Source organism: Lutjanus erythropterus, chromosome 10 (genome assembly GCF_056507025.1).
Source record: "Lutjanus erythropterus isolate fLutEry1 chromosome 10, fLutEry1.hap2, whole genome shotgun sequence".
NCBI classification, from domain to species: Eukaryota; Metazoa; Chordata; class Actinopteri; order Lutjaniformes; family Lutjanidae; genus Lutjanus; species Lutjanus erythropterus.
The window spans coordinates 38,835,369-38,949,392 of record NC_139326.1 but is presented as its reverse complement, the minus strand read 5'-3'; the positions used below and the strand labels follow the sequence as shown (position 1 = coordinate 38,949,392).

General features: G+C 39.4%; 1 protein-coding gene and 1 long non-coding RNA gene across 2 annotated transcripts; both read left to right on the top strand.

Moving 5' to 3' along the window:
- Nucleotides 1–35,909: 35,909 nt before the first annotated feature.
- On the top strand, nucleotides 35,910–63,667 carry LOC146320851 (uncharacterized). Its single transcript, XR_014771512.1, has 3 exons — nucleotides 35,910–35,988; nucleotides 58,148–58,597; nucleotides 63,626–63,667. It is a non-coding gene; the product is annotated as an uncharacterized LOC146320851 (long non-coding RNA).
- Nucleotides 63,668–77,473: 13,806 nt separating this feature from the next.
- On the top strand, nucleotides 77,474–110,227 carry LOC146320850 (uncharacterized). The gene is made up of 48 exons (XM_084729307.1): nucleotides 77,474–77,484; nucleotides 77,571–77,615; nucleotides 79,890–79,934; nucleotides 81,709–81,753; nucleotides 81,938–81,949; nucleotides 82,084–82,137; nucleotides 83,070–83,144; nucleotides 83,388–83,441; nucleotides 86,138–86,182; nucleotides 86,280–86,325; nucleotides 86,471–86,515; nucleotides 87,349–87,402; nucleotides 88,029–88,082; nucleotides 88,293–88,346; nucleotides 89,041–89,094; nucleotides 90,072–90,125; nucleotides 90,290–90,334; nucleotides 90,449–90,493; nucleotides 92,692–92,799; nucleotides 92,939–92,992; nucleotides 93,141–93,194; nucleotides 94,015–94,068; nucleotides 95,332–95,439; nucleotides 96,120–96,173; nucleotides 96,322–96,429; nucleotides 96,516–96,569; nucleotides 98,028–98,081; nucleotides 98,822–98,875; nucleotides 98,981–99,034; nucleotides 99,116–99,223; nucleotides 99,391–99,444; nucleotides 101,710–101,763; nucleotides 102,728–102,781; nucleotides 102,921–102,974; nucleotides 103,053–103,106; nucleotides 103,272–103,325; nucleotides 103,485–103,538; nucleotides 104,256–104,309; nucleotides 104,517–104,570; nucleotides 105,575–105,628; nucleotides 105,735–105,752; nucleotides 105,837–105,890; nucleotides 106,051–106,113; nucleotides 106,385–106,550; nucleotides 106,787–106,893; nucleotides 107,738–107,818; nucleotides 107,908–108,093; nucleotides 108,492–110,227. The coding sequence occupies exons 1-48, from the start codon at nucleotides 77,474–77,476 to the stop codon at nucleotides 108,633–108,635; spliced, it is 3,060 nt and encodes a 1,019-aa protein (XP_084585433.1). The 3' UTR covers nucleotides 108,636–110,227.
- Nucleotides 110,228–114,024: the final 3,797 nt, after the last annotated feature.

Sequence of the window (114,024 nt, the reverse complement as noted above, 5' to 3'; positions counted from 1 at the left end):
CATTTATATTTACAAACGTGATTGTGTTTATATAATATCATTCGTTTTAACTTATTTGACCCCTTTGCATTTGTCAATAATGTGACATTCAATATTAGATTCGTTCTGTGGCTTTTGTTTTGAAACTCATGACAGGAAGTTAGCCTATGAAGTCTCGCTAGTTTGACAAGCGACAGGACAAATTGGACAGTTCAGCACCTTGTGATGGGAATGTAACCGTGGGGCTGCTGATAACGACAATGAAACTTTTACTAACTAGGAAAAATATTTTAATGACGCCATTTTAATGTTCGTCCGTCAGAGTTCAGACAGAGGCCATGTTTTCAATCCGCAGAATCCACTTGTTGTTGGTTTATGTCGACATAACGTTACTTGCAGTGGACGTGATGCCTTTACATGAAGACACGTGGAGTTTTCAGCGGACAGGTAAGATAACATACACCCTCATGAAAATAATATTTTTCTCGGCAGTAGTATTGATATGAAATAGTACTGTTACTAATTATATTAATTAGGGTCTCGTACCATTTAGTGGAGCACAGCTTTTTCCAGTGAGCCATTGTGTATAATAGCAGCACCCTGACTCTGTTTGACCTGAATGGAATGGAACCTTAATTAGTATTATTGGTGAAACCTGTGTTTACACTACTTATTTAATGTCACAGTGTCTGCCGTGGAAAAGGTCAGTAAATAGATAGATACACTTCTATCGAAGGGAATATCACTATAAAGTTTATTCATATTCCACTGAAATTCAGGAACAAGCAAGCAGCACACAGTAGTATTTCCTGTGAATTCCACATAAGATTTATTATAATAAGCTTCAGTGATTAACACACGAGTAAAACTACTTATAGGCCTACTAATACCACTGTAAAATATGTTACAAGTAAAAAGCCTTTACTTTTTTCCCACTGTGTTTCTTGTACTTAAATGTTCTCTGTGACTACAATTACAGGTCATTAGATTATTGTGTCACATGCATTAATGTCAAAGCAGGATTTTACTGTTGTAGTTGGTTGAGATGGAGCCCATTTTGACCTATTTTGTAAAGGACCACAACTAATAATTATTTTCATTATAGATTAACCTGCTGATTATTTTCTCAATTAACTGATTGATTGGTTTGTAAAGAAAACAGTTTTAAATGGTGAGAAATCATGCCACAATTACCAACTATTATTTAGAGTAGCTTAATTTATAACAAAACATCAGATTTTATGAGCTCCTCATGTGTTTTGTGTGTGTAAACATCTATATTTGTAAAGTAACTAAAGCTGTCAGACAAATGTGAAGAAAAAGTACAATATTGACATGCAGTGGACTAGAAATTGTCATGAAAAGAAAGAAGAAAAGAAAGTGTCATGAAAAGAAAAGTACCTCTGATTAATAAATGTACTTCACATTACTGTTACATTGCACTATTGCTAATATTACTTTGCTGGGAAAAAGAAATGACAAGATGGCCAAGATAAGAATACAGGTTATATTATGAATTAACTTCTGATATAATCCAAATTATTTCCATTTTTTTGTCTGAGATCTTTCAGTTCAGAGATCCTCACAAACCTTTTTCTAAGAAGGTGAATTAGCAGATGCTGTCTTCAGCTCTGACATTAACTTGTAGTACCAAGTTTGTCCATTGAGAGCAGCTGTTGCTGCACTAAAACACCACCTGCCCCCGTTGTACCCCTGAGAAGGTTTCTTTGTTGTATTTGAGACAAAAGGTGGTACAGCAAGGACATGTGTGCAGTTATATAAGGCACCATTTCAGCAAGTGGCTTTCCTCTTCTTCTTGTTTCTGCATGTGCTGCACATTAAGCCTCATCTCTCTTCTCACTCTGGGCTGAAGTAGTTATCCATGCCCTCTGTCACCACCCCGGTCCAAAGCACACAGTTCTGTCCGTATGTTGAGTACAGTATTCCCTTAAGACTTAACAAAAGTATTTAAGTTCCTGAGCCCAAAGTTTCATGTGTGGTCAAGTCCATGCTCAAGCTATGCATTATTATCACTGTAAGTAAATGATTACTGTTGGCTGGATAAATAGTATGGAAATAGAGTATTTGTTGTCTCAGGGCCCTCTACCTCCTGTGAAAGATGCACATGGTTTAGTTCACTCCCACAGTATGGTTTACAGATGTTTGCACCACACTGATCCTGAAGGCTTCAGGTTAACTGTCAATTTAACAAATTAATATAAGTCTGGCAACCAGGAGGAAGAATGAAATCAATCAGAGGAGTCTTTCAGAGTGGTCTGAGTTTGCCTCACGTATATTATAGCTTGCTGATAAATGCAGCGGCATTGCCTTTGGTTTGAAGGTTTCAGTTTCAGCCACTGATAGTGGGCCAGCTGCAGGCCATCACTGTGTGCTCGTGTTACTGAGGATGTCAGAGGAGCAGAGCTCATGAAGCAGTCATTAGCAGCAGTTTACAGTGACAGGAGTCTTGAGGGAGTTTCATTGTGTGTGTTTACCTGTGGATTTAGTTTCTACGGGATGTGACAATGGATTTATTAAAAGCAGAAGGGGGCTCATTGAGGCTGCTCTGGTGGTACACTCAGTCTGCAGACCACATGCACTTGCAGCTCAATTGGTCACGGCAGATGGCTGCCCACCTTTGAGTCTGATTCGGCTGGAGGTGATTTCTGTAGGGAAATGAACCAACAAAAGTTTGTTTCCCAGTTGTTGTTATTGACTGATAATAATTGTGGGGTGGGGGGGCAGGGGTGTGTGAACTTTTTTCAGCTTCTTAAAGGGGCATTCCAGAAACAGTTTGGGAAACACGGCTCTTGCCTACATGAAAAGTGCCCAGAGATAACTTCTGTTATGATTTAGTGCGAAATAGATATAAATGACTTGACTTCTCTTCAACAACCAACAACAGCGCTGGCTGCAGTGAGGCTGGATTACACAGCATTTCAATTAAGTTATAGAATAGAAAAGATTCAGCCTTCTGTTTCATCATCCTCTGGTGATAGCCAGCTTCCAGGGAGTAAAACCTCATTAAAGAGGTAGAGGATGACAGAAATATTGCCTTGCATCCTATGCTTATGTAATGAACAGTTATTTCAGTTCATTTGGTGTCATATTGATTCTGTTAGATGAACTATCTGCCTCTTCCTGACCACTTGGTGTTGCTCTTGCCTTGAATTTAATTTCTATAATTGATTCCTAAAACTTTGCTTTGTCTCCCTCTTTTTCAGCCAATCACATGATGATTCAAGGTTATGATCGCTACATCACTAACTACATAAGCTAGCTAACAAGAGCTATCGTCTCAAGCCAAAATGCTGAGTTGTGCAGTTTTTAGTTAGGCAGCTGTCTCTGCCCAACCTGGGCTTCTTGATCACAGTGTAGCGTATCATAGTTGTAGTGTTTTTTACTTTTTACACCGCAACATTTGCCATGACACTCAGAATTTAAGTACTTGATGATGATTAAGGAACGTTTCAACCTTAAAGGGATAGTTCACCTGTTAGGACAGCTTGGCCTGTTGTGCTATTTATCCATTAGAGATGTATCGAGTCCAATTTTGTTGGCTGAGTTACGATTTTTTTGTTAAGGGTCTAACCTGCCAATTCTGATTTTTCTGATTTTCAGCCTAAGAACTATAATTGACAGCATTCACAACATTTTTGCAACTTTTCTTAAGATATTAAATTGGATCTTCATAATAAAACACTGACTATTAAATATTTTAAATGCTATTTTATATTAACACCATGTGTTCCAGGGACAAAAGGAGGGAGGAGTCCATCTGTCCCTGTATTTATATCCTGGGTGACATCACTAGTGAGAGGGGTGGAGGTAAAATCTAGTTAAAAATGAACTGTGGATGTTTAAAGGTAATTTATGTAAGACTGGTTACAAAGGTACACTGTATTTGGCAAATAATTGTATTTCTTACCTGCTTTCCGGGGAAATATTTCAGCGTACCTGTGGGGATGTTACTGCCTAGATTGACTCCTGCTGACAGGAGTCTATTTAAGCAGTTGGTTTTTGACTGTTGGGGAGGATGGACATCAGTGTAGAATCACTTGATGCTACGTTAATTTGAGTTGAGATGAGTTGAGTTTTGTTCAGTTAAGCCAAGTTAACTGTTTATTTTTTTTTTTTTGTTTGTTTGTTTGTACATATTTTCAATTATAGGTGAAGCATGGTGCCACTCTTTTTGTAAATAAATACTTTTTGTTTTGTACCTGGATCAAGTCCCTCGCCTGCCTCCTACCACATTTTAGCCACTCTGGTCCCGCTTCCTAACACAGTGACACTGCATATCTGGCCATCTAGATTTTTTTTGGTGTGAGTTGCAGAGCTTTGGAGATATCGGCAGTAGAGATGTCTGCCTTCTCTCTAGTATAATAGGAGTAAATGGCACTCAGCTTGTGGTGCACAAAGCACAAGCAGATTACATTTGAAAAACTCAATGGCAGTGTCTCATTCCAGAAATCATGACCTGATTACTCAAGCTAATCCACAGACCTTACTGTGAGCAGTTTCATGTAAGAACTACTTTCTAAGAAGGTCTGTGGATTATCTTGAGTAACCAGGTCATGATTCCTGGAAAGACACATTGCTGTTGAGTTGCAGGGTGAATTGCAGGGGAAACACTGGTACAGTTTAGTTCTACTTTTGGCACTGTGGTCTTACTGTATACAGTATCTTCTTGAAGCTCATGAAAGAAGGAACAGAACTCTCTCTCCTGAGGGAATTCCTTCTTTGGATGTGTAACACGCAGACAGTGTGGCGTTATCGACTCTGTTGTATCTGATGTAATGTTTGAAGCGCAGGGAGCAGAGAGCAGATCTGTGGGCTCTGTGTTCTCCTCTCATCTCACATCAAAGTGCCTGCCGTGGAGCTCACTGACAGCAGGTCAGGGCACCCCTCCAAGTCTGCACCGAGTGTTGACGAGCAGACGGCCAGTAATTAATGTCACTCACCTTTCATAGCTGAGGCCTGAGTGGAGGGAGCAGAACTGTAATGGTCTGCCAGCTGACTGTGTGTCTGGACAAATCAGTATCACAAATAAAACTTAGGACGCAAAGCCAAGACAAGATGAACTGAAGGGAAATCTGCACTGTATTTACCCTGGATTAGTGAAAATTTATTGATTGCACACAATTTGTGTTTGCCTTCCAAAACTGTTCCAAATCACTGTTGGAAAATATTTGTTTTATGATGAGAGAACACTGTGGTTGAGGTTTGCTTAGGTTTAGGCATGAAAACAACTTGGGTAGGTTTAGGGAACAATCATGGTTTGGGTTAAAATCAGTACTTTGCTTTAAAATGACTTCTCTTTACTGAATGACTTCATGGCTTTATCACAACACAACCTATTACCTGTGTTAAACAAGTGTGGTTGTTGTTAGCTTGTTGTGATCAGAGGCTGTGTTCCTGACTTGTGATCCAATCAGAGGCTGTGTTCCTGACTTGTTGTGGCAGCGCTGATCCATAGGTGTAGTAATAGATCCAAGCACTAATCTGAAACACATTGTGACAGTGACTCTTCAAAACAAAATATGCAGTGAGGACGATAATGAGCTCAGCCCCGTGGTAGACATCACATGACCATGGTATTGCAATAATGCTGTTATCGTCACAGCCCTACTTTGGCCATGCAACATGGTCAGACAGCATGTTGTACAGACTGAGTGGATCCCGACCCTGCGTCCAGATGAGGAGTCTCATCTTACCATTAGACCCTCATGAGCTCTTGAGACAGGCTGTATGAAATTGATTTGGACCATGAACATCCACAGTAAATCTTAGTTTCAGTGACAAAAAGACTAACACACATTGCTATGCTTCAGCCCCACTAATAGCCAGCCACATAAGGAAATATATTTTTTAACTATGTAAAACAAAAAGCATTTACAGAACAAGATAAGGAATAACTTTGACCTGATGAAGAAAATCATGTGCAAGATATGAGAATAATGTTGAAGAAATAGAAGGGAAATACATTTTTTGTGATGTTATTGATCTGAGTTGTGACTTTATTTTTCTGACTTTACTTGAAGCTTACAATGGGTCTTTGTTTTGTGCCAGTCCTAAGGTAAACCTTCCTGTCTTAAATTCTATCACTGTCACGTTGTTTTTAATCTCAATCCTGACGTCAGTGATTGGCTTTGCAAACACAACAGAGGGGAAACTCCTGACTAAAAGCTGTTGTGTCTTTTCAGTTACGGCTCACAGGCCGAGGTTTGGAGATATCCAAGAACAACAACAGGCGGAACCAAGGTGATGAATGGAGCTTTAAGTTGATCTCTTGTGCTTTGTAATTGATAACCGGGCCTTGGCACCAAGTGCTCTCCAGGAAACACCAACATCCTAACAGTTCTCAGAGGGAGAAAGTTATGCAGCTCAGTTGAAATGGTCAGGTGTGACAACCGTGCTGTGCTAACGTGTTCAACTGCTTTGTTACCAACACAAATGCCACTTGATTCAGGTGAGCCCAGACCACCTGTAACCACCAATATCATAACCTGCACGACCAGGTGAATAAGAAAATGTCACCATCACACCACCAGGAACAAAAAGGGTAATCCCTTTTTTTAGACTTTGGGCATTTTGCTTTACTTCATAAACACAGTGGGGTGATGAGAGTGTGGTAGTTGTAGCACTGGGAGAAAAAAGCCCTCTTATGTGTCCTTACATTGAGAACAAGACTAAAAGTTTGCTCATACACTAATGCTGATAAATGCATGTGCTTGGTTATATTCTATAATCCAAGGTCTTTGTGCGCAAACCAGTTCCACACAGACCAGCTGTATTTGAAAACTCCCTTATTTATAATGCTGAGGATGGCAGCAGATCTGCACAGTTAGTGTGTACAACAGCACAGACACAGTGATGTTTGAGCTACATGCAAACTTAAGCTGACTCGCAGTGAAAACTTCAACATGGCAGGGTTCCATAAGAAGGCTTGCCATGCTTGGTCAGGCAAGTGAGTTGCCAAATTTACTTGAATTAAAATATTAAACTATTTTGATAATCAATTAATCTTTAAAGTATTATATTTTGCAAAATGGCAGTAAATGCTGTTTTCACCCTCTCAAATATAAAGTTTTCTGCTTTGCTTGGTTTCTAATCATATTAAACTGAATATCTTTGGGTTTTCAACTGGCAAAACAAATAAACATTTAAGGAAATCACCTCAAAGTTTGTAGAAACCTGGGATGGACATTTTTCATTATTTTCTGACATTCCATGGAATTTCCAGCCTGAGATTAAATGAACTTTAGTCTTTTTTGTTATTTGATTACCTCTAGTAAATAAATCATTTCGTGGAGGGGCAAGAAAAAATTGACTTCAGGCACTTCTAGCCAGACGAATGATAAAAACATTCATGTAGAACCCTGCATGGTGATGCTTAGATATGATCACCATTACAGTGTTAGCATGTGAGATATATGTACCATCTCAGAAAATATTGATATCTTTAAGTACCAACTTTGCCCTACTGTTTTGTGCTGTTTGGTGCTTGCAGGTACTGTGGACACTTGACTGGTGCTTCTGAAGTAGCCTCTGAAGTAGCACTCGTACTCTGTTTACTTGTCCACTTCACTTTGAACACGGTTGCTTGAAACATTCTCCTCCTGATCTGAACTTCTCTTTGCAATAGTTCCTGTTTAGCGCCACAGTTGCAGTGTTTGTGAGGCACTCATTTTCAGTCTCCTCATACTACTTCTGCTTACTATCTTGCTATCACTGTTAATCTTGTAACTCATCACAGATGACATATGTGCACGCTATGTGCGTTATCATAACTTAATAGTAGGCTGATTTTAAAACATAAAATATTGAAAAGACAAAACTTATCTTAAATTATATTTCAGTGATGACATATATATTTTCATCAGAATTTTGTAGTATTTTGACAGTACTATATCTTTTAAATTTTTCATTTTTAAAAAAGATCTCTGATTTACTCTGTGTACCACTAGAGGGAGCTTTTATACCACCAGTTGTATTCATACCACAATTTGAGAATCTGGGATTTAGACAAATTAGCCCCAGCTAATGCCTTCATAATGTAGTGAATACAAATTTTTATGCCTGCTCGTACACCAAAACTGTAGTGATGCTGTATAATTTCAGTGGATTTCAGTCTGTACAATCCTATTCAGTTGTCAAGCAACATCATGTCAGCCTGTGCTGCTGCTGCTGTGCAGAACAAACAATTTCAGTTTATGGTTGTATTTTTCATCATCCGACTAAGTATTGATACAGTGAGTAAGTAATGTAATCGGTGTTTGCCTGAACACCTTGTAACACCAAGTACAGCTGCAAGTCTGTTAGCTTGCTTACATTCGCTTATTAGCAATCAACATAAGAACAACTAAGTTCGCTGCTAATATAATTTGTTCGTTAGTATTTGATCATATACCAAAGCGCTGTATAAAAGGAAAAGTCAGGGGACAAAGTTACACAGGTCATCTTGAGGGGGACATGAATGTCTTTAACTAATGTCATGGCAACCCAGGTCACATTTGCTGAAACTTTTCTCTCTGAACAAACAATGTCAGTGTCAAGGTGGATTCATTGTGGTGGTAGCAGTGCACCATCCATAGAGCCATTCTGCTAGAATGAGAATATCTTCTAACCTGCATTCATACTTGAGCTGCGTCTTGTCATTCATCTCTGAGTTCAGCTAAACTCAACACTTATCTCAGCACAATCTCAGAGATCTGAGCCTGCCAGAGTCCTTTAATCACCAAGAGATTTACTTTATCTACATTTTTCCTCTGATCTAAACAGAGAAACAACGTTTCAGCTGTTACACAAAAAGTCTATAATCAGGTTCAGCTGCTCTGAAATAAGAGGATGTCCTGTGTTTGCTGCGGAGACGCTGTGTATATGTTAAGCATGAATGATCTGTATTTAGTTATGTGCTTGGTTACAATCTTTGAAATGTGAGCTGATAGCAGAAGGAGGGCTTTATGCTGCCTGCTTGCCCTTATGTCACTGTGGCCTTTGTGACTGATGGCTCTCTTGATGCTTGGCATCTTAACACACTGCTCCACAAGGGTCAGCACCCTGGTGATGAAACAGCATCGCGAGTGACTTTAAAAAGGCCATACTGCCATAAATATTAGTGTGTTGGTATTGAGGAAAACTATTGCAGTGCCTGTTTGGAACAGGAGGATTTCTTGGCTTCTGGTGTGGATAGATAGATTAATTTATTCATCGCTGTATGTTGGAGCAACCTGAAGTGGAAATTAGATCACAAATGGTCATGACAGGAATTTATTTCAGCGTTATATATAATTAACGTAACTGGCAAGTTTTTTTTTACAGTAGTTTGGTGCAAAGAAGATATACTGTTCATAAGGGTTGGGTGACTATGTTAAAATTTTTCAACTGACCATCGTCAGCCCATTAGCAAGTGTTTTTTTTTTTTTTGTGATCAACTTTTTATTGACATTTTATGTCCGTACATGGGGTAATACAAAATGAAAACAAAAGACCTGTGGCGATCCCTCCCTCCCCTCCCATTCCTCTCCCCATGGGTCTCCATAATCCATATTCAGTGAGATGTGCGGGATGTAAGGAAAACAATTTTTTTGTTGTTGTTGTTGTAAAAAGACAATTACATTAGCTGTTTAATTTTATCTGCCATATCTTGCCATGCAAAAATAGTGCCAGATCGCGCACCATGCATCCTCGCCACTGAAAGCTCCATATTAATGATATCACTAAATGTGTTAATCCACTGAGATTTTGTGACTGTATGTGGTGGTTTCCAGCGTAACGTTAGCATCTTTTTGGCAGCAGTGATCCCCGTTAGGAAGGAAAATACATATGTTAGTTTCAGTGAGGCAGTGTCATTCAGAAGTAGCAGGATGGGAGGGCATTTTCACATCCCTGCATTCCCAATACATATGCATGTTGGAACCTATGAGTCCATCTGTGCACAAGGTGCAGTTTGGGGATGATAACCGTTTCATGAGATAGGCCTTCCTTGGTGTGAGGTAAGTCCTATGAATAAAGTTGAAGTGAATCTGTTGGTACTCTGGGTTTTTGGAAGCAATGACAATTGAGGACCATATCCTGTCCCAGTCAAGCAAATCCTCTCCAGTGTACTGTTTCAAGTCTTCAGACCATACTTGTATAATGGGAAGAGCTTTATAGGAAGCATCCCGGAAGAGTGAATACAGTTTAGAGACCACACCTCCTTTCCATCCTCTGTTGACCAAAATGGAGTGGAAGGGGTGAGTGGTTAGTGGGGTGTTCCATGGTGCTCCATACGCTTTCATGGATGACCGCAGTTGGAGGTATAGAAAAAAGGAAAATCATGGTAAATTGTAAGTCACTCTTAGATCATCAAAACTGCAGAGACCATTTTCTTTATAAATATCTGTAAATGTATTAACCCCTTTAGTGCTCCAGGATGGACATGAAAAGCCTTCCAACAGGTGACAGAATCAGAATTCAGCCAAACTGATAATGGTCTTAAGACAAAAGACCAGAAATAGTGCTTGAAATTAGGAACTGAAAGGCCACCCTCTGATTTATGGCGCTGGAGAGTTATCAACTTAATGCGTGGTTGTTTCCCACCCCAAACAAAATTGGATACCAAGGAGTGAATTTTATCCAAATAATCAGTTGGGGGAGGTAAAGGTAACATGGAAGAGAAAAAATATATCCGCAGTAGTATATCCATCTTGACTATTGATACACGAGCTTGCAGTGATTTTGGGAGGTATGACCATCTAACAAGATCTGATTCAATTTTATTATAAATTCCTTGAAAGTTTTTATAAGCAATACTAGTTAATGAAGGGAAATTGTCTACCCCCAAGTATTTAAATTGATTAACAACAGGAATATGCTGGGGTAATGTACTGGGATCCAATTCTGAATTTAATGGAAAAAGTGCTGATTTTGTCCAATTGATTTTATACCCCGACAGAGAACCAAATTCCTCGAATGTATCTAAAATATGAGGTACTGACATGGCTGCTCTGTCGAAATATAAAAGTATATGATCAGCTTACAACGATATGGAAGCCCATTAGCAAGTGTTGTTTCACCCTCCCACCGCCTCCCCTCTGCTCAAGTCTCAGCTGGGACATGAATTTAAGTTTCTCTCTTTTACCGAGTTAAGATGACCTTAATTGGCTCGTTAACTTCTTGGAAAACGCACTGAAGTCAAACTCGACAGAAAAACAACTAAAACTCACCAAAACCATCTTTGTTAGTTTGTCCACTCGTCCAACAATCACCAACTCTGGTTTGGTCAAAATAAATCCTTAATTCACTGTGTGAAAAGAGTGTAAAGAGTCTGACTCTGCAGGTTGTTCTCCTCTCACTCGTCATCCAGCTCAGCTCACTCATGGTCAGCTGAGTAGGTGTGAACTTCGCCGCTAGATGAGAGCACGGTGCAGAGCAGAGGCTGTCACTGCAGTTTTACGTTAGCAAAATAAAATGACAAATATTGCCCTAAAAATCAGCCAAAAAAAGCAATTGACAATGGATTCAGCCCATTGCTAGTAGACAATACATTCGTCCAATTGCCCAACCCTACCACAGACTTTGCGCTGCGACCAGGTTTTAGCTGATCTAAGGCGCAAGTGGTTTTTACTCCAGTGCGCTGAGCACAAGATGGCAAACTTGCCAGGCCATGTCTTCATTTTGCCTTCATGTTTACACCTCCCGCCCACAGCGGCACAGACCAGGCACAAGTGCATTTGCTATCTTGCAGACGTGGCAAAAATGGCACTTGCGCCACTGTAAGATAGCAAAACCACCTTCACCAGTGGTGCCGGGTGTAAGATAGGGGCCCTAGTTTCCATTTCAAACAAAGAAATACAACCTTTTGAATTCAAGTTTCTCTCTCTACCATGAAGTGCAAAGTTCCAACAACTTCCTGTGTCATGGCAAAACATTAAAACGACACCATACCACAGTGACGTCCTTGAATGATAACTAAATGAAAAAAGCTGTGGTGAGGAGGATGCCCCCTGGCAGCAGCCTCAGGAGGCGGACTTAAACTACTTGTTTGGCTACCTGATTGGCTGCTTCCAACATTTTGGCCAGGATTAGTTCTTCATTCCAGAATCTTTCAGACCTCTTTCAGAGAAACTGAGACAAGTGATATTGTGAATGTCAATGAAACAGGCAGAGTTAGAGACACCTATGATTACAGTTATATTCCAATTGATATATGAAGACTTTAAATCTGTTTTTTTCTTCCTGTCAGTTTAATTTAAACATATATCATACAAGACTCAGAAGTGATAAATTATGTAAATTTCAATTAATTAAAAAAAAATAACACAGAAGTGTCTTTAAAAACAGTTAAGTTTTCTGAATCTGCCTCACACATTTACCTCAGTCTACCTGAGTTCCTACAGCGTTCAAAGGAAAGAAGGAGAAAGGAGAGAAATCAGTAGAAGTAGAAAGGAGGACATTTGGTCTCACTGGTTTCAAGAGGACATTAATGTAGAAACCTGCTACAGGTGATGTGGACATTGTGGACTACAGGAAATGGTGGGACATGTAATTTTATATTGCCTGAGACTAACATGAGACACTTAAAACTACACTTCATGTAAACTAAATGACACGAGACATTAGAGTATGATGAAGTCTGTCTTGTGCAGACTGGACAAAAGCTTTAAATACACACATGAGTTCAGAACAGAGAATCACTAACAAAGTAAAAGAGGTTATTCTCCATTTGTCTCCTCTAACACTAACACTCATAAACATTTTATACAATGAAATTTTGAACATGTGAGTTCATAAAAAGCCTCTTTCAGCAGCTGTCTCTGTGGCTGAGGAAGAAACAGTGTTGTGGAGCCAGCAGTAGTGATGACAGTCAGACACCAATGCCCCAAGACATGCTTCAGATTCAAAACTACATTTCCATTGAACCACTGCTTCGATACTTGCTTTGGTGTAGACAAAATCACATGACTTATGATGTCCGAAGCAGCAGCTGTTTAATTTCCTTGGTGAATCAGCTGATTTTGCTGTACCATGTACTGATTTTGACAGGTAGAGAAAGGTTTGAATTTTGAAAGGGCTTCCTTGCTGTATATGAACTCAAAACAATGCGCCATGCATGGGTTGTAGTAGTCGTGTATGTGAATAAACCTCTTCAGTCCAAAAACAGTTGAGAAACTCTTAAAATATAAATTAATCTTTGATTGTTCCCCATCCAGCACACACTCTGCTGTGTTGCCCAAATACGTGAATACACACATTCATGAATCAGTGTCTATTTGTACAAAGAATCTACATGATATTCTGTACTGTATTACATATATATTTTTTCTGTGCTGCTGCATAGTTTGAATTATTATTATTAACAATGAAGATAATTATTTAAATCAAATGTTTGAAGACTGCCAAGGCCTATAATGTGAATGTGTCTTACGTATCACATATTGATTACATTGATTTGTCTGATTAGACTGCAGTGCTCTGCCCTTCACCAATAGAGGTCACTGGTTTTCATCAAAGCTTTGTGTAATTAACCTTTTTTTTTTTTGTAATTCTCTTTTTATTGGTTTTCTTATTACAGACAAAATCACAAAGGATACAAAACGTATCATACAAATGAGAATGTACCAAAAGACAGAACTGAAACAGACACTACCAAGAAAGAAGAAGAAAAAACAAAACAAAAAAAAAAAACAAACAGACAAAAAAAAACAAAAAACAAAACAAAGGGTCACAGGGTAATCAATATCATCATCAAAAATCAGCATACAATAACATTACAAGTCTCAATGCATAAAGCCTTGCTATTCACATCTCATTCATAAGTTGCATAAATCCGCATGTTCAGACATAAGCATATAAAAGAAATACCACCCAGGCCGTCCAGGAAGGATATAAGGCACCAAAGAAGCAGGGGAGAGCCTTACTGTTTCGCTTTACTGTAAATCAGTCACTCATTCAAAATCAAGTTTAAGTAAGGGCCCCATATTTTCCAAAATATCTCCAGCTTATTATTCAGTTTAAAAATTATTTGTTCATAGTTTGCTATTTTAGTCATTTCTCCACACCATTCATTGAAAGGGATAGTATTTTTCGTTTTCCAGTGCCTAAGCACTATCCTACAGCCAGTAATAAGGGCTATTCTACACCACACAACCTGTTGGTTTGTCAAACGAACCCCTTCTGGTATCATACCTAACATGCAGAGTGCTGGGTTTTGTATCATTTCAGTACCAAGTACCTTATTAAGAGAGAATATGATATTATTCCATAAATTTCTGGTCATTTGACAATCGTATAACATGTGTTTAAATGTACCTTTGTCACTATCACACCTCCAACACAAATCAGATTCCCGTAGTTTGAGTCTTGCCATCTTACATGGAGTCCAGTAGCTCCTATGAATAATCCTGTAAGTGATTAATCTCATCTGTATCTCTCTTGATGTTTTATACCAGGAACCGACAATTTCTCTGAACCTCTCATCAGTTATTTCTCTCCCTACATCCTCTTCCCAGGCTTGTTTGAGACCATTAAGTTTTGGTGTGAGAGACTGTCTCATAGTACTGTAAAATCTCGAAGCCCCACCCTTCGCCTGTTGTCTGGCCTGTAACATTTCTTGTATACTGGTTTGATGTGTTAAGGGAAATTTCCTTTTTATAGACATTACACAACTTCTCAGTTGGAGATATTTCCAAAAATCTTTCTTAGGAATTTTATATTTAATCATTATTTGTCCGAATGACATAAAATTGTCATCCTCAAAAACATCTTCAATAAAAATTATACCTGCCTCGACCCAAGTTCTCCAATAAAACGTCTTCTTGCCCACTTTCAAGAGTTTGTTGTGCCAAAGAGGCGATTTTTTAGTGAAGGAAGGGTTTTCCCCAATAATTTGATGTGATATTTTCCAAGTATCCCTCGCAAACTCAAGCAGTGGGTTCCTAAATGGTATTTCTCCTCTTGTTTGTGATATAAAAGCCTGTACTGGAAGGGGTTCTGTAAGTTCCTTTTCAATTAAAACCCATCTTGGAACTTGGCCCTCTGCCAAATACAGTTTGGACATCTGATTCAAAGAAAAAGCATATTGATACCAATCGACTTTTGGTAGGCTGAGACCCCCATCTACATTAGCTGCGCATAGTTTAATTCTATTAAAAAGAGGTCTTCTGCCTGTCCATAAAAATAAATTTACTGCCCTATCGAATCTTGATAGTAGTGGAGGAGGGAATTTCAAGGGTAAGAGGCATGTGACATAGTTAATTTGTGGAACTATCATCATCTTTAAAATGTTTATTTTGCCTAATAATGACAGTCCCAGCTTCGTCCAATTTTGTAAAGTACTCTCAATTTTCTGAATAAGGGGGAGGAGATTGTCCATCATTATATTATTCAAAGCTGGGGTAATCTTAATGCCTAGATAAACCAGGCCTGAAGGCATCCAGTTAAACTGCCAGTTTTTTCTAATCGCTGGTGGGCAAATCTTTGACAAAGGCATTGCCTCTGATTTCCCCCAATTTATCTTATAGCCTGAGATCAGAGAAAAGGAATCAATCACCGACAGTATATGAGGAACAGCTATTTCTGGATTTGAGGATAACAACAACACATCATCTGCATATAATAGCAGTTTATGTTCTGTTTTTCCAGCATAAATTCCCCTAATATTCGTGTTACCTCTAATGGCAGCCGCTAAAGGCTCTAGTGCTAACGCAAAAATCAGTGGGCTAAGGGGGCACCCTTGCCTCGTGCCTCTATGAAGGTCAAAGTTTTCCGACTTCCTTCTGTTTGTTAGTACTGAGGCTTTAGGATTGCTATACAGCAGTCTTACCCAGTTTATGAATGAAGACCCTAACCCAAACCTATGTAATGTCCTGAATAAATACCTCCACTCCACTCTATCAAACGCTTTCTCAGCGTCAAGCGAGAAAGCGACAGTAGGTTCGATGTTATTCCTTGTGTGCCAAAGTAAATGTAATAACCTTCGAACATTGTCTGCAGAAGACCTCCCCCTTACAAAACCCACCTGATCCGGGTGAACAAGACTGGGCAAGTATTTTTCCAGTCTTATAGCCAGAACTTTAGCCAATATTTTGGCATCTACATTAATAAGTGAAACCGGTCGATAGTTTCCGCATTGCTGAGGGTCCTTGCCTTTCTTATGTATAAGTGTGATTACAGCAGATTGCATACTCTCTGGCATATGGCCTCTTTTAAGTGCATCCTGAAAAACAGTGCGTAACTTTGGTGCCAAGATGTCAGAAAATGCTTTATAAAAATCCGTCGGGAAGCCATCCCCCCCGGGGGACTTTCCGGAATTCAGACTTTTTATAGCTTGGTGGATTTCTTCTACTGTAATATCTCCCCCAATTTCTTTTTGTATTTGTTCTGGTAGGGATGGCAAATGTACCGCTGACAAAAAGTTATCTATATCCTCCTCTGTTTTGGTGAGCTGCGATGTATACAGTGATTGGTAAAATGTCCTAAATGCCTCATTTATCTCCCCATTGTCTGTGGTTAAGACCCCGTCATCCTTTAACACAGATGTTATTAGTGTTTGATTGTATTGTTGTTTTGCTCGCTGAGCCAAAAACCTGCCAGCTGTTTCCCCTTGTTCATAGTACCTCTGTCTACACCTGAACAATGCATATTCTGCTTTCTTCTGCAAGATGGAATTTAATTCGTATTTTAGTTTGTTTAAATGAGACAGAACCCCTGGGTTACGTTGAGATGCATGTGACTTTTCAAGCTCCTTAATTTCCTTCTCTAAATTAAGTAAGCGGATAGTAGATTGTTTTTTAAGGTAAGAGGTGTGTTGGATTAATCGGCCCCTTAAACAGGCTTTAAACGCATCCCACTCCAGACCAGGATTAGTAGTTGATCCTTCATTAAATTCCCAGTATTCCAAAATTTCTTTTTTGATGAAATCGTAGGATTTCTCATCATGGATTAGGGAAGTATTAAATCTCCAACTGCTTATAAAATTTTTAGATCCTGAATTAGAACGAACCATCATTTCCACTGGAGCATGGTCTGACATAACAATGTTACCAATTGATGCACTCACAATCATATCTACCAACTGCTTAGATATCAAAAAGTAGTCTATTCTAGAATAGGAAGAGTGTGGATTTGAATAGAAAGAGTACTCCCTTTCTTGAGGATGTAAGACCCTCCAGATGTCAACCAACCCTAATTCTTCTTCCAAAACATCTATCGCTAGTTGAGATTTCTGTGTTGATCTTGTGTTAGGGACATTTGATTTATCAAGTACAGGGTTTCTCACCTGGTTAAAATCCCCCCCAAGTATCACATAGGTATTTCCAATCTTTTTTACAATATTGCAAATGTCAACAAAAAAATCAGAAGAGTCAGTATTTGGGGCATATATATTAATAAGAGAACATCTAATGCCACCAAAACTTGTGTCTAATGCCACCCATCTGCCATCCCCACCAGAAAGTTGCTTATGGATAACAATGTTTAGATTCCTACGGATTAGTATGCACACTCCCCTCTGTTTGGAGGGGTAGGCACTGAAAAATATTTTACCAACCCAGTCTCTCTGGAGTTTTGCGGATTCCTCATTATTTAAATGAGTTTCCTGTAAGAAGCAAAGATCTACCTTTTTTTGTTTCAGGTACAGAAGAAGTTTTTTCCTCTTAATAGCTAAATTTGCCCCTTTAATATTCCAAGAGAGTACTTTAAGTATTTCTGTCATAATTGGCTTTATCTGTTATTTCGATCTGTGTCCTTGACCACCAGCCCAAACATTATTCCAAACTGTATAAACATGTCATTGTAAGCCACATTCTTAATTACCTGCTTCCCTGTGCTAAACATATACACAAAAAGTAAATAAAAACATGCACATATAAGAAAACACTCAACTGGCAACCACTTACAAACAAGATGGTTTGCCATAACCTTAACTCCTAAACAAAACAATGGAGTAATGCGTCCGCGAAACTCAAAGTCCCGTCCCCGCTGGACGCTCTCCCTGAACCCCTCCTTTCTTTTAACATTAATTTTTCTCAATTTTGTTATTTTTGTTATCTATTTTTTCCTATTTTGGCTCCACCCCTGTATATGTGTTTTTAGTGGAGAACTAACAATAGTCCTTCCCCATATTTTACTTTGACATAACCTACTGATATAAGGTGGCTCATAGTCTATCCGGAATCCTGCAAGTTATAGCCAGACACATCTGGCAAATAAATTCCAAACCTATGGTTCATTCTCATGCAATGTTAGTACATTCCCTTCTTTAACATAACACCTCCCAGCATTAAGTCCTGTACACAATTTATGCAAATCTTTCATTCTTTCACAGCCCCCGCTATCAAGTTATAAAAAGAAAAGTAGAAGCAAATTCAAATAAAATCAGATGCTGCAGGAAATCACCTTTAATCCCCAAAGTCCTATAAATTAACTTAAAATAAAATAAAATATGACCCATTTTAAATATTCAAAAAACGACACAAGTATAGTTCAGTTCACGAGTTCAAATGGTTTACCATGGGTTTTCAACCTTTATCCTCCTTGCAGCATCCCTCCCAATAAATAAAGCAAATATATACATGAAAGTAAATAAATATTCAATCACCTCGAGTGCAGTGAGGGAACTGTAGTGTCTGTGAACAGTCTTACAACGTACTGGCAGATTCAACGAGAAGAGAAAAAATAAAAATAAAAAACTGCCGAATGTAGAGAAAATATAGGGAAAAAAAACCCCAAAAACCAGAAGGGATCTATTTGTAAATGTCAAATGTAAATTCGAATTTTAGCTCACCATATCAGGGTTTGAAGACGGCTTGTCTAGTAGATCATTTTGTACACTTTGTTTTATCAGCCTCTTGATGAGAGAAAAGCTGCAGCATCCTCAGGTGAAGTGAAGGTGTGTCTGATGTTGTCAGCGACCACTCTCAGCATGGCTGGGTATATCATAGTGTACCGCAGCCCCTTTTCCTGCAGCTTCTTTTTCACCCCATCAAACTTTTTGCGCTTCTGGATAACGTCCTGAGACAAATCCTGGAAAAAGGAGACTGGTTTGCCCTTCCACGTCGCTCGACCTTTCTCTCTTGCCGCGCGTAGCACGGCCTCCCTGGCTGTGAATCTCAGGAAGCGGACCAGAATGTGTCGGTCTCTGCCTCCTCGTTGGCCGGTTCTGTGGGAGCGCTCGATTTCAAAATCCCGTGTCAGCTCGACATCCAGTGTTTCTGAAATGAGTTTCTGTACAAACCCCTGTATATCACTTCCTTCGGCACCTTCCTCTATCCCCACGATGCGAACATTATTACGCCGACCGGCATCCTCCAGATAGGTAACTCGCTCCTGCAGCTGTGCGACGGTTCTCATCGCTGTGTTCACGGCTGTTTCTCTCGCCCCATCTTTATCCTCGAGCGCCGAAATCCGTGTTTCGGCTTCAGTCACCCGATGTCCAAGCGTCTCCACTGTAGTTTGGACTGCATCCATGCCTGTTTTCAGCCCGCTCATGTCCGACGCTATGGTTTGAAGCAAAGTTTTAATGCTAGCTAGCTCAGCTGCGGTGTCTATCTGCGGGGGCGCCATGTTGTCGTCTTCTTCTATAGCCGGTCGGTTAATTTGGCTTCTCAGACCGTACTGTGTGATAGATTTTTGGACTCCCTGCATACTTCTTCCTTTCTTATTCTAATATGTAGTTGTTTTATGTATCTTAGATAACTCCAAAGTTGCTATAGGAGGGTGAACAGGATAAAGCCCCGCGGAGAGTCACGCTATGCAGCCATTTCGGGTGCTCGCTTCACCGGAAGTCCCTTAATTAACCTTTTTTTAATACAATTGGCTGAAGTGGTTCAAAGCTTCACAAAAGCTTCATCTGCCCCTCACTGAAGCCAGCAGTGAACATAAATAGCAACAAAGTCAAACCAAATAACACACAAGAGGAAAACAAGATGGACGCCAACTACAACTAATACAAGACAAAAACTAACTAAAGCCTGACCCCCCCTCTGACTTGGCAGCACATGGTTTGGTCTGATGAGCTGGCTTTCAGATTTAAGAGGCTCCACCCCTCAGATACACCTTTGACTCAACCAGGAAGTGAACCGCCCCCAACAACCACAGTAAGTCAAAGACAAAAAAAAAAAACAAACAAAAAAGACCACATGGTTAATTTAAGAGAAAAGCGCTTGTTAAACCTCACAGTGTGAGAATGTGTTCACTCCATTTAAACAGAGTGAGGATACAAACAGATTAACAAGTTTCACATCAAACAAACTGTATCATGAGAATTGTTTGGGTGTGTTTGACTGCAGAGGAAATGAACCTGTGCAGGTGAGTCTGACTGGCTGTTAACATGTGTGTCTGTGAGCATGTGTGTCTGTGAGCATGTGTGGTTGTTAGCCTAGCTGTTTACATGTGTGCCTATGGTCATCAAACATTTAGCAGTGTTTTTAAAGACACCAGAGCAGCAAAATATTTCCTGCATCTCCAACATATATGCTAAAACTATGGATGTTAAAATGTTTAACGGGACATTCATCCCCAAACACTGACTCTGCCTCCTTTGCTGAGTATGCAGAGATCCTGACACATATAAATACCTTATTGAATCTTTAGGTAATATATTTCTGACATCTGGCACTTTCTGAGGAACTATTTTCCTGTTGTAGTAGTGTCTCCACTGTGGTGTTATAGTAAACCAGTTACATTGCACGCAGTGACATTGGTGGCACTTTAACAGCGCTCGTTTTCACTCAAAACAAGCTGTGGTTGAGGGAAGTGACATAAGGCTGCTCTCATCCATTAATTGCCTCTGGATCCCCAGATTTCCAAGTGACCAAAAGCCCAGAATCTGACCCTGCACTTACTCAGAGCCACATTAAAGCGGCTCTGAGATGAAGTCACAGGGTCAGGATAGGGTGTCATCAAGTACTTTGTACATGGATAGGCTCTTTCCCCCACAAGCAGTCCATCAAACAGCCCTGTTAATAAAGAGAGAGGAGATCACTTAATTATTGTTAACAATTAATCAAGAATAGAATGATTTTAGAATATTTGCCATACCTTGCTCAAACTGGTGGCCAAGCAAAGACTCTCTGAAGATTCTGGAGTCATGTACAGATCTGGGCCACCTTGTCTCAACACTTGTGACCATTAGCTGGTGGTCACATGTCATCTGCAATATGCATTTCAGGTTAATTTCACAATGAAAGCAGTGAAACAAAGGTACTAGTGAGCTCTTTTTAAAATAAACTGATAAGGCTTATTAAGTGTGATAAAGAACTATAATAAAGTGTGCTACAAGTGAATATTTCTGACAAATGTGCATACTACTGTACAGCACTATTAGTGTACCTGTCTGTAACATGCATATGTGCCACCAATCACCTAACAAAAATGAGTACTAAATAATTCACCTGGACATTAATACTGTGAAAGGATTTCCTGTTCACATAATCACCCTCATGCTCTCCCAAGGGTCCTGTGATGGGGATGTGGGTGCAATCAATTGCACCTAGGACCCTGGGGAATCCTATTAAGGAATACAATTTATATATTAAATGATATCACAGGAGTAGACGTCTACTGCTTAATATAGGGAAATAGTAATGTATACTATCACTTATTTTGTAGAACCATTCTTTTACAGTTAATGTTCACACATGGCTGGGAAACACCACAAACGTGTTCAGCCTCTCAGTGAGAGAAAGAACAACCTTCCATATTGTGCAGCAGACTGTGTTCTTGCTCAGATTTTCAGCATCACCGACTGAATACATGTAGGTCCCCATGGCAAAAAACCGCAATGCCACACGCACTGTTTGGCCTACTGTGAGCGCACAGCTTCTTTTTGTGGCATTCCTGATGTTTGGCTCAATCAGGGCGCATATGTATTGTATTCCCTCAGCTGAGGATCTATATTGCTCATAGAGAATATCATCAGGAAAAGCCAGCAGGTCAGTGCAATCACGGAATACTCGCTCCCTCCGTAGTGATCCTCTTATTATCCTGGCACCCATTTCGACCGGAGTGTCCACAAATGGTGACGCCATTTCCAGTGAATTTTAAAGGAGTTTAACAGTGAACAGGTGGCACTTTTACAGACGATTTAATCTAAAACTCTGAACATAACCTGCTCCCGACCAGGTTATGTGCTTAGCATAGGTTACCATGGTGATCTAGCCAGGTTAAAAAAGAGCCACTTTCGTGACACTGAAAATCCTGCCTTTAGACTCCATATAGCTCGCTAACACATTAATCTGGCTTCGTAGTACACCCCTCAGGTTTGCTTGGTCTGCATGTGTTGATAAAGCCTCCAGGAAAGATGCAAATGAACAGAGAACATGCAGACTAGTTCACTGCAAATTAATCTAATATTAAATGCAAATCCAGCACCAGGTTTTCTATTGAGACCTGACATTTAATCAGGCTGCCATCTACAAATAGTGTGCAGCTTGTACTATAATCAGCAGTTGACTAAACCATTATTGAGCCTTGAGGAAAAACTGAGCAGTGAGTGTAATTGATGGGAAGCTAGAGGCAACTAAGGCCCAATAGCAAATTTCTGCCTCAGGGTTGGTCATTTTCAGAAAATTTTGGAAATTGTGACAAACACATTGAACAATAATTTTAGTCATGAAAATAGTCACTCTGTTGTTTAGTGGCGATTTCATTAATAAATTAGCCATCAGCCCTTTAACCCCATATTTCTGTCATATCGCGCCCTAGGAAATGTGGGTTACCAGAGGTCATAAACAAAAGAGTCATTTCTTCATGGTAAGGAGTTTTGATGAGTAGCTGCCAGGATTCAGCAATTGCTTTTAAAATACAAACACAAAAGGTCTCCTCCTGAGCAGGGGGGAGGGTCTCTTAATCCCTTGTCTTTTCAGTCGTAGCAGAAGCTGCAGAGTTCATACGTGTGTGGAGCTCCTTGTATTCCATGCAGACAGGAATGTGCTTCTTCCTACTGTAGGTTACCTGTGATCCCATCAGTCAGCAGAGAGCCTGACCAGACTGACCCTGTCACTCACACTGACGCCAGGCAACACACTGTACACCACTGTGCAGTCACTCTGAACTCTGTCACGGCCACTGGTCTTTTCTCTAAAGCTGGGAAGTATGTGTGACCTCAGCTCAAGTGAAAGTTGTTTTCATGCATTTATATTTTGAATTAGGAAATGAAAACAATAGTGCAGATTTCCTTCATATCACTGCTACAGCAACATGGTATCATAGTTTGACCTCAGAGAAACTATGTGAATACATTTTCTCCTCTGTAAGTACTACATGCATAGTTTTGGAATAACTCCTGAAGGACTGATCACTGGAATATTTCTTACCTTGTCTAAACTGAGTATTTACTTCATGTCCACTGCATATATACAACAATTAGGTCTACTTAAAACACTTCTGAGGTGGTTAAATCAGAATACTGACACCAGGCAACAGACACACAACACGCTTTTTTCAGTCTTCAGTCTTGGTCTCTGCTGAGCTGCAGTTATTTATCTCAGTCAGCAGTAAAGTGTGTAGATCACAGTATAGTACTTAGGGACTTTTTTTTTTATTTTCTGCAGCAGCTAACAACACACAGCCTTTCACTGTTTATATAATGTTACTACAGTGTTTTCCCGCACTCTTCATAGCAGAGGTGGTCCAAAAGCTAGCTTGCTAACTAGCTCATTGTTTTTTCACTGTGGCGGGCAAAAATCACATGAGAAAATGTGATTGCAGTTTGTCTGTTGGCCAGTTGGTCTTTATTAATCCCTGTGGGGAAGTTTCTGTCTCGCAGCAGAGATATGAGAGGAAAGGAAAAAATAGTAAGTAAGGGAAAAAAATTAGGCAATACCATAATACAGTACAGTACAATAAAAAATGATAAAGAATCAATCAATATTACAAGTACTACTAGTGCTAGTGTAGGAGCAGGTACATGAATAAAGTGAGCTAGTGTTCACATTTCTTTTAGGTAATTTTTCTTCACTTGTTTATTAAAGGCTATAATCATGACTTGAACGTGTGTAGCTCATGATAAGCTCTTGGTTGTTGCATAGTTTTGGCAGAGGGATTTAAAGGGATAGTTCACCCAAAAAAGAAAATGAGAATTATCTTCTCACCCTCATGCTGACTGAAGGTTGAGTTTAGTTTTTTAGTCCATAAAACACTGCTGGAGTCTCACAGGAAAACAGTGTTGCAGAATTTACTGAATAATCAAAGTGAATGGTGACCAGAAAACAACAACCAAAAAAAAACACCAAAATGCCTCCATACTACTTGTCTGGTGTAATCCAAGCCTACCAAAACCCCAACATACCGTTCACTTGCGTTGCACCATTACACCACACACACGCCCAGTTCAGACAGTGTGTATGTGCACGTGGCTCCAAGCTAAGGATCTACAACGAAGATTCAGACTGAAAACATGGTGTAAATAATTGAAGTCACCTTGGCATGTTGGAGCATGAGGAAACTTAGATCACATCAGAGAGCAGTATGGAGGCCTTTTTAGGTTTTTCTCCATTCACTTCAGTTGTTTGGGAGGTTCTGCAACACTGAGGAGCTCAGTACGGAAACATCCTCACGTGTCTTTGCCAAAACCAGAACTCTATAGTTAGTTAATGGAGTTAATTTGTTATCTATAAATGTTTTTATGTGTGCACATGTGTTATTTGTGCACATGGTTATTACATCCGTCTCAGTTTTGGTAAAAAGGTCAACTTACCAGCTCAGAAATGAGACAAATACATCTACATTACTGTACCTGGTGAGCTATGGCTCTGCCTGTGTAGCAGTTTGGGTGGAGGGACTTTTAGGTCACTTGGTTCAAAAATAAGCAGACACTGAATACCAGTATAATACCAGTAGAGACTGAACCTCTGTTGTTGATTTCTTTGGTGGTTGGATATTCTCAGTCAGTCTGCCAGTCTTGTGTTCACCTAATGACTGGCTCTGCATAACGTGAACAAAACATGATGGTGCTGTGAACCACTGGCAGTCCAGTGTGCTACATCTGTTTATGAAGTGTGCTCATGATTTAGAATCAGAGAAGAAACTAACTTGATTAGTTGTTTGTAACTGAAAAGTCGTGTGGTGTTGTATCTGATATTTCAGGTTAATACTGTAGGGGTGTTGGGTGACTCTAACTTTGAGTCACCCCTTCATGTCTCAATATTATTCTTCTGGGAGGGGAAATGAGGAAATATTTCAGGGTCAAGCTCAGTGAAGGCAGAGAATGTGGGGAATTTGGAAGTGAATGCTCTTGTATCTGGGCTGTTAGGTTAAAGGTCATTAATGTCAGTGAATACTGTGTGTTGCTAATATTACATCAGGAGTATGTATTTGGGGGAAATGTCTTTCAATATCATTGAATTACAAATAATTCCATTTGCAAAATGACCATTTATAAAGTTGACATCTTATTTTGAGACAAACTGCATCAGCATGTTGAAGCTCATGTTGATGTGTCTGATACTTGATACTGTATGTTCTGTAATGACAGAGTGAAGGTACTAAACACAGCTCTGAAACTATGACCCCCATCTCAATATCATGTTACTTTTTTCTTCAGCAAAGAGATTCATGTGTGCAAGATGTTTTTTCCAGTCATGGTGATGTCATCAACAGATAAAATCATGAAAACACATTTTTAAAATCTGGAGTGACTTACTGTGTCAGACTGTCTCCCTAAAATTCAGCAGAGGAGTTAGATTCTCCATCATTTTCCACTTTTGTATTATTTTTTTATGATTTAGCAAACTAGTTTACATCCCACCCACAATACATAAGACTTGATGGCAAGTTTTTTCAAGTTCTAGTCGCAATTACTGCAGCAATTTGTTCAAGAACTGCTGCTCAAATATTGACTGAACAGGCACTTTGTTAAAAAGTGTTGTATATTTTCTAGTTTGCAGCACCTAATACTAATGACTTTTAGCAATGTTAGTTTAATAATTGTATGAGCAAATTTAAATTTGATTCACATGATGGTCACAGTCAAAGCCTGGTTCATTTAGAGGATTGAAACTGCTCAAAGTACAGGGTATTAAAGTGTATGTAACTAGTATAGATGTGATGTCATACATCTTGATTTTTTTTTTAATGTCCTACCCAGAAGCCACAGTTTGTTCAAGCTGCGGTACGTAAACATGGCATTTTAACTGTCACACAAGTTCAAGATGAACAAAATTAGTATTATTTTCATTTAAAATGCAGTAAATTGGTTAAGATTTTGGGCCAAATCTCAAAATTGTGCTATGGTGTGACTGTCTCAAATTACAACTTATTAATCAAAAACAAAGGCATAAAAATCTTGATAAATACCCCAGGAATTATTCTACTTGTACAAGTGTATCTACTTTAGAAAGCAATTATCTTTTTTTTCTTCTTTTTTTTCCCTAAAAGTGCAGGGACTTACATTTGGTCACTGACAACCATGTCCTGTGTAGTGGGACATGGATGTATAAAAATAGAAAATGAACAAAGATAGAGAATGATGCAGAAACTAAATAGACTTAAAATGTTTACTTGAAAAATGCAGTTGTTATATAAAAATTATTCACATATCTTATCTGACCATTAAACAGTTACAGTCCAATGTCTCCAGTAAATCACACCAAAAGTACAACTAAAACCACCTATTTTATGAACATTTTATATATTTTGAAATTTCAGAATGGGATGGAAACAGACTTGGTAAACAATGATGTTTAGTGAAACACACTATGCAAAGTGCGTCCTTTGTGCACTTTGCAGGTCTGAGATTTATTAGGATTTATAATTATGATAATAATTCTTTAATCCTTATTAGTAAGATTTAGATTTTCAACCTCCTGCCCACAACCGTACAGACCAGGCTCAAGTTCATTTGCTATCTTGCAGATGTGGCAAAAATGGCAACTGTGCCATTGTAAGATGACAATGCCACCTGTGCCTCTGGCATATTGTCTTTGCGCCGGGTGTAAAATAGGTCTCAGGGTGTTACAGCTGACACTGTCCTCAGAACAAGCTATCCTGACAGTAGTATAAACAGCAGCCAGCCTAAAACTCTGGTCTCATTGTTTAAATGGACAAAAGTCATGTCAAGTTGTCTACATGAGAAGCATACAGAGTTAGCTCCCAGGTACAGATATGAAACAGATTCTTTGCTGGAATCCTCACCAAGCTGCCCTTGATGAATCAAAGTAAAACAGAAGAACAACACTGAGGACAGAGAGGTATATCTCCATGTGTTCAGTCTGAACATCTAGTTTTGTATTCAAGTGCACTGCAGCGATGCTCTCTGGAAGCTCCAGACACACTGCAGCCATGAAGCTGTCAGTGATTTGGCTGGCCTCCTGGGACAAAGTTAAGTCCAAATTTACCTCTCATCTTCTCTCAACACATGGAGTCAAGATGCCAGTTTCTGTGCTTCCACCTGCACACATCAAGTCAATCTGCCAGCTTTGAAAAATAACACCTTTCCATCTGTGTTTCTGCCCCCTTCTCTCTCACAGTGTACAGTAATTGCACTCAAATATTTGTATGATTTAGGAATGCGGCTCATGGTTCATGACAGGCCTTTCATCGCATTATCAGAGCCCAGTCATGTGTGACTGGAGTCGCGGTGGTGGAGGAAGGATGAGAGGGACAAATACGCTGAGTGATGAACTTGGTGTACAGGCAGACATGCAGGTGAAAAGCAGGTCTCTCACCACACGTACTGAAGACTGAAGTAACCATGACATTTGCAGGGAAGAACATTTAGTCATTTTCTGAATCTGATTCAGTTTTCCTAATATGATTTGTTATGATTTATATTTTTTAGCCATTGACTGCTGTATTCAGTGACAAAATGTGTTATCTCTAAAGTCCTGTCTTTCCAGAGGACACTTACATTTAAACTCTAATGTGATTAAACTGCTACCTAATAGTCAACTGGTAACTGCTGTATGTCATATATGAAACCCAGCAATGTTGTTTCCTATAAAACTTACATGACATTAAAATGTCATCTATAGGCTCAGCAGATGAGATGAAGTTTTGTTGCTAAAAGTTGCATGTTGGCCATTCATTCATTCATTCATTCATTTTCTGTAACAGCTTATTCCATAAGGGTCGCGGGCTGCTGGAGTCTATCCCAGCTGACATTGGGCGAGAGGCGGGGTTCACCCTGGACAAGTCGCCAGTTCATCACAGGGCTGACACACATAGACAGACAACCACTCACACTCACATTCACACCTACGGACAATTTAGAGTCAGCAATTAACCTAGCATGCTTGTCTATGGACTGTGGGAGGAAGCCGGAGAACCCGGAGAGAACCCACGCAGACACGGGGAGAACATGCAAACTCCGCACAGAAAGGCCCTGCCACAAAATGAACCAATGCCAGAAATCTTGTATCATGATACTGTTTATTGACAATTTATACAATGTCACAAAACAGAATATAATGATACTCAAGTGTATCTTTTTTTTCCACCCCTAACACTGCTGTGAAACTAGAGCATCAGTACTGGGGGTAAAAGTTTTGCAGATGTTCTCTCAATTGAACACAAATGTATCACAGTGGACTGAATGTTGATAGGTTGTTGGACCCTTCTCTGCTGGCTACATGAGGAAAAATCAGGAATTTTCCGCAGTTTGCATCATATTGTGTGTTGCTGGCAACAACTGGGGATTAGAATTGGCTGAACAGTCATGCCAGTATATAGAGACACCGATATGACTGATGGACATCTTGACTCACTGCCATAACATTTTGACTTAACACATTTTGCGGATGCAGTTACATGCTCTTAGTCTGTCAAACTGTGCAGTTTCTCAGTGGTGGCCATGCATGTTTCCTTTCTTCATGGCTCTTATAGTATTGCTGAGCTCCAGTTCATTCAGTGAGAAATGAATGGAGGCTGTAAAGACTTCATCAACCCCTCCTGTGGGTGTTGGATTTCACTGCCACACCATGGTAAATGACTGCATGAACTCTGCAGGGGCATGGAACAAAGGTTCAAGGGGTGGGTCAGGAGTCAGTAGCAGATGATTTTTAGCTCATATAATAACAAACATACACAAAGATTATATGCATCTACAAATTTCTAGTCTTTGCACCATTTGTTTTGGCTATAAACAACTGTGCTTGATCACCCATTTGAGGGCTTTAGATGGCAACCATCCAAACCATTGACATAAACATACAGAGGTGGAAGACATGAAAGCTCCCCCAAAAGTAAAGTCAAAATGTCTCAATTGCCCCCTGGTGGCTGGTTGCAGTATAGGTCCCAAACCCTGCCCCCTACATGTTAACAGATGGGATGAGCCAAACAAAATGTCAATTTTTTTTCTAACATGGTGTCTGTCATTTGATGTATTTCTTATCACTCTGATTTAAGTTCAAGTGTTCATTTTTCTGATCACTTTGGTTTAGAAGCCATGATTGAAAGCTGAACCCTGTTCGCCACTGAGTCGGCCAGCTGTGTGGGCGGGTCCTCCAAAGTGCTGCTCCAATGCTGGTCACTAATGTGCAGACTCTGGCTCCACATGTGCTCGTATCCAGGATAGTTTGGCTTCATTTTTTACAGAGGGAGGAAGTGGAGACAGGTCACTCAGCTTTATTAATGTCAATGATCCAAACAGTAATGCCCACACATAATGTAATGCACCATTACTATGTGATGTTTGAGGACAGAGATCTGCAGACACAATCATTAGAGGAGGCACAGTCAGGCTTCTCTCAGAATACCCAAATAGCATTTTGATGTATGTTCACTTCTAGATTGTTCACATTAATATATATTTTCATTTAGTACATATTTTGTCATCTAGTACCAGGCTTGCTGAGTAACTATATGTAACGAGATTGGATATGGATCTGGATATCAATTAATCAATAAATTGTGCATAACAGGGGAAGGAACAGCAGGACAAACAAATAAACCTAACAACAAACACTTGGAGCTGCAATGTTTAAACTATTACCAATTGACTACGAAATTAATCTGCAGATATTTTGATAATCAGCTATTTGTTTTTAGTCATTATTTAATTTAAAGAAAAGTCGAATTCTCAGATTTCAGTTTCTTAAATGTGAATATTTTCTGCTTTCTTTACTCCTCTCTGACAGTAAATCGAATATGAATATACTGTGATGTGGACAAAACAAAGACGTCATCTTGACCTTTGATCATTATTTTTCACAGTTTTATGACAATTCATGGATCAAACAACTGATCGATTAATTGAGAAAATAATCAACTGATTAATTGATGATGAAAATGGACTAAATAATTCACCATATTTTATACTGAGGTAATCGAAAAGTAACTAAAATTAATCAAGTTACATGGCTTTAATATTGTGATACTTGGATTACATTACTGACTACATTTTTAACAGGTAATTAGTAACTATATTGGAATACATTTTTAAAATAACCCTCCCAACCCTGTCTAATACAAATGCTTATTTAATTAAAAAAAAAGATATATGGATTTTTTCACAGAAGAAATTTTGACTTGTAGTCAGAAAATCACAACTGTTACTAGTAACTGGTTTCTGGCCACCTGAAAAATATAATTAATAGACTTGCACCGATTAATCGGCAATGCTCGGAATCGGGCCGGTTTTCACGTGACTGGCCTTGACCGGTGACCGGCCGGTCAGCGTCACAAATCCGGTTCTGTGCCCGTCATTGTCACACACATGTTCTGCACGATCGTCACGTCATGCGCGCAGCAGACAAACTGACCATGATGTCAACACAGCGCTGATAACAGCTACACACACTCAGACACATGTCTGCTTGAAGATGGTGTCAGCGACAGATTCCAAGAACAGGATAAAGAGAAGACAGTCGGTCTACAACGAGACAGAGCAGCTGACAATGTCTCAGAACAGCCGTTAAACTCTCTCGCGCTTCAGGCTAATGCTAGCAAGCTAGCAGCAGACTGCTGTTCACAGAGGGACAGTTCAAATCTCACCTCCTGTTCTGGCTGAAGAATAAACAACCTGTGTTGATGCGTCTCCTCAAACATTTTCTCATCCAGACTCCTTTAACTTCTGTGTCTGTTTTTCTCACGGCAAAGTTTTACTTCAAACTGTTGCACCGCGCTAGTCTCCGGTTTGTTTACATCCGCTTCCACAAAAGATCACGTGAAATCGCGTCCCGCGAAATCCCGCGAGATGATATCGCGAGATCACGTTCACCCAATTCATCCAATTCACCCATTTCATTAAAAAATATAATAAGGCCTGGTTGTAATCTGGATGATTTTGGAGAAAGTATTAAATGAATATTTAATAGTCAGTGTCTTATTATGAACACATTTACAAGAAAAGTTGCAAAAATGTTTGTGCTGTCAATTACAGTTCTTAGAAAGACTGAAAATCGGAACCGGCCAAAATCGGAATCGGTAGGTCAGACCCCTCAAAAATCAGAAATCGGAATCGGCTAAGAAAGTTGAAATCGGTGCAAGTCTAATAATTAACACCCTCATCTTTAATCTCTAGTTTGGTCTCAGCCGACTCATGAGAACATTCTGTCTTTAAGCTCAACTGAATTCATCAGTTGCCACTTTGGTGTCTCAACAGAGAAAGTGGATTTGCTGCAGCATCTCTCCCAGATGGTGGTCAACGTCACTGATGTGTCCGTCTCAGTGGACAGTCTGAGGTGTCCAACGCTTCAAATCGGACTTTATGGCAGTCTTATTATGGCCACACAACAGGCATTTGAACAAAGGTACTGTCTCTTTTCTTTGTTTAATTTCCAGAAATGAACACTCACCAGTCTGGCCGCTGGGTGTGACAGTGATAATGAGAATCCAGAATTTAGAGGAAGAGTTCAACAATCTGAAAAATATGATTATTCACTTTCTTTCTGAGAGCAAGAAGAAAACATTTGTCACTGATGTTAGTGTGTTAAGTACACAGCCTAGCTTAGCAGAAAGACTGGAAGAAGGGGGAAAAGGCTAACCTAGACCAACATGTTTAAATCATTTATTGGTAGTAGTTTAATTTTAGTTTAAGCTTGTCAAAAGTGAGAATTTGCTACTTTTCCTTGCCTTATTTTATTCGACTGAAGATGTTTGGACTGCTGTGTGGACAAAAACAATTTGAAGATGTCACGTTGGGCTCTGGGAGGTTTGGCAGACTAAACGATTGATTAATCACTAAATTAATTAGCAGGTAATTGATGATTGAAATAACTGCATTTCTCAAGGTGTTGGTAGGTGTAATTCTGAACTTTGGGCAGTGCCAGGCTAGCTGATTCCCCCCTGCTGCCAGTCTTAATGCTAAGCTAGGTTAACCATGTCCTGACAGCAGCACTGCTTAACACACACAGTTTCATATCCATCTCCTAAAATGTAAAACTGTTCCTTTATGAGGTACAGTCACAGAAATATTGTACAAAACTATACTGTATGTTTATCTAAGTCTATTGAAAATGTTCTTTTTCCCCACAACTTTACACTCATGTCTGTTTCTGTCTTTGCGTTTACATGCACACATGTCGCAGTTTCTTTGAGTGTGTGTGTTTTTCTGTGTGTGTCTTTCCTGCAGGTTTTCTGATGAGTTCAGTCTGCTGATGGAGTTGCGCAGCTCTCAAAAGGAGGAGAGCAGCGTGGTGACTCTGTTAAATGCCTGGCATCAAATCCAGTTGCAGCTCCGCCTTGGTCCACATTCACTCACCTTCATCTCCACCCAGCACAGAGAATACGAGTACGTCTAAACTCCTCTACTGCACTATGATTACCCACGGCATGTACACTCTGCATTACTGAATATAGCTAATCAAGAATTGGACAAAATAGACGGCTTTAAAATCCAGTGTTTAAGATTTAGGGGGATTGATTGGCAGAATGTGGCAGAAATGGAATATAATATTTAGAAGGATGTTTTCATTAGTGTATAATTGCCAAAAAATAAGAAACCATATGGTTTTATTAGGTTTTATTACCTTAGAAGTGAGTCTTATGTATCTGCAGAGGGAGCAGCTCCTCTGCCATGCAGTTTGCATGGTTGTTTCTACAGTAGACCAGAATGGACAGACCAAACACTGGCTAGATATGGCCATTCATGACTTTTGTGGTGAATGTAGGTTTTTCTCTGTGCTTTGAAGGGTAGAGTGAAATGAAGTGTTTGCCATCTGAAAACTCACCTCTAGATGCAACTATTCCATTAGTCCTTTTAGCTGAAACCAAAAGTCTACTGCAGTCAGTGTTTATCATGTTTGTTGTCCTGTTGTAACAATGTCAACATGTTTTCATGTTCTCAGATGTCACCAGTTTCTGTGGTTAGTTCAAAGTCATCATAAGTGAGGGAAATGATGGCCAAAACTATTTAAAAAAAAACTACAAGACCCACTTGTTATAAATAGGAGTGTTCCTATGTACAGCCAGGCCTAACATGGTGCACACACTTAAGTTTAGTAAGAGCACTCATTGATTTCCTGAATGTCTCTGTCTCAATCAAACATAGGTTCTCAGTGGGGTCTCTCTGTGATGGCCAGTGGCACCAGGTATCTCTGGGGGTCTCCCCGTTCTGGCTGGAGATTTATGTGGACTGTTCTCTGGTGGAGAGGGTGAACTGGGCCTATCCTTGGCAGAGCATCTCCACTGATGGCCTGCTGATGGTCGGAGGCAGCCTGGAGGGCTTTGAGACACCTTTTGAAGTAAGCAAATGTGTACCTGCTTAATTTAACAGCCATACCACGTTTTGGTGTTTGCTCCAAAATTCACTAAGCCCTGCCCTCCCTAGTTACTGATGCTACGCCTGCGAAACTTTCCATTATTGCACTACATTTATGAAGTTTACAATGATTACAATGGCAGATTTAACATGGAAATTGGGAGTAATTGTTGAAACATGAGGTCTGTGATTCTTTAGAGAAGTAAATAAAAGCAGCTAATGCTAACTGCTTGATTCAGCCAAGAAGTTCATCTACAGCTGATGTTTTAATGTTTCCATCTGACGCATTTCAAAATGAGAACCCTGTGACAGTGTATATGTAAAGTTGCCTAGCAGCTGTGAACATGACATAACATTAATGCTAAAAGACTGAGGCTAAAGCTAGCTTACATCTCAGTAAACATTGGTTGGATGGTGAAGTACAGCGGTATATCTACATGATAGAAATACACTCATTAATGTGGGAAAAAGAAGTGCAGGGACTCGATTAATGCAGCGGACTTTGAGACAGGTCACCCAGCCAGACCAGCTGGATCATGACTGTGGAAGAGAGCCAGGATAAGAGCTAAGCTAACTCAGCTTAGACCTGAGACAGAGCCGGACAGAGACGCATCGTCGTCGACCCACTTTGATTCTACATCAGCCCACATCCTCCTCCTCAAACCCCCACAGAACAGCCCTACTTATGGTTGCTAACCTATGATTGGACAGTTGCTGTTTGGGGACGGGGCTTAGCAAAGGGTTAGTTGATGGCTGGGCAGAAGGCTAAATTTATTTCACAGATCTCCATGGCAGTGGAGAAAGCTTGATTGTAGTCTGTTTTCTTCACTTAATTTTTATTGTCACTTCAGTGTGAGTCAGTCACTTTCAGAGAATCAATCAGTTTCTTCTTCTCTGTAAGTGTTTTGTATGCAGGAAGGGTCAAAGTCACATATGACTGGACACATGGGGCTTACAGGTTAAATGGCTTAATGAAATTTATATGTAATCTTGTGTAAAATAATAATAGATGTAAGGACATAAATCTTTTTTAAGTATCTAGATTGAGGTTTAAAAAAGGTGGGGATCCTGCTCAAGCACTGGTAAACTTTCTATTTTTTGACAAATTCATTAAATAATATTGCTATCAGATGTGTCTCAACCATAACATGTCAACTCAAATCTTAATAAGAATTATGGTTTAAAAATGTGTATTTTGACATTTAGAGAATTCTGGACAACTCAAGAAAATAAAATAGCTACTGACTACAACATGCTGTGAAATGAAAAAAGATTTTGTAAACTCCAACAGTTTTTCCATCTGACAGAGTTGACGTTTACATTTAATTAAAAAAAAAAATCCTTCAGAGTTTGGCCTGTTACAGTTTAACAATGAGTTTGATCTTTTGATCTGGCATAATTGAAAAAAGAAAATGCAGCTTTGTCCCAGTTCTCAAGAACGACTAATATTTAATCAAAGTTAAATTTCAGATTTCAGTGTGGTCTTTGTGTGCAGTTACAAACACCCTGCTACCACACACTTTTCATGTATGGTTGTCTACGTGTTTCATGGCCACTCCGCTCTTGTGTTACTGTTGCATCAAGTAATGTGACCTGAGTGAGCGCTCCTCTACACCTTAATTGAGTCCAGAAAAGGCAACCTGAGTGCTGTGTCGTCACTGTCTGATAGTCTGGATGCCTTCTAGCAGCATTGATCTACGTTCTCACCTGGCCCTCTTGACCTCTACTTAAGTGTCAAGTGAGAGAGAGGAGTGACTGGGGGGAGTTGAAGGTGGGGCTTCCTGTGCCTGTGGTTTACCTATGGATAACCTATGACCTCTTCTTCCTATTGCTGTCCTCAGGGTGCTGTGAGACAAATCACCTTTGTGATGGGGGATCCAGATGCTGCCAGAGACCACTGTGCTCTCCATCGTCCTTCCTGCAACCTAGCAACCTCAAATGCGCTCTGGGTCAGGATAGAATTCTTTTTTCCTTTTACTTTTAATGTTTTTGGGAAGGAGGGGGAGGGGCATAAAAGTAAGAAAGGGAGGGACACTGTACCAATTCTAAACATGAAGTTGTGCAACATGTAATAAACTGGAATTCCCTACAAATGTGCAAGGTGTCAAGCCAGATGTTCTCACAAATTGGTTAGGTGACTTCGCTGATGATAGTTTACAGACAGCTTTAACCATTGAAATATAGTCTGCGTTTTAAATTGTGAAATTTAAAGTGCACCAGGCCTTGGATTTCACCTGGGTACATACTGCTTGACCCTGCTGCTTTATTATTTTAAATGTGTGTATTGCTTCTTCCTCTCCTTGCTAATTTAGAACATGCATGCTGACACGGGACCTCAGGAGTCGTCTAACAGTGCAGAGGGATCTGCAGATACAGAGGTCATACACTGGGTGAGTCCTCAGTTCAGGAGAGTGAGCTCTGTTGACAAGTAGATGGTGGACTGGACTAATGTTTTATTTTATTTTATTTTCATTTGCAAAAGGCAACATTGCAGAGTGTACAGAATGTAGAAGATTAATTTTCAAACTGATAAACTTGAACTAATTGTTGAAGTTTTAAAGTGAAATTCTTTCTCGTTCTTGCTTTATATATGACTTCAGGTGCTCAACAGTCCAGGGTCTTTTTGTATTTTTTTTGTATTGTATTTTGTGCTTCATAATGCATCACACATTTTCAGTGGGAGACAGGTCTGGACTGTTGGCAGGTCAGTCTAGTACCTGAACTCCTTTAATGTAAAGCCATGTTGCTGAAACACGTGTACAATGTGTCTTGGCATTGTCCTGCTGAAATAGACTGGGATGTCTCTGAAAAAGATGTCGTCTGGATGGCAGCATATGTTGCTTCAAAAAGTGTATGTAACTTTCAGCATTAATGGGGCTTTCACAGATGTGACAGTTACCCATGAAGCCATGCAGCCCCATAGCCTCACAGGCGTTTTTTTTCGCTGGTAACAATCTAGATGGTCCTTTTCCTCTTAAGCCCGAAGAACACGACATCCATGATTTGTGAAAACAATCTGAAATGTGGTCTCACCAGACCACAGCACACTTTTCCACTGTCAGTCCATCTCAGATGATCTTGGGCCCAGAGAAGTCTGCAGTGTTTCTGGATGTCATCTTAACTTGCTTTTGTAGATGCAGTGACAAACTGTATTTACTGACGGTTTTCTAGATTGTTCCTGAGCCCATGTAGTAATGTCTTTTAAAGAATCATGTTGATTTTTAATGCAGTGCTGCCTGAGGGATTTAAGGTCAAGTACTTTATTTTTCTTTTTCTTTTTGCCTTTGCCCCTTGCATGCAGATATTTCTCTGATACAGATACAGGCTGATTTCAGGATTTTATAGAACTCAGATTCTGCTGCTAGGTCTGCACCTCTGAAAGACATGGTGTTGCACATGGAGGTATCATTCTGCTCGAGGTCATGTTTGTCCTACATAGACTAAAAACTTTATTGTGCTCTTTTGTGTGTAAATAAGAAATAAGTGAAGTCCTTTATCCTTATCCAGGATTCAAATCTTTTATCTCTTCAACAGGAAAGAAATTCTGTATTGTGGGCACACCATCTGAAAAGTATTAGCATACTGTGGATTCCACATGATGTAAACACCTTCTACCATATTTTCAATGTGAGATTTATGAAGTTTTTTTTTTTTATCTCTTCCAAATAAGCTGCAGGTCCTCTGTCAGCAATTGCAGCCTATAGTGATAAATGGCTCATGTGGGGATAGTGGTGCTGTGTTTGCTCACATCATGTGCTTCTTCAGTGCATCTGTTACTAGACGTTTGTTTATAATGGTTCCAACACAGTGAGGGCATAGACAGAGAAGTGACAGTTGGAAGAAACAGTGAAAGAATTAATTATTAACGAGCAGAAGTTAAACTCATTTTACTGGTTTTTAATTTGTCCTTGTGAAGTTCAGACTTTTTCAGAATTTTTTCCTCATGGGGGAGAGCAGTGCATCATGGAAACAAGGCCTGTATCAGCTCTCAGGACATCACAGCAGCATGTGTCGTGTGTGTGTGTGTGTGTGTGTTCATGCGCAGATGCTGAAGGATGTGTTGGCTCTGATAAACAACCCCTCAGGGAGGATTATGGTCTGGCCCTGTGTTCATTCATTACTGTTTCCTCTTCTAGCTGCAGCCTAAGTGCTGCCTCTCCCCGCCCTCCAGTGATGTTCGCCAACTTTCCGCGCTCAACAGAGGATGTTCTTTTCAGGGTGGTGGGAGCCTAAAGGTTAGTGGTTCGGATGGCTCTGTGGGTTGGGAATTCCGCTGGAAGAAAGTGGATGATTAAAGATCTGCTTGCACTGATCTATTTTTTGCCCTCATTGGATTTTTACTCCCTTTTAAAACATGATTGCTTCTTCTAAAGGAGTGTGTTCTTGAATTTTGAAATGAATGGTGCTGATAATTTGAAAATGGACATTCCTCCACACTGAGGTCCAACTGTATGCACATACATATATTATTTCTAATATAATCAATTTTAATGGTTCTTTCTCCCCATTTTTGTTCTACTTATCATTAACAGTGTTAGCAAGGGTTGGATCATGTGGCACAATATAAACTTGTCCACTTTCTGAGATTTTACAAGACTTTTTATATTTTGTCCTTTTAAAATCTTTGGTTATATTAGGCCATTGTCGGTCATGTTGTAAATCCATCCATCCATTTCCAATCACTTATCTAAAATCGGGTCGTGGAGGGAACAGTTTCAGCAGGGGACCCCAGACATCCCTTTCTCTGGCTACATTAGCCAGCTCTGACTGGGGAATCCCGAGTCATCCTCAGGCCAGGGCAGAGATATAATCCCTCCACCTAGTCCTCAGTCTGCCCTGTGGTCTCCTCCCCGCTGGACATGCCTGGAACACCTCCCTAGGGAGGCGACCAGGTGGTGTCCTTACATGATGCTTGAACCACCTCAACTGGCACCTTTCTATGTAGAGGATCAGTGGTTCTACTCTGAGTTCCTCATGGATGGCTGAACTTCTCACCCTATCCCCAAGGGAGATGCCAGCCACCCTCCTGAGAAAACCCATTTTGGCCACTTGTGTCCGCGATCTCGTTCTTTTGGTCATGACCCACCCTTCGCCTTCTGGCTAAGTTCTCTTTTCGTCACAACAGTGCGGTAAAGCGAATGCAATACCTCTCCTGCTGCTCCGATTCTCCGGCCCATCTCACGCTCCATTGTCCCCATACTCAAGCACAAGACCTCGAGATACTTGAACTCCCTCACTTGGATTAAGAACTCATTCCCTACTCAGAGTAGATTATCCACCAGTTTCCTGCTGAGAACCATGGCCTCAGACTTGATGCTGATCCACATCCCAGCCGCTTCACACTCGGATGTGAACTGATCCAGCGAGCACTGGAGGTCACAGACCAATGATGCCATCAGAACCACATCATGTTGCAAATCAGTGAACACAATTATTAGCAATATTGGATTTTTTTTTTCTTTTTTGCACCTATGTGATAAAGTGCCTTAAATTGTCATGAATTACTTTTTTGTGTCAGCAAACAGATATCTATTTATACATCCAGAACATAATGACTGAGCAGTTTGATTTGTAATATGAGCGGTACAAAAGTACACAAGTTCTTTACTGAAGTAGAAGTACTGACATTTATGTAAAAAAAAATAAGACTTGTACGAGTAGAAGAAATGATTCAACTACAAGTACAAGTTCTGAAATGTACTCAAAATATAAAAGTAAAAAGTCGTTGTCTGATAGACATTTCTACTAAACATTTCTGTGCACAACTAACTGCAGCTCACCTTTTCTCTGGTCGAGACTCCCTGTCTGTCTGTCTGTCTGTTTCGTCTTTTACATTGTTTTCGTCTTTTTGCTTTTTTTTTTACAGTGTTGTCGTCCTCTTTTGTATTTTATGTCGTTTCTGTCATATTACATCTCCTACATCATTTATGTGTTGAGACATCTTTAACAGAATTTTTGTTTTGTGACATTTTTCACATCATTTGAGTCTTGTTAAGTTGTTTATGTATTGCTGTGTCTTTGAAGTCAGTTTCTTCTTGTTACTGTACGTCTTGTTACACATTTCACATTGTTTGTCCTGTTAACTCTGTCATGTGTGATAAGCATTCATGGACAGTGTTGGGCAAGTTACATCCAAAATGTAATACATTATTTATTATTAGTTACTGTCATTTGAAAGTAATTAGTTACATTACAATATTACTGTCTCTGAATTGTAATGCGTTACACTACTTTTGCATTACTTTTGAGTTACTTTTACTTTATGGTAAATTTATTTTAACAGAGAGAGACAGAATATCAACAAAAAATCCAGGAATAATATCCTCATATAAAGTTTAATTAATTGACATTTGATCGAATACTTATTTTCTCCACTGTATATTCAGATTCAACCCTGAACCTGAGGTGCACAGATTCACTTCTCCTCAACAGCATGTGGACTCACGGTTTAGGCTGCTGTTTGTAATAATAACACAGTAGATGACTCTCTATGACAACGTTAGCTTACCTTGTCATTGCTGGTGTTCACAGGGATTTTGTTGACAAGCTTTATGAACGTTAGCGATTCTACCGTAGATAGGGGGAGCATGTCTTCCACAATATACACTGCCACCAGTCTCCTCACTTCTCTAGCTTCAAGAAGCATGACAGACCGAGAGAAACGTAACTTTTGTTGCTTTGTCTTTCCCGTATGCTCGTCCCTGGTTGTCTTTCTCTTATCCACAGGTGTATCTCTCTCTTTTAACTTAATGTTAGCGTGGCACCGGTCCAGGTTACTAGTGCTTTTTTTTTGAAGTAGAGAGTTCCCTCAGTGTCGCACAGAGATTGCACTTGACTATTATGCTCTTGTCCTTTTCTCTGAAGAACTAAAAATAATGTGAGTATATCCATTTCGCAAATGCAGAATCCATGTCTGTAGTCATCTTTGCAAACAGGAAATGACTCTCGCGGATTTTTTTCCTGTTGTCGGGATGTCTCGCGGTGTTGGTGAATTCTTATAAAACAATACCTAATCGGGTTAAAATGCTTTGTAACGCGCGTTACATTACAGAAATTTTATTAGTAATGCGTTATATTACTGCGTTACAGCATATAGTAATACATTACTGTAATTTTGTTACTTTTGTAACACGTTACTCCCAACTCTGTTCATGGATACACCAAGGAATCATCTTTTGTGTTATTGTCCCATCATTTCAGGTCTTCGGTCTTGATTAGGGCTACAACTAATGATAATTTTCATAGTAGATTAATCTGTGGATTTTCTACATTACATTTTCTACATTACTTGATAAGTATTTTGGTCTATAAAATGTCAAAAAATAAAGAAAAATGTAGCTCAGTGTTTCCCAAAGCCCAAGATGACATCCTTAAATGTCTCATTTTGTCTGCAACCCAAATATATTCAGTTTACTGTCACAGAGGACTAACGAAACCAGACAAGATTCATATTTAAGAAGCAGGAATCAGAGAATCGACTTTTTTTCTTACAAAATGACTCAAACCATTTATTCATGTTATCAGAATATTTGGTGATGAATTTAATAGTTGACAACTAATCGATTAATCGTAGCAGCTCTACCATTGGTGGTGAGAAGGTGGCGTGCATGGGTGCAAAATAAATACGACCAATAATTCCACTGAATTGCATAAAACTAAAGCAACAAGTCTGTTGGAAATATATGGAGTAGAAAGTACAGATATTTGTTTTTGAATATAGGGAGTAAAAGTTAATAGTTGGCAGAAAAATGAATACAGTAAGTACGTACAGTAATAAAGTATTTGTACTTAGTTACTTCCCATCTCTGGTTATTTATATATATAAATATCTCCCCATTTGTGAGGGCCAGAGTGCATGACCTGTGTTTAGCTGTTTATATCTATGTGTCGGTTGTGTTGATTTGTAGTTTTACAATGTTGAGACTTGTGCTAGTGCCTCTGGGCTCCTACCCAACTGTTCAGAGGTCAGTCAGAATGACAGATGTGTTGTCAGGTCACAAGCTCTTCCGGCCCACTGGATGATTCGTGTAGCAGCCTGATACAGCCCTGAGCCCTCAGACAGAAGTGCGGGGTCCTGCAGAGGTTTGGAAATCACCAAAGAACTGGACGTGACTGGAAATGTTTCAGCTCAGGGGAATGTCAGTGTATAGTGAAAACAAATTGACCTTGATTGATCAAAAAATGTGATTTGCTTCTTGTTAAGATAGTTGTTGTTGCCGATCATTTTGATGATCTGATTGACAAAAGTTGATTGGCAAAAAATTTGCCTCAAGGCATTTTAGTAATCGAATTACTTGAGGAATCGTTTCAGCCCTAGTGCTGTGGTCTGACGAATCCACATTTCAGAGTGTTTTCACAAGTCATGGACGTTGTGTCCTACCAGGTAGGTAATCAGTACTACCTGGTAGATAACTACTGGTAGGTAACCAGTACTAACTTAGCAGTACTAACTTCAAAAAACAGCATCTGTGATGGTATGAGGGTTAGGGTTAGTGCCCATGGTATCATGGTTAACTGTCACAGTTGTGAAGGCCCCATAAATGCTGAAAGTTACATACAGGTTTTGGAGCAATATATGCTGCCATCCAGACGACGTCTTTTTCAGAGACGTCCCTGCTCATTCCAGCAAGACAATGTCAAGACATGTCATGCACATATTCTTAAAGCATTAATAGTTCAGGTACTAGACTGACCTGCCTGCAGTCCAGACCTGTCTACCACTGAAAATGTGTGGTGCATTATGAAGCACAAAGACCCCGGACTGTTGAGCACCTGAAGTTGTATATCAAGCAAGAATGAGAAAGAATCTCACTTTCAAAACTTCAACATCATCCTCAGTTCACAAACACTGACTGAATGTTGTTAAAAGAAAAGCTGATGTATCACAGTGGTAAACATGATCCTGTCACATCTTTTTTGGGACATGTTACAGGCATTAAATTCAGAATGAATGAATGTGTATTTACAAAAAAAAATTGTTAATCAGTTTGAACATTAAATATCTTTGTACTGTTTTCAATTCAATATAGGTTGGAATGTTTTTGTAAATCATTGCATTCTGTTTTCATTTATGTTCTACTCAATATATAATATATTTTTCTGGAATTGGGGTTGTATTAAAAACAGTGTAGGTCTAGGGATGCACTGACTGACCGGCCAGAGACCAGAACCAGCCAGTTTTCAGCATGACTGGCACTGACCGGTGACCCGCCGTCAGCGTCACATATCCGATTTTGTGCCCAATATTGTCACACACTTGGACACATGCTTGCGTGAAATTGGTGTCAGCAACAGAATATTTAATGGTCAGTGTTTTATTATGAATATCCTATTTATTTATTTTTTAACAATACAAGTTGCAAAAATGTTTGTGAATGCTGTCAGTTATAGTTCTTGGAAAGATTAAAAATCGGAATTGGCTAGAATCGGAAATTGGCAGGCCCGACCCTTAAAAAAATCAGAATCGGCCAAGAAAATTGAAAACGGTGCATCTCTAGTATAGTCCCAGTGTCACCAACCATTATATTCTATGTGGTCTCAGAAAGACATAAACACTTGTTTATGGCCAACTGATGATAAATATACACTTAACCAACTCACTGTGTCTGTCTGCTGGGCTGGTAGAGTACTGTACAATGGATAGAACAAAGCTTGTTCACTAAAAACAGCTGCCTGTTGGAGCTGGAAACAAGGGAGATGAGAATAAATTTCAAAGGCCAAAGAACAAAATAATGAGCTGAAAGAAGCTAAAAAGCTCTGTAGAGCTGAGGTGAGTGACAGAGTTGGGTGATGATGATTCTGAGTTCATCACTTTCATAGTAATTTGATCCATTGTTAATACTGTTAAACAGGACAAACGTGGAAACACCTCTATAAATTCCAAAAGCTGCTTGAGGCATTTAGTACATTATACTTGATACATTTCCATAAACGTGCAATAAATATGTGGTTAAAGGTTAAACAGTCTTCTTGTTAAACTGTCTTTTGCTTGTGCATCCCTCCATTTCTTGTAAAGTTACACTGATTGGTGGTATGACTGGCCTGTAGACAGCAGTAAGTTGTATTGTCTCACCTGTGTGCTCATGCAGGATTGGGTGCATCCTTGTTTATGAGCTTGTAGAACAAGATTTCAAAACCAAAATGAGGAGTCGCTCATCAAAACAATGCTCCGCAACCAGTGGTCAAAAGTGGGCAAGTTGAGGCAAATCTGTGTCAAACATCAGCCAACCAGATGGAGCTTTTTACAACACTGAGCTTTTTCACATCCAACTCCACTCCTGACTTATTATTAAATGCTTTTTCTTTTGATCACTCATCCAGATTCAGTTTCTGTTGTCATTTGCTCAAGTGTACCTTGTAATGTTCTTGGCTGTAAGTGAGATTTAGATGTTCTACTTTTTCAATGCCTGATTTATCCACAGCAGTATTGCTGAGCATAGATGTTCTTTGCAGGAACATACTCAATTGGGGCTGCAATGGATCACAAAATTCACAGATCGGATCATAAAATGGTTTTGAGTTATGGATCAAATCATTTTTCAGATTTAAAAAAAGGTGGGATCAGGAAATTACTTTTAAAATGGGCTTTGATCTGTCTGTAGTTATCATAGTCATGTAACATAATAATAATAATAATAATTATATATAATGAAAATTACACTGTAATAATAATAATATACATTATACTTTGAATACCACACTGTATTATACAGTGTAGTATACTGCATTATGTCCTATAGTACATATAATAGATAATTATACAGCTGCCCCGCTGAGCAGAGAGGAGCTGTGTAGAAGTTAAGACAGCAGATATCGCCAAAGTTTCAATAAATATCACAATCTTATGATCTGTTGCACACACAATGCCTGAAGACATGGTTGTTATTCAGTCAAGGCTATGTGACAGCTTCAATCAAAGAGATGTGCTGCAGAGTAAAACACAGCACGCATCCGTCCTGCCTTTCACTGCAACTCTGCATTGAGATTCTGGGAGTTGTGATTTCTTTAAAAGTAACAGCAACAGTAAAACTGTAACCAGACGTAACCATGCAGGTTACATGTAGCCCACAGTGTGTACGAGACACAGGATACTTAATACTAGAGGACGTCACTCAGTAGAGTGCAGACCTCCACCAGGCAACAGATGGTGAAACACCTACTGCAATGCCACCACACCTGCCAGATGCAATGAGTGGAGATTTGCCAACATTAGTTTGAGTTTGGCCAACATTAACATGACCCCTACATACATTGTCATAAGCTCAAACGTGATTTCAAACTTAAGCAGTCATTCATCACTTGTAGCCTCTAGCAGCCAGTTAAGAAGAGTGAATTATATCCATATATGGCCAAAACTAGCCTGAACCCAACCTGAGACGAAATGTCTCAATCCCAAACCCAGTACCAGTAGTGCTGCAAAACTCTGGCACACAGTTTAATCAGTTGGCACATAGAAATTAATTCTAGTATTATGGTTGTGATGTGGTTCATTTTAGTTGGGTGGTCATCCTTAGATGAGTCCTCCAGTGGTCATCTTTATCCTCCATGCATCTGGCCAGCTTACCAGTACTTTATACCCCTGTGTCTTTCTGAATGTCCATGTATGTTAATGTTGGAGGCCCTTGTGGTTGAAGCTCATGTGTTGCTCCCACAGCACCAGTCTGCATGCTGAGAGCTCCTGAATGATTGGCTGGTGACCTCTTAAAAAGAAGCAAAGTTCGCCACAAGTTGAATATGTTGTTGAGTTTCAACCAAAGAGTGATTTTTCTTTTCCAATCCACTGATTGTTTCATCTGAAAAGGTCAAACTATCCAGCTTGGCATTATGAACACATGCAGATCAAAATGCCTCTGGATGCAGTTGGATAGACCTACAACCAATCAGATTAACAAAACATGACATAGCTGTCCTTGGTCCATTTCCAGGCAGAAAGCCTTTCTCATATTACAGCTAAACTGCACACTAAAGTATGTTTCATCTAAGGAGAGATATAGGCAATGCAGTAAAATAATCTTGACCCATATTTGATCAACACTGTCTGGATTGATCTGAGTTTTGGGTGCCTGAGGTGTTGTGCTGGATGGACCTGCTGACTGGACACAATTGGACAGACCTACAACCAATCAGAGCAGCAAAATATGTGTTATGACTTTTCAAGTCTGGAGCAGTGACTCTCTATGTCAGTCATCATATAGAACCTACCCCATATTCATCTAAACAGATATAATTGACCTGAGGGGGGGATTCAAAGCTGACAGAATGGTCTGAATGGAGGGGTGGCAGACCGATCTGCCAGAGAAAATGAAAACATGAGTTCAGGAGATTCATCTGGTTCCCAAGCTAAAAACTATCCAGAGTTTTGGAAGAAAAAAGCAATGATGAGAAGAAAAATCTGATGAACTAAATTGAACTAAATTCTAAATGTATAAAGTAGAACATTTGCTAGTTTTTCCTAGTTTGACCTGATAATCTTTTTGAAACTCACATTTATCTTGCAACCCTTTGCAGGGTGGAGTACCACTGGCTTAAGCTGTCAGCATGCTTTGTGCAGAGAGTCACGCACCATTTCCCCTGCGGGGGTGTGCATACGCTGTCTACAACAGTTATTTTGTAGTTTGCTCTAGACTCACTCCCTGACACTGCAGTTTGTGCTGCGGACAAATCTACATCAGCACTCAGGAAAGAAGAAGAAAGCTTAATGTGTAAAAAGTAATGTTTTATAGTGGCTGTACGTTGCATTTGTGCAGCATGAGTTTTTTTTTTTGCTTTTGTGTTCTTCAGCTGTTACAGATACATTGGCTATCTGATAACTGGTGTGGAAGTAGAAGGAAAAGAAAGTGATTGGGCCAGTATGTGCAGCTGCAGATTGATGTTTCACATTTCAAGTAGCACACACTCGGTGCACACACTGGCTCTAGTTCTGTAATAGTGCAGGTTTGTGTGCTGTCATGCCTGTTTGTGGAGCCCATCACAGTAAATATACAACAAGCCTCAGTTCTCATGCTGTCTTTGTGCCATCACAGTATAGAACAGATGTGGAGACAGAACTGGTCAGAGGTTTCATCTTTTCATGGATGAGGTTTCCCCCATTCATGGGTTAACTGGAAGGTAATTCCACCTGGACTCACTTTACTCATCTTTTGAGGCTGCCCTGTAAATCTTAGACATAAATTCATTCCATGCTGTGGTTGTGGTTTGTGGGCTTTTGAAGGCAGACTCTGACTATATTTAAGGACAAAATAAAGGATGAAATTAGGGCTGCAACTAACGATTATTTTCGTTGTCAAGTAATCGGCTGATTGTTTTATTGACTAATAGTTGTTTGGTCAATAAAATGTCAGTCAGCTACAGCTGTGTATCGGTAAGATTCTGGTAATACAATATGTATCACGATTCAGTATATCACATGATATTGTGATACGTTATAGTTTGAAGAACACACCGATTTCAGTTAACAAAGTTTACTTTTTTATGCACTCTGAACTCTGAAGATGAATACAACACTGCTATTTAGTGGTCGGGGGTTTAAACACAACACAAATTAACGACTGCCACATATCTTTGCATTTATCAGAATATCACGATACAGTGTTTTGAGAGTCGATGCAGTATAGAGGAGTAAAGAAACCAAAAGGTATTCACATTTAAGAAGCAGAGAATTTTGACTTTTTTCTAGGAAAAAACAGAAAACGATTAATGGATTATAAACATCTCTAGGTGAGATATTTCATTTTTTAATCAAATCTAATTCCTGGCCGAATGGACAAGGCTTAAAATTAGCATTTAGAATATCTGGCCCATACTGCTCACTAAATAATGAATAATGAATATAATGTAATTATAACACAAGAATAAAAAAATATATAGTTGGGAAACAAATTCACACATACTGGAAATTGTACACTGTCTCCAATGCACCTTTCCCACATGATGTAATGCCATGATAAATGTGAGTCAAAAGTGAGGCTGAGGCATCAATATGTGAATGTAAATATGAGGCCAAATGTAGATTATGTGTTGTGGGTACAGATAATGTGAGGATTATTTTCTTTAAACATGGAAAGATTTAAGACAAAATGTTTTCAGCTGTTTGGCTGAAAATGAAATTTCACTCCTAGAAGAAAAGTATTTTTTTTTCTTACTAGTCATAAAGTGAACCTGGTTCCCCCAATTCTGACCTCCACAACCTCACTTTCTACAGAACTGTTTCATTGTCAAACTCCTGTCTGTTTCCAATCATGTCTCCTCCACATGATCCTTTTCTAATGCAGAAATTAGCCACTCTCAGGTTTCGTGCGTAGGGGACATTGTATGTCTTTTCAGTGTATTCCTAAATCCACATTTATGTGGAAGATATTTGCATAAAACCAAACAGGTAGCAGAGGTCTTGTGTTTCTGTTGCTTCTTCTATGTCCATCTAGTCCACAACTTATTTTGTGAATTCTCCAAATCACAGATGTAGTCTGGTCACCAATCTGGGTTACAAACTGCTGCCTGTAAAACTCACCATGCTTTTGGTGCCCTGCCAAGATTTGGTCAACTCAATATATTCTTTGTTTTTATTTATTCTAATTAAAATATAACTATGGAGACTCCTTTGCTTGCCAGTTGTGTGAAAAGAAAAGGAAATTAAACCTGAAGAAGTGCCTGATTTTATTTCAAACTTAATGTGTATTGTTCCTCTATAAAATATATGCAAATTATTCACAAATTTTCACATTTTGACTTTGGACCCAGTGTGCAGTGACTGTAAGGCAGCAGTTTTTACTCTCACAGTCAGTGACCCTGTGGATGGTCATTTCAATCACTTGGTCCACACTGAACTGTCTCAGCAGTTGTTGGATGTTCATGCTGCCCCCAGGAGGAATTATAAGAGCTTTTCATGCAGCACCATGATCGGGTCAAATTTTCACTTTGTCCACTTCATCCCCAGATATTCCCATCAGCCACAGCTGCACTTTGTGTCTTTGCTAATTAGCAATTTTTAGCATGCTAACATTTTAAACTAAAATGCTTCCCCAGACATTTCCCATCAGCCTCAGATGTACTTTGTCTGTTGCTAATTAGAACATGTTAACATGCTTAATTATCAAAAATTAACATACTAACACTTAAAACTAAAAGATTTCCTCAGATTTCCCATCAGCCTCAGCTGACTTTGTGTCTACTGCTAAATGACAAATGTTAGCATGCTAACATGTTAAACTAGGATTCTTCAGACATTCCAGCCGTAGCTGTACTTCGTGTCTTTTGCTAATTAGCAATTATTACCATGCTAAACTGAGATACTTCCCAGAGATTACCTACTAGCCTCTGCTGTACTTTGTGTGTATGATTTATTAGCAAAAGGTAGCATGCTAAACTAAGATACTTCCTACAAATTTCCCATCAGCCTCAGCTTGTGTCCTTACCACTGTGCCAGGATTCCAGAGAGAGCCTTGCTCTCGCAATTATTTTAGATGTAAATTTAACATCATTCAGCCTTAGTAATGTTTCTTACAATGAGGGTATATAAAGCCATCTCTAGGCTACACTTGGTCAGTGTGTTTAAAAGAAACTTTTTGTATGCATGTATTTTTAGAATATCTGTCAGTCACTGTCCACCAGATGAAAGTTACATTTTAGGCTACGCAGAAACAGTCATTACTCAGAATGAACTGTGAAAGCCTTCATTGTGACTGTAGCTGCAGAAATGCGGAGCAGAAAGATTAAAAGAACCCACAAGAAATGTAGTGCAAATCTGTTAGCGTGTGTACAGTGGTGTGAGTCGAGGCTCCAAGGCCGGCTGCTTGTCATTGCTTGGCAGAGGACAACTGCAACAGAGCGTACCTTTAAATTGGGGCCGCAGATGTCTGTGCTCTTTTCAATTGGCAGCGCATATCTATCATCTGCGACCTCAGCCCGGTTAGGCCTCAGATCATACTCTGTGGCCTGTAATTTGGTGAAACCAATTTCAGCTGAATACAGACTGTGTGAGAAAAGAAACATTACTACAACGATACCAATACATATAATCTGATCTAAGCAGCCATTCAGTCTGTGTCCTTTTCACACCTGACCTAAACCTTCCCTGAGAAAACCAATCATGTCCTAACCCAGAGTTGTAATAGAAACCACATGTTATATATTGGAGTGAGTCTGGCGGCTGTTGACAGAGTTATCCTATAGAGCCAGTGGCTCTGACAGGGTTGGACTGTGTATATTTGTGATGGGACTTAAAGCCGTTTATTTGCTGAGGGATTTCACTCTTTAACACAATATATATCCAAGCAATGAGAGCCTCATTGAAGAGAAACACTCTTAATGTGATCCCCTCACTCTGACTGGAGCTGATGTTGTGACCACAAATTCTCCTTCTTACCTCTGATCCCACTGTTTAAACCCTCGGAGGACCCCGTCACTCACTCTGCTTTGATTGAGGCTGCTGTAGGTCTCCTCTGTAATTCGTCTATATACTGTAAATCAAACTACCATCAGTGAGATGATTAGCAGATTGTTGCTGTGGTTTTATGCTAGGAAGCCTCATATTACATGAAAGACTTCTAAGGCCCGCCGATGTAATCACTCCAACAATATATTATCATGGATAATTGTCTTAATTATCTTTGACATAACTAATGTGGTGAAACTTGCTGAAAGCACACAGCTTCGGTGTGGCTTACATCTGGAAAATCAGGTTCAGATATCCCGGGTATTTGAACTTCTTGCATTAAAGTTTTAAAAGTTTTAAGTCTGAGAAATACGTCATTTTAAAAATGGAAAGTTATTGTAGTGACTGGGTGTGACTGTAGTTTCATATTTGATCCAGCTTTATATAAAAGGCTGCAGGATAAAGGCAAGTGTTATTGTACTGGTCTGAGTGTGAAGGCCACACTAACTTGTACTTTTTAACTAGTTTGTCGCAATAAATTCACTTCTTTTTTCAGTTGCGCCAACTCCACTTCCATCAACCATCCACAAAACATTGGCACAGAGTGTCATTTCATTTAGTGCAACATCTGACTAAAAGAATGTCTGTCTGCAGGGCTGCACAGCTAAGAGCAATATTATCAAAATCCCAGTATGGCCAACTGCAGTATCCAGATCTCAGAGTCCTGCAGTTGTTTGCTGAAGGAAAAGTGTGACAAAACACTACTGTAATGCTGCAGAGATGCTCTGGCCTTTAAATCTTGTTCTCCAGATGTAAGAAAAAAGACCCTAACATATTTTTTCAGTGAAAATGAAAATTGTGATGTAAAAAGGATCATTCCCATTAATCGTATTGCATATCGCAATTTCAGTCAGAATGACTGCAGTGTGACAGTTTGCATCTGCACCAGTTTCCTGCTGTTTTGGATTTTGTCCAAATTTGTTTTTTGCTGCTCGTCCTACAAAATTCTGACCAATCATTACCAGATTTGGTACAGCACATCTCTGGATCAAGCTGGAAAAAAATTAGTTCACCAGGGTTTGATCATTTTTACAGTTTCGCTATAGCTGGTGCTTAAAGTTTGCTCAAATGTTGCAGGCAGGGCCTATACAAAAAAGTTTTGTCTCATCACTTTGTGCTAGCATCCACTTTTAATGAACATACATTTCAGATTGCATACTTTTTCTTTTTACTTTTAGTATGCACTGCAGCTGCCTTACAAAGTACATGCTATTGTATGCAGTATGAAAACAATTGGGACATACTACTTCCCCATAATATTGTACCTTAAACTCTGAACCGCTTACTCATACACCCGATACAAAAGATTGTGTGTCAGAATAGCCAGAGAAGCATGCTGGCTTGCATACTGCAAAATCTGGCCAGATTCAGTAGGACATCCTGGTATTTTTAGAATCCTGCATTTGACAAACTATGAATTGGGACATTCAGGATCTTTTTCTGGAATACTAAATAGTATGGTAGTATGGGTATTGGAAAGTACAGATGTTGTCTGACTGACCATGACAAGTTTGGTGCCATGTGGCCAATAGGTGACACTGTAGCAGCAGCATCTAACTAAAGGAAAGAATCTGTTGATGTGTGGATGAATCTCTGGATGTGTGTGTGTGTGTGTGTGTGAATGAGTGTCCTCCCCCTATCTCGAGAGCCGTGCATCCCTGTAACTTCACACTTGAAGAGTGTATTGCCCAAAGGAGCGGTGATTTATGATACTGTCATACACCTGCATCACATCAGCTCTAATAGCCCATTTCTGAATTTGACTGTGTTAAGTTGTTTTTAGTGTTACACACAGCTCCAAGAATAATTTACAGGAACATAGAAGTAGACATAAAGCTAAAAACAAGGAGTACAATGCTGACAATCCATCAGAAATAATTATGGAACTATTACATACATACAAGTAAGCAGGAGATAGCTAATAATGAATGTATTTCACATTTTTCATCTTATTATAAGCACATTAGAAGTGTTTGATGGCGTTCTGTTTTAGTGCACCGTCTAACATTCCATTTCTTTTCACCTGCATCTCTTCACCTTTTGATCCTGCAGTGGGTCATGGATGATTTGACTTTAACATACATGGATTGATGCCAGTGGGGAAAGATGTCCTGAAATGCCTGAGTTTATGGAGGCAGCAGTATGTCATGAGGCTTTGATGTGACAGCAGCAGTATCTTTCCTGTGTACATGAGATAAGCATCCGTCCTCCTCAGGGCTGAGAGAATAGTTTGGGGTGTGGCAGCATGTAGTGTGGTGTGTATGGCAGCAGAGTCCTGGGTGTGTCTCTGTTGGCTCTATGAGGGACAGCTGGAGGAGGGGAAAAGCCTGCAGCTCCTGCTCTGACAGGACCAGTGGGCTGCATATGGGCTCTGGACTCTGCTTGACTTGAGCACAGCTGCAGTGAGGGAGGACATGACATGCTGTAGACATGTGGATTACGTTAACCTGCGTGCTGTGCTGCCTTTGGCTGCAGGACCCTCTCCACATGGGACTGACTGTGGATGGGCAACAGACAGATATGGTATGTACTGTAAGGGATGAGTTAGACTGCAGGGATGCAGGTTGAGCTAGAATGAATGAGTAAGGAAGAGATTTTCAGGAACACACAACATCCTTCCTTTGAGATAAGTTGGTTTTATGTTCTGATCGCTACACAGATCATGTTTCAAATGTAAGTAAAATGAAACTGTTCTTGCCATGGAGGAGTAATTTAGGTATTTTGTAATGGTTCTTTGATACTCCAGCCAGTAGTAAACGCCCTTTATTCGTCGAGGCCTGTTTAAATCGATCCATATGAAGCAACTTGCTTTATGCCAGCACATATGTGCAGTTGTAAGCCTTTTGGTCTCTGATCAGATGTTCTCTGATGATCCTAAACTGCATGCACAGAGCAAGAGCATGTGAGCCGATGTGAAAACTCGGTGCCGGAAATTCTCCATCCAAGCAAAACAACAATGTGAGGGCAACTCGTAGAGCTCAGATGCTGCTAACCCTGCTGACCTCCCTCTGCGCCGTGCACACATCTCCTTCCACAACCCTCCTCCAGCAAAAATCCTGTACTTGGTGTTTCCACAAAACCATCCTGCTTGTGTAAAGCTCCAGATGATGGAATATGTTTGCCCAGCTGTGTAGTTCAGCAGAGATGATCTCATCACATAGAAGTCTAGAACTTGATTTATTGTTACGTCGTACAAGTTTTGTCTTAAATGAAGCTTTGCTGTATATACTTTGTACACTTATTGTAGAATTGTGGTCCATAGTTTGAGACAGACATTGCATTCGCCTCTCAACACCATCAGTTAATATATGACTGTCAATTTCACAGTGACATTTGTAATTTGCAAGTTATATACATGAATACTAAAATCACTGATTTACCAGAATGTCTTGTTGGAATTTACAGTTGTTGTCACACCTGCAGTTCAGTTCATTTGGTCCAGAAAAGGGGAAAATAAGTCATTGTTGTCTTTCAGTTCCTGCCCACTGGCTTTTACAGAAAATACTCCAGTGGGTTGCTTTGAAAGACAATGTATGAAACATAGAAGTGTGCGTCCTCTTCTACAATGTCCCACTGTCTAATCAAGACAATAGAAGTATCTTGACTAGTTGTCATTGCTGCCCTCTGGTGGTCAGGAGTATTAATTACTGCTATCAGTAATAATGGGTATAATGATAAATCATTTTTGACAGTTGTCTTGTCCCTCACTGTACTGCAGCAACACTAAAATAATATAGCCATGTGTGCATTTAAACATCACACTACTTTGGTAAGACTGCATATTAAGAAAATGTTTAAGAAACTTGTTAACAGTTTATAGACTGTAAGAATGTTAATAAGTCTTATGAGTTTCTTATAATAGCATAATAAACACATTTATTGGGTTAAACAAACTTTGTATGTATGTCATTTGTTTTTGCTTTATGAAGATTTCTGCATACTTAATTATGCATTTATTACCAGTGAACTGTGCATTTACTAACAGATAACTATGCTTTTGTGGGTATGTGATCTAAAGTGTCAGCACTTCTCAAGGTGAATGCATCCTTTATTATGCACTTATTAACAGGTAACTATGCATTTTGGGGGTACCTGATCTAAAGTGAGAACAATGCTTGAAGTTAATTAATCCTTTATTATGCCTTTGAATTATGAAATAAGTTAATAAGTGTATAATGATTAATTAACCTCATAAGCATTGTTCACACTTTAGATCAGGTACCCCTCAAATGCATAATTAACTGTGAACAAGTACATAATTAACTGCTAAAAATGCATAATAAGGTATTTAGAAAACTTAATAAAGCAACAACAAAAGCTTAGTAAAGGTTTAACAATGTCAGAATAGTAAGTTAGTTAAAGTCATTGTGTTTGTAATGCTATTATAAAACATTATAAGAAACTGACCAAGCTTATAACATTTTAAACTGTTAACAAGCGAGTTGTAAGTGCTTATAAAACTAACAACAATCATGTTTAGAATGCTTTTAACACTTACATAACCATCTTAACACATATTAATGTTTACCCATTTTACAAGGGCCTTATTACTATTAACTGATGTTTATTACAGGCCCCTTAATATAAAGTGTTACTGTTATTTTCCTAATAACTAATTATTTTTACATAAAACCCTTGATATAAGACATCCAAGTACTAAATGTGGCCAAGTGTCAGTATGTATATAGAGGGTGGACTAAGAATGGACCCCTGTGGCACACTGGATGTTAAAGGGGCTGATAACGAAATGTGATGAAAACACAGTGCTTTTTTTTAATTTTGCACAGTTCATCAGAATCACCAGTCACATGAAAAGCTATAAAAGCCAGAAGCAAGTAAAATCCCATGTCACTCTCTGGAATCTCTATCGAATCACTGTGTGTTTAGTTTGTGGATGTGGTGTGTCTCCTCAGCTTCACTGTAGTCATGGTCCTTATGCTAGTGTTGGTTCAGGATTTGCTTTGTTTTTGATTCTCAGTTATTTCATACAGTGGTCCCAGCCTGTCAGAGCAACAGTGATGATGAGCAGTGTGGGGAAGATTAGCTGGACAAATAGACTCAGGTGCAGAGCGATCAAGTGTCCGCTCACTTTGAGAGCTGCACCAACAATGGCAGCTTGTCCAGGATAAAGGGGCATTGTGTGCTGCTGAATAAGGGGAATTTGTGCCTGTGCTGCCTCTGAATTCTGCCTCGTCTTTATGCTACTCAGCTGAGCATCACTATCTGCTCTTTTTTGTATCAGGTGGTCTTTGAAGTCTATCAGCTCCAGACTTGTATTAGTGAGCTGCTTTGGAAATCATGACACTGTCAGATTCTTGAGTTCTATCAGCACATGTACGCAGTGCCTTACTTTCTAGAATATTATACTTCAATTTGAGCTTGGGCTTTTAAACAGCAATGATATGAGCATCTATCTTATGTGTAAACTTGTCTTTTTTTTCCTCATGGGAGAGCATGATATTTCTTGTCTACAATACATTTTTGGCCTGGAGATGAAAGATAAGAGTAAAGGTCAGTGAATCATCAAAAACATTAGAAATAATCACTCAATACATATAGGACCAAAAGCCTTACAGATACCTTGTAATGGAGAAACACAGCTTGGCATCACCAGAATAATTTGCAAATGTGAATTATTATGGAATCTCAGTTCATTTTTGATTTCCAAGGGCATTATCAACGCATACAGATCAAAATGTCTCTGGATGCAGTTGACCCTTTGTTAACCCTCTTATGAACCGCAATTGTCCAGTCAACAATTAGCAACCGTAACTAGGGAGCAGCAGGCCTGTCAAGCCTTGCATTTCTCTACATGTCGAAGCAGGCGAGCAATACTCTGTGTTTCATGAGTCTGGACGATGGCATCTTTTTTTGTCGTCTGTCAAAAACCTAAAACACAAGCACGAATGTGTGAGTAGTGGATTAAACTAGGTCTTTATCTGCTCTAACATAAGCTGCTAATGTTAGCATGCTCAGCTAATGATAGCTTACTAGACAATAACCTTACCTCAAGCCAAACTGGTGTTAGATACCACTAAATCAACAAACTAATGGTGTATTCCCAGGGGTTAAATTGGGATTTGTTATGTGTGGGGTTTGATTCTGCACCAATCCACATCCTCCTCCTCAAGGTGGGCTGATGGCAATGCACCTCTCTCAGGCTCGGTCTCTTAGGTCTGATCAGGGTTGGCTTGGCTCTAAATACAAAAATATGTTTTTAAATTTGATTGGCACTGCCAAGTTTGACAGTTTGATCTTGTGCCGGACAGACCTGCTGACTGGAAACAGTTGGATAGATCTCCAACCAATCAGAGCAGCAAAATGCCTAACATGTTTCTTGTAAAATTGGGACTGATGATGCTTGTCTGTCATATATAAAATAAAAGGTTTTGATTGGCCTGACTATAACCAAGGCCGGTGGAATTCAGTCTGAATGGAATGGGGGGCCAGACATATCTGCCAGAGTAAATGAAAACATGAACTTGACAGATTTGTCTGGTTCTCAGGCTGTGACTAACTGTTTTGACCTGACAGTGTTGTTGTATAAATCAAATCATTATGACCAGTCCTCTGTGGACAACAAAATTCAGTCACAGGTTTCATGCCAGTCTGACTCAAAAACTACTAGTCGTGTTAATGTGGATCCCACTGCTTTTCTTTGCAAGAGCCACGCAACTCTGCCTCTGATTGACTCGGCTTCACTGGTTGGGTTGGTTATCCTTAGACCTGAGGAGTAAGATTGGGTTGGGTTAGGGTAGGAATATCGGAGTAGGCCTGGGTAGTATAGCTGAAAAGTCTATCACGACAGTGAAGTTTCATATTGGTAGATATCAATAATTATCGATTATGTAGCTCATGACTGACGACATGATTTTTTTTACTCCAATGGATGGAAGCAGTTAAAGTGATAATAAGTTTGTTGGAGTGCTGTTCTTAGTCTGGACGATATTCCTACAGTTTGCACACAATGGTGGTTTGATAGTTGTCTGTACATCCATATGCGGGGGGTTGGGTTGTGGTGACATCAGGCCGAGCATGACGTCCCACTCTCCAGCAACGCTTTACAGCTCCTCCACCTCAGCTGGCTCTGTGTGACACAAAAGAGGAGTGGTTCTACCCTGAGCTCCCTCCAAATGTCTCAACCCTTTACTCTCTGATAGTTGTCAGACTTAAAACAAATCCTAAAAACCACATCAGCAAGCTCACCTGTCCTGTTTCATCTGCACTCATTTTGCACGTGTCACTCACGCTGCTTCTGTTGTCTCATGTTTAACTTAACTAAACAACACAGACTGGCTGTTTGCACATCACTCATAGCACCTAGGGATATGACTGGCTGGTTATGAGCTAGTGCAGGAACATATGTGGAGTTTGTCTGTTAAATGATTGGTTGTTCACATGTCACTCATAGCATGCTCCATTATCAGTGGATATGACAAGCTGTCTATGAGCCAGGTTGTGTTTGTTTCATGCGTTCATGCTTGTTTGCATTTAATGCATTTAAGTTAAACTATCAAACATTTTATCAAACTGCTGTCTTATTTCTATTGATGATGTGTCTATCACAAATACATGTTGCTGTTGTTTTATTGCCCAGGCCTATATCAGGTAAACCAATCAGAGGCAGTGTAGAATGGGTCATGCTAGGAAAAGCAGAGGGATTCATAATAATAGAAACATAGGTTTCCAGGATGTTTTTGTTCTATATAAAATTGGCTGGACTTGGCAGAAGAAACAGACTCTGGTTCAAATTCTGTTTTGTGTTTATTTAAATCATGAGCAGAGAAAGTGTGTGGAGTGTGCCCCTACTTTACCTCTGTTTATACCCTCCCCTTTAATACGGAGAGCCAGTTTACTGTACAGTGGTTCAGTATTTACTGAACAAGGCAGCAGACATTCTGGATCCTTATACTTGACTTTCTTGGCAGCACTTACATTGAGGCAATGACTAGAGAGCGATGTTTTTAATTACAGTGAATGTTTGGGATGTTATACAACCTGCCTGCTGCCTCTGCGCCGCAGCCTTCTCCTCTTGTGCTGTCTACTTTCCACAGTGACACATGTAATACTGCTGAAGACACAACTTTTGTGATTGCATTTTCTGTCCTCTCTCCTCTCAGGATCACCTGTTGGAGAGACACCCTCTGGACTCCACCCATCAAGATGCTGCAGACCAAAGTCACGGCTTCATACTTGTTGATGAACCTCATATCATGTTGCCCACTAACAATGAAGACAGAAGAGTTCATGACCCTGAATCCTCTCCAAACATCCGAATGTTAGATGAAAATATCATCTCTCAAAAAAGTGATTCACTGGCACAAACGTCTGAAGTGAAAGTTCAGAATATTACTTTACTGAGGGAAGAAAACATGATACCATCAATGGCATCGAAGGAACACTGGGAGACAAACAGTCTTTTAAGGAACAACGAGGAAGGGTGGCATTCCAGCCTGCAGCGTAGGGAGTCATTACCATCTGGAACAGGGAACATTATCCATGGATCTGACCAGAGAGTCTACCGAATCCACAAAGGCCCAGTCGGTCCTATCGGTCCACAGGGAAGGAGAGTAAGCATCTCTTCAGGAGGAATTATTTACATGCATATTAACCCAGTGACCCTCTTTTATAAACCCTAAACCATTATTCTTAATCCTGCCCTCACATGGTATTTCAAAACTGAAAATGCAAGATATTTTCTTAAAGTGATAGTTCAAATCATTTGCAGTGGGGTTGTATGAGATCCATGAATTAGCTACATTAGATGAGGGGCAGCACGTTCCCAGTTTGGAGAAGCAGCAGGAGTGATTTTCTTCAAAACTTTTTATACATGTTTGAAAGTAGTAGCTAAAAATGTGAAAAGACTGAGAACTATGTAGTACTGAATTGTGGCGTTAGACCGTTAAAGGGTTGTTCAGGAATCTTTGGGTGGACCTGAAACATGGTTTGGTGCCATGCCGTAGCCATGGTCCCCCAACACTATATAAGCCCCGCCCCTAACCCTCCCCAGCCGACAGTTATGAACGTACCTTCAGTCTAAATCAGCCCAGCAGTTCACTTCAGCTCAGATCAGTTCCAACAACTTGACACAGATGACAAAATAATACCATCCGGTCACCGTCCCCTGGCTCTGGTGGCTCAAACGTCCAATAAAGCTGATAGATGGAGCGTCCATGTTTCACTTTGTTTTCAGGTCCTAGTGGTGTTTGATGCTGAGACATTGAAGCGGACATGGCCCCTGTGTTTCAGAGCAGAGAAAACTGACTTTGAGTCTTAATGTTATATATTTGGTGATTTTTTTTAATCATTCAAATTTGGCTGGGTGGTTAATAACATGTTTCTGTGGTGTGACAAACTCAAAACACACAATTATTGTTGCTTTACACAATCTTTATCTCCAGTAAATTTCCCTTCTACCGCTGCCTCGATAGGCTTGCTTGTGTTATTTTGTGGCTTAAGTCTGTGAGGTAAAATAACTGCTTCATTGCTTAGCTTCCTACACTGGTACTCCTGCTGCTGGAGGCAGGCTGACCAACATCTATGATAAAGTGTATTATACAACCCCACTTTAAATAATCCAAACTATCCCTTTAAAGAATGAGATGTTCTATAGTTTTATTACTGTCAACAAATCCCATGAAAAGACCAAGACCTAAACAATATGTTAGTCTGGCTCTCAGATCCACTGATTTCTAAAGAAGGTGAAAATCTTTAGAAACCAGTTACAACTTTATAGTTTCTTTTTTTTTTAATAAATAAGATGAGGTAAACAACCATCAGCTTTTTGAACCTCATGACATACTTCATGATTTTGCACTTGAGCTTCCTACAGACAAGTAAAGGTAAGGTTATTCTTATACGTTCTCTAACAATGCTCATTTAAGTCATAGCTATTCTATTTCTTTCTGAGAGTGAGATGAGAGGATGGATATCAATGTCTGTGTGGTAAGTACAGAGATGTAGTCAGTGTAGCTTAGCATAAGTACAGGAAGCAGAGGGACACAGCCTACCTTGCTCTGTCCAAAGTTTAAAAGTGCACTGATTAATAACTTTAAAGCCCACCAATTAGCAAATTGTATTTCGTATTTCGTTAAAAAATTAGGTTAAAAAAAAAAAGGTACAATGAAATATGGAGTGGCGTAATGATTCAGCACCAGGCCTTAATGCAAGATTATCAAACTGGGCCCTACCCATCACAATCAGACATACAGTTGTGCTCATAAGTTTACATACTCTGGCAGAATTTGCCATTTTTCAAATAATATGAGTGATAAGAGAAAAACTTTTTTTTCACTCATGGTTAGTGGTTGGGTGAAGCCATTTATTGTCAAACAACTGTGTTTACTCTTTTTAAGTCATAATGACAACAGAAACTACCCAAAACGACCCTCATCAAGAGTTTACATACCCCAGTTCTTAATACCGTGGATTGCCCCCTTTAACATCAATGACAGCTTGAAGTCTTTTGTGGTAGTTGTGGATGAGGCTCTTTATTTTCTCAGATGGTAAAGCTGCTCATTCTTCTTGGCAAAAAGCCTCCAGTTCCTGTAAATTCTTGGGCTGTCTTGCATGACCTGCACGTTTGAGATCTCCCCAGAGTGGCTCAATGATATTGAGGTCAGGAGAATGAGATGGCCACTTCAGAACCTTCACTTTATTCTGCTGTAGCCAGTGACAGCTCGACTTGGCCTTGTGTTTTGGATCGTTGTCATGTTGGAACGTCCAAGTATGTCCCATGCGCAGCTTCTGGGCTGATGAGTGCAAATTTTCCTCCAGTATTTTCTGATAACAGGCTGCATTCATCTTGCCATCAGTTATGACTAAGTTTCCTGTGCCTTTGTAGCTCACACATCCCCAAAACATCAGCGACCCACCTCCGTTTTTCACAGTAGGAATGGTGTACTTTTCATCGTAGGCCTTGTTCACTCCTCTCCAAATGTAATGTTTATGGTTGTGGCTAAAAAATTTAATTTTGGTCTCATCACCCCAAATGACTTTGTTCCAGAGGTTTTGAGGCTTGTCTCTGTGCTGTTTGGTGTATTGTAAGCGGGATGCTTTGTGGCATTTGCGTAGTAATGGCTTTCTTCTGGCGACTTGACCATGCAGCCCATTTATCTTAAAGTCTCTCCTTATTGTGCATCTTGAGTCCTGTATTTCAGCTGAAGTTATTTGTGTGTTTTTCTTTGCATCCCAAACAATTTTCCTGGCAGTTGTGGCTGAAAGTTTTGTTGGTCTACTTGACCGTGGTTTGGTTTCTACAGAATCCCTCATTTTCCACTTCTTAATTAGAGCTTGAACACTGCTGATTGGCATTCTCAATTCCTTGGATATCTTTTTATGTCCCTTTCCTGTTTTATACAGTTCAATTACCTTTTCCTGTAGATCATTTGACAATTCTTTTGCTTTCCCCATGACTCAGAATCCAGAAACGTCAGTGCAGCACTGGATGAAAGATGCAACAGTCTGTCAGGAGCCCAGAAACTCACTGACCTTTTATACACACACACTGATTACAAGCAAACAGATCACAGGTGAGGATGGTTACCTTTAGTAGCCATTCAAACCCGTTTGTGTCAACTTGTGAGCATGTTATCAGGCCAAAATCTCCAGGGTATGTAAACTTCTGATCAGGGTCATTTGGGTAGTTTCTGTTGTCATTATGATTTAAAAAGAGTAAACACAGTTGTTTGACAATAAATGGCTTCACCCAACCACTAACCATGAGTGAAAAAAAGTTTTTCTCTTATCATTCATATTGTCTGAAAAATGGCCAGAAAATCACAAATTCTGCCAGGGTATGTAAACTTATGAGCACAACTGTAATATGATGTAACGTCAGTGAATGAAAGAAGTGAAACTATGCAGCTTTAAAATGACAAACAACAGTGAAATGTACCGCAGTACAGAGGCGTCATAATAGCAAGGCCAGTACAGTGATAAACTAGCCTCTCTAATCTGGTGTTGGAGCATCATAACAGATTAAAGCATCATCGCTTTCGGAGCAACTTCTCATACGTAAAAACTAATGGGTCACAGCGCACCTTAACACAGATGAAAATACAGTAAACTCTGTGACGGCGAGTTCAAAGTTCCACTCTTTCTAAAAGATTAAGGATTTCTTAGGACTCATAAATGGACACTTACAGATTTGAACAGCCAGCATTACTTTGAACACTAATGTAAGACAGGTAAACTAAAAGTTATTCTGGCCTGGAACAGAAATTTCAAAGGAGGACTCCATGCCTGGAGCTCCATTATCAGAGTAACAAGTATTTCACCTTTACATGTTTCCTTAATGTCCAATGACATATCATGATCATTTTATGATTTATTACAGTAAATATATTACAGATTTCTCCTTAAAACCAGCTTTTTTTCTGAATGCTGTACAAATACACTTCAATTTAATAAATTAATTACATTTTAAATGCATTTGAAGGTCATTCCAGATTGAAATGAATTTTATTTACCGTGTATTATCCATGCATTGGACATCAAATTGATTAACATAAAATTAATTTGATTGAAATGTAAATATATTAATTATTTTAATTATATAACTAATTACTAATTAGAAGTGTATTACCTGTTATCTGAAAAGTGGATTAAAATATAGACTAAAAAGTTGTTTTTATGTACATTAATGAGCGTTGAATGGTGTCTCAAGATAGTCCAGTCAAGAACACTGAATGATTTCAGTCTATCTTTAGGAGTAGTAATGATATATCATTAGCATACTAACTACATTGTTAGGATTTCAAAAATAGCACATTTTTAGTACCTTGGAAAGCAATACAGAAATATAAAAAGAACAATTGCTGTTTTTTTGTCAGACTGTGAGCTCAGGTCTTTGGAGATATCTCTGTACAGGCATGATCTGACCAAACCTCACAACCTCACTGCCACACTGTTAGTGTTGTTTTTACAGATCTGTGCGTGTATGGATGAAATAAATGAGACTCAACATGTTAATCAGTGTGCTTTAAAGGCAAAAGTGTTGTTAAGCTTCTTTTTTAACTTTGGACAAGCTGTTCTGCTCCCAGTCTTTATCCAGCTATGCTAATCTCACACCTTCTCCTGCTCCATACTGCACTGGCATGAGATTGATTTTCTCATCTCGCTCCGTTGAGTGTATTTTCCAGAGCGTTGAACTGTTCAACCTCTATAAGAACTCTGGGAGTGCTGCAAACCTCACTTTGGGTGGTATCAAAATATCAGCATATACTTTATAAGCTGTTTCTTTTTTTCAATGCAGTAAGTTTCCCCAGAGTGGCTTATGTAATTCACCCAAATTACCTCTCTTTAATGGGCCTGTATTTTGGTTGTAAGTGGAGGTTATGGTTATTCTGTGCAAACAGTGTGGTCACATCCACCCACGTAACATTGACTCATACTGGTTTTTATTCAACTTGTAGAATTGCAGGGTACAGAGATTGCTTTCAAAACACATTGCATTAATGATGTCTTGAGGAGACCACAGTGACCTTTTCTTTCTAAGATCATCACGCTGTAGATGATGCCAGACAGCAGCCTGCCAGTTGTTGCCAATAAGCTGTATACATCTCTAAAAATAACTCGACGCCATATTGCTCTTACAGGGATGTGCTGGGAGAGAAGGCTATGTTGGATTTAAAGGCGACAAGGTAAGATGTGCATGATTGCAGTGCATCTTGTGAATTTTATGTTTTTATCATGATAAAAAATATGATGCGATGAGAAGACATGCTCCCTGTTCCAAGTATCATGTTTATGTATTCAAGAAGTAAAAACTCACATGTTTAAGGCCTCATTAAAGACAAAATTCCTAAGTCCTTGTCCAATCTTAACTTGGCAAAAATCCTCTCTACCTATTACAGAAGCAACTTCTAACCCAAGGTTGTGTCCTGTCATATCTCATCATATCTTAACTCAGGAAATCGTAAGCTTGATTCTTCAAGCCGTACTCATCCTGTCATGCCTGTATGTGTGTTTAAAATGTACACTACTGCCTGTATCCATGACAACAGCTGTCTCACTTAATTTGACAATGGACAAGAAAAGATGGCTGTTGAGTTTTAGCTTTGATGAGTTTGTGGGAATAACTGTGAGGTAACTCTGCCTTTTCGGGAAGTTCTCTTGCCAATTATCGACCCATGAGAAGGATTTGAAGGGATGGAGCATGTTGATCAAATCTAAAATGAACTGTCTTGGCAGTCAGTATATACCTATTAATATGTGGTCAGGAAAATTTGAAGCACCAGCAGCATAGGGTTTGAGTAGACTTATAATATTTCAATATTCATGTTCTCCATCTTCATTGTCATGAACCTAACAATGGTGGAGCTGCCATTTCTGACAGCTACTTTGAATTTAGGACAGGGTCTATGCCATCCTAACTGAGGAGTCCTAACATAGAAAATTCTGTGGTCGGGATGCTTCTGTAGAAACGAGATTCCAGTCTTAAACTTAGATATTTTCTTTAAATGAAGGAAACAGGTTTCTGTAAGAGTAAAATGCCATGTCATCCTAAATGTCATCCTAAACTGAGAAAAAATAGGATTTCAGACCGAGGTTTCTGTAACAAGGACCCTTTTTTCCTCATGATTTTGTGTCTAAGGAACTACTGGGGACAACAATTTTTGAGATTGGTCCTGTATTTAGCAAGACTGATGCAGCGGTTAGCCAGGCGTTAGGTTACAATGTAATTCTCATGGGCAATTGCACACCACTGCTTGTTTTACCACTGACAGGCTCAGATTATTATTCTAAGAGTCTGACAACATTATGGAAAGGATCCTTGCAGAGAGAGACCTTTTTTGTTAAAGAGTAAGATCCTTTTTGTTTTGCTCTTCCTAAAGCCATCAGACTCCATTCACAGAAGTACTCATTTTATCATTGTGGATCAAACTAAATCTAAACTTGGCAGGAACAAAATAAAACTCACCCAAAACATCTGTCCACTGTTCCAACAATCACCACCTCTGGTTTGATTTAAATAAACCATTAATTCAGCAAGTTAGAGGTGACAGTATTGGGAGAGGAGTGACAGGGAGGTCGGACATCACAGAAACTGTGTGTAGAGTCAGAATATTTTCATATCTAATGTGGTGAATTAACAAATACTTTAAATGCAGGTATTTTGACAGCGTGCAAAAGGATTACAGGCTGCAGCTGGACCACTTTCAAACAGTGTTGTCCCAAAGTCACTTAGACACACAAACATGGGAAAATAGTATCTAGGTTTAAAAACACCCAGATTACCCTTTAACTCTTGTTAATGTGCTTCATGGTTGCTTTCCTTCATTGTCTACATGTGTTCATTAAGACTTCACAGTCTGATGTTAATGATGACACAAACAGGACGAGGTGTCTTGTTGCCCAATAATCTATTATTGTGTGTTTGTGGGGACAGTTACTGTGTGGCTGCTAAGTTTTAAATCAGCTTCAGACACAAGACACAAGCTCAACACACCACTGTTTTAACTACTTTTCACTTTGTATGTACCAGGAAAAATCCCTGCACTTGCGCTGATATGCACACTGTTGCCATAGTTACTTAATTATTTAGCGGGTGGGGGCATGAATGTTTTTCAGCCTCTAAAGTGGGCCACATGAACAAACCCATCTTTTCAAGCAGTGTAGTTGCAGTTGTTTGGCCAGCACAACTGTGAATGACAGTTTTTAAACCAGCCTAAATAAACTGAAGCAAACAGGCATACACATGAGAGTCAGTTTGAATCACAGCAAACTAATGTGTGAGAGTACCCACAGTGGTTTGGTGGGGTGTTTGGTTTAAAGGTCCAGTGAGCAGATTTACAGGAAACTATTGGCAGAATATGGCAGAGATGGAATGTAATTTTCATATTCATGACTGAGAATAAGACTCGTTGTTACCTTAGAATGAGCCGTTTATATATATAGACAGTGAAGGTCCTCTTCCATGGAGGCCACCCATGGATGTATTAAAGGCACAGTTCACCCCAAAATCAAAAATACATAATTTCCCCCCAGTCTGTAGTGCTATTTATCCATCTAGATTGTTTTTGTGTGTGTTGCAGAGTTTTGAGATATTGGCCATACAGATGTCTCAATTCTCTCCAATATAATGGGACTAAATGGAAGTTTCATGTAGGATCTACTTTATTTCTAGTAGAAATTAAAGTAGTTCTTGTAGATTCTAAAGTAGTTTAGTAGATTCTACTGCAAGAAGGAACTGCTCACAACAAGGTCTGTGGATTCTCTTGAGTAACCAGGTCATGATTTTTGGAAAGAGACACTGGTTTTGAATTTATCTAATGTATTTTGCCATCTTGTCCTATTGTATTGGAGAGAAGGCAGACATCCCTACAGCTGATATCTTCAAAACTCAACAAAAAAATCTAAATGCTAAATGATAACTAGCACTACAGGCCAGTTGGATTCCTGTGAAAGCTCCTCAATGGCACATTAACCCAAGTATTACATCAACAGATTCTTTTGTATCCCATAGAGCTAGCATGCCAGAGACTTCTGCTGGCTAATCCTAACCTAACTTTAACCTCCAGCTAAGTCCCCCACTAACTTGAATGGGGATAAAAATGATTTAGTTGTGCTCTTCTTCTGGACTTTCCAAATCTTATTGGACTGAATGGATCAAACTCTGAACAATTTCATTTCATTTCACAGGAGTTGAAACAAAAAAATGAATCCACAGTTTTACAGACCCTTTTTTCACAATCTAAGCTCATGGAAGAAAGTCTTTCAGGGCTGCTGTGACGTTGTAATGACGTGGTTTGGCCAATATGTCAAATTTGCTTCAAAGCGCAGTGGACTTCCTGGGGGCTGGAGGCCACCCTGCTACACCACCATGTTTTTACAGTAGCCCAGAATGGACAAACCAAATACTGCTATAGAGAGGGCCTTTCATGTTTTTCATGAGTTTTGTGGCCACTGTAGTTTCTTCTACATGCCTGGAAGGGGAGGGTGAAGCAAGTTGGTTACAGTCTGCAAGCTCACTGCTAGTTGCCCCTAAATCCTACACACTGGTCCTTTAACGAAGGAGCTCTGCTGAATATGAATTGTTGGTATCAGTACATTTGCTTTAACTTTGAAAGGTTGAGGTCTTTTATCATTTCTATATTCATGAAATATGTGTTTACTTTACTTACAATCATTTGGTCTTTTCTCCTCCAGGGCTCTCAAGGTATTCCAGGCCTGGATGGGAGGAGAGGAGATCCAGGACCTCCAGGACCTCCAGGACTTCCCACTCTGTACTTATGGAGGAACTCTGAGGAGGACTGGATTGCTTTTAGGGTAAGTCTAAATGCAAACACCCACACTACAACCCGTGTGGAACTATACTGAGCCCCCTGAGGATCTGGACCACGCTGTAGCACCAGTACAGAGTGTTCGAGTCCTTGTCCTCTTGAGGTTGTCTCAGACCAACGTCCCCAATGTCCTCACCACACTTTGTCTATTCCTGACTGCTAATGTCACCCTGTCTTAATACCACGGTATTCCCAGCCAGCTCTGAAATCACTTGTTTAGTTAATATAGCAACTATAAGAATTTCTAAATCTGTACAGTTAAGTGAAAACATATAAAGCAACATGGTGGTGCCAACGCCACCGTGGCAGCAGCAGCAACACAATAAATATGAGCATGTTGCTTGGATACGTTGGATGATATACATAGGAGTTGTTAGTCACAGAATGGTACGCATACGTTCACTTCTATGTTTCACAATTGCTTTTACTATAGTTTCAGATGTCAGACTCTTTGTTAGTGAACCATAGACTGTATGTTGAAGAGGATTACAACCTATTAAATATACAGTCTGTGGCTCCAATTCACAATTTTTCCACATGCTACATATTCCTCCTTTAAGTACAGACAAGATTAAATATACCTCATGTTCAAGTGTGATTTTTCATTTTATTCAAGTATTTCCATTTTATGCTACTTCAACTCCACTAGATTTTAGAAGGAAACTCAACTGCATGTATCTCACAGCCAGAGGTTGCGCTAGACTTTTTTGTTGTCTGCCATTTTGACTGACAGGGTCATAAAAATCCCGTCATAATCTATTTTTACCTGTCACTTTAATTTTTAAAATGATAATAATTACATATTCAATAGCAATTAATTTTGATTCATTTTTAATTAATATTCAGTCCAAACAAGCTGAACAGAGAATCCACACCGTACCTCTTTTATCAACACCATCATCGTTATTGGGCTTTTTGAAGAAACTTCAGCTGCTGACACTCAGCTGCCGTGACACTAGGTGCGTTTTAGATGATCCAGGCCTGCGCAGAATTGATCAGCAGTGATCGCCGCACAGTGCATGGCGGTTAGATTTGTGTCCAACTTGATCCCGACTTGCACTGACATCATGCACATGTGGGCAACGATAACCTCACGAGATCGAAGCGGCAGTTTGTAGAGCCAGATGCCGCAGCTACTCTCCACCGACTGCAAACGCCTGGCTGTCACCTGATTGACAAGCTGACAGGCTCTGATTGGCTCTTCATTTTGACAACAAACACCACGTGTTGTATAAAATACAAATTTTCTGTGTAACTGTAATATTTAATGCTGGACATATCAGTCTTCTGTTGTGCAATGAAGTTTTAATCTGTCAGCAAGCAGATATTTTGTGTCTGATAATAATAAAGGTTATATATATATGACTTATCAAAAGAACAGTTTTTCTTCAGCTATGATCATGATCTGCAGACTACAGGTAACCTACAGGTGATCTAACAGGATGTTCGCGTCTTTTTCTCTACTCTCTCGTAAGTCTGTTGAAAACTGTCCAACTTGACTGCAGCTTTTTGTCTCCACCTCCTGCTGCGGCCGCCTGATCTCGTCTACTCTCCAGGCGAGGCGCAGTTCATCTCGAACGAACCTAATAGCTAATTAATATGCTCACTCGCCACCAAGTGGTCAGGGGTGTGAATTGCAACCTGTCAAAATGACAGATGACCTTCAGATTTTTCCGTCACCGGTCAATGACGGAAAATATTCGGTTAACGCGACCCCTGCTCACAGCTATTTGCTGTGTTCCAGACAACTCAGAACACAAACATTTTGGACCTCCTGCTTGAAAAAGTACAATAGAAAACCAGTCAGAGTTGGAGTTCCTGCTTTTAAACTCCAAATCCATCTACTCCAGCCTCATGAAGAAGCAGCTATCTGATTGCACACATCAGTGGTAGCACCCATGGATGGATGATCAACTATCAACTAAAAGGCAGCATGAAGTATATTTGCATGTATTGAATTAAAACAATACATGCAGTCATACAGTAAAGTGCCATAAAAAATGCATAATGGCATCTGTTACCTTCTTCCTCTGGTTGATTTGTATTTGCAATTAGGCTGAATTGCTGAGACTTCAATGGTGTGGAATGTTACACTTGCCAAAGAAACACCTGAGTTTTCCAACCCCAGGTTTATTTTTCATTTGGTGTGTACCTCGAGTGCTTGGAGGCCAGAATTTGGACTGGGAAATTACAACCTCTGACTGTGACTCTAATGCAGCAGTAGTTACCGTTCAGCTTAAGATTTTATGCAGAAAATTTACAAAAAGGTTTATAAAATTATTCACAGAGACTAAACAACTCAACAAAGATGATATTTGATTGGTGCTTATCTTCATTACTTAGTGCTGTGGTGTTCCTGCAGCCTGTCTGCCTCTGCAGTGTCTGGGGGACTTCAACCATAGATTGTATATTAAACAAAACTTGCTCAAACTTATTACTATATTACTAAACTATTTGCACTGCTGTTCTCATTTTTGGATGAGCAGTGGCTGCATATTTCTCATTTAATGCTGAACTCATACTTCTCATACTTTTATATCTATATCTTCTATATCTATAATATCTGTTCATTGGTTTAAGAAGCCGGTGTCATATTATAGTTTTCTTTCTTACTGCATGAAAATTTTTCGTAAATATTTGTCTCTGATATCTAGTTCCTTCGACATGTTTGCCAAGTGGAGACCGCACCAACCCAGAGAGGCGTTAAGATGGGACAAGACAAACAAATATGAGTGTTATCTGCCATTACGTGCTCACATTGTCTCCAGCATTGGCTCTGATGTCCAGTTTGTTTTGAGTTGATATTTGATTTTAATTCTAAACCATTTTATTTGAAGGTAAAGCTCAAAGTGAGTGCTCCTGAAATATCAGTAATATGCTGTCACTGCACAGCAAAACTGCACACCTATGGTAAGTGCGGTTGGTCAAAGTTGAACCAGCAATCATACAGTCATACAGTTCTCCCATGATAACAGTGATATGCAAACACAGTGCTTATGCAATGAATTTTATATATACAGTGATCACATGGGGAGAACTGAGCTTCTATTTCAGGCAGGGCTGAGTAATCCTCTCCCAGTGTGTCGGCAGTGTGTTTAGATGGCCGCAGCTCTCTGTGCTCCCACAGACTGTAATGAAAGCTGAAGTATCTGCCAAGCATTGTAACTGGAGCCCATCCAGACCTCATGCCTGGGTCAGACCCTGCGCTTTGCTTTCTGACCAGCTATCCGAGTCGGGTCGGGCTGGCTGTGAAAGGCCTCAGTGTTGCCGTCCTCTTAGAGCACACTGAAGGCTCTGACTGCTCCATCCACAGAGACACAATGAGACTTAAGGGAGGTCCGGGCCTCTCCGTCAGAGTCTCACCTTGACAGGGTTGGCCAGGCTCCACTCGTGCCCCTGTTGCAGCACCATCGCCAAGACAAATATGACCTGGAGCAGCAGAGCTGGGTGGTGTAATAAACCAGAAGGACTCCTGTGTGCTGGAGCTGACCGGCACCATCGCTCAACAGCCATCAGAGCAGTACACGACGCACTGCGGGGAGCTCTCAACACTTTGTCACACACTCGTGTCTTTTGGCTCCATCTGCAATCTCAAGCGTTACAAGACATAAAGTGTGAGAGCCAAGTCCACCAACAGTGTGCTCGCTCTCAGCTGTCCTACTTGAATGGCTGTCCTTTGAGTGAATTTTGTACTGTGCAGCACTCTGTACTGTGTATGCCCTGAGTGGAAACATTGCAACAGCCACAAGTGTAATCCATCTTGTCAGCTTAAATCAAATAAGGCTGCAACAGAAAAAAGACATCTGATTCTGTGATGGAGAGTGTAACTCACTGATTCTGGTGCCTGAAGTTTCATTGATGGGGAAAGACTCTTAGCAAGTCAAAACTTAAAGGGATAGACACACCTCACTGCTGTGGACAGGGTCAGCAGCAAAATGTATTTTAGACAGCTTCAGTGTATGCTGTATGAAAATAATTTGACTGCTTTACCTTGCATTCAGACAGCCTTTTCTGACAGAAAACTGTTGTTATATGAGCCAAATTTCACTCCCTTCAAAGCATTGGTGTGTGCAAAAATGAGTACTGCAATAGTGTTGCGAGTTGTTTCCCCCGACCTCTCTTCTCCAGGCACAGCAGAGACAGACAGACCTGCAGGAGCACAGGATGCACACAAGCTCATACATTTACAATAACAAGCAATGACGATTCCTCCACTGTAAGCTGATAACTGTCAGTTGTCTGTCAATGTAAAGTTTAGCCTGTTATCCCAAAAACAAAAGCCCACTGTTGTGAAATAACACACTCTGGATGAGTTAAGTGCCTGCCTCACTGCCTGCCAAACTCCATTAATGTTTTATTGAATTTAACAGTTATAAACATCTACACCCTCTACAAGATTATTAATGATTCCTTGCAGCTCATAAACAGACACTTACTCATGACTCTGTGGCTGTAGTATTAATATCAAGTGAAGTGAATATTTCAACTTAATATATTTTCTTGATCTCTGATGACATGTAACGGTCATTTTGTGGTTTATTAAGGTAAATATATTACAGATTTTTCCTTTAAACTCCTACTGATTATCATGTTAATGCTTAACTAAACTTTGAAACTTGAAGAGATGTGTCTCCAGTAACACAGATGAACAGCGTGTGTCATGTGAACAGTAGATGAATTGTTTGTGATATTGTGTGACTCCAGTGTTTTAAGGGTTAGTTCACATATTCAGTATGTGGTTTGTATCACTGTGGTTTCCCGTCTGAAAAGGGAATGCTTTACCTCGTCCTTGGACATGTTTAGTGCCACTCACAGTAAAGAAGAAAAGTGCAAAGAAAAAGAAAAGATCCTTTAAGTGTCCTTGCTACACTAGTGTGGCTGTACGGTTGTAAATGCTAATTAAAGTACAACACTTTAATTGAAACTGATTGAAAACACATTACATGTTGTCTAAGTATTGACGTTTTTGGTTTAGAGTTAAATATCTTGACAGCTGTTGCATGGATTGTTGTGAATCTTTGTACATTCATGTTTCTCAGCGGGTGATTCCTAAAGACTTTGGTTATCCCCTTACTTTTCATCTACAATTTTACTTTGTTTGATACTTTTTATGACCAAGTACCTGCAAAAGTAAGGTCATTCCCATCAGCCTCAGCTGTACTTTGTGTTTAGCGCTAGTTAGCAAATATTATCATACAAGCACAGTAAACTAAAATGGTCAACAATACGGTAAACATCAGTAGGTTAACATCTTCACTGTGAGCATGTTATCATGTACATGTTAGCATTTAGCTCAGAGTACTAGTGTACAGCCTCTCAGAGCTGCTAACAAGGCTATAGATGTCTGTTACATGAGAAATTAATACCTGTATATTTAATAATAAAGTGTGACAATAACTGGATTTTTACTACCTTTACCTTATTGTCTTTACTGTATTTACTGTTTTCATACATTACTACCTATCAAATGTATTATTTTCATTTCTAATTGTGACAATCATTTTTCCAGAGGTCATCTGTCTATCAGATGCTCCGAGCTGGCTGGCCGGTGAGTAGCTCAACTTTTAGATTTGATCTGAGATGCTCCATCAGACTAAGTGACTGACTTATTATATATTTTTCTTGCTCTTAAGGTGATGCCTGGTCCACCTGGGCCCCTGGGTGAAATGGGCAAACCTGGCCCTCCAGTGAGTTTTATCATCATATCATTATCATGTTCACATAAGTCATGTACATGATGATGTTTTCCTTAATTTTTTTCATCCTTCTCCCCTGTCCTCTGTTTTCTTCCCATCTTACCCTGCTTTATCTTGTTATGGTTGTTGAAACTGAACTATTTTTATTAAAATACATTTCTCATGAAGGGTATTCCTGGAGAATCAGGGGACAGGGGGATACCAGGACTGAGAGGAGACATGGTAAGTCAAAAATCTTTTCTCTAACATCAGTAGCTGCATTATACATGGTGACTTAATATGATGTGAGTGTATGTGTGTGGTAGGGTAACCCTGGGCCAAAGGGTGTTGCCGGCAGTTCAGGGAGGTGGGGCAAGAATGGCAGTAAAGGAGTGGACGGGCTCCGTGGGCCACCAGGACTGCCTGGACTGAAGGTAGGAACTACCAGAACTTTCATTAAAAGGAATCTCAGTGATTTGCTAATGATTTGTTTGCATCATTTGGTAACATTTCCAGATGTTTTTTCCTTCAGGGTCCCAGAGGATTTAAAGGAGATGGGGCTCCACTAGGGGAGAAAGGTGATGAGGTAAGTCTTCAACTAAATCAAGTAACCAATGAAGTGAAGATGGTCACAACCTCTGTGGAGAGAGCATGGAGACTAAATGCCGGTCCCTGTTAAAGGGAAAATTCACTTCTTTTCATGTTAACATCCAGTCAGTGTTGATGGTAAATGAAGTCACCTGGAACAATAAATTCATCAGTGCTGCTATGCTGAGCAAAAAAAGCTAAATTTTCCTGCATGCGCAGCTGTGCTGGCAGTGCCTACATGTACCAGGAGGCATTGCATGTGAGCTTCTGACACCCTCAGCCATGTTGCTGTGTATTATCACCCAAGCCTATAGCTGTTACTTTGTTGGCCAGAACATAAAGTTAGGTGACAGAAATACTCATCTCTCCCCCTGGCAACACTTGCTCTCAAAGGAAACCCTGGACATTTGTCTGAAAAACAAGTGAACTTTGTGACATCAACCCTTGGAGGACTGAGGGAGCATGTCAATAAATGCTGGTCTTTCCAAGGTGTATCTCACCCACAATGCATTGCTGTCATGCATTCAGTGTAAAAGATATGTATTTATTTATTTATTTACCAGTGACAATGCATATCAATCAACATTTCACAAATGGAAAAAAATAGCTGTTTTGCAAGGTATCATAAACCAGCAGCAATAGAAGTTGTTGATAATCATGATACAGATCACAGACAGACATTTCCAAATCAGAAACTATTGCAGCTCATTACCAAGTGCAGAAGATTCTTTCACTTCATTGAAATGAGTCTGCAGGTATTTTGTATGATTTGTAAAAAAAGAAGCATAAAACTAAGCTACAACTGGCTGTCGATCCATGATAGCTTGGGTTCAAAGTGAGCAAGGGCAAGTGTGCTTTGTTTAAATCCCTCAACTCCCCGCCCCTTTACTCTCCAAGTGGCCTCTGTGTGACGTTTGCTGTTATGTTATACCCAGAGCTGAGCGTAAGTGAAAGAGGGAAAGTACTAATGAAACACAGTGTAGAAATTCATGCTGAAATTACCTCGAGTACTTCCGTAAAACTGATGACATCACTGTGACATCACTGGATGCAGGAAGAACAACAGATTTTGCAGCAGGACAACTCCGCTCTCTCTGTCAGTACAGCAGCACTGAGGAATTTATTGCTTCAGTTGACTACAACACTGACTGGACATCTACATGAAGAGAGGTGAATTTTCCCTTTAATAAACAGTGACAATCATTTTCCCTTTTCAAAAAAACTTTAATATAACCCTGTTTCTGATAACCATCATGTCACTCGTGATTATCACCTCTCTTTGCTATGTTAGCTAACCAGCTAAAGAGTTACAGCAGTTTGTTTTATCAAACAGTGAACTAAAATTATTCCCTGTCCTCGCAGTGCATCTTGGTTCACATACAGTAATTTTATGGTGCTTGGTGGGATCATGAGACTGAATGATTTCAGACACAGCCAAGTATGCTTCTTTGACTGTTCTGATATTAGGTCAGGGGTCAACATCAACAACTTACTGCACCTCTGGAGCCCATCATGTTTGCCTAAGATATTTGCTTCTCTCGTCACTTTCCCAGTGGAGGACTACAGAGCTCACATTAGCCCCGGGGTCAGTTTGCAGCCAATATTTGCACCAAGGCATCCGATTCCCAAACACTTCTCAGTGGCCAGCAGACTGCCCTGCGCGGCTCTGGGTCTGAACTGAATAAGTGCAAAGAAGGATGTTGCTATAAAAAGCATTAAGTTTTGTTTTCTGTGTCCTGACCTGCAGGGTTTCACTGGTGAGCCTGGACCCAGTGGAGACAGAGGGCGAGCTGGGGAGAAGGTCAGTATGAAAAGTAGGTTTAGGTGAATATCAGCATCTTCTGCTGAGATCCTCTGCTCCCTCATGTGAGCCGTAGATGTCATACAGGTTTGACTGCATCGCCCTCTAGTGGCTGGATATGACCTCTAAAGCTCAACCCAACCTGCAGCATTTCAAACTATTACTGCCAGCTGCTACTTCCACTACTTGTGCTTCTACTGCATCATCTTTTACAATGTAACACACATTTAATGCTTAATTTTTGTTACTAAATGCTTCCTATTCAAAACAGATACAATCAAGTGGAATAAGTTGATCAGTAAATAACCCTGGGTAACATACAGAGCATACTGTCTCATCAACTTTGACGTAACTTAACGAAAAATCTGTAATTAAAAATCACACTCATGTACATTTTCATTATTTATTGAAAACAGATTAGCTGTAAATATCATGAACTAATTGATTTTGTTTGAATGTTTATATTCCCTGCAGGGATGTAAAGGGGAACCAGGAGAAGACGGACCTGCCGGCCTTCCTGTAAGAGTAACAACTAATACATCCTATTTATCCTATTTAAAGGGGCAGTCCACTGATTACATGTGAAGTTTAGTTGTCAGGGGAAGTTATGCTCAGCCTGAAACAATCCTCTGTGGCTCGGGTGGTGCTTTTCCAAGTCTAAATAAAATAATCCAGATGATGTCATAATTTCAGCTGGAAGACAAATTAGTAACAGACATGTGCTTTACAAACTGGGAACACAGATCTTAAAATATGTGGAGATTTACAGTCATGGCTGAACCACGGCCATGAAAGATGTTATCAGCTTGCATCATGGGAGGTGTATGATCTGGGCTATTTGGAGCACTACTAGACTCATGATATGTCCTCCTCTCTGCCTCTTGACCATTCTTTGAATTTAAGTCTGAACAATGTGTGGCTGCACAGGTTGGGTTTGTAATAACTGACCCACAGACATGTTAAATTAATTAGTTACAGACCTTCAGTATAATTCTCTCTCATTCTCCAGTTTACCTTGTTAACATAAAGCTTTAGACTTTTCATCACATCATGTTAAGTCTAGTTTCATTATTGATACATCTGCAGATTATCTTCTCAATGAATTCATTAATAATCATTATTTGGTCTATGAAATGTCTAGAAAATTGTGATAACCGTCCACAGTGCTTTTCAAGATGACGTCTTCAGATATCTTGTTTTGTCTGACAAGATAAACCAGTGTTCAACCCAAAAGGATTCTGACACAGAAATCGACTACCACATATCAATCTTTGCCTCCTTTGCCCTGTGCACTTGGGCTGTTGATAATTCGAGCTACTTGTGCATTTTGATCAGTGTCAAGCCCACAGTTTACAATTCTATAAAAAGCAGAAAGTTCTCACAGTTGAAAAGCTGGACTCAAAACATTTTTTGACAGTTTATCTTGAAAAATATCTTGGAAGAATGAGTCAGACTTACGCGTTTTAAAATGAGTAAGCCACAAATAACTACTTTGTTTCAGGGTTTGTTGTTTTAATTTCTGACCAAGAGCACTTGCTTTTCCACAGTGATGTTCCAGTTTTAAAAAGATGACAGATACTTAATTACTGACTGCTCAGAGTCAGACATGCATCACAGTCAGACATTCACAATCTGCCTCAGCATCTTTATGATGTCTTCCTCAGAACTCATCCTGTGTTCTTCTCTCATTTCCTGCTGGGTGAACTTGAATTGAAGGATAAACTTGATGTAAAATTTAACTTTATTTTGCATCTATCAGGGTCCTTTAGGTAAAAGAGGCGTTCAGGGGCTTCCTGGACCAGCAGGGCCACAGGTAGGACATCTGTCCCACAGTACTGCTCTGATTGTGTCTTTATCCTCCTCTTTGAAATGTCTCACTGTGTTCATTTGTCCTTTTTAATCAGGGAGATTCTGGACATGATGGAATGAAGGGTCCTGCAGGACTAGTGGTGAGTGTGCAATATTGTTTCTACTTGTCTCATAATGCAAGCGCTTACAGGCCTCACTGATGATGAGATGACAAGGGACACTAATTTTCAGCTGGACTCTTCCAGGGTGCACCAGGGGCCACAGGCGGCATAGGACCACCTGGAGTTAATGGGTCTGAGGTAGGTTTATATCATCATTTCAATTTCAGTCAGTAAAGTCAAATCCAAGTCTGATTGTTGACAGTTTTTTTCTGTATCCTGAACAGGGAGATCAAGGTCCAACTGGTCCACGAGGCCGTAAAGGCCCTCAGGTATGTCTTCAGTTCACCTATTAGACTTCACATACACTACTAATGGAGACTTGACAGTGTGATTATTCAATCTAATTGCATCTCTAACAGGGACCGTCAGGATTAACAGGAGAGACAGGTTCACCTGGACTTCGAGGAACTCAGGTACATTTAATAAGAGAATGGACACACACAGACACATATTAAACATTTAAATCAACTAAGTGTATAACATGATCAAAGTGGTTTTGGTTGTAGGTTACATTGGTTATAGGACAGCACTAGGCCCAACTATGAATGTAACCATAGATCAAATGATTTTTTAAGCAGTACCTTTTTCTAGTCTTGAGTGGTGTCTGCAGGTATTCCTCTCAGACAACCTTCACTAACGGGCAGCCTGTATGTAGTCTGAGAGGTGGAACTCAGCAACTCAACAACTCAGATATTATCTTATTTCAACTGTGGTGGCAGGACAGTGAGAGAACAATGATTTTAGTGACTATAGTGAGAAAAGCAACATGAAGCAATAAAAGTTAGAGCGGAAAAAATAAGATTTTTAAAAGCAAACAAGGGAGACATTGTGCTTTGCATTGAGTTTATTTAAATTTGTAATTACAGCACTTATTTTCTGTTTTTATGTCTGTGAAGCACCTTGTAAACCTGTGAAAAGTGCTATATAAAGAAATATTATTGTTGTTATTATTATCATTATGTCCCCCCATCTTCATGCCCTTGTATCTCATATCACAAATATCCTGGGTTTGAATCTTGGTTATGGTCCTTTCTCTGTGGATGCGCATGCTCTCCAATTGTTAGACTCAGTTGAGCAGTATGGCGTTGCCATGAAGCCAAAATATAGCCATGTTATGAGCACCACCATCTTGCATTGGTGACTTCATTAGCCAGGCTGTACGCAGCAGTGATCAGACTTGGAGCTGCTGTATCGAGGTCCTGCCTGGGCAACTCAGTGGCAAGCAGAGCTCAACTGTTAATCTTGGCATGAAACAAACTTTTTGTAGCATCAAATAACTAATCAACTACAACTACAAACTTGAAAAAAAATGAGCACATGAACAAACATCAGTGTGATTAAAAACTGCCTATGACACAAACCATCTTTCAGGAAAATGTATTTGACACGTAATTTGATTTTTTTTGTTTGGTCTGTGTCTATGCAACATGGAGGGGGCGGGGTTTATGACCTGTACTGCAGCCAGCTAAAAAAAAGTGGTCCATATGGTGCGTAGCACATATGGGCTTGAAGGACACTAAGCAGCAACAACAGTTCCACAAATTCAAAAAGAGAACATTTCAAAACAGCCCATTTCCATGAATTATATCTTAATCATCATGCATTTTCTGTAAATCTTGCCAAGACAAAAAATACCTCATTAAAGAACTAATGCAACATATGGCCTTCAGAAAAACCAAACAAAACGGGATTCTTCACCTTGATATATATTTTTTTCCCCCAGAACATGTGGTTCTTAAATTCACTGTGCACAGGGTAGCAAAACAGAGAATGAAATCATCCTCAGCATCAAAATCACAGAAGGCACAAATACTCCTCTTCAAGAATACCTTTATATCAGTCCTCAGTTGACTGTGGTAGGGTACCAGTTCTTATATGGACCTCTGCTCTCTCTTTAAATTAAATGTTTTATAAGGTTCCATGTAGTGATCTTCTTTGATTTGAACACAGTTTTAAATCTTTTCTTTCCATTGTTCCCTAAGAATCTAGAAAGTAGTTTGAGATGTTGTAGCTTCACTTGTGTGGATCTGTCATGTCATTCATCTTTATACAGACAATAGTCTGACACTAACTTGGTGTGAGTGTATGTGTGTTTGCCTGTGCAAACAATCTTCCAGGCCTCTGACACGGTACATGCTGAGACTAATTGCATCAATCAACTGAATAAGGATGGGTGGCTTGACAGTACCTTCAGGATCCAAGAAAACTTGAAATATCTCCCACTACAGTTAGTAGACAAACGCTTGCACATGTTTAACTACAGAAAAATAAAAAACTCAATCTCAATCACAGCATTTTGAGACAGTTCATCCTTGACATTATGGACTCCCAGCTGCCATTTAATATTCCCTTCCTTGAAATGAAAAACCAATACCTTTTGTTTATGGCTTGTACTGTAACCATAGTATTTGCTGTTTGGCTTTATGGCTCAAAGAGACATGTTTCAGTGAAAATATAAGAATTTGTCCCTGATATGCTTCACTTTATCATAAAGTTTGACTTTGGGTCACGTTTTATTGAATTTTATCGTTTGTTTTTGTCAGGGTCAACCTGGCAGTGATGGCCCTCCTGGTCCGAAAGGGGATGTGGTAGGTTTTAATACAATAATCTGCAACATTGTGTTGGCCTAATAGAATCTAGATTGTACTGTACTGATACTGATCCTACTTTTCCCTCACAGGGTGGCACAGGGCCTATAGGAGCAAAGGGATTTCCTGGCGTTGAAGGACCCATGGTAAACAATATACTTCTATTATGTCTAATGTTAAATTGCTGTTCAGTTACTAATCACTGTATTATACACACAGTAAAGTGTTCTCGTGGTCTTCTATGATTAACCTGCATGTGTTCTAATGTAAACTAACTTGTTAGAGAAAAGTGGCTTTTTGGTGTGTTTCTTCAGATCAGAGTATGTTCTGCTTGAGTTGTTGGGAACTGGGGAAAGGCTGACTTAAGTCTCAAAAATTGAGACTTGACTGCTGTGAGAATTGACTTATACACATTTTGATTCCTAAAAACTAGTCTTGTCCCTAGACATGAAAGCAAAAACATGCATGTCTCAAGTTTTCAATCAAATGTAATTTTAATATTCAGCATTCAGAAACCCGAGAGACAAGGACAGGGGTCTTCAACTACATTTGTCCAAGTGCCAGAATTTTTGTAAGCGGACACTGTGGTGCACAGACTTAAAAAAAACTTTAATTGTTATAATATTTTAATTTTCTTACCAAATTAATGTATTTTTACCAGCCTATATCAGTGTTAACAGACCTCCACCAAGGCAGCAGGTCACTCAGGAGTGATGGGTTAAATCTGTAATTCTGCAGACATAATTTCAGAATGCAGTCAGGATTGGCAGGAAATATTAATCAACTTTAACTGATTTTGATGGCATCATGCCGTTGCTCCATTGCTGGTCATGTGACAGCTGTAGCTGCAGGTGGCAACAGCACATTTGGTTTAATACTGCAGGTCCCAGAATTCTGGTGGCTGCCAAAAATGGTTCTCATTTCAATAAAGGAGTCAGACAGTAATTGTCCTTTTTCCACCATTCTGTAAGCAACCATGATCTGATTTTATGCTGCACACGACACCGGTCTGTAAAGAGGCGGGACTCTGTGAAAGAAGCGTGTGACCTGTCTGACAGGCTGTAGCTCACTGTGGCTGCTCCTGACTGTTCCCGTACTCCCTGCAACATTTCAAATTGATGCTCTGACTTGATACAAGTCTAAGTCAAGTCTCAATTCTTGTCAGAGCTCAACTGACTAGACATGACTTGAGACTTGCTTTGGAAACCATTAACTTATCTTGATCAACCTGATCAAGACTGGATCTGTACTGGATCCAAAATGTTTAAAAGAAAAAAGTGGTAGTGTTTCCACAATAATAATTATAAAAGATAACATCAGAAATAAAGTTATCTGAATAAAAATCTCCTCTTGCTAACATATGACTCACTGTAAGTTTGCCTGGGAAAATGTAAACACACTCATTTCATCTGATTTCAAGGAGAATCTGACCTGTAGGCAGCCATTAAGAACAACTTTATAGAAACAGCCAATCTTCTCGTTTGTTTTTGTAGGTCATATAGAGGCGTCAGTATTAAAATTCAGACTGTTTCATAATCAGCTAGAAACTCTTTGTAGTAGCTTTAAATAGAGTTTTATTTTTGTTCTCTAAGTAGCTGAATCACTCTTGAGCCAAAAATAGCAAAGAAAAGTAGCCCCACATTTCTAACTGCAGTCAATACTGAGAAAGTTGTGGTTAGATGTTAGAGATTTCAGACACTTTCCATCTGTGCTTTATTCTGATACATGCATGTCCATATTTCAGCATTTTTCTTTGCTCTCTTTGCTTTTTCAGGGGATATCTGGAAGTCCTGGTCCAAAAGGATTTGCAGGTGGCACAGTAAGCAGCAGAATCTTCTGTTTTCAAATAAATATTCAAATTAACATTGATTGAGGTTAGTGATTGTTGAAGCTGTGATGATTTTTTTGTTTGGCCACAAGTGGGAAAAAAAACAAAACAAAACAAAACAAAAAAACAATCTGACGGACACATAACTGATGTATCTGTTCCTTTTGCTGTGCAGATACTACACTTGGTAAGACAAAGAGAAAACTGAGTTAAATGATGATTTGAACTGAGCTGAAAGTGATGTGAGTCAAACTCAGCCAGCGTAACAGAGGAAATCAATACAATATCAAAGTCAAAATGTTATGTCATGTTTATGTGTAGGGCTTCAGAGGACTGGATGGTGACAAAGGACATGCTGGACACAAAGGAGACAGAGTAAGAGGAAAAGTTCATTGGTGATTGAATGTAAAATCAAACACGTTTCATATGTTCTGGGTTAGCTGGACTGTATTGTTGCAGTATTTTTGCAGTGTTGTGTGCAATTTAAGAATTTCCTAATGCTTTACATTAAGCTCTTTGTAATAAGTGTTAGTTAATAAGGCCCATATAAATCCTTATGAGATATATAGTTGTCAATAATAGCACCATAAACGCATTTATTGTCATATTATAAGACTTAATAAGCACTTGTCAGCAGTTTATAGACTGTTCAAGACGGTTAATAAAAGCCTTATGAGTTTCTTATAGTTGTTTACACTAACATTACAAACATTTATAAAAGCATAATTAGCTTTTAATAATTGCATAATAAAGGATTCAACCCTACTAAGGCATTGTTCTCTAGATACTTAACTAGAAAGCAACAAAAATATTTAAAAAAAAGATTTGACAGTGACATAGCAGGCAAGTCAAACTAAATAAATGTTTATAATGTTATTATAAACAATTACACATAAACACATTATGTTTTTAATAAACATCTTATAAGAATTATAAGGCCTTTATTACCCATTAACTAATGCTCAAGGTCCTTAATATAAAACATTACTAAGCATTTAATAGATTGAGTACCTCCTGTAACAAAATGATACATGAATGTAACTTTGATAATAAGTTTCCTCCCAAGAGTTCAGATTGTCAGTGTTGGTAATCTTGGATCAAAGCCACGTTATTTTGGCAGTCCAAAAATTAAAAATTAATCCTGGTTTTAATGGAAGGGAACTGATATTATGTTACTGTAAATTAACATTAGCCATGTGAAACCTCTAAAAACTTTTATTGATATTTTCTTGGTGTAATGACACACAGTTGTCTAATATAACACTATTTAAAGACCAAACCTCTGGTATAACTTGCTGTTCCCTCAGGGCCCTCCAGGTGCTGCAGGGATCCGGGGTCATCAGGGAGAGAGGGGAGAACGTGGCAGCACAGGTTCTCCAGGGGTGACAGGTCAACCTGGACCCCAAGGAAAAGAGGTACAGATCATGATCTGATCAGAAAGCTCCAGTTTTTGTGTGAAACAACACCTCAACACTGAAAAGTGCGCTGTTGCTATATACATCATTGCTCATTGATGATATAATAATATTGCCAACAGAATCATTCATTTAATGTATTTATGTTGTGGTTGTATGAACATGTCCTGTACCATAAAACTGCTGGGTTTTTCTATCATGTCTCCTCAGGGTGAGCCTGGGGAGGCTGGCCTCCAGGGAGTGGTTGGGAAACATGGGCCAAAGGTGAGAGGATTTTATTATTACCTGGTCAAGTGAAGCCAATAAACCAGAGTCATATCTGTCACTGTTGCTGTTTGCAAACACACCATTCAAAGTTAGCCTCTGATCCACAGCAACATACACAGTGAATTAAGATTTACCAGTGTTACTGTTAAGACCAGTTAATACCAGTGTTAATTTTGACCTCACAACCCCTGCTGATATTAGCTGGGGGCTACACACCACTGCCCAAAGGCTGTTGGTAGAAATGTCCCAAGCACAGCAAAATAATAAGAAAATGCAGGCAGAGGGCAGGCTTTCTGCAGATACAAATGCCACCACTCACTTCTAGTATGACATAGGTGATGATTGAAAATGATTTTTTTGTATCAGTCAATATACATTGTTTTTTAGGAAAATGTTGCTCAGCGGAGGGGAACTCTTAGGGCCCTGTAGGCCTCAGAAAAGACCTGACATATCAGCATTTCTAATATTATATTTAAATATAGCCTAATTTTTCTTTTAAGTTTGCTTTCGAAATGAAACAATATTATTCAATCAGTTTTTTTGTTGTTGTCTCTAGACAGAGAAAAGTTAGAGTTGGTTCACTCATTGGTTAGGACTTTGTCACTGGGAGAAAAGGCCACAGACTGTGTGTTTGTTTAAAAAGTGACAGGTCACATTTTGATTTACAGTGGGTGGGGCTAAAAATCATTCCTACAGACTCTTTTTAAGGTCAGCGCTGTCTTGCTTGTAGTCTAGAGACGAAGCAGACTAGACAGGCGCTGTTGCTGGTTGGCTAGCTTGATAGACTGTGTTAATTTGGGGACTGAAATTGCGCTTGGCCACGAGTCTGTCAGGAAACAATTTTCAGACACTTGAATCTTCTTTATTAAAGCTACGTCCAACAGTGCAGCACAGCAGACAGAGCTGTGTTGGTAGACAGAAATAATATTTGTGGGGATAAATGCTTGATATGTGGTACTGAAAGAGAAATAAGAATGATAAAAAGAAAAAAGAAAAAGAAATATTTGAGTATCTTCTGGTCCCTGCTCTGCACCTCATCTCCCCAATATCACTGATGTTTGGGTAGTAGATAGTACCAATGATGGCCTGTAGGGTTTGTCATGGACCGTGCACATCTCATGCCAGTTTGTGATGTTTCCAGTCAGGATGCTTTCAATTGCTCCTCTGTAGAAGTTAAGAAGAACATGACATCCAGATGTTTCCTTCTTATGTTCCCTTAAGAATTACAGCTGTTTGTGAGCATTTTTGACCGGCGTGGAGATGTGTGATGTCGATGACAGGTTCTCTGTGATGGTGATTCCAGCATAACAATGAAGAAAATATGTGTAGTAGCAAGTGTAAAAACCAATGGTATGTGAATCAGTGGTTTTTGACACTTTTCATTCCTTTTAATAATCCCTAAATGTTCTCAGTAATATTTTATTCTGTAAAACCACATCAGCCTAAATCTTTAAAGGTCCAGTGTGCAGGTTTTAGGAAGATTTCTCATCAGAATGTGGAAGAATTTAAATATAATATGCAGAAATGTGTTCATTAGCCTGTCATCACCTGAAAATAAGAATTGTTGTGTTTTTGTCACCTTGGAATGAGCCCTTTACATCTACAGGGGGCGTGGATCCTCTTCCATGGAGGCTGCCATGTTTCTACAGTAGCCTAGAACGTACAAACCAAACACTGGCTCTAGAAACAGACTTTAGCAAGTTTCACAGCCATTGTAGTTTCTCCTACATGCTTGGAAGGGGAGGGTGAGGCAAATGGTATTCACTTGGTTGCAATTTACAAGCTCACCACTAGATGTCACACACGCACACGACCTTTAACATCCCCAGTGACAACTGGACAAAATATCTATAATATTAAAAGCTGAATTATTTATTTTATGGGGGCAGAAAGTTACCTATTTACACATCTAGAAGACACAAGGCAATATCAGAATTAATTTGGAGTCATGTTTGTGTCCACCTGATGAATGAAGACCGATATTTGCTCTCCTTGTAACATTGTGTTTGGTCTCTATCCACTATGTTCATCAGATATCCTTTAACTGTGTCTTTGCTGCTGTTTATCACTGAAGCTGCTGCTGGAAATAAGGCTGATCAGAGTGCTGAGACTAACCAGAACAGTGAAGTTGTTGGTCATGAAACCAAGACAATGATCTGATCAAAGCTAAAAACTCTGTAGAGCTGAGGGGGACCTAAGGAGTTGGATAATAGTTCTCTGTGGGTCATCTTTACAATGGCACCTTGCACATTACACATAGTCATTTGATCTATTGTTAATATAAAATATTATCAAACATCATGTTTAAATAATATTTATACATGATTTATACATATACTGTTAATTATACAGAAACTGGATTCTTTTATATTATTAAATATATGATTGTCCCTCTTATTTATATAGTTTTTACAGTGTGCTTTTATAAAATCTGAATTAACATATGCATCAATAAGCAGTAAAAAACTCTTTTTGTAACATCAGTTATATAGTCTAAAGGTGATGGTCTGTTTTTATTCATATTTCAGGGCAGCAGAGGCCTCCCAGGACAAAATGGAAATGTAGGACTCAAAGGACCCAGGGTAACTATCATCTGGACATTAGAAAATCAAAGTAATCTATTAGATTCTTGCAGTATTGTTTTTAAAAACATTTTTATTTTCTTGTCTCTCTGTCTATGTCTAAATTCACAGGGTCGCACAGGACTCACTGGCCTGTTTGGTCTACCTGGCATGCCGGTAAGAACAAACATGCGAGAAGCCAAATCATCACGTCTGAATGTTGCCTGCAAACACTAAATCATGTTTGTGTGTTTCTTTGTGTGGGTCTTTGCAGGGTTTTAGAGGCAGAGTTGGGATTGAGGGACCAGAAGGAAAGCCTGGTACACAGGTTCCCATTTTATAACTTTTCATCTCATATGATTCTGTTTTTGCTACATTTCTTACTTTTATCCAGCTCCATCAAGCCATTTCGATTTTTGAATTTTAACATGATGATACATGTGTAATTTCATGTTTTACATGCAGGGTGCTCCTGGTTCTGTTGGCTCCCCTGGTCCTGAAGGAGACAGAGTGAGTTGTCTTTTTTTTTTTTAATCTTCTGGTGAGAGAACAAGATGAGGTTGGATTCCAGGATTCCAGCCCGGTCCCTTTGCTGCATGTTGCTGTCACAGCAGTTTTTTTCACCTCGCCTTTGTATTAACATCAAATCATTAATGTGGTGATGCAGCAGTGACACCCCACAGTGAATAATAATAACAATACATTTTATTTAATAGCACCTTTCATGACACTTAAGGTCACCTAACAAAAGATAACAAGAACAGCATGGATCATACAGTCATCATAAAAAACATGCAACAGCAACAGTAGCAAAACATACAGATCAGAAATCTGAGATAAATTAAATTCATTATTTGAAGCACACAAAAATACAGATGAGATGTGGTCAAAGGAGTTGAAGTGAGTATGTTAGTTTGAACAGATGGATTGTAAGAGCAGTTTTAAATTCAGTAATGGAGTCCAGTGTACAGATATGGTGGGGAAGGGAGTTCCAGTGTTTGGTTGTGATATGGAGGAGAGATGAGGATGAATGAAGCAGTCTCTCAGTCTGAGGGGAGAAGCTGCTCTTCAGTCTGGTGGTACGACAGCAGATACTTCTGTATCTCCTGCCTGATGCATTAGATAAAGTTTTTACTCTGTTTCTCTCATTTCAGTCATTTTTATTGTAGCAGTTTTAATGCAATCAAGCCAAAACATTCATAAAGTACCACAAACTCTCCAACTATAAGCTTTTAAAACTGATAAATGATAACCTCAGAGTAGCACTATCATCATGAACCTAAGATGTCCTCTTAATAATCATTATTGTTAAAAGTAGTTGTCTGATCTCTGTTCACATGAAGGGGTTTCCAGGAGTGGCTGGTGAACCAGGGAAGGCAGGTTCTCCAGGAGCTTCGGTAGGCCAACATTTCTATTTGTTAGGCTCGGGCGGTATCTATTTTTTCATACCTTCCTCACATTTCAGCAGGATAAACAGCATATGACAGTATTTATGTGAAAAAACAAATCATTAAATGCTGGTGATAGAAGTCATTGTCACATATAGGACATTATCTAGCTTATGATGCTTTGTGTCAGATATGCATAGACCATGTACCATATGCCCAATAAAATGCCTTTATAGTTGGAAGAAGTGGTGCGAAATAAAATTATATGTTGCAATATTTTCATGATTTCATTTCTAGTCATATTTTATTAATACGGAGACTGAGGCTTTAAGCCGGTTATTTCTTCTGTCTTAATTCTGTCATAAGTTCCTTATGAATAAGTAAAGCATTAGTAAAAATTTTATTTCATTTTATGTTTTTAATTTCCACCAATAAAAAAACTTTTGCAGCTTCTATGCTTCAGATAACTTTATTCACAGTGACGGTATTGAAAATCATACCCTCAGGATTTCTGAATACCCTGGTACACTGTAATACTTTGATACCACCCAAGCCTCAACCTTGTATTCACTACATGCTGTGTACTCACAACAAGTTTTTAATATACTGATACGAGTTATTTGTGACTTTAACAGGGTCCTCCAGGAAAGCCAGGTCAAGACGGGATCCCTGGACCACCTGGGGAGAGAGTGAGCAGATCACACTTAGTTTATAAAGAATGCATGTTGCATGACATGTTTCTGGTTTTGTGTGAAGAATGTTTTCTTATCATGGGCTGTGGTTTTTTGTTTTGTGGTATGTTTAAAGACCAATAGAGAATTTATACAATAAAAGTTGAATTGAAGTTATTGGTTTTTGGTTTGGTTTTGGTTTTTATTATTTGAATTTCTCTCTTTTAGGGCTTCACAGGGAAACCAGGGTTGATGGGCCCCCAGGGACCAGTGGGCATGTATGTAAGTGACCATTATGAACCGTTTATGTGGCTACCAAGCTGGCTAAGATGATGATGAATAGCTTTTTTCCTTTTGATTTGAACATGATTTCTTATTAAACTATACTGGAAAAAAATCATTGTGGGATTTTTATTTTTGTTTGATGTAAAAAAAACATGATTACATTTCTGTAGAGTAAACAAAAAAAGACTAAAAAAGCAATACTTATTTTAGTGTGCCAAAACAAAGGATTCCATAAAGTTGTGACAGAAACAAAAGATGACTAAAAGATAAATATTTGTGTAAAAGTGTCCTCAAGTGATGTCAGTTGAGTCAGCATCAATTGGGTCTAAATACTACAAAATGATTTTTTTAAAAATCAGGGGTTGTGATGTTAGAAAGAATTAAGAAGCTCCTCTATTTTCTCTGTGCATTGCATTGTGGGAGAATAATGTGCATCAACAGGACACTCAAAAATGAATTGTCTTTAGTCTGAATACTCTGGTTGGGTACACTTCATTCCTTTTCAAGTGTGAACAAAAACACACTGCAAACCTGTTTAGGATCAGTTTGTATTGTGGAGCTGGGATATAGTGGATGTGTTTGGTTCTGCTGCATCAGTGCTGATGTAGATTTTTTTTTAAATGTGGCCCAGAACCACTGGTGGTTTAAAATTACACATGAACACCAACATAAAATCTGAACTTGTCCACAGGGTTACTCTGGAGCAGTGGGTCTTATTGGAAGACCAGGTCACATGGGGCAAAGGGTAAGACATGATTTCTGCTGCGATGTTACAGAACAAAATCTCTGTCAGAATCAGTACTTTTCTTTTCAAGCTTTAATCTAAAAAAGGATGTTCACTATTTCTTCCATACTGAACAACAAGCAGTGAATTTGTCTAAAAAAAAACAAACTACATAGAATTTGGTATCCAGCCAGCTTTAAACATTTGTGATTATTATAATTCTATACTGATCAGGCTGTTAGCTGCATGTTCCTGTCCAAAGTCATTTTTGGGTTTTGGTCAGACTGAAATATGACTACAGCATTTTCTTTCTTTGTTATTAACTTTTTTTTGAATGATATGATTATGTTGATATAAACAAAATGGATAAAAATACACAACAATTAACCCCACACCCACCCCATGCAGCAATTCAATCACCCTATATTTTGCCCTTAGCAAATCAAGATGGAGAGGAAAATAAATTGAAGGAGAAAAATATAAATTAATAAGTTGATAAGTTAATAAGTTAATTCTTTTATTTTTTTTAAACTACATGATATTTGCACAACAATATGCTTTACTTTCTCAGTAAAAAAGCCCAGGCACGGATGGAGTTAGTAGCAAGAATGCATACTGCAAAACAATCAACCATTTAGACAATGTCCAACGGATTGACTCTGGGACAGAGAATAAGAAGGCTGCCAGTGTGCAGCTAACATTATTTTTAACTTCCATTAGACCGACTAAAAGTCCAAGAGTTCCATGATTTGAGATGCCTTGGGAGAAGGTATCATTCAGTAGTGGCAGCTGAGGATAATATGACACTTTAATATGAAGAAGGTTAGATGAGGCTATAAATGTAATTTTCCAAACATGCATTATGGGCTGGTCCAGTACATTTGCAGAAAAGACTGTTTCTCCATTAGGACAGAGCTCGATGTCAGGAAGGGGTATGAGGGAGTGAGATGCATCCTATGCAGAAATGTTTGCAGTGTTTTCTGTTGATGGTTGTGCAGGGAGATGCTGGTGTCAGAGGCCCTCCTGGCATCCGAGGAAAGACTGGACCTCCAGTGAGTAGATTTGGTTACATTTGATGTATTGGATTGAAATCTAGTTAATGTCCATGCAAATACACATGCATGTTTATTTTTCACTTTCACTGTTTTTGTGAGCAGAAATGTCTCCAGATCAGTTGATCTTGGTTGTAGTCTGTATTGAAGCATTGTCTTTTCAGGGCCTGCAGGGTCCTCCTGGTGAGAGAGGACCTCTGGGACCACAGGTGAGAAGATGAATCATCTGGACCCTAAAAACTCTGAAGTAATCAAACATCATCAACCATCATAACGGAAGAGGATAACCTGCCATTATTGTTTGTTTCATCTCCTTCCTTTAGGGCCGTCAAGGAGAGTTGGGACCCAAAGGTGTTCGGGGACTGCCAGTGAGTAGGTCTTGATTGTTTCAGGCTCATTCAAGGCTATCGGGCATCATAACAGTCAGGCAGGATGGTGACATCATTTCTCTTCCCTTTGCAGCAAACCAACTTGATTCAAACATTTATGTGTCATACTGTATCTGTGTGCTTCCAGATGTTTTTAGTTTCAAACAAAAATATGTCATATACACTGCCTGGCCAAAAAAAGTCACCACCTGGATTTAACTAATCAAATAGTTCAGATCCTTCCACTGGATAATTACTGCAGAGATGAATATGTTTCAGCTGGTAACAAGTTATTGAACTCTAACTGATGCAGTGAGCAGCTTCTCATTTCTTAAACAACCATGTCAGAAGACATATCCTGTGGTCGAGGAAAAGATGTTACTCTGTTTCAGAAGAGTCAAATTATTGACCTGCATCAAGCAAAGAAAACAACTAAGGAGATTGATGAAGCTACTAAAACTGGGTTAAGAAGTGTCCAACACATTATTAATACCTGGAAGAATAGTGGAGAACCATCACCTTCAAGGAAGAAATGTGGTCAGAAAAAAAATCTTGAATGATTATGATCAAAGATCACTTAAATGTTTGGTGGAATCAAATCATAAAAAATCAACAGTAGAACTCACAACTGTGTTTAATAGTGAAAGTAAGAACATTTCCACACACAATGTGAAGAGAACTCAAGGGATTGAGACTAAACAGCTGTGGAGCCTTAAGAAAACCACTTATCAGTGAGGATCATCAGAAAAAAAGGCTTCAGTTTACTAGAGAGCATAAAGATTGGACTGTGGATCAATGGAAAAAAATCATGTGGTCTGATGAGTCCAGATTTACTCTGTTCCAGAGTGATGGGGGCATCAGGGTAAGAAGAGAGGAGGATGAAGTGATGCTCCCATCATGCCTAGTGCCTACAGTACAGACCTGTGGGGTCAGTGTTATGATCTGGGGTTGCTTCAGTTGCTCAGGTCGAGGTTCAGCAACGTTACGTGTCAGGATTAATGGAGCTCAAATAGTGAAAGAGTGGTTCAGGGAACATGAGACATCATTTTCACACATGGATTGTCCACCACAGAGTCCAGACCTGAACCCCACTGAGAATCTTTGGGATGTGCTGGAGAAGACTTTACTCAGCGGTCTGACTCTCCCATCATCAATACAAGATCATGGAGAAAAATTAATGCAACTCTGGACAGAAATAAATCACATTGCGTAAGCTTCTTGAAACGATGCCATGGTGAATGCATGCTGTAATCAAAGCTAAAGGCGCTCCAACAAAATATTAGAGTATGTGACGAGTTTTCTGGCTGGGCAGTGTATAAATATAGAGAAGAATAATTATAAAAAGTGGAATTCTAATCAAAATGGGCCCTTTGGCACAGACACAGACTTGTGCCAACATACAAACTAAAGAAATGTGTTTCTGCTATTTTTATGCTTTTCTGTAATATAGAACACTTTAAACCAAACTCATTTTTATCTGGACCACCAAGTTTTTTAAAATTATGCAATATTTCAAAATGAGGTGTTATGGTATATTTATGCTGTTACCTACTGTTAATAACTTATTGTTCCGTTTCTAGTATTCATTTCTGTAATAAATTTACACTCATAAATCATAAAATGATCATGTATGCCATCAGTTTAAGGAAACAAGTTGAAATACTTGCTACTCTGACTTCAACGCTGCAGCCGTGATGTCGTCCTTTGAAAATTTTATTCTGGGACGAAATAACTGTATTTGTATGTCTGTTTCATGTTGAATTAAATTCAGACATTAATTAGAGTTCAAATTAATGCCATTTGTGTTTATTATGATGCCAGACACTTAGAATAACAATCTAAGAATGTCAGTGGAATGAACAGGCAGAAAAAAACAGGTGAATAATGATGCTGTCTTTGTTGATGAACGATCAGCACTATGACACAGGAAAAAATAAAGAAATAGGGTTTGGTGAGTGTTCTTTTGTTCTGCCTCCTTCAAAGTGGAAGAACGTTCCCACAGAGTGGCTGTGAGTGGTAAGTCCTGACATATACAAGAAAGTCTCCAGAGTTCAGGTTGAAAAATACCAGTTATTCCATAGATACACCTGAAATCTTTCTAACATCACAGCTTGATTATGTTCACTTTGGTGCATTCTGAGATTTTTCCATAATTTCATCAACTCCAATTAAAGATTTTCCATTTGAAATGGTTTCAGGGCCCTCCAGGCAAGCCAGGACCAGAGGGTGGCATAGGGAGCCCTGGTCCTGCAGGAAGCCAGGGGCCTCCAGGGCCAATAGGGTCTGCTGGACCTAGAGGGTTTCCAGTGAGTGGGTACTTTTCACCTTTATCTCCATTTCTAACTGATATTAAACTCTGTGATGCTGCCCTAAATACAGCATGTATATTGATGGTACTGTCATGTAGGATGTCTGTGATGCAGATCATTATGTTTTTCTGACTAGGGAACAGCAGGGAATACTGGACCACTGGGTCAGACTGGAGAGAAAGGAGAGCAGGTAACCTATTTCTAGCATGGTTTTCAAGCTTCAAGATATTGAATAGTGTCATAAAATGACAGAGAGACTGTTCTCAGCCTTCAGACCGGCCAAAGAGAATCATTCAAGCAATATGAGTCATACAAAGGTGTGTTTTTATTGTTTGCAGGGAGTAGTGGGTCCTGCTGGTGATACTGGTGCTCCAGGTCTGGATGGGCAGCAGGTCAGTCATCTCACTGATCTCACTGACTGCCACACTCTGAGGAATAAGGGTTCCAAAAGGGTTCTTCCTGAAGGGCTGCGGTTCTACTCCGAACCATTCGCTTCTGAAGGACCCTTTTTTGAAGAAATGATCCGTTACGGGTTTTTTGTAAGACTGAGGTTTCGAATAAGAAGCCTTTTCATCCAAAGAACCTTCTATGTCAAAGGTTCTTTGTATCATAATATGATAGGGTTCTTGGTAGAACCCCCTAGCTGGGTTCTAGATAAAACCATTGGAATCTAAAATCATTCTTGGTAGGACACCCTGGGTGGGTTCTAGTCAGCACCTTTAGAAGGTGGAAAGGTTCTGGATAGAATCCCTAGAGAGGGTTCTGGGTGGAACCATTACACCATGGAAGGATTCTTGGTAGAACCTCTCATAGGGGGTTTGCATGGAACCTTTCACACATTGTTCCGGGTATAACCCTTTATGTTGACTTAGAGGTGGAATCCTCTGAAAGGGTTCCGAGGGAAAGTTCTTCCAGGATCCAAAAAGGGTTCTCCTATGGGGGCAACCTATTATGGTTCTAGATAGCGCCTTTATTCCTAGGAGTGCATTTAATGCATTGAGGCAGAAAATAAATGTTATCATTTCAAAATATTGCAAAAAAAAAAAATTCTCACCTAATTATCTTCAATATTTCTGAAATGCAATTTATAGCACATAAAGGTGAAGGACGTTGCTATAAATTCCACTATGTTATTATTTTTATTGTGTGACGCACTCTGTTTGTATTAAAAGTGCCATATAAATAAAGTTTGATTGATTCATTGTTTTTCAGGGTCCTCCAGGGCCATCTGGTGAACATGGGCTTCCTGGAACCAAAGGTGACCAGGTCTGTGACATTATTACTGAATTCTATTTTAAAAACAACACACATACATATTATGTCATTGTGCATTAATGATTTATTAAAGGGTATCTAAAAGGGATAGTTTGGATTATTTGGCATGTGGTAGTATGAGGTACTTAACCATAGTCAGTGTATTACCTACAGTAGATGACAATCAACACACCTCTAGTTTGGAGAAGCAGCAGGAATTACATTGTAGGAAGCAAAGCAATGTACTGCTGTGAACAGGGTCAGCAGCAAAAATATATTTTAGACACCTAAAAAAATCAAAATCAGTTTAAGTGTATGCTATACTTAGAATATGTTTGCTTCTTTACCTTGCTGTCAGACAGACTTCACTGACAGGAAGCACTAATTTTACATCACAGAACACGGGAATTGCTGATCTACCGCTGCCTTGACCTGCTAGTTTGTGTTATTGTGTGATTTCAGTGAATCTGAACTTGAACACAGAAACACTCAAGTGTTTTTTTTTAAGTGTCTGAAACACATGTTGCTGCTGACCCTGTCCACAGCAGTACATTGCTTGTCTTCCTGCACCGGCACTCCTGTGGGTTGTCAAAACTGGGGCATGTCGGCTGCCATCAACTGGTGGTAACACACTGACTATGGATAAGTGTCTCATACAAGACCACTTCAAATATCTATCCTCTTAAACCACTGCAGGTTAGCAGAAACAAGATTTTCAGCTGGTGTTCAGTTGCCCTTAATGAAAGCTATTCTACTATTACTGTGATGTAGCTTGACTGAGGACTTTTTAGCCTCTGTATTGACTATTGGCCTATTTAGTCCAAAAAGCCACTATGTTTTTAGGAAAAAAAAGTTGAAGTCAGCAAGGCATGATCAAATCAAATAATTGCCCCCATGACAGCTTTCAAGAGTTGTAAAATCATGTCCACTAGTGTGCAGTGTTTTTCACTGTTTTCATTTGATAAGCCTTAAAGCATATTACCCCGGCTTTACCCCGGCTGGGATCACTGGAAGGTATTTTATATTTATTCAATGGCTGTTTTCCAATCTGAATCTGCACTAAGAATTATTCAGTCATTTTTCAGATGTGTTCATGCTAGGTTTGAAGTGAAAAATAACCTAACCTGAAGCAAAGCAACATTAGATGTGATCACCTACAGGAAAAGCAGTCTTTGTAGGCTTTAAGAGAATAAATTATATTAAGCAATAGAGTAAATAACTCAGACAATCACAGCAGACAATGTGTAACAACTGTCAAACACTCTTTTGATGTAGGGAGCTCTGGGCCCTCAAGGACAACCAGGACACAAGGGGCTTAAGGGAGAGCCAGGACCTCAGGGCTCCCAGGGGCTGCAGGGTGAGCCTGGGCAGAGGGGCAAAGAGGTTAGATGTATTGTCATTCTCTGCAACCATTTCATCTAGAGCTGCAACTAATAGTGATTATAGTTACCAATTAATCTGCTGGTTATTTTTCTGTTTAAATGTGTTGTCTTTAATGCAATAGAACACAGTGAAAAATGCCAGTTACAATATCCTACAGCCTGATGTGACTTCATCAAAACCCACAGATATAACAGTTAAATTGAGTAAAATGTTAATGGAGTTTGGCAGGCAGTGAGACAGGCGGCCACAAAGTCCAGAGTGTATTATTTCAGAACAGTGGGCTTTTAATTTCAGGATAACAGTCTGAAGTTTACATTGACAGACAACTATAACAGGTGTAAACCTGTGTCCTGCACTCCTGCAGTGTTCCTGCAGCCTCCAGAGCTTCCCCAAGTCTGAGGAGGAGGGAGTGGTGGGAAATAACTCTTCAACCATAGATCATATATTAAATAGGATTTCAATCTATTTAATGCACCGTCTTGGGCTCCAATGCACTATTTGGACTGCAGTACTCACTTTTGCATTTTGCTCCTTTACATGATTAATTAATGACTTAATCAAAATAGTTGCAGATTATTTTCTGCTTGGTTGACTAATTGATTACTTGTTGCAGCTTTAACTTTATTAAGCCACTGGTTGTTGTGCTGCTGGTTCTGTCCTTCACTTTCTTACTTTTGCAGGGATATGGTGGAGAGCCGGGCGTTCCTGGGAATCCAGGTGCTAAAGGAAGAAAGGTCATTGTCATCTCAACATTGTATTTTTGGCTAACGAGGCATTTTAGAAAGAGACACGTTGCAGGAGATTTTTGTCATTTTAACTGGTCAAAGTGACAGTCAGTCAGTGCGAACTAGAATAAGGACTATAATGATGTGTTTTTCATAGGGAGATAAGGGAAATCGTGGTCCATTAGGATTAGAGGGGCTTCCAGGGGTCCCAGGTGCAAATGGTCCAAGAGAGTCAAAAGGAGAAAAGGGTTATGCTGGCCTAACGGTAAATGAACCTTAATACCTTTTTATCCATCAGTCTAACTGACCATATAGTTAACTGTTGTCTTCACCCTATGTTTTTATTTTCAGGGACAAAGGGGTCTAATGGGGAAGACTGGACCAATGGGCTTATTAGGACTTCGGGTAAGTTACATTCTGGTCTTGAGAAAGTAACTTATTATTACTTATGTGTTAAATTGATAGAATTTTTCATTTCATGTCATTTCTGCCCACTACTGCATATATATCTGTTGGTTTGTGGTTTGCCCTGTGTCCTACTACAGAATACCTTTCGTTTTCTGCCTACCTACTGTAGACGGAGATCTTATTTCAAGGCAGCCAATCACATCTTAAAGCATTCATGTCACTGTTCTATCACAGGCAGAACATACGAACAGAAACACACATCTTGTTCAGCACTTTAGCTTGTTGAATGACCCATCAAAAAACGTTCACCTTGCAGGTTCCATAGCTAATTAGCAGCTTGGCTGTAGCACATGAAACAGAAGGTAACCCTTCCAATAAATGTCAGTTGTGGTTGTGGTGATAGTGATGGGATCCTTTCACACTCTTCAGAATCACTAACAGCAGGCTTTGTGCCCATGACATGTGGACTACAGCTAGATTTTGTTACCTGGTGGGGCTCAGCCTGCCAGCTTCAGTCAGTCAGACACTGACATGCCTCTTCAGCCTACTGAGAGGAAAAGGAGCATTTCTGATGTTTTCCCAAAGACCTTTTTTTCCTTTCTTTTAACAATAAAGAACATAAACATTTATGATATTTCAAAAATGGAAAGAATCACAGTTCTCCATGAGGCTTTAAGAAAATAAACTTGAAGAAATTTGGGAGAAGTGAAAAATATTTGTTTGAAGTTGAATGTAGTTCCTCAGAATGTCCTTTTTGGGTTAAAATTTGTTTGTGCAAATTATTTATGTACATGCTATGCATGTGTGTATGTATATATGTGGGACTGCAACCATTAATTGGTTACTTGCTTATTAATTGATTATTAAATTAATTGCCAAATACTTTGATAATTGATTATTTGGTTTGAGTAATTTTCTAAGGAAAAAAGTCACAATTCTCTGATTTCAACTTCATAAATGTGAATATTTTCTGGTTTCTTTATTCCTCTCTGATAGTATCTTTGAGTAGTGATGAAACAAGACATGTGAGGATTTCATCTTTAGCTCTATTTAACTATTAATCAAGAAAATAATTGACAGATTAATGGAGTATGAAAATGATCATTAGTATGTATGTATATATATATGTATATGTCCGTATGCATATCTATAGTTTTTTTATTTTATTTTTTTCATTACCTGAAATGGAAAACACCTGATGTTCTCCTTTTTTGTTCTGTAGTTAGAGCTGGATCATTCTGTAAAGCTATCTAACCGAAAATAACTGTGTGAACTGTTGTGATTCCAAATAAAGGTTAAAAACTGAAAATAAAAATCAGTAAAAATAAGATAAACAATACATTTGACTACATAAAGGGATGATTAAATGAGATTTCAGTTGGACCAAATATCACTTGTTGTTGCAGTAGTTGCTGTTTACTGGAAAATGCTGTCAATGTGCATCTTCTTTTTCAGGGTTTTCCTGGCATTTTTGGGACTCCAGGACCAGATGGACCACCAGGACAGAAGGTCCACAATCTCACAGCATATTCTATAAAACTATTATCAAAAAATACTCAAGACCAATGTAGTGTAGTGAATGTAGTGTTTTTTTGTTTTGTTTTTTTGCTTGTGGTTTAAAGAGTTTATGCAGAAATATTATAAGCTATCATTATATGACACAGACATATTAATAGTATTATTTTGATGAGCATCAGGGAAATTTTTACTCTTGGTTGCAGATGTTATTCATTTCTCCCCAATTTTGGGTCAGGTTCCTGCTCAAACGTGTTTTTGGTTTGGGCACAGTTATTGTGGTAATATTCACAGTAGAGCTGCAGCTAAACTTGGTTACAGTGGTTCCCTGGCTGCAACGATGCTGGCGGAGTAGATCCGTAAGACCAAACACACGGCCGTCTGTGACTGGAGATGATGGGTGGTGCTTGATCAGACCTGTGGGAGCTGACCAATCAGAGCGGACTGGGCTTTTCTAGAAAGAGCTTAGAAGAGACAGGCACTAAAACATACTGTTTCAGAGAGAGGGTGGAGTAAGGTGCTGCAGCAGTGTACAGTTTATTTACATTAAAGCTTATAAATCTTGTAGAAATAAAAGTATGAACCTGAAAATGAGCAGAATATGTAACCTTTAAAACCACAAAATGTATGGGATCTTTAAGTTCACCCTTTCTAGAAGCCAAGCCACTTTCAGCATGAAATTTATGAGATGATATACATTTAATTTTTGATAAATTGGACTTTCCTTTCTACAGGGGGACAAAGGTCCTGCTGGTTTGACTGGGGAAGCAGGGACTCCAGGTCCTAAGGTACAGAGCACTGCTGCCAGATAATAATAGTTGTAATGAGGCAACATCCCATGTATCATCAGTGTTGGCTTGATTACCTTCACACTGTGCTCTGTCTAACTGCAGGGTGTGACAGGAAGAGCAGGTGTGAAAGGTGACATGGGAAAGCCTGGACCAGTGGTGAGTGGGTACACTACAATATGACAAACCAGTGCTGTGCTGCTAATTAGGGTGGACAAATGGTGATATTTTGTGCTTCAGGGGTCTGCAGGAATCAAAGGAAAACCAGGTAATCCTGGTCCAAAAGGCTTTTCTGGACCAGAGGGGCTGAGAGGAGGGCCTGGACAGAAAGGGGGGCCAGGAGAGGGGGTGAGAATCCCAACAGTTTTCACTGCTTCATCTGAAAGGGACTTTGATAAGAACCATAGATTGTAGCTCCATGCACAGAAGTATTGGTCAGAAAAAAGAACTCTGTATGTACTCATGTCTTAGATTTCTCAGTGACTGATAGTGATGGTCCACTTGTCTGTTTTCAGGGTCCTGATGGTCTGCCAGGAAATATAGGACCGCCAGGATTACCAGGTCCAGAGGTAAGACTGGGACCCACAGCTGGAGGGGCACAGATTTGGACCTTCCAATAGATGACATTTAGGGACTGAAGGGGGATGATTTGCAAACATTAGACAATAAAAAAAAAATGAACGGCTTCATGATGCCAGTGTCACCTAAGGATACAGTTGATGGATATATCCTTGTGATAGACCTGGGCCATTTTTAATAAAGTTTGGGGAAGTGTCTGAACTCACAAAACTCTGATCAAAATGTCAAACTAGGCAGTGCTGAACAAATATGGATCAAGATTCAGTCAGTACATCACCTATTTCTCACTTAAACACTTTTTAGTGACCGTTAAGTCGTAGAATGAGAAAGAGCATAACCAGGCGGCCGCCATTCTGTCTAGAAGGGAACACTAGACCGATGAAAGAAACATTTTAACTCAAACTATGATCTTGCTCTTACCTTAACCACATGTTTTCTGTCTGTAAACCTACCCAGATCTTAAACAAAATGTTGTCACATTATAAAACATAATTAGTTTGTACAATGTAAACAATAAACAAAGGGTACAAATTTCACAAGAGTTTAATAGGGTAATAGGGTCTCCTTCTAGACGCCACCGTTTCCAACTGAGACTCCTGGAACTCAGATCAAACTGTCAAACTAAGCAGTATTGATCAGAAATGGATCCATATTCTGTTAGTGAATCACCTTTTTCTGCCTAAAATGTTTTCAGAAATGTATTTTAGTGACTGTTGAGCAGTAACATGAGAAAGTTAGTCAACAGGCCACTGTGTTGAAAATGAACACCAGGAAACTGAGAGGGACGAGCATGCACAAGCACACATGCAGGAATACACACATACAGCCATCCCAGCTAATAGTCATTCTCTGCTCAGGAAGCCATTACTCCACTTTATCTTTACATTGCAAATAGATGTTTTCTGATATTTTATAAGGCTGGATGCTGTATTAAGCACCTTTAATGTCTGAGCCAATAACAGCATAATGCAGTAACAAATCTTGAACAGGAAAAATGGGATCAGTGGAGGAAATAAGGAAGCTTCGCAATAAAACATAACCAAACATGCTTATCAAAGGGAGGGAATTCTAAATATTTGAGGAAATACTGCAAATGGCCTCTTTCTGCTCTTTGGCAGTGGAAAATACAACACTGTATCCTGAAAATTCAGTAAATTCATCACATCACTATGACCATTAGTACTAGAGACAGACTGATTAAGAGCTGCTTTCATGCAAACTGCTGTTTCTCAAATTCTTTTTGGAGTAGGTATGAGGGGGAATGAAGTTATTAGCCGTCCTCTGAATTCATAAAATATCATTATCTTTTATTCATATGTCAAAATAGACATTGCTCATAAAATGTGAAGTAATATGAATATTTAACAAGACTCAAAGTCTACAGCCATGCAGGCACTTCTGTGAACCTGTTCATGCTCACAGTGATGTGATGCAAACATACAGGTTTAATGTCCAGATGAAACAGCATTTTGAGAGTATCTAGCTTCCATATTGTGATATTTTTGATTGAAACAAAATTGGCAGGGGGGACGTAACCTTGGGAGGAATTTGTTTTGAATGTTGTGGGTGTGTCATAACCTCCCCAAGCATGCTGTTTTATGACATATATTTTTAAATATGTGCACATTGTGACCAGGAATCTGATCTGAAAGTGTTAGACATTTTTCTTTTCATCTCAACTTGTTTACCATGTTCACACTCTTAATTCTTTGATGAACCTTTACTGAACCTCTGACTCCTCAGGCAGGACTGAAAGGTCTTCTGACCAGGACTAACCAGGCCACTAACTTAACTTAACTGAGGAAATAAGGGAAATTAGGTATTTACTGAGTATCAAATGAAAATAGATTGCAGGAAGAAAAACACATTTCTTTGAAAGCTTCTTTATTGAATCCACCAACTTCAATCAACTGTCAAATCAGAGAAAAATGTTGAATATTTTAAATTGTAATTACTGATTAAAATACATATATATTTTCTGTTTAATGTGAATTCTCTATAAAAGTGAAACAAAGGACATGAAACTTGGCAGCCTCTGCAGACCCCACACTGCTTCAGTGGGTGGGTTGCATTTAGTGGAAACCAGTACTTCTTCACTGAATATGGCAATGAGGGAGAGAGGGGACTGAAAGCAAAAGGCTTTATGGGAAATGTGGTCATTGGCACTACAAACGCTAACACACTAACACATCAACATACCTTTAATACCAGTGTTGTGCCGCACTAACCAACATTATTGTGTTTCCATTCTCAAGGGTGTGATGGGTGACATTGGACTTCAGGGTCCTGTTGGCCCTCCAGGACCTCAGGTCAGCTGGACACACACACACATTAAAGGGAAAGCTTGATGTGGGGTTATATGAGGTACTTATCCATTGTCATTTTCCATTGCCAGTTTGGAACATTAAGACACCTAAAAAAAAAAAACAGTTTAAGTGAACTAAGGTTGGGCAGCATCTACGGAACTGGACCACATGTCCTTAAGATAGTTGTGGTTAATAAGAAAATCTTAAACAGGACATAGAGACATAGTACAATAAACAGCAGCAACAGTTTTTTATTTTCAATCCCACATGTCAAAAGCAGAACTTAGGCAACAACTCTAAGGCCACTCTGAGGGGACAAACTACCTCAAATACAGAAAGTTTTTAAATCACAGTGGTAGAGAGCTCAGTGGTTGATGACTGGCAGCCATTGCCATGGACAGTGGCATCATCCTTTGGACCAACCCTGAAGTGTACACTATATTTATATAGAATTTTGTCACTGCCACCAGACTCCTTATGGCAAAAACAGTATTTTTTTTTTCCTGACTGCAGAACACAGGAGTTGCTGGTCCTCTGCTGCTTCAATCGGTTTGTTTGTGGAATTGTGCGACTTTTATGTTGAAAAGGGTTTGTCCTGATTCACAGAAGTCACACAATAACATGAACAAACTAACTGATCCAGGCAGCGCTAGATGAGAAACTACCATGTTCTGCAAGGGAAAATAATTGTTTTTGCCAATGAAGTCTGGTTACTTTGGAGAGGGCAATATTCGCCCTAGATTTCAGTGGTTTTCTGCTTAGCTTCCTTCACCAGTGCTCCTGCTGCTTTTCCAAACTGGGGGTGTACTAACTTCCATTTTCTGTAGATAATACAAAGAATATGGATAGTTACCTCATACAACCACACTTCCAATTATCCAAATTATGCCTTTAAAATATGTGACTTAAACATGTGCAGGATTCTGAATGTTCTTACTATAAGATTCACCACCTGTATTGCATTCAGGGACCAAAAGGTGGACCTGGGCTGGAGGGAAGGAAGGGACAAAAAGGTCAAAAGGTCAGCTCAAACAACTCTGTCTGTATATATATTTAGAGACTCTTGCCTAATGTGACATATGGTTCATCCTCATGGGTTACACTTAAATTGTGCCTGGAATTATTGAACATTTAATGCATCCCACTCAACTGAATTTCAGGGAGATAATGGCAAAAGTGGACGTCCAGGGAAGGATGGACGCACTGGGAAGAAGGTAGGATGACATACCCAACATCTAGCATGAATATGAACTTGAATTCACACTCTAACATCTGTTGTTCCATTTTAAAAGGGGAAAAAAGGGAAAGCTGGCAATAGAGGTGTACGGGGAAGGTCAGGAGAAAAGGTCAGTTATGTCTGTGGACCCTGACAGTCTCTGTCAGCTGTTACCTGCACACATATCTAACATATCTCTGACTCAAATGCTTTTGTTGTCACCTGTAAAACTGACTTCAGGTTAGTCAGGGTATTGCATTGAATCAAGTCCTGATCTCTTTCTCTGGCTCTGCAGGGGAAGGTGGGAGATCTGGGTGCATTTGGTCCTCCAGGGAGACAGGGTACATATGTAAGTTTTCAGCATCATCAGATTATTAGTAATCACTGTGGTATGAATGAATCATCCTTTCATTTAGTTGGATCATCAGTGTTCCTCACAATTGGACAGCCAAGTGTTGTGCTATATTGTTATTACATTCATCTCTTCTATTTCAATCTTTCCCAAAAGGGTGAAGCTGGTTCTCGTGGAGAAAAAGGTGCAATGGGCAGACCAGGCTTTAAGGTAGGCCTTTAGACTTCATTTTAAACTATCTATTTATTTTACTGGTTTATTTGTCAGGGGCAGTGCTGATTTATCAGCAGAAAACTAAAGTGTTGTAGCCAGAACCAGATGAACCATTACAGCCAAGGTTTAAGTGTAACGTTTCAGCATGCTTACATAAAGTGGTCAGTATATGAACTGTGGGATTATCCTAGCATTAATTCATATACAGTATAACAAAAGTTTATTTTGTGAGGGGCAAAAATGGAACTACAACTTAATCTTGTGATACAGCCCTGTATTGTATAATGATAAATAAAGCTACCTTTTTTCAGTGGTCATTAAGATCCTCATAAAGCTAAAATTAGCCAAATTAGACCAAACTCAGCTAACTTGCCATATTTTTTACACATGACATCTAAACAACAGATTAGAGTTGATCTAGGCACCAGATACATGAACCTCGACACAGTTCATAGATTTTTCCAGTTTTTATAGTTAACTGAAGACACAATCTGTTTGGCCAAGCTGTAATATGACTCACTGCATTAGAAAGTTTAAATGCAGCCTACTGTTTTGTGCAACCATGGACATAAATCACTGTATCATCAGCATACTGCTGGATGTCTGTATCAGGACAAAAAGCAGATCAGTAATGCACAGACTAATTAAAGTGAACTGATTCTACTCCTCTACCTGTTCATTTTAAGAGTGTACACTGTGTTTCCAACTTTGCAGGGAGAGTCTGGGGTTATGGGACCACCTGGCCCTCCTGGTGGAGACGGATTAAAGGTGATCTTATGTATCAGCATTGTATTCTGTGTACATATTCTGAAACAGAAGATATAACTTCTTTATGTTCTTTTATGTACACTAAGTATATGTGATTTTGTTTAACTGTTGTGTTAAGTTATTTTGTGTGAAAGAGTGTACATCTTGGGACATAAGACAAATTTCTGATCATGAAGTGTAACCACATCAAATCAAATATTGTTTCAGGGAATGCAAGGCTTACTTGGAGAGCCAGGAAGAGCTGGTCAGAAGGGAGAGCAGGTGAGGTAACAGTGTGCTCACGTCATACACATCACAACAAACACAAGACCATTAGACTTCTGAACTTTTGTCACATCAGAATACTTATTCCAGTGCAAGAAATTACATATTAATGTATTTGAATAAATTCATAGAGCTTGTATTATTCTGGTCACCGTCGATTTTTATATACAAACCTCTTATTTTGCTGCATACCAGGTAAATCTGTTGGGCTCATGTTTTCATTAACTCTGGTAGATACACATTTGGGAATATTTTTAATACTTACGACTACTTGTTTCTGATTGTGTGTATATATAATAGTTCTAGCTTTGTCGTCCAGTGAAAACACATTTTTAACCTTGTTAAATATCCATGTGATGTTTTTCATGTGTTACAAGACATACCAGGAGTGAAATAAACAGTAAACACCATGTCTGAGCAGTTCTTGCTGACAAGAACAACATGGCAGGGCAAGGACAGTCAGCTGGATTTAGTCAGGCTGGGTCTATGACATCATAAACCTAAGGAACCAGTCTTGTTTATTGAGGGGGTGGTGCTATGTATATCGTCAGTGGTGATGCTCCGTCCACAGGAGAAGCTAGTTAACATGATTATCTAACAAAACAGAGAAGGCCAGCAGCTACTGAGGGGTTTGAGGTGGGGGTTGGGGGGTATTGCGTGGGGTGTGCGGAGAGGGTGGGTATTATTTTCATACTTATGAACCCCTGAATACTAAATGAATGCAAGGTGTAGAGCTATATGTAAGCCATTTTAACAAGGTATTTAAAAAAAAAATCAGACAGTTTATTACATCTTAAAGAGCATTTTCTGACATGACTGGAGGTGGACTTTAAAACTGCAGTGAAATTCCATAAGCTTAGCACATTGAAGGTTTTGTTTTTTACATTGTCCTGATTTGTTTGAACGCACCCTAAAAGCTTTCAGTAAACCAGCAGGTCCAAGTCATTCTGTCCCATTAATTGTGCACTAATAATCATACAGCAGTGTTGATTGTTTCCTAGGGGGATATCGGTCCACCTGGTAGACGGGGCGCTCCTGGCCTGCCTGGGCTGCCTGTAAGTCATCTCTGGCTACTGACATTTTTGCCAACAATAATAAGTGTTCTGATGTTGGAAAAGGTAAACGTCACTGTTAATACCTCCTCTGTTTTTCTGTTTTTAGGGTTTGTTTGGACACAAGGTAGGTAAATTCAAAATCAGATAGCTTGAAGTTGTTTTCTGTGATTATACAGATTTCTAATTAGATGCTACTTGTGATCACCAGGGCCTGAAAGGATTTACTGGATCACCAGGCTCTAAGGGAGAGAAAGGTTTACCTGTGAGTATGTGTATGGTGCAATGGGCAAGGGAACAATGCAGTTCAGTGTAATGTGTTTCTGATACAGTATTACACAAGCTTTATTATTGCATTGAGTCACAAATGTGTCACACCACACATCAAGGACATTTGTCTTCATGGGTCACTTTCTGTTTGTTAGGGTCCACCTGGCCCACCTGGACCCCCAGGAACCTCCCTGAACCTCACACTGACTCAGATGAAGGTAAATGTGACCAGTAACTGGACAGCTTACAGCCATTATGCGTTTGTGTGCACCTGATTACAGCCTCGCCCATCCTGCTTTTCACAGAAATTAACACTGTGTGCCCACAAAAATACAAAAGAAAAGACGACTAAACATGCAAAATATAAAGAAAATGATCAAATGTTAAAGTGATTCCAGTGCTTGTCAACTTTCTTGTTGTTGTTGTTGTTGTTGTTGTTGTTGTTGTTGTTGTTGTATATCACGCATTATTTTTCAATTAATATCGCAGGAGCTCATGTACATGTCAGACAAGCCCAACTACACCCTGGTCCAGACTCTGCTGGACTCCCTTCAGAGAGATCTTCACTGGTTCATAAACCCACCAGATGGCACCAAACAACACCCAGCCACGACCTGTCTGGAGCTGTGGCTCGCTCACCCCAACGCCACTAATGGTGAGAGTAACACTCTGATTCTCTGAAGAATAACAGGGACAAGTCTGTCAAAGGAGAAATACAAACCATTGCTTCTCAGGAAATAACCACATGTTTTATCATCATATTAAACACTGAGGACAGAATGGCCTTCATGTTTACCAGCAGGCCATGCAGATTTATTAGGAGTATGTTAAAAACATGTTCTTACTGTATTGTAACATTTGAAGATAATTTGAAAGTGCATCTTCTTTCAGGGATGTATTACATTGATCCTAACCAGGGCAGTCCAGCTGATGCTTTTCAAGTGTACTGTGACTTCACAGCAGAGCCAAAGACCTGTCTGTCTCCACTGCAGCCTCAGGTATCAGCAACACACACCCACACACACACACACACACACACACACACACACACACACACACACACACACACACACACACACACACACACACACAACACCTGAGAAATATTCTAGAACTTTTAAATTTTAATTAAAACAGGGGTCTCAAACTCAAATTGGCATGGGGCCACGGATGGTACTGTCTCATAGGGTGGCTGCTTTGACATTCAAGTACTCCAAGAAAACACAATACTTTCCTTTACAAACATATCATTGCTGTCCTGTGCAAGCCTTTTGTCTCCACACTTGGTGATTTTGAAGATACCACATCACAAAGTGCAGCCACTCAACACAAATAATTTGATAAAACATCTCAAGAGTCAACACGGTACAGAGTTCAATGACTGCTAATGCTTACCATCTTTGCTTTGCTGCGCCGTCATTATCAGCTAGAGACTTGTTGTCCTCAACGTCTTCCACTAGTGACTGCAGCAACATGCTATGAAGTGCTGTCCAACTTAAATTGTCACCTTCTTTCTCTCTTTGGCAACTGTCTGTAAACTCGTTGAACAATCCATGTAAAACTGAAACAGACTCACAGAGTCCATGAAGCCCCGCCAGGTGGAAACAAGTTGAATGCCTCAGATAATTAATTAAAAAAAAAAAAACAGTCCAGCCACAAGTCTGTATCCCTGTTTTGTTGGTTGTTGGTGTTTTCCTGTCTGTGTAATTAAGGGTGCTCAAAACTGAGGTCATGTTTGATGATAATGATCTATATTTGCAACTTAAAATAAAGCTAGCCTTAACCTTTAGTATTTGTGCAAACACGTTATATTAATTCAATAATATTCATGACTAACCACAGGTTCCAGTGAAAGCTTGGCTGAAGAATTCTGGCACCAATATGTCATTTCACTGGTTGAGCAGAGTTGAAGATGGCTTCCAGGTGAGCGTCTGATCCAGATATTGATTTATTTGTCTGAGGTGGATTTCACTTCTTTCCTTCTTTGTCTAAATCACATCTCTGACCTCCAGTTCGAGTACCCAGGAGGAGCAGATGTGGTGCAGATGAGGTTTCTGCGACTGAACAGCAGATTCTCCACTCAGAACATCACTTACTCCTGTCAGCCAGGACATGGACAGAGCCGCACAGAGAGGGAGGTGAAGTTCCTGGCCGACACTCGCAGGCAGAGTTACCTGGGGGCACTGCAAGACTGTGTGGTAAGTGACAGGATCCAAGAAAACAGCCTCTCACTCAACAGAGAGGATATTTTAACATCAACCCACATACACCTTGTTCTCTCTGCATCAACAGCAACATATAACACATATTGCTTATACTGGAAATTCTCAAATAATAGCCAGGGCTTTTATTCATTTTTAAGTGTAGCAAGAACTATACTTTTTTGAAATAGGCCTATATTAAAAACTGGTCTTTATTTATAATATCCCTGTTTTATATATTATTATATGTCAGAATCAGCTCTATTTGAATCTATACATAACATCTTAATCCATATTAATATAATTGCATGGCTAAAACAAACACAAAGACCAAGAAAAAGAAAAGAGATAGACTCTTTCTCAGGATATTTTCAAATAATGTTTCCTCTCCACAGCTGGGGTCAGGAGCCAGACAATCAGTTTTTCAGTTTGAAAGTGAAGATCTCCAGCTGCTGCCTCTCAGGGACTTGGCAGTATTTGGAAACAGAGAAGTAACCCAGGAGTTTGGCTTCACCATAGGACCAGCGTGCTTCAGCTAGGGACGTCCCCCCCGTCTCTGAGCATCTGTGAGGTGGTCTGCAGTTACAACCATCTGGACAGGCAAACCTTGTATTTCTGGCACTTTTGTACTTTGTTATAACATGACATCATTTTTGAGTCGGCATTGCTTTCAGGTTCAGTGTTGCCCAATTTATTTTGGATTGTCACAGTGGGAACTCTGGGTCAAAATGGCCGGTCACAACCTTTTTGCAAAAGAGAACAATGAGGACAAAAGACACAAAGTGAACTGAAGCTCCTCCAGGAAAAAAAAGTTTCTCTGCCTTTCTGAAGGTTTCCTCTGCACACACTGACTGTTGGCTTACCCGCTGATTAGACCAGGGATATTTTGAACCTGAAATTCTTGACAGTAATCATATTTTGTACATTTTGTTTGTGTTTTTGAAACCTGCTTATTTATGTAAATGCTTGACATTCATGTAGTCATTTTAATTTTGATTCAGGTACGTTTAGACTTGATCATTGTGTTCAAGTGACAAAATAGGAGGTGCTGCAAACTTGGTGACTCATGGGTTGTGCAACAAAACTTACGTGACTGTTTCCTCTGTTTTGGACTCTCCAGTTCTCTGTTCCTCTAAAAGTCACCAATGTCAAAATGATTTGCAGTTGATCAAATTCTTCATGCAACTTCATGCTCAAGCACCATAGCTTGCAAATACACTGATTATGGCGTTTGTATTCAGATTATTTATTCAGGCGCATTTGCTATAGAGCACATCAGATAAATCAGCTGGGCCAATATTAGCTTTTTGCATAAATATGAGAATCAGCATATCAGCTGGTTGATAAGTAACAGTACGGTTATTTAAAAATTACTTCTCCATTACATAGTTTGTCCACCAGAGAGCACTGACAAGTTTGCTTTTCAGCTGTAAAATGTTCTGTTCAGTACCTAATGTGCTCACACTTATCATCAAAATTTTTTATGTTAAAAGACAAACATCAGCCTCTGTATCATTATTGTTTTTTCCTGTCTCAAATGTTTATATCTGTATTTGCCTCAGAAATCCAGTATTGTTTTGTTTATAGTTTGACAAACCGAGCTATCTGGATGAGAATTAACAGAATCATTTTAGCTGGATCAGTTGAGCCGTGTTGGAAGAGCAGAGGGCTGTACTATGAAGCAAGATTCATGGGTTAGGGAGGTTTGTTGAGTTTAATTCCAGAGCTTTCAGTGCTTTCCCGATGGTCATTCGCTTTTAACCTGGTTAAATCACCATGGTAACTTATACTGCTCTAACCTAACCTAACCTGCTCCAGAGCAGATGAAGTGCCACTTCTTTACTAATTCTTGTTCTGAAGATATCCTCTATGGCTCATGTATGCAAATATGGTATATGTAGACCTGTTGAGCCGTACGTTTGTAAGTTACAGCAGCACTGTATGTGTCAAGTCGGCACGGGAACCTACATGCATTTAGTGATGGTTGTCACGTTAAAAATAAATGGCAGGCATTGAGTGGTGAAATAAATATATTAACTTCAGAATTTACATGATCAGTCATTTTTATGCCTGCTTCCTCTGCAGCCTTATTTGCAGCAGTAGTGCTGCTTTGTTTCTGATTTGTTTTTTTTTTTATATTCTTGGTTCCTCTTGACTAAAGTAGGCAATACATGATCAGTCAACTTTATGCAGAAGAAGAGTTAAATGCACCAAACACCACCTTTTGTGGGAGTACACACACAGCCTGAAGACCAAAAACGTGGTTAAAGAACAAACTTGATAACTATCTGACTGGGGTTTTAGGTTTTGTCGAGCCAGCTAACACAATGAAAGCCTGGATATGTACAACTTGCTTTGTAGTCCAGCCCTCATGGCCTCCTAATGTCACCTCATGTACCTCTTTCAGTCCCTTTTCAAAGTGTTTACAAATCCCTCCATGATGTCATGTTTTCAAATGCTTACTTACCTCATGGTAACCAATCTCATGAGAACACCGACTGTCTCTCTCAGTACCTTCTGACTTCCCTACTCTGTCTGTGGCTCTCAGTCCCTTGGTTCCTACTGAAGATGTAAATCTTTTAAAACAGCTCACAAATATATGATTCCTTTTTCTTTTATTTTTAATGTAGCTCAGTCATTTTATTGTTCAGTGGCGAATTTCTGTCCATCCTGAGGTTAACTGTCCAAATATCCACCACATTACCTCATACTGAGATGTTTCTGCAGAGCGCAGCAAAGATTGATGGGAAATATTTAAATCACACTCAATATTTATTTTCTGTCTTTTTCACTGTTTTTATTTGAGTGAGGGACTGATACTGTAGGCAATTCATTAATGACATTTTAGTCGCTAGACAGATGATTTTTGTCTTTTTTTTTTGTTTTTGTTTTGTTTTCGTTAAACTGTACCTTCACCATATATAAAAATCTTACCAGGAAGAGTCCACCAATCAGATGACAGATTATGGACTCTTCCTGTGCAGCAGTGTGCAGGATTCTTTGGTTTTCCATCCCGTCAGTGAGAGTTTATGTTGTGTCCAAATTGTCACCTATTTGAACCTACATGTTAAATGTAACTAATGTAAATACATGATGTGGCTGTTGTAGATATTTTTGAAACTAGTTTATTTGTCATTGTGTGTATTAGAACATCAGCTGTCTCCATTTTTTTTATCATGAGCTGTTTTCTGTTGAGTTTGTAATTGTTTTTAAGTTTAATTTATGATTTCAGATTTTTTTTGATTATCCTCCGTGTTTCTCAGCACTTCACTGACGCTGCACAGAAATTGAAAGTGCATTAATTGACTTTTTTGGCCACTTGAGGGCTGCAGAACAAGCTGAAAATACAACAATAACATACATGTCCTTACAAAGATGTTATGAGAAATTGAACAGTTGCCTTTTGCAACATTAGTGTTCATTTGCAAGCCATGATGATGATTGCAAGTCCAGTATTCACTATTTTAGCTCTGTTTGGGTCTCCATCAACTCCTGATCGACTCTACTAATAGTCATCAATTGTGGCTGTAAGACCAACACAATGTGCTAAAATACTGTATAGAGCTGAAGGGGGCTGCAGTCTCATGATAATTCTCTGTGGGTTTGTTTCTTATAAAAAAGGTGCAGTTTTAACCAATAAATGAAGGGATTTTTGCTGTTTGAGTTGTATCTGTTCCTGCACAGTCAGAGAGTGTATCCCCATGAGCTATCTGTGCTAAAATTGTATGTTACTGTAAGTTACATTTGATACTGTATGGTGCTTTATCATAAATTCAGTTCATTGACATTGATTCTGTTGCGTATTGTTTCACTCAGGGAACTGAGCTTAATCCCATGACTTCATATATCCTGTGCTCTTCTCAAGCGGCAACCTCGAGAGCTGAAAAGTGAAGCCAGTGGTAAGTGCCAGAAACTGCAGTTCCTCAAATGGCCACTTGATGCTGGCTCCAAAAGTGAGTTAATCCCCATAGACTCCCATAGTAGAATATCCAACTGTACAGCAGAAATAATCATGTTTTTAGCCTGGTACAAAATCTCTATAGTTAATTTCCCTGTTCATGATAACTGTACTGGCAGCAGTTTGTTAAATATAAATCACTCATTTAAATTCTATCAAGGCTTTAAGTTATGCATAAAGGGCGTGGCTGCGGTGAGTGACAGGTAGGTACCATCACAAGTGGCTAGCTGCTACATAGCCACTTGATTTGACAGCCTCAACTCCCCCAAACTCTGCTGCTTTGCCCATTCTTGGATTAGTTGGGAGCTAAGCGGAGTCAGGCACTGCCAAGATGGCGACGGCCAAAGCCACACTGACCTGCACAATGGCTCTTCAGAAACCTCTGGAAGAGTACATCTAAGTTTTATAAAGTCTGTGGCTCAAAACCCCATCTTTAGCATGCTAATTTAGTTACACTCATTGTGACACAACTCCCTCTGACTTGGAGGCTTCCCTGGCCGACATGGGAGGGTCATTAGCTGATGCGGCTTTGAGCTTAAAAACTGGGTCCTGTGTTCACTCTTCCTCCAGCTGGCATTCACCCTGGCCTGCACTGCTGTCTTTGGTTTGACTTATGGTTTTTGTTAACTTGCGTTTAACAAATTATTCATGTAAAAGGAAACCTCTTGTGTGGACTTCCATTCTCATCATATTCCATTAGTCAGTTTGTCTTGGATATGTCTAGTTGAGGGGTATGATTCTCACTTTGGGTGAGAGAGGTGCTGGGTTCCAATCCCAGACGAGCCTCCATTTGTCACAAAGTGGCTCATGGAATGTGACAAGAAGGAGAGTAAACATCATAACAACATGTTACACAGTAAAAGACAGTTGTCATGACCTGACACATGCTGACTGAGCAATATTTGTTTTCTAATCTAATTCACAGTAGAACTAACATCACTGCTGTGGGAGCTGAAAGCAGCCATATTTCCTGATGGGCTTTTTTTTTTTTTTTTTAGACCTGTTGATCTACATAATAATCTTCAACAAGAAAATTTCAAGCGAAATTCTGAGTGTGCCTGATGCTCACTGCCGACTAGTATCCCCACCATATTGCCAGAAGTATTAATAGCAGTAGATGTATTATTGAGGTTGTGTGTGTGTGCAGATGCACGCAATGTTGCACGCATGTGTGTATGTTTGTGAGTGTGTGTCTCTGTGTATGTGCATGCGTTATCATGTGTGTTTGTATGTATATGGGTGAGAGTGTGTGTCAGTAAAAGTCTCCTTACAGACACAAAGAACAGCTTTTGTGTGTGTGTATCTATATGAGAAGTTGTGTAAGTAAGCAGGACAGAAGAACAATATGGCTGACATTAAAAATATCAGTAGGCAGACATGGATATTAGACTCAGAGCTAGACATTCAATTAAGCCAATCACAATCAGCCTCGTCAATTTCTGCCCAGCAACTGTGAGTGGACATGTATCCACTGTGTAGACGAGATGGACATTTCATGAATGAATGAATGAATTTAACATTAACCAGCTCAAACTTTGAATTTATTAACAGTTAAAAAAGACTGCAGTCTAAAATGTCCAAGTTGGACACAGAAAGACACAGACAGAGGCATAGAGGCAGTGTTTTTAAACTGTTAATAACTTCACACTTTGAGCTGCTTCAGGTGTAATTCTCTCTGTATGAGGTTTTAACAGTGAAAAAACAGCTTTAGGTCAATCCACCAATCAGAAGACAGGACCAGTCTCAGGTTGGTAAAATTGGCCAATTTATTTATAAATAGACCGCAGACTAAAATGTCAAAATTGGAAAGAAAGACAAAGACAGACAGAAACAGACAGATAGGCAGACAGACAGTCATTTTAAAATGTTAATAATTTCAATCCATGAGCTGCTTCAGGTGTAATTGTCTCTTTATGAGGTTTTAACTGCAAAGAACTCAGGTTAGTGAAATTGGCCAATCACCTGTGAGC

Bases quoted from the DNA above. Each gene is read 5' to 3' on its own strand.
- LOC146320850 (XM_084729307.1), top strand. The intron at 92,800-92,938 runs GTGAGTGGGTAC...TTTTCTGACTAG, and splicing joins CTGGACCTAGAGGGTTTCCA to GGAACAGCAGGGAATACTGG. The intron at 103,326-103,484 runs GTAAGTTTTCAG...CTTTCCCAAAAG, and splicing joins CAGGGAGACAGGGTACATAT to GGTGAAGCTGGTTCTCGTGG.